This window comes from Nothobranchius furzeri, chromosome 1, assembly GCF_043380555.1.
Source record: "Nothobranchius furzeri strain GRZ-AD chromosome 1, NfurGRZ-RIMD1, whole genome shotgun sequence".
Taxonomy (NCBI): Eukaryota; Metazoa; Chordata; class Actinopteri; order Cyprinodontiformes; family Nothobranchiidae; genus Nothobranchius; species Nothobranchius furzeri.
Genome location: NC_091741.1, coordinates 40,936,447 through 41,080,625, shown reverse-complemented (window position 1 = coordinate 41,080,625; position 144,179 = coordinate 40,936,447). Strand labels below are relative to the sequence as shown.

At 43.7% G+C, this 144,179-nt stretch overlaps 4 protein-coding genes and 1 long non-coding RNA gene across 6 annotated transcripts in view; 1 reads left to right on the top strand and 4 right to left on the bottom strand.

The window, feature by feature from the left end:
* Window positions 1-49,070, bottom strand: part of acss3 (acyl-CoA synthetase short chain family member 3) — a 66,412-nt gene extending 17,342 nt beyond the window's left edge. Inside the window, exons 1-9 of the mRNA XM_015961068.3 lie at window positions 48,675-49,070; window positions 44,987-45,131; window positions 44,694-44,882; window positions 40,952-41,086; window positions 40,084-40,224; window positions 37,844-37,924; window positions 37,522-37,617; window positions 35,512-35,663; window positions 22,828-22,931 (exon numbers count right to left, since the gene is read on the bottom strand). Of these exons, the coding sequence (XP_015816554.1) occupies window positions 22,828-22,931; window positions 35,512-35,663; window positions 37,522-37,617; window positions 37,844-37,924; window positions 40,084-40,224; window positions 40,952-41,086; window positions 44,694-44,882; window positions 44,987-45,131; window positions 48,675-48,961 (1,330 nt within the window). The 5' untranslated portion in view covers window positions 48,962-49,070. The remainder of the gene's footprint in view (window positions 1-22,827; window positions 22,932-35,511; window positions 35,664-37,521; window positions 37,618-37,843; window positions 37,925-40,083; window positions 40,225-40,951; window positions 41,087-44,693; window positions 44,883-44,986; window positions 45,132-48,674) is intronic.
* Window positions 49,071-61,070: 12,000 nt separating this feature from the next.
* On the top strand, window positions 61,071-119,669 carry lin7a (lin-7 homolog A (C. elegans)). Of its 2 annotated transcripts, none has more exons than XM_054739780.2 (6): window positions 61,071-61,319; window positions 80,937-81,055; window positions 100,544-100,615; window positions 109,242-109,451; window positions 109,675-109,886; window positions 117,251-119,669. In XM_054739780.2, the coding sequence occupies exons 1-6, from the start codon at window positions 61,283-61,285 to the stop codon at window positions 117,267-117,269; spliced, it is 669 nt and encodes a 222-aa protein (XP_054595755.1). In that variant the 5' UTR covers window positions 61,071-61,282; the 3' UTR covers window positions 117,270-119,669. The 2 variants fall into 2 exon arrangements, with proteins under 2 accessions (XP_054595755.1, XP_054595756.1); XM_054739781.2 differs by having other exon boundaries at window positions 109,675-109,890.
* Window positions 119,670-122,911: 3,242 nt separating this feature from the next.
* Window positions 122,912-124,836, bottom strand: LOC139070801 (uncharacterized). The gene is made up of 3 exons (XR_011521253.1): window positions 124,326-124,836; window positions 123,997-124,202; window positions 122,912-123,546 (listed from the first exon to the last, which is right to left on the bottom strand). It is a non-coding gene; the product is annotated as an uncharacterized lncRNA (long non-coding RNA).
* Window positions 124,837-127,997: 3,161 nt separating this feature from the next.
* Window positions 127,998-129,954, bottom strand: myf5 (myogenic factor 5). The gene is made up of 3 exons (XM_015961082.3): window positions 129,389-129,954; window positions 128,594-128,666; window positions 127,998-128,398 (listed from the first exon to the last, which is right to left on the bottom strand). Exons 1-3 carry the CDS (start codon window positions 129,839-129,841, stop codon window positions 128,202-128,204), a joined length of 723 nt encoding a protein of 240 aa, XP_015816568.1. The 5' UTR covers window positions 129,842-129,954; the 3' UTR covers window positions 127,998-128,201.
* A 4,916-nt stretch (window positions 129,955-134,870) lies between these two features.
* myf6 (myogenic factor 6) lies at window positions 134,871-137,525 on the bottom strand. The gene is made up of 3 exons (XM_015961096.3): window positions 136,937-137,525; window positions 136,574-136,664; window positions 134,871-135,216 (listed from the first exon to the last, which is right to left on the bottom strand). The coding sequence occupies exons 1-3, from the start codon at window positions 137,450-137,452 to the stop codon at window positions 135,107-135,109; spliced, it is 717 nt and encodes a 238-aa protein (XP_015816582.1). The 5' UTR covers window positions 137,453-137,525; the 3' UTR covers window positions 134,871-135,106.
* Between the last annotated feature and the right edge of the window lie 6,654 nt (window positions 137,526-144,179).

Here is a 144,179-nt window from a genome sequence, read left to right as displayed (position 1 = left end):
ATGAGTGGTTGCTGGGGTAACGTGGTCAGGAGCTAAAAGAGAAAGGCGACGCAAGGTCGTCGTAAAAGACAGGTGTGCATGTGGGAGAGAGAGGATGAGAACAGAGAGAGCAAGCTGCACGTTCCTTTTTCTTTTAACAGCATATCTTCATAAAGCATGCTCCAGGTGAACAATCTACACAAAACGCCAGCAGAGATACAAAGCACTAAAGCTGTACGAGACTATTAAACCCTGGCATACATGCACACGTCTCATTTAAAAAGCAAGGGGTACCATCCCCACCCCGTGCTTTTAGATCCTCAGCAGACAAAAGCGGCAATGGCTCGGAAAGAAAGCCAACAAATGTCTAGAATAGGTAGGCAACGACAGCTTTCCCTTGGTGGACAGCAAAAATGTATCACTGCAGCTCTCAGACATAATTAAAAAGGGTCATTATGAAGTCTAACTTCTGGATTCCTTCAAGTCAGAGTAACACACTGATAATGTGGTTGGGGAATGGCTCGGCTCATCGTCTTCATTCACACTAATACTTGTCAAGCAGCTCTGTGCATAAAGATCCCACAGCAAGAGGACCAAAAACAACGTGGAAAAATTATGAAGCATACAAATATAAAACAGAAGTGTACAGGTGTTCAATTCACATTTAATGTAACACTGGACCAGCTTCCTGCTCCTCGCTCTACTGGTTGAAAGTGGAATTACAACAGTCGTAAACAACCCTGCGGCAGCCGGCTGTAGCTAGCGCTAACAATGAGCTAACACTAACATGGGCCAATACTCATACTAAAATAAACCGTGTAGTAAATATATCCACACTAGCCACGTTTACATGCGCATATTTAATCGGATTGAATGCCCAATCAGATCAAAAATTCTGCATGTAAACATGTCAATCGGAATATTCTGATCCGATTCGGCCCGATCGGATTGAAATTTCAATCCGATTTGAGAGAGGTGGTTTATTCCGTTCTTCATTCCGATTGACGTGCATGTACACAGCCCTTCGGATTGTTGGGGTAAAATAATGCCCACTGCGCATGTGTGCAACAGCGAGCGGGCCTCTCCGCTGTCATTTGGACTGCCTGACTTCAAAAATGACGGCGTAATTAACGAGCGGCGGCTTTTAAATCCGACGACAAACCGTCCCCGTTTCAGTAATATTTAATTCAGAACTTGCATTTTGTGAAAGTAAAATAAAAATCTGATTATTGCACAAATCATTCGACAAACATGTTCAAATCTTTACTGGAAATACGAAGGTTTATTGCGGGGGTTGCTGCGCACGGATCCCCGTTTCTGTCAGCTTTGAACGCAGCAGATTCTGCAGCAGGTGATGGAGACGCGCTTGTAAAGAACACAGGATAATATGGGTTTTACTGACCTGACTGGAGGCTGATGTTGGGTAGGAAAACGTCCTCGGTTAAATACTCTGGACGACAGTAAAGTCCGTGTTAAAAGCACGTAAACGCAGATGATCTGAGATGCGGTTCGTTAATGATGAGCACAGGCTTCTAAACTTTCTGAACATCTTCTGTTATTTTGTTTGAACAGATTTTTCTCAACAGTTTCAGCTGATCGTCACATGTTATTAATAATAAGCCACAACAGAGCTCAGTAATAAAACATGAGTCCAACCCCCCCACCCCCCCACCCCACCACCCCCACCCCCCACCCCGCTCTGTGCCGCAGCGCAGCGCAACAGCTGTCACTTCAGACCCGCGGACCAGCTGATCAAGAGGCAGAAACATAACGCTCCCTTATTTTAATTAACAATAAAATGCAGCAAAGCATACATCTGCAGTTATTCACTGAAGAAAACGTAACTTCTATGAGCTAAATAAAAATATTAAATTGAATAAATGGATCAGGAAAGCAGGAAGAATAGTTATTTCTGTTGTCACATTGTTCATTTCGTTTCATGGCGTTTGTTTACAATTTTTCTTTCGGGAAAGGCAACCCTGCGCATGCTCAACCTATTTAATCGGATTAAATGCTTGGTGCGTATGTACGCACGGCATGATCGGATCGTTTCAGTTCGTGTCCATGTGAACAGAGATTCGGAAATTCCGATCAACCAAGATTTCAATCGGATTGAGGAAATTTGGCACATGTAAACGCAGCTACTGTTGGACAAAAAAAGTTAATTAATTACTAATCAACTGCAACAAAGCCAGGTCACTATCAGTTTGTAATTTTTGTAGCCTTCTTTAGCTCCCTCAAACTAGTGTTGGCCGCGGCAATGTTCACTCTGCTTTTAGCTCTTTGTTTCACCTCCAAAAACGGAACTGAAAATGCTAACTGCTAGCATAACAGCTAACAGCTATAAGAAGGTAAAGAGCTTCAGAGTGGTGTCAAATATGAAACTGGTCAAATTTCTAATTCTATAATTGCTGAGATCAATGTTAAAGCTCTAGCTTAAAGTTAAAAAAACTCTTTAGTGTTACTTTACCAGCATAGTAGCAGTTTGCTGCCAGTTAGGTCAACAGGGTTGGTTTGCAAAGTAAATAGACCACCTGAAAACAGCAAGTACCAATTTTTGTCAAGCACTTTTTGATTTTCCTTCTGTGACAGTTGCTATAAAAATACACTTTGCTGAATTTCTATTTGATCTTTTTTTTGCATCAAAATGTGTTTTGGAAATGTTTGCAACAAATTCAAATAGCATGTCACGATTTGACAGCGACTATTTAAATAACCTTAAAGTGACCGTGTGTATTTTTCCTGGCGATAGGGGGGCAGTGGATACCTAAATCGTTGCAAGCAAGCAGTATTTTTTTGCTGGACAAAAGCCGGGCGTACACTGTGCGATTTTTTCACTTTTTTGAGCCAATTTTTCACTCATGCGAGAATCCACAACATCGGGGCGAGTTTTGCGCCGAGCGTCGTGTAGTGTACAGGGGGTTACGAGAGGCGATTAACACCACGTGAGCAGCTGCCGATCAGCAGTCGTGAGCTCGCACAAACTTCTGGCGTGTTTAATATTTTGCTCGTCCCTCGTGAGGGTATCGCACCGTTGAAGCGGCGCTGCGAGCAGCTGCGACCCAAAAATCAGAACCGCTCACGGCGCATGCGCAATCCTGCATCAACACCGCTCGCCCGCTATTTCCCTAATAACACACGTTGTTCGTTTTTATTTCTACCCGTTTTTTTTACTCAAAAAGATTGTCAATAAAGCGTGTTTGTCGTGTTCATGTCAAATTAAACTGATCACAAAACACAGATTTACTTTCTTTATTTCGTTTTCCTCATCCAACCCCCATAAATCCCTGTGTGTCCTCCTGCAGCACTCCAGAAGGACAACAGGCAAAACAAGACCAAAAAGTCTGACATGTTGGGTAAAAACTGCTAATTTTAGCATATTTTTAGGGCCGACGTGTTGCTACCAGACGTACAGCGTGAGCAGTCAGGTCGCATGCGAGAACTGGGTCGTACAGTGAGAGCGCGTGACTCGTGAGATCTGCCCTGCGAGGAAGTCGTACAGTTTGAGCTGAAGCTGAGTGCTACGAGTGAAAAAGTCGCACAGTGTACGCCCGGCTTAAGACCTTACCGATGGTTGCCCATTAGGGTCAAAAAGCCCTTGAGAGTGCACACTTTTGCAAAAAAACAAGCGCATCAGACTCCCTTTCATCGCTGGCAACAAGTGAAGAGGTAAATGTGTAAAACTACAACATTTAAGAATGGAGAAAGTTTTGTAACTGTTTGTTAAAAATGAATAAATGTATTTTGCCCTCCTGGGCTCCCGTAGAAGGAAACATGGCATCTAATATGGCATCACCCAGAGACTTAGCTCCTGTGTGTTTTAGACCTGATTTTTATGGTTATATGTTGAAGCCAACAAAATGTTTCCAACAACATGGCATCATTTCATTTATTTTCACCAACATTTTGATGGATATTTCCAGAAATTAATGGTAAAAACTGCACGGTCTCCTTAAGTCATGACACACCTCTATAGGTAGAGTCAAGTTAATATTTCTAGAAGGTCAGATTCAGGAGTTACACTGTTATGCTAGTTTAGATTACCTAAAACAGGACCGTTAAAACCTGTTTTCCTTCAGTAAGGCGATCTTTTCAGAGGCAATAAATCTACCCTCATCAGAAATATGTGTAAGCTCTATTTTTGGAAAAGGCCAAGTAGAAAAACACTGTAGCTGCTTGACAAGGCCAACTTTACCTTATAAGACAAAGAGTAAGAAACAAAAAAGAAAGAGGGAGAGTTCAATAAATAAAAGTAAAGCAATACCAGTCTGTCGCCCCCAACAGCCAAAACCTGCCGACTGGAAACAGATATTGTTGCCAGGCAACACCCATGACATCAGCAACCTTCATCCACAGCCCTCTCCGCCCTAAAATAGTGCAGAGACTATAACTGAGATCCAAAATGACAGATTTGTTCTAAATCAGGGAAAAGCGAGCCGAGCTACAGCTGGAATCAGGTGAAATACGCCGGCGAGTTCAATAGTGGGAGTTCGTAAAAGGGTCGGTTTGAATTAAATCTGTAAAAAACACACACAGGATGGCAAAAAGTGAGTCTGAAGTCCTGACTGGAGGGTGCAGGTGAAGGATGAATCAGACATGTTGTCTCAGCTGATGAATCAGGATGAGCCAGCTGATGGGATGACAGGGAGGCAAAGGAATGAGAACTTCACTTCTGTTCCATTAGAAAACCTGTCGAAGATTAACCCACCAGAAGATGATGATAACTTCAAAGTAGTCACACTCAGTCACTCCTACTCCCAAGTTTGTTCATGAGATTTCATACTTCCAGTGAAGATTTAGAGTTGCAGGAGAATTATGAGCAAAAAAGCCAAATTTGGATGTTTGATTCACTGAAACCCAAACATGTGATTCACATCGCCTCCCTGCAGGCATGATGGAACCATCGTGATGTTTGTCAGGTGACCTTTTCACCAATCTCAGTGTGAAGCAGAGACCCATACTGGTTCTTCTGTTCACTATCAGCACCGATTCACCGTCCTGCAAGGCAGATTGGACTAAAAATTGCTTATTTATTTAGGCACGCACAGTTGATAATCTGTTTCCAGAGGAGGGGGTGAGGTCTCAGATAAGGAATTACAAAATTTAATTGGCAATTAAGTCAGAAAAACACAAGACAATAATTGAGGAACTCTGTAGTAAGTTTTCATAGCAGCTACAGTCAGGTCCATAAATATTGGGACATTGACACAATGCTAACATTTTTGGCTCTATACACCACCACAATGGATATCAAATGAAACAAACAAGATGTGCTTTAACTGCAGACTGTCAGCTTTTATTTGAGGGTATTTACATCCAAATCAGGTGAACGGTGTAGGAATTACAACAAGTGCAAACCCTGGGTTATGAAATTAACTGTTTTTCTATTCATTTCTAATTTACATAACCAGACTAAACTTCAAATATTTCTGTGGCCAAAAACACAAGAACATCAATATGTTTACTTTGGCAAGGATTCAATCAAAATTGAGTAATGTCTGATTTTCGTCTTCGTCTTCCTCCACTTATCCGGGTCCGGGTCGCAGGGGCAGCATCCCAACTAGGGAGCTCCAGGCCGTCCTCTCCCCGGCCTTCTCCACCAGCTCCTCCGGCAGGACCCCAAGGCGCTCCCGGACCAGATTGGAGATGTAACCTCTCCAATGTGTCCTGGGTCGACCCGGGGGCCTCCTGCTGGCAGGCCATGCCCGAAACACCTCCCCAGGGAGGCGTCCAGGAGGCATCCTGACCAGATGCCCAAACCACCTCAACTGACTCCTTTTGATCCGGAGGAGCAGCGGTTCTACTCCGAGTCCCTCCCGAATGTCCGAGCTCCTCACCCTATCTCTAAGGCTGAGCCCGGCCACCCTATGGAGGAAACTCATTTCGGCCGTTTGTATCCGCGATCTCGTTCTTTCGGTCATTACCCAAAGCTCATGACCATAGGTGAGGATTGGGACGTAGATCGACCGGTAAATCGAGAGCCTGGCTTTCTGGCTCAGCTCCCTCTTCACCACGACAGATGGACTCAGCGTCCGCATCACTGCAGACGCCGAACCAATCCACCTGTCGATCTCCCGATCCCTCCTACCCTCACTCGTGAACAAGACCCCGAGATACTTAAACTCCTCCACTTGAGGTAGGACCTCTCTCCCGACCCAGAGTTGGCAAGCCACCCTTTTCCAGTCGAGAACCATGGTCTCAGATTTGGAGGTGCTGATCCTCATCCCAGCCGCTTCACACTCGGCCGCGAACCTACCCAGCAAGAGCTGAAGGTCAGAGCTGGATGAAGCTAGGAGGACCACATCATCCGCAAAAAGCAGAGATGAGGAGAAATTATGACACGTCTCTAAACAAAGTAAAATTTTCTAGTGCAGAGAGGAGCCAACCCATAGAAGCACTGATTTGATCTGATTTCAGAGAAAAATAGGACAGGTCAGACGCACCTAATAAATAAAATTACTAACAAACTCAGGCATCTGTTTCTTTGCTTCACTGTTCTGGTGCTGAAAATATCACTAATGCAGATTGAAGTAGATACACAGATGAATGCACCTCTTATTTATTATTTGGAGACTACATTACTGCAGCTGGCAGAGGCAGAGATTTTTTCTATTGATACACGGAGTTTACAGAATCATTTTAAATTTTAATAGGGGAAGACTGCAGGAGGGAGCGGTAAAATACAGGGGGTCCCCAGCAAAAACAAGAAACTTTACGAGTCTGATGAAACCAGCTGGTTTTCCATCAGGCAGTCACAGGGCAGCTCCAACGACCCAGTAGCTGTGCTGGGTCAATGTTATCGAGCTCAGTCCGGCTCGGCCGTGAACGAGCCGAGGCGACGTTGTGCTCTGCTTAAGAAGAGGTGTTATTTTCCAGCTTCAGAAGAAGCGTCCAACGTGTTTTTATGCTTTCTCCGAGACATGTCACGTCGCTAAGTTGTTAGCGCCGCGCGCTAACACGTCACTAGTGCAGCGTAGCCTGCTGGAGGTTTTAAGGATTAAGATGAAAACACATCGATCTTAAGTTGTCGCTGTTGCGCTCACGCCGTAATACAGTATTAGATGCGGTTAAAGTCAGACATGAAAAAATAAATACATTTTACATGAATAAGTTAGGCTTAGCCTGGTGGGGGGAGGAAACCTTGTCAAGATCGTCAACACTCGTTTATCTTAATGCTATTGAAGCATGCAAACCAAAATGCATTATATCCACTGCTACCTTTCTAATTTTTAACTCAGTAACTTATGCTGTAACTGCACCTTGCCCTGCCTGCCGGCTGTGATCACAAGCGACTACATAGTAGTTCCCGCTGCTTCTTCGGGAAACTGCACAAAAACAAATAATAAGACGGGGCGGCGGTGGCACAGGAGTTAAGTGCTCGCCCCGTAATCAGGTTGCAGGTTCGAGCCCCGCTCAGTCTGTCGCTGCTGTTGTGTCCTTGGGCAAGACACTTAACCCACGTTGCCTGCTGGTGGTGGTCGGAGGGACCGGTGGCGCCAGTGCTCGGTAGCCTCGCCTCTGTCAGTGCGCCCCAGGGCAGCTGTGGCTACATCGTAGCTCATCCCCACCAGTGTGTGAATGTGTGTGTGAATGACTGTGTTGTAAAGCGCCTTGGGGGGTTCCAGGACTCTAAAAGGCTCTATATCAAATACAGGCCATTTACCATTTACCAAATAAATAAATAAATAAAACTTGGGATCTTGTAGGCGTGGTGGTGGGATTTCAGCCGTGGCGGCCCGCCACGGCTACGCCTATGTAAGGGAAACCCTGTTGAGGGTAAAACAAAAAAAGCATAACCATTGGTGCCACCCATGCACAAAGTTGTGCCTCACTTGGGCCACCCCATTTTAAAAGATCACCGCTGACATCAAATATGCATAAAAGTTTCAGGAAATTTCAAAACCTTAAAAACACAAAATTTAAATTCAAGAATTTTTTAAGGGATATTCCATCCCAAAGTCAAATTTTGTCTGTTGCCATATCCCCAGTGTGTGTTTTTGTTTATGAAAGCAGGTGTCTTTGGGGCTGCCTTGCAACTTTCAGCAGAGGCTTATAGCTGTGCTGTCCCATTAAAGAGCAAGTCACCCCCTACCAGAGTTTTACTCCACTCCCACTTTCACTCCCACTTCATGCTTCAAAAACGCAAAAAATGCTGTTGCCTGGCAGACAGAGAGGGCAAAGCCTCTAACAAATACACACGCACACACGCTGACAACGACATTTTAACATCATAATATACCAGCTGATGTCATAGTGTACCTCTTAGCGATGGCAGATTTGAATGCAAATGCAGTGCACAGTTTTTACCTGAAGATGGTGAAACACTGACAGTTTTAGGCAGAATATTTAAATTTTAATTAACAGCACGATTAGACACTTATTTATATAGATTTGAGCAAAGAAAACATTGATATGAGGTGACTTGCAAGTGTCAAAGACACAAACAGCTATATTTCTTTTATGATACCTTATTTTATGGAAATTATAAAGCTAAAATAAAGGACACATAAAAACAGGAAAAGCCAAGAAGCCAGGACAACATAAGATCCATCTAACTAAAGTTCTTACCAATCAAAATATGAAAACAGTCAAAATTACCACCTTGAGAGTTCTAGTGTTAACTAGTCCCAAGTCTGAAATGTCAGCTGTGATTCTGTTGTGTTACTAATTCTTTCCACTTGCAGTCAGTATGATTATTTAGGTCACCTAGAAGAATCAGGATCCCTGTTGAGTAAGCTTCATGACTTCCACGCCCAATGCTAGTTGGTACCATTCACTTAGATTGTTTTATGCTAAGGTAAAGCTTAAACAGTACTGCCAGGTCAGGACAATAACTGGGCTGGTTACAAAAGCTTTGTTCTTACTTAACAAACAAAATTTTACTTTGGGAAGGAATATCCCTTTAAGGGATTTCTCACAAATGTAAAATCCTGATTTATTGGTCTTTTTTGTTTAATTTTGGTTAAAAAAATAAAAGCTCAAACAAGAAATACATTTGTTTTAATGGTGCACAGCATTTCTGGCATTATGGTGCCAACAGAAAAAAGCTGTTATGGATCTCGACTACAAACACACAACTACCAGTGGCGGTTTTACCATTAGGCATAGGTCGGCGGCCGCCTGAGGCCCCCTTATATTGGGACCCCCCTAGCCCTGACTGCTAGCACCCCTCTATTAATGCCACAATGGACTATTCCTTTAAGACGCTGATGTACAAACAGGAAGTGATTGGTAGTCATTCCACTCCAATCTAGTTGGTGGCAGTAATGCACCAAATTGTTGTTTATCAAGTGCCATAAGACCACAAATAAGTAGAAGAAGAGAAAGCAGAAAATGATGAGAGGCAGGAGGGTTTGTAACAAACTCGAAGCAGTAGTCAAAACATTAAGCATGGAGTTATCCTAGTGGCTCCAACAAGAGAAAGAAGCATCTTGCTTTAAAAAAGCGTTTATCTTCACTTCCGAAAGTGACGTTGTTTTTCTTTGTGAACATCAAAAGGAAGCAGAAAAGGAAAGACAATGGAAAATGTTTAAAGGAGGAAAACATAGACCAAAATGGAAAATAGAAGAAAAACAAAAAGGCAAAAGCACAGGAGCACTGACAGGAAGAAGAAAGCAGAGCAAATATTGAAGGCACTCAAAGGAAGACAATGATAGGAAAAAACAGGAGGAACAATAAAAAGTGAAAATAACTCATGTCAGAAGAGGGCAGAGTTTCGCAAATCTAGTTAAAGATAAGATTGTCGAAAATTTTGTGTAAGTAAAAGCAGGAAAGGGGAGGATATTTCATAGGAATTACGTGTTATCTGAAAATCTCACTTTACAGGAAGAAAACATCAGAATGATTGATTGATTAAATATTTACAGGTTGGATAACATTTTTATTCCAGTCACAAATGATGGAGGGTGGACAAAACCTAAAGGAGGGGTCACAATGCAATAATGTTTAATAAAAAGTTAAAACATTAACCAGAAAAGCAAATGTGCCATAAATCAGACTTCAAGTAATAAAACACCAAACTCCCATACTGCTGTGTGAGTTATTAAGAGGCAGATTTATTCATTTAAACTGAGTCAGACTATCGTCTCCTTGAGCCAAATCACTGGAAGATTAGGATGATCCTCTTCCGATAAAAGCAAAGTGTCCATGTGTCAACTATTTGCACTCAGTCAAGTGTTTAAACTTTAATCTCACTGAAGCACTGACAGAAGTTTAGTCACTCAAAGTGCTCTGATTGCAAACATTAGAAGTTGTTTTGTAAAACAGAAAAAATAAAATAAAATAGCTCCACACAACAAACATGTTGACTCTGCTCCACAGCTTCATTCCACCCATCCATCCATTTCCATCCACTTATCCAGCGTTGGGTTGCAGAAGCCTAAGCAGAGAGGCCCAGAGTTCCCTCTCCCAGCCACTTGGGCCAGGTCCCCCGGGGAATCCCAAGACGTTCCCTGCCCAGCAGGGAAACGCTGGTGTTTAAAAGGGCAACATGGAAAACATGCAGGACAGTGTGCCCTGAGGACCACGGTTGGGAAACACTGCTCTTATGGCCCATCCTCATCTGTACCGGGTCGGCCCGGGCCGGGTAGTGTAGGTTGTTTACATATCTGGGTGGCCTGGTATTTTTCCGGGACAGCCAAGGCTGATTCTCAGCCCTCTTCTCGAGGGGGTCTGCTTCAGGCCGACCAGGGCCAACACACCCACTGCTGACAGCAAATTCACACCTTCCATTAGAGCACACATCTGATTGGTGGGTAGAATCAGCCCACATGGACTTAAGGCAAGGATGTGTGGAATCAACCGGGCCAGGCTGGGGCCAACTGGGGCTACCCGGCCCGGTCCGACCCGGTACAGATGGGAATGGCCCATAAGAGAGAGCCCAGACAGCCTGTGGAGTAAAACTCCTTTCAGCCTTTTGTGTCCCCAATCTCATTTTTTCGGTCACTACCCAAAGCTCGTGACCATAGGTGATGTAGATTGACCTGTAAATCAAGAGCTTTGTCTCCCAGCTCAGCTCTACTCACCATGACAGACCGGTACAACACCCACATCACTGCAGACACAGCATCAATCTGCCTTTCAAACCCGTGCTCCATCTTTCCCTCACCTGTGAACGAGACTTAGAGATACTTAAACTCCTTGACTTGGGGCAGGACCTCATCCCTGACCCGGAGAAGGCAGTCTACCCTTTTCTGACTCAAGACAATGATCTCAGACTTAAGAGTTGATTCTCATCCCAGCTGCTTTACACTCAACTGCAAATTGCTCCAGCAAGAGCCGGAGATCAGGTTCTGATGAAGCCAAAAGGGTCCCCTCAAAACCTTGGCTGTGCCTAGGAATTCTGGCCATAAAAGTTAGGAACAGAATCAGTGACAAAGGGCAGCCTTGGCGAAGCCCAACTCTCACCAAGAATGAGCCCGGCTTACTGCCGGCAATGTGGGCCAAGCTCTGACACCGGTCATATAGGGACCTAACAGCACGTATCAGAGGGCCTGGAACCCCATACTCCCAGAATTCTCTCCACATGGCCTCCCGAGGAACATGGTGTGACGCGGTGGAACGCCTTCTCCAAATCCACAAAACACATGTTGATGGTTGGGCAAACTCCCACACACCCTCCAGGACGCAACTAAGGGAATTGTGCATGTGGAAACTGATTCTACTCGCCAATCAGAGGCGGCAGGCATAATTTCAGCCAGCCAATAAGTCCATAGTGTCATGTTGGTCCCTGTCTGACAGCTGGGGAGGAGGTCTGAAAAAAATTGTCACCTCGGAACATAAAGGACTGAACTGACTCTAATGTGTAAGCGCCATAAGACTCAAATTGTGTCTAAGCTTGTGTCTGATGACACTGATAAGCCTCAGATTCTGTTTAGCTCGTTGAAGTTTCTCCTGAATCCGTGTGATTCCTCCAATCTGGTTCCCTCTGTTTCACGTTGCGAAATGTTCTTAAACCACCAATTAAGTGAGTGTTCTCAGGTCATCTCCCAATGCCACTGATATTGATCAAAACTTATCAATTCCCACCCCCTAGTTCTAAAGTACTACTTACAACAGGTTAGGTGAGAATCATTCCACAGTAAAACACCTGAAAAGATTAAACTATCACTAAAGGCTGATTCATGTTTCTCCATCTGCGCCTGTGCGGAGACACGCAATGCCATTATCCGTCCTTGCGTAGGGCTCCGGCAGGCACGCAAGTACGTACGGAGTTGACCCCACTTTTGTAAACATCCGTCGAACGTGACGGAGAACGCAAGCTTGTGATTGGTCAGGGCACCGCTGTGATCTACACCACCGCCATTGCTCCCTCAAAAACATAAAGAAAGCCGAGAATAACTAGCGGCAGACACGGAGAAGCTTGAAGAATATCTCGCGAAAAAACTCTAAAATATGAACGTTTAATTCCCCCGTGACTGGATGAGTGAAAAGACACGCAGCAAGCGTTTTATTTGTGGACGGAAATGACAGGAAACGTGGGTTTAGAGGTGGCGAGCGCATGAAGAGGTGGAGGTGGCGAGCGCATGAAGAGGTGGAGGAGGATGAGAGACAAATTTGTCCGTGTTAAAAAGTCTCTGATTTACAAAAAACACAATAAAAACACATTATCTTGGACCGGATACATGACAGGATACCACAGAAAAGCGCTACGCCCTCTGTTGTTCTGCCGGGGAATTGCTTTGTAACACTCCCCAGGAGACGGAGAAGTATGAGAGCAAAACGCTTCCGTCAATCCGTGCATGTCTGTCCCTTGCGGAGCTGACGGAGAAGCATGAATCAGGCTTTAGGGACACACACGTCTGAGCTTCAACCAGTAGTCCTGAAAGTGGACTTTCAAAGCTTCAACCTCATTTATCTGGGATAGGCCAATCGGTCAAGAGGGCTAATCTGCACTCAGATCTGAGGTACATTTCATGTAAAAGCGTCCAAGGTTGATGGCTTTCCAACAATCCAGCAGCAGCACTGATTCTTTATTTAACACGGATACGTTGTTTGGTCCAGCATCGATCCTCAATCTACACAGGCAGGATATTGCAAAACAAAGAGGTGTCAAACTGCGGTCACCTAACACATTTATCCGAGCTCTGAGGCACATGAGAAGGAGAGCAATCAAACACAAAGCTAGGAGGAGAGAGGGGAGGGTATTAGCACACTAGCACACTGCCTGAATTCACGTCTCCATCCCAAGGATGACAATTAGCTTTTACACTGCAAGTATTGAATTTCAAGGATGTAGAAAAGCCTAGTTTATATTTTAATCTTACCTTTTGACCCACAGAAAACATTTGCTTAACTACCAAGTTTTCTTCAAGAAGATTAAGCTCATCCATTCTGACATTTTAAAGACCACATTTATTCAACACGTTTGCAGTGGTCTTTAGAACAAACGAATGCCTTGTGAGTCAATCACTGTGAGACAAATGCTCTGGCACTCTTGTTTCAAGAACCAGAAGTTAGTCAGAGCAAAGGGGAACAGAAGTCGGCAGCATTTAAAATCCTACTCATAATTTCCAGATTTTTGGACCTCACTTTTGATTGGCCAACCACAACTCGACTCTACCACAGCTTTTGTTTTCTCTGCAACATTGATCTTGTATCTCCACAAACAACACAAGACTGAGGGAGTTAAATGTACATGCACTGTATTTGTATAGTGTCGTCTTAGGGTTCAACAACCCCCCAAAGCACTTTGCAAAACAACAGTCATTCTTCCATTCACACACACTGATAATAAGCTACATTGTAGCCACAGCTGCACTGGGGGACACTGACAATGGGTGAGGCTGTTGAACACAGGCACCACCGGTCAGCCAAGGAGGGTTAAGTGTCCTTCCCAAGGACACAACAACACACTGAGCAGAGCAGGAACCTGCAACTCTCCAGTTATGAGGTTGGAACGTAACTCCTCTGTCATCATTGCCCCTATAGCGAGTGAACAAAGTGGGTGGAAAAAATTCCTTTGTGTAAACTGGTACAGCTTGAATGACATTAAAAGAAGACTTTCATTTATCCACAATGTTGGCTGAAAGGACAGATCAGTTTAGTTACAGGTTCTCCAACTGTAAAAAAAATATCCTCCTCCTATGGCCAGATGGTAGCCTAGTGAACTAGACCAAATTCTTGCTTTGCAAAGTTTAGTCTAGGAACGCTCCACTGGAACCTCTGCAGCCCCTAACAGCATTCTGGCTAGCCAATCACAGCTCTCTAGATGGGTTTCAAACACATAAAGAGCTGTGATTGGTCCATAATGGTGGGCCAATCATAGTGCTCTATCTGCTTAGTGAACAAATCATAGAGCTTTATCCACTTTGTGGGCCAATCAGGGCACTCTATATGCCTGGTGGGTGGGATGATGCAACAGAGTGAAACAAGATGGCGACAGGTCGTTTGAAATGGCTTTTACATCAATTTTGGACTACTAGAACTTGGGCTTCATCACAATCAGGAGCAGATAGCTGTATTTAAGTGCTTTTTTTTTTTTAGAAAAAATTATGTGTTTTCTCCTTCAACTGCGGACCGCCTCATTTACCGATAGCTGTTGCGGTGAGTATGTCACATTCATTGTCCAGTAGCATGCGGAGATCATTTGAAAGACAACGGTAGAACCCGCCCCACAACCGAAAGCCGTCAATGGAGCGTTGCCAGACTAAATAATATATTCATTTAGTCTGGCTTGCCAGGCTAGTCTGATGGAGCTCATATGCTCAGTTTAGTTTCAACTTTTGTTTGGACCATCAAGGTTGCAAGGCGATAGGACACATGCAGAGGAAAGGGTGGGAATAAATATGGTAACGACACCACCCTACAACGACCGGGTAGGCCGGGTCTTCAAAGGATGTAGCCCCTGAATTTGGAGTGTTCTACAGGAGTGTTCTAAAAGGATTGTATACAAATGTGAACTAGACCATTCCTGATGAAGCTTTGACAGGGCCTGGCTCTTGCAGATCACCTGGTACAAGATAGTTTTTATACAAAAGTAAAAATGCCACACACTCAAAGTTTCAAAGGGTAGTTCAATCTGCCGTTATGTGAGAAATTTTTTTGCTAATATTTTCGCCATGGTAAATCGGATCGTTTAGAAAAGTAATACCACATATCCCATGGCCAAGCCGCTCATTTTGATGTATAATGTGTGGGGGTGCACACAGCCGTTTGAGCCGCATTAATGTCTGTGGAAGAATAATAACGGTGATTAATGTAAAACTCCCCCTAGGTGTATAACAACAAGGGCCCTGCTTAGCGCAGCAGCAGGTCCCTTAATTACGCAAATTTTGAGTGGCACACACACAAAATGAAAAGATAAATTGATGTTTTTTTGCTAATATTTTTGCCACCGTAAATAGAAATGCTTAGACAAGTAATAGCACATCTCCTTTGGTCAAGCCGCTTGTTTTGATATATAACTTGTGGGGGTGAATGCTGCCGTTCAAGCCGCATTAACGTCCATGGAAAAAGAATAATCAAGGCGACTGTTGTCCGAAAACTCCCGAGGTCCATAACAATAAGGGCCCTGCTGGCAGAGCAACAGGTCCTGAAGAAATTTTAAAAAGGACCTGCCTGCTGGCAAAAAATAGTGACCATGTGCTTTAGAGGCCAAAGAATTATATTTGGGTGGCTTTGGGGTGAACAACCCTAAAGCAGGATATGTGGCTGGTGCTGGGTTAAAAAAACACACACAATGAAGATATTTGGGTGACGTTCGGGTGAAAACCCCAAAATAGGGCTGGGCAATAAATCGAAAATTTATTGTTATCGAAATTTCTGACTCTTATCGAGATAATTTTTCCCATGTCAATAAATCTGATAATAAAAAAAATGAAAAGACACGTGTAGGTTGGCAACGTTCCTGTCCCTTTAAGAAGATGTGCCACCTTGAGTCACGTAAAAAAAAAAAAAAAAGACTCAAGGTAACTTGTGTGACAGCCCCATCTAGTGGACAACGTTGGTTTCTGTGCATACCTGTAGTTATTGTCCATTTATCGTTATAGACGTGGAATCCTCAATACATCGTGATGAGGATTTTAGGCCATATCACCTAGCCCTACCCCAAAATGATGATTTTTTTTTGGGTGACTTTGGGGTGAAAAACCCAAAATTATGATATTTCAGTGACGTTGGGGTGAAAACCTCAAAATCATGACATTTGGGTGACATTGGGTTAAAAAACACAAAATCTTGATATTTGGAAGACGTTGGGGTGAAAACCCCAAAATCATAATATTTGGGTGACGTTGGGTGGAGTGGAGTGGAGGGATCTTGGAGAACGTAGAAACATCTTACATTAAAATACAAAGATGATGAACAAGATTTCAACTAAATCTGAACCTTACTGGGTGGAGATGTGTTTGAATCCAGTGGAAATGGATTATAACATGGTGATTGATTAGTGGGATGATTCTTACAGCGATGAAAGCTCTGAACAGATCTTTGAGCCACGAGAAATCGAATCTCCTAAAGCTTTAGAAATGCAATCAACCTTTTGTGCTGATCCAGTGATTTCTCTGTCTGATATGAGCGACATGATTTCAACTAAATATGAACCTTCCTGGGTGGAGATGTGTCTGAATCCAGTGATTATAACATGGTGACTGATTGGTGCGATGATTCTGACAGCGACGAAAGCTCTGAACAGATCTTTGAGCCACGGGAAACTGAATCTCCTAAATCTTTAGAAATGCAATCAACCTTTTGTTACCTATAATGATATAAATCTGAGAAATGAAGTCAATCTTCCAATCAACACCTGAGACATGCTCACAAAGCTGAAATTAGATCAAAGCAAATAATCTTTAATTGTTTGGACATGCAAGTGACTGGAAATGCAGTTTCAGTCTTATTGCTTGAAGTACAGACAGAGTAAGGAAATGTAAGGTAAATAAATGTAAAATTTAAAATTAAAAAAAGGTATAAAAGCTTTAAAAGTAAAAACATCATCATGTCATTATTAATCCCAGTCTATCAGACTAGTGCTAGAAACTGCAAGTGGACCTGGGTAACACCTGTGAAGACCAAGTTTGGACATCAGCTGTCCATAGTCATAAACACTCCAAAAGATCAGACCATCATTTAATTATTTTATATATAAAGATTAATACTAAAAAAGTCAAATTCACCAGCCCAATCCAAAAAAGTTAAGTGTCTCCCAGAGCATCCACATTTCCCACAATGCAAAAACTTAACTGTTTTTGCATTGGCTATGGAAACACAGCTACCTCACAAACAGGTGTGTCCTTGGTAGAATTTTTTTAAGAAGAAAAATAAATAAATTTTTTAAAAATAGAGAAAAAGGGTAAAAAATGAAACTGACGGTGATGAAGACAAATAAATTAGTGCATGGGAAGGTCATAAACGTTCTTAAAACAAATGGGGAGCCTTTATAACTTGAATCATACAAATAACTTTCAGTGAGTACAATGTTGGTTCGATTTTCAACACTGTTTTAACTGAGTTCTGAACGTGTTAAACGTGGGATATTCTCTTATTGAAAATGGAATAATGTTCCAAATATGGGTGCCCCTTACTGAAAGAACGGACTGTCCAAAGGTTGTTCGTCTATTGGGAACTGTCCACTCTAAACATGGACCTAGTAGCTCTGCCCAAAGTAGATTTAAATTCCATGGATTCCCCTAAAGATGGTGGTGCAGAACCATGGTGTATTTTGCATATCATACAGGCAAATTCAAAGCATTTGAAATTTTCAAATTTCTGAGGATTCTATGTTTCCAAGATGCGACCATAGTGCTATAAAATTGGTTTTGGGAAAGTATTTTAATGCTCTTTTATATGGTGACTCTATTGTTTTAAAAGTTGTTTCATTCGTAAGAGAGCAGTTAGTAAAGCAGAATTCTATATGGGCGACGGTGGCACAGGAGTTAAGTGCTCGCACCGTAATTGGAAGGTAGCAGGTTTGAGCCCCGCTCAGTCTGTCGCTGTCGTTGTGTCCTTGGGCAAGACACTAAACCCACCTTGCCTGCTGGTGGTGGTCGGAGGGACCGGTGGGGCCAGTGCTCGGCAGCCTCGCCTCTGTCAGTATGCCCCACGGCAGCTGTGGCTACATCGTAGCTCATCCCCACCAGTGTGTGAATGTGTGTGTGAATGGGAGAATGACTGATTGTGTTGTAAAAGCGCCTTGGGGGGTTCCAAGACTCTAGAAGGCGCTATATCAAATACAGGCCATTTACCATTTACCATTTATATGGGAGAACAGCACAGCATGCATGAAAATCCTTGCAGCTTTATGTGTCATTATTGATCGAATGAATCTGAAAGTATTTAAGCTTTTTTTAAATCATTTTAGAGATCTTTGTTACGTGGCTTTTAATGTAAGAGTGGAATCAAGAACAACTCCGAGGTCTTTGATCTCATGTACCAATTTAAGCTCCTCTCCTTCAAGAAATACATGTGAATTTACAGTTTTATCATTTTGTTTGGTAAAAATGCTATGGACAAGGGGTAGGCAACTGTGGTCCTAGAGAGCCGCAGTCCTGCATTTTTTTTCAATCATGCATGGACTTGCAGCTTCTAATTGGCTGAACACACCAATTAGCCGGCCTTCTGTGAAATTTGAATAATATTTCTATGTTAAAGTAGCCTATGTTGATACAGTTGTCTCTAAAAATGTATGAAATTTTATTGCTAAGCACATCACCATGTTAACGCAGAAAGCAAATCAAAGTTAATACAAGCGTCCTGAGACCAAGCTGGTCAATTTGATGTATCATATGTGTGGGTGGGTATTTCTGTTTAGCACGAAGAGGACTGAACACTCTCAGCCCATCAGAGAGCAGGAATGAAAGAGGCGTTGTTTCTTCTGACTTGTTAAAATGTCAGGTTTTTTCCTGGAGTGCTTATTACAGCATCGTCTGCATACATAGGTATGTGGGTGTTTTGCATACTGGTGGAAGATCATTTATGTACAGTGAAATGAGGGCTGGTCCTAGAATGAAACCTTGTGGTACTCCTACTGAACAATCACGATAAGCTGATTTTACACCATTTACCACAAAATACTGAGTTCTGTTGGTAAGGTACAATTTCATCCATTTTATTGCTTGCTCTGAGAAATTTCAGTTAATTTGGTTAGGACGCGTCTGTGGTCTGATAGAATGCAAGAAAGGTGGTAGAAACTATTCAGATTTGTTTGATCAACCATAGACTTTTACTTAGAAAATGCAAACTAGAGAATTAAAACTTTTTATAAATATTCTAAACACAAATCCCTGAACTCCTCCTTGAACCCTCACCTTATCGTGGTGGAGGAGTTTGAGTGCCCTAATGATCCTAGGAGCTATGTTGTCTGGGGCACTTAGTGCCCCTGGTAGGGTCTCCCATGACAAATTGGTCTTAGGTGAAGGGTGAGACAAAGAACGGTTCGAAGGATCTTTCATGGCGGTTAAAACGAAGAGTCGGAGTACCCGGCCCGGAGGGTTACCGGGGTCCCACCCTGGAGGCAGGCCTGGGGTTGGGGCCCGTGAGCGAGCGCCTGGTGGCCGGGCTTTCGCCCATGGGGCCCGGCCGGGCCCAGCCCGAACCGGATACATGGGCTCGTCCAACTGTGGACCCACCACCCGCAGGAGGAACATGAAGGGTCCGGTGCAATGCGAATCGGGTGGCAGACCAAGGCGGGAGCCTTGGCGGTCCAATCCCCAGACAAGAAAACTAGTTTTTGGGACATGGAACGTCACCTCGCTGGCGGGGAAGGAGCCGGAGCTTGTGGCAGAGGTTGAGCGGTACCGGCTAGATATAGTCGGACTCACCTCGACACATTGCATTGGCTCTGGAACCCGAGACCTGGAGAGGGGTTGGACACTCTACTTTGCTGGAGTTGCTCCGGGTGAGAGGCGGAGGGCTGGGGTTGGCTTTTTGTTAGCCCCGAGACTCTCTGCCTGTGTGTTGGGGTTTACCCCGGGGGACAAGAGGGTAGCTTCCTTGCGCCTTCGGGTCGGGGAACGGGTCCTGACTGTTGTTTGTGCTTATGGGCCAAATATCAGTTCAGAGTACCCACCCTTTTTGGAGTCCCTGGGACGAGTGCTAGATAGTGCTCCATCAGGGGACTCCATTGTCCTGCTGGGGGACTTCAATGCTCACGTGGGCAATGACAGCTTGACCTGGAGGGGTGTGATTGGGAGGAACGGCCCACCTAATCTGAACTCGAGCGGTGTTTTGTTATTGGACTTCTGTGCAAGCCGCAGTTTGGCCATAACGAACACCATGTTCGAACATAAGGATGCCCACCGGTACACTTGGTACCAGGGCAGCCTAGGTCACAGGTCGATGATAGATTTTGTAGTCGTATCATCTGACCTGCGGCCGTATGTTTTGGACACCCGAGTGAAGAGAGGGGCGGAGCTGTCAACTGATCACCACCTGGTGGTGAGTTGGATCAGATGGCAAGGGAACATGCCGCGTAGACCTTGCAGACCCAAACGCATAGTGAGGGTCTGCTGGGAACGCCTGGCAGAAGAACCTGTCAAGACGGTCTTCAACTCCCACCTCCGGCAGAGCTTTGACCACGTCCCGAGAGCAGTGGGGGACATTGAGTCCGAGTGGGCCTTGTTCCACTCTGCGATTGTCGAGGCGGCTGTTGCTAGCTGTGGTCGTAAGGTGGCCGGTGCCAGTCGTGGTGGCAACCCCCGTACCCGCTGGTGGACACCAGAGGTTCGGGGAGCCGTCAGGCTGAAGAAGGAGGCCTACAGGGCGTGGCTGGTCTGTGGGTCTCCGGAGGCAGCAGACAGGTACCGGATAGCCAAGCGGGGTGCAGCAGTGGCAGTTGCCGAGGCAAAATCTCGGGCGTGGGAGGAGTTTGGTGAGGCCATGGAGAAAGACTATCGATCGGCTCCAAAGAGGTTCTGGCAAACTGTCCGGCGCCTCAGGAGAGGAAGGCAGCAACTCGCTCACACTGTTTACAGTGGGGATGGGGAGCTGCTGACGTCAACTGAGGCTATAGTCGGACGGTGGAAGGAATACTTTGAGGAGCTCCTCAATCCCACCAATGCGCATTCCGAGGAGGAACCAGAGCTGGGAGGCCTGGGGATGGACTGTCCGATCTTGGGGGCAGAAGTTGCTGAGGTAGTCAAACAACTACACAGCGACGGAGCCCCGGGGGCGGATGAGGTTCGTCCTGGGTATCTCAAGGCTATGGATGTTGTAGGGCTGTCATGGTTGACACGTCTCTACAACATTGCGTGGTCATCGGGGGCAGTTCCTAGGGAGTGGCAGACCGGGGTGGTGGTCCCCATCTTTAAGAAGGGTGACCTGAGGGTGTGTTCCAACTATAGGGGGATCACACTCCTCAGCCTCCCTGGAAAGGTCTACGCCAAGGTACTGGAGAGGAGGGTCCGATCGATAGTTGAATCTCAGATAGAGGAGGAGCAATGTGGTTTTCGTCCTGGCCGTGGAACTGTGGACCAGCTCTATACCCTTGCAAGGGTGATGGAGGGGGCATGGGAGTTTGCCCAACCAATCCACATGTGCTTTGTGGATTTGGAGAAGGCTTATGACCGTGTCCCCAGGAGCACCCTGTGGGGGACGCTCCAGGAGTATGGGGTGGGTGGCTTTCTGTTAAGGGCCATTCAGTCCCTTTACCAGAGGAGCGTGAGTTTAGTCCGCATAGCCGGTAGTAAGTCGGACCTGTTCCCAGTGAGGGTTGGACTCCGCCAGGGCTGCCCTTTGTCACCGGTTCTGTTCATCACTTTTATGGACAGAATTTCTAGACGCAGCCGTGGTGTGGAGTGTGTCGAGTTTGGTGGCAGGAGAATCTCGTCTCTGCTTTTTGCGGATGATGTGGTCCTCCTAGCTTCATCCAGCTCTGACCTTCAGCTCTTGCTGGGTAGGTTCGCGGCCGAATGTGAAGCGGCTGGGATGAGGATCAGCACCTCCAAATCTGAGACCATGGTTCTCGACCGGAAAAGGGTGGCTTGCCACCTCCGGGTCGGGGGAGAGGTCCTACCTCAAGTGGAGGAGTTTAAGTATCTCGGGGTCTTGTTCACGAGTGAGGGTAGGAGGGATCGGGAGATCGACAGGCGGATTGGTTCGGCGTCTGCAGTGATGCGGACGCTGAGCCGATCTGTCGTGGGGAAGAGGGAGCTGAGCCAGAAAGCCAGGCTCTCGATTTACCGGTCGATCTACGTCCCAATCCTCACCTATGGTCATGAGCTTTGGGTAATGACCGAAAGAACGAGATCGCGGATACAAGCGGCCGAAATGAGTTTCCTCCGTAGGGTGGCCGGGCTCAGCCTTAGAGATAGGGTGAGGAGCTCGGACATTCGGGAGGGACTCGGAGTAGAACCGCTGCTCCTCCGGATCGAAAGGAGCCAGTTGAGGTGGTTTGGGCATCTGGTCAGGATGCCTCCTGGACGCCTCCCCGGGGAGGTGTTTCGGGCATGTCCTGCCGGCAGAAGGCCCCCGGGTCGACCCAGGACACGTTGGAGAGGTTACATCTCCAATCTGGTCCGGGAACGCCTTGGGGTCCTGCCGGAGGAGCTGGTGGACAAGGCCGGGGAGAGGACGGCCTGGAGCTCCCTAATTGGGATGCTGCCCCCGCGACCCGGACCCGGATAAGCGGAGGAAGACGAAGACAAATCCCTGAACTGAAGGGCCATATCATCTTTTTGGTGACTTGTTAAGAGACACACAATTGTGAGAAATGAAGCAAATCCTGATTTGGAATCACACTGAATTGGAACACAACCGTTTTACATCCCACTAGGAGAGTTTCAAGATTGTTGGGCGGTTTTCACTGCACATAAAAATATTTAGTCTATAAAATGACAAACTACTTAGAGTGACTGTTGATTCCCAAAAAACTCCTTTAGAGTTTCAATCAGTAAAGAGTCTATGTTTTCCTACCGGTCTGCCACCAGTGATCCAGAATTGGAACCCCAAAGCTTTTCTTTGCCCATTCCAGAGTCTCCACATCACATCGCTCTCCTGCCACAAATATAGTCTGCAATCTGTACATGGGAAGAAATTCAAATGTTTGAGCAGCATGTGATCATTTATTTAGCTACTCGAAACACTGACATGTTCATCAAAAACTGGGTCATATGTTAAAAGATTCTGTGATCTACATTTGAAATCAAGTTTTGGATCTCATTTTTTATTGAGCAACCTAGATTTCATTCTCCTTTCCAGCTTCTACCATGTTCTCTAGAGGTGGGAATCAAAATGGCCTGTACTTGTATAGTCACATTTGACATTCTCAAATTGACTTTAGTTGGATTCACAAAAAGAAGGACAACAACTATTTCACACAAACTTTTTCTTTCCCTTACACTGCAGCAAAAAGGGGAAATTGAAACTGGCCTGCAGTCATACAAATTCCAAGATTCCTTTTCCAGCACATCTGGCTAACTCCTACAATTCTCTCCCAGGGTCATAAATTGCACCAATTGACTTGGTGTTCCCTTCTTTACCCATCAGAGAAGCAGGACAATATCAGAAACTGGTCTTTTTTATATCCATCCGTCAAGGCTGACTCTTACACAAGATATGGGTGGTAGTACAACTTCTCTGGGGTTTTCTTCAGGAATTTTCCAGACTTTAGTCCTTATAAAACCTTGTATTTTTGTTTATCAACAGTCAAAGAAGGTGTTTTAGATTGTTTACCATTTAAATGAATCAATGTGTTCAAAGTAAATGTGAAACTCATCAGTTACAGACATAAATGTTGTTTGTATTTCTCTTTCATGTTAAACCTCTGCCATTTATGTTTCTCCAGTTAAAATTCATGCTAACTGTAATGCAGTCAAGTTTAAGACATTAACATGGACATTTAGTTCTTTCCTTGCTTAAAGTAATAATTTTTGATGCCTTATACAGGTAATCTTGGTAAATGTTGATGCCTCGGACATTGCTTGAAAAGGATGAGTTTATTTTAAAGAGCCACAGTGCCATCCAGTGGTTAATAAGTGAAATACATGTGGGCGTGGCCACAAAATGTTATAGGAGGCCAGAGTTCAAACCTCGTGGCGGAAGAGCAGAGAACAAAAGGGACGCCTTAAGCTAATCTCTGCTGGGCTTTTCCATCTTGCCTAGCAACGCCGTCGCTCTCAAAGTTTTCAAGTCATTAGCTTTCAAAAGTTACAGTAGAACTTAGAAGCATACGACCTTCTACGTCAAACCTGAAGGCGGTTTGGTCCGGTAAAGTTTTCACAATAAGAGTTAAAACTAATTTGGAGCAGTTTTCGATCTGGCAAAGTTTTTGATCATTTGGACCCGCGCTCTGAATTCCACGTTTCTGTGCAGCTGAAGTGAAGGAACCTTAAGCTTGTTTTATGCTTGACGCGTCCGCGAGATCCGCGCGGCAAAACTGCATTGGTTTAACAACCATGACCCTCCACCGCGCCTCTGCACAGCCCAAACTTTCCGCACCACGCACCTAGGAAATTTTCTAACCACGCGGACGGTCGGCAAGAACTAGTATGGCAGAGGTTCGTAAATACAGACATTTGTATGATTCAGCTCCCAAAGATCACCGTGATCAACATGTTGTTAATAATTCTTGGAGAGAAATAGCTCGCACTGTCGGAAAAGACGAGGACGCTGTTAAAAAATACTGGAATGCCATGTTGTAAACAACAGGAATTTTTACTTCTACTATGGTTTAGTGTTGGATGCATGCCGTAGAGCTCCATGCTGCCCCCTACAGGTTGGGAGAATATTGGCTCACCGCAGAGACAAGCCGCATGAACCATAAACGCTGCAAGTTGTGAAGCGCGTTCAATCCGCGAGCCGCATCACCAAGCGGAAAGTAAATGCATCAAGCAAAAACCAAGCTTTAATGTCACGCCATTCCCAGGGAACGATGTTCACCTGAGTTACACAGGGACCGTCGACCAAATCGGGGGCCAAGATTCCTCTAGTCCCTGAAGGTCTGTGCTTCATTTCGTTTGGCTGACTTTTATGCTAAGCCCGATTAGTGAATTCAGATTATAACATTTTATGAGTGTTTTATTTTGAGCCAAATCCACGGTAACCATTAGGACTTCTCATTTCTCTAGTGCCACCAATTCTCATTTGCATGCACACACACACACGACACACCCCAACTTCACCTAAACTCACATGACAATCCACTTTGTTCCCCTTTAGAAACTATCCTCAATTCTACTATAATATCACCAAATCTTCACTGTTTATTACAGATCATTTATTCCATATCACTGCCCTAAAGCTTTGGGTTTATCTATTTTCTTAATTCAATGCATGAAGCTATAAATTATGTTTGGTTCATAATTCATCCGTATGAACTGATGCTTGTAATAAACTCACAAAGCGTAACTAACGCCTGATCATTTCTAGCAATCGAGAATAGTCAGCGCATTCCGGCAAGAATTCAACCTTTAGATTAATTTGTGGTGTAAAATTGAGATTAAATTGAACAAATCTGAATATCAAATTCACGTGTTCCAAGTAAACATTAACAAAAACATGGTGGTGCCCCAATTAACTAACTGAAATGACTAAACAAGCTGAATCTACACCACATTCGATGTACAGAGCTTCAGGAGTTGACGTCACTTCTCCCGGCATGCAACAGTTCAAATCGAAACGGCGCCATATTGGCAGGCAGAAGCCCGCAGCTTGACTATTTGTTATTGCCAGAAAACTCAATCAAATGGGAAATATGGTAGATTCCTGTTGTGCTCCAGGATGCAAAACAGACGCGGACGACATAAGGAATGAACCTTCTACAGAATTCCCCGAGATCTGAAGCGCCGCAAACGTTGGATCATTGTAATAAAACGCGCTAGTGACCGGGCTAAAATGAAACTGTGGGATCCCGAGAGTAAAGGATTTCGCTTATGCAGCGATCACTTCATATCAGGTACTTAAACCAATGTTTCCTCAACTGTGTATGGTATTTATTTTAAATGCTTTTATTATGATTCTTAGTTGGTTCCTAAACTTATTTTGGCGTGGCTTTTTCTGTCTTACTACTCATAGCAACAAGTAAACATCACGTAAAACGTTGCCTCGTGATTTCTGCGTGCTGCCGTTTACGTGTTTTACGATCACAGCAATTAACCAGCTAAGCTGTATTTCATTTTTAAGCAATGGTTGATCAATTGTCAAATCACACATAAAAAGCACTTTGGATTGCTATTATCTGTCTCACCGAGACAGATCTCAGACAGATCCTGAGACACTCCTGCCTGACATATTTATTTTATTCACGTAAAAAAAAATCAAACTAGTGATTTCTCTTGGCGTTCAGTTTATACATTCAAACAGTAAGTAAAATCCAAGCCGATCCCGTTCATTTTGTTTACCTTTGTTGCCTGCCAACATGGCGTCTACTCTCTGAGAGTCACTTGACGTCCGGAGCTTTATAGATATTAACTCTAGATTAATCACTACACTGCGTAGTCAGCTTTTACTCAATCTGCAGCACGCTTCCAGGGTTCAAAATATCACTGGAAATAATAAAAGTAGTTACCCATAAAAGTACTAGAGAATGACTCTTTATATTTAAATGTTTACTTTAATGTATGTAAAACTGAGCAAGCTATAGCCTACTTCTTTTTTAAGCTCATTAAAGCCCATTAGCTTTGGCGGACTTTTGTAAATTGAGCTGTTAACCAGAAGGTTGACGACGTATATCTTATGGTTACAGTCTAAATGTTTCATTAAACACACTCTTGTCTTTTGCTGCTAAATAAAGTCCCAACTTTAGATTAGCTGTACGTGAGCATTTTGGTGATAACTCCACCTGCAGCATGACATGTTCACAAGTGATTCAACCACACCAATAAGATTACAACTCACCACACTCGAGAGGGAGTAGAAGTCTCTCTCTGGTATGAAAAATGTAATTAGTAATAAAACCAAAAAGCTTTTCCTCAACAGTTTTACTACTTCCATCTACATACTTTTAATTAAAGCTACAACTACTAACAATGACTCGTCCTTCAAAGTTGTATAGGACGGAGCAGCATGCACAGATTAGATACTTTAGGGAAAAGCATCCAGCTTTGTTTTAATGCATTTGCACAACACAGTCCAGAAAGACCAACTGAAATATGATCCCGCTCAATAGGATAAGGTTAAAAAAAGAGGCTGATATGTTTGGTTGAAAGCCAAAAAGAAAATCCACAAACTTGCATCCAACAAGCCAAAAGGTGCATTAAGAGAAGAGACGATCTATAAAACTAAAGAACTATAGAGCCTCTCTGATGGCAAAGAGTCAGAACACAGAGCACAAAATCCACAGATTTCATTTAGAATGTTGTAGAGAATCCTCCCCGTCTGCAGGTGCTGTTCATTCAGCCCAGTCTCTGAGGTCAGAGGTCACAAACATTCAAAAATTGCTTTACGATTGTGTGCCAAGAGGCGTTTTCAGACTGCTGAGCAGAATCAAAGCAATAAATTGAAAACACAACCGCTCAGGTCCACGTTTTTGTGGTCTGAGTGGGATCACCTTAGCATTAGCTGGGTCAAAATAATGTTTGGTTTGGTTTCTAAACTCCAAAACACAAAGAGCCTTCAGCCAGACAGCAAACGAGCAGCTGCTGCAGCTCTCCGAGAATCAGATAAAACAACACATTCAGTTTTTTTCTACATATTAGTGTTCTCTGTTAATATAATTTCACATTTCCAAAGGTCTTTCAATGTTCTTTAGACTCTGGTTGCTTTTTTACTCATTTTCACGTCTGTGCCTGTTGTTGTTTATTTGTATACTTACATATTTATAAACCCAGGGGAATAAACCAAAATTGTGTCAATCTGCACCAAGCCCCCACAATGAGGCTCAAAAATTGAGGCCAACCCGGAAGTAACAAAAATTGCAGTTCCACCCTCCTCCGCTGGGGGCTGGTGTCAGAAGCGAGCAAATCCTCATTGACTCCCATGTTAAAAATACCAATTTCAGAGCAGAAATAAATATGTTTACAGCCTGGTACCATTACATGATTTTTGTTTAAATGATCTAGTTTATACTCATGACAACTCTGAGGGGGGTGAATTTTTTTCTCACTCTTCTGTTTAAGTGTATTAAAAGCCTAAAATTCTGTATAATTAATGAGCATCAGACCCACGTGACCACAGAGCTAGCTCCAGGGAAAGGCCTCAGTAGAGCCTCGGTCTGGCTTGGAAACTGTTCCGGGATTTTGAGTCTCTGTGTTTGTGTATTCTTTTTTGGATATTTTTTGTGCAATTGTTGGACAAAATGACTTGCTGTGGCATTAATTGCACTAATAGGGCGTCCAAGGAGTCTCCACTTCATTTTTTTCGGTAAGTAAAATTATATTTATGTATTTTAGGTCACTGCCGAGCTGAGCTTAGATTTTAACATGTACTGTTTAACCATGAAATTTAAATGTAATAGGGTAAAACCCAGTGCATTTAACATAATGCTGCACTTTAGAAAATGGGTTGAAATATAACATGTTGGTGGAGCTGGGTTCCCACTATCGGCTTGTGGAGCTCTCGGGAGACCGATGTTTTCCACCCGGTTCTCCCCAGCAGCAGCTCTACGCATCTCAGATCGGAGCGGCGCTTGTCTGCTGTGCGGCTGACAGCTTGTGGAGCTCTCGGGAGACCTCTGTGTTCCACCCGGTTTTACCCAGCGGTCGGCCCGGCGTATCTCTGACTCAGAAGCTCTGGTGTTGTGCACAGGTAACTCCGGTTGTAGCTAGATTGCTACCTCCGTTAGCTTAGCTCCCAGGTTAGCTTGTAGCTAGTTCGACCGGGTGTTGTCAGTTGATCCCAGCCTTACAGCCCCACCCTCAGCTCCACCTCACGGTCAAAATGGCGGTGGTGGCCACCTCCCATTTGGCCTCAAAAACGTGTTATTGGAGTCTATGGAAACCCATTGTCCAATATTTATATGTCGATGATCTGCACCTACACTAATGATCTTTAGGATCTTTGTTTGCAAAAAAATCTGTCACTAAAACATTATTTGTTTGCATTCCTCTGATTTAACTGATGAAAACACCAACAGTTGTAGTTTGGCATTAAAAAAACTGATTTTTGAGAATCAAGAAGGTGATTTCCTAAAGCTTCTGACTGAAAAAGTGCATCTCTTAGGTCTCATTAATTCAATTCAATTCAATTCAAAAATACTTTATTAATCCCAGAGGGAAATTGATTGCTGTAGTAGCTCAGAATAATAATAATAATCAAGTTGTTGGGTAATTTTTATATTACTCCCATATTACCTCAAAGAAAGTTCAGAGCACACACAGAGGGATTAGATTGATAATTTGGTAAATTGTAATCCTGCCAACAACAACAAATACTTTGCAAAGGGTGAGAGAAATCAAATACACACCAGAGACGGAGGTCAGTTTGCTCTCACACTCAGGCAAAGCCTTGGAGCTCCTTTTATTTAGGAAGGCACACCCAGAAGTTACAGATAAACACACACACACAATTCTTCAGAACCAGCTGACCGGGGTAAGCTAATCAACAGATTGTTGGACCTTCATCTTGTCTCAGGAAGTTACAGATAACAGGAGGGTGATCAAAGAGGTCATTCTTCACCACTCTAAAATGTAAAATAAAACTGATGACCCTCCGTTTAAACAAACACCTACACTGTTGCATCAATAACCCAGTGACGTCAAAATCAGTTATATCCATCACAAGTCATCAAAGAGTTGTTGTATATTACAATGGCTGTTGGCAGGAAGGATCTCCAGTAGCGGTCAGTGTTGCAGCCAAACTGAAGAAGCCTCTGACTGAAGACACTCTTCCGTTGTCGGACAGTCTTGTGAAGAGAACGCTCAGGGTTGTCCATCATTTCCTTGATTCTCTGGAGAATCTTTCTTTGCATCATCTCCTCCAGCGGTTCTGAAACTGCCGAAACTCTGGCTGAGTCCTTGAAAGGGCTTGGAGTTCCTCCATCTTGTTGGTCAGTGATCTCACATTGCCCATCATGATCGATGGAAGAGATGGTTTGAATTTCCTCTTTCTCCGTCTCCGTTTTGCTCCCGCTCTGCACCCACGCTTCTTGCGTTTTAGCTCATTTGGAATTTGTGGCTTCGGTTGAGGTATTATTTCAGCCTTTCCAACGTTAAAGAGCAAGTCACCCCCAAATAAATTATTTTTTTCTGATAAACTATATAAATGCGTGTCTAATCGTGCTGCAGACACGTGTAGTCAATAGTTTTGCACTTTAGTGCATTTTAGTTAAAATTTAAAATTTCTACCTGAAACTGTCAGTGTTGTACCATTGTCAGGTAAAAACTCTTCACTGCATTTGAATTTAAATCTGACATCGCCATTGGCTAAGAGGTATGCTATGATGTAAACTGGTAGATTATGATGTCACAATGTCGTGAGTGTGTGTATTTGTAGTGGCTCCACCCTCTCCGTCTGCTAGGCAACAGCATTTGTTGCATTTTTCAAACAGGAAGTGGGAGTGAAGTACGCTTCTTGTAAGGGGTGACTTGCTCTTTAAACAGCTGCTCCCGATTGTAAACCAGGCTGTTGCCATGGTTACGCATCATAACAAATGCTCAAAAAGTGAAAAAAGCTAAAAAATAGCAGTAAAAATCCTCCAAGCTTCACATCACCAGAAACAGAAAGTAAAGTGTCCAAAAAAATACAGTTTTTCTTGAGAAACTAGAAGAAAAAATGTCTAATTAGTTCTAATTCCTGAGCCTTCTGTTCATCTGGTTGGGATCCCTTTTAAACCTCGAAACTCCCTTCTTTATACAACGCCCTGTAGTGAGTTAATGCTGGAAGTATTTTAAAAATCTAGCTGATTATTAAGGCAGTAACGTCTCTTTTTTTTCTGTTTGTCAACTAGATGTCAAACAGTTATTTTCGTAAAACAAAAATGAAAAGCAGTTTGACATTTTCTGCAAAGAAAATCTCAACCGTCAAATCACATTTTTGAACACATATCAGCTACAACCAATCATCCATTGATTTCCTGTTGCTTATCTTTGGTTGGGCCACGGTCCTGCAACACTCTAGCTCCTGAGATATCCGAAAGCATCCTGGGCCAGGATTTACTGTTGTTCACACACCCTGGTGGATTTATTTTAACCATTTATCTAAGAATACAAATGAAAACACAAAAACCTTTTATCACTCATGGTCAGTGTTTCTGTGTAGCATTTTATTGTGGAAAAAGTTTGTAAACTCATTTCAAATCAAAGACCATACCGTCATACCAAAAATGACCCCTGGATGGTTTACACACCCACTGAGTTTGGCCTGAAACGTGTACACAACTTGACACAAATGGGTTTTAATGGCGAACTAAAGGTAACCGTTCTCGCCTCTGATCAGTGCGAGTTTTTAGGTTCCTGACAAACTCTCTTCTTCCATCCACACACTTAAAAGGAGAGCATACACGTAAGTCCATGGAACAAAATGTACTCTTTTTCAGAGTACATTCTACTCTATTTGAGTAAAATGTACTCAGAATGAGTAAAATTAGCAGCAGGGCTGCACTGCTATGCTCCACTGATGCAAGAGAAACATCAGATCTGGAAACACTACTTCATTCATTCATATTCTTTGAGAAAGGGCCAAAAGCTAGGAAAAATAACTTACTGGAACAATTGTACAAAATTTATAGGGTTTGATGAGAGTTCTTCACCAAATGGGAATGATCTGGAAAGCCCCAGAGGAAGGTGACTTTGAAGTCTCCTCATTATATACCAGAACCACCTCAGCGGACTGCTGTTGATGGGGAGGAGCAGCAGCTTTACTCCAAGCTCATAGATTTGATCACAATACACACCTCGTGACTGTAGGTGAGAGCTGGAACATTAGCTGTGCTTCCAGGAGTCGCGAGAAATTTCTAGGAGGGGGAAAATTGATCAGGAGATGCATTGCCTCGGCCCACTCAGCTATTGCGTCTCCATACTAATTCAGCCCGTTCAGGACTTTGCTGGGAAGTCAGCATTTTGCGACCGTTTTGGCAGTCAGTGACATCACTGAGCAGCACCAAAAAGCATCATTAACATTAAAAGGTTTATTCTGTCAAAACGCGCAAATTATTTAATCCATTAAGAGGACCAGGAGAGTGGCTGTTTGACGTAAAACGTGGCGCTCAGTGACCAGAAGCGTCATTTTTCACAGGACCCTGTGAGGTGGAGCTCAGTGAATGATGTCGTGAGGGGATTTCTGCTGCATTTTTCAGAGTTGGGAGTTTAGGCAGCAGTAGCTCAGGTGGAAGAGCGGGTTGCCTCATGATCGGAGGGTCATGGGTCCGATTCCAGCTCCCGCCAGAGGTATTCTGCTGTTGTGTCCTTGGGCAAGACACTTTACCTAACTTGCCTGTGTTGGTGGTGGTCAGAGGGGCCAACGGCACCAAATGGCAACCTCGCCTCTGTCAGACCGCCCCAGGGAGGCTGTGGCTACAAAGTTGTTTACCATCACTAGCAGTGTGTGAATGTGAGAGTGCATGCAAGCGTCTTTGAGTGTCCTAAACCAGCGCTATATAAGTTTGATGTATTATCATTATTATTATTAGTAGTAGTAGTAGTAGTAGTAATGCCGATTTTAGAGTAGTTGTTTTGGACGATGACATTTCCTAACGAGTTACAACCAGTTAGCATGAGTTAACCAAAGGTTCCGCTCAGCGGCCATTCCAAGTACGATAGCTCAGGTACCTGAAAACGGTTCGGGAAATGATTGTTTGGTTCGGCCCGCTGAAGTGGAGACGCACATGCTGTAAAGTTTAGCAAAATGACCCTGAAGTTCCGACTGTGGAAACACACCCACAGATGGAGCCGTACATCCAGCGCTTTATCCTTTGGCTTAGACCCTATCCACCGGTCCATCTCTTATAAAATCCCATTATCAGTAGGAAAAACAAAACAAAAATACTTTAACTCTTTTGCTCGAAGCAGATTCCCTCCCAACTAGGGTTGGGCATCGAGCATCGATTGGAGCTGGTTCCAACTGTTGATTTTTCCCGGAATCATTAAAGTTTTTTATTTCGATTCCTAGAATGCCGACCAGAAGAGGAACCCGCGGCTGGTCTCCATGAAAAATAAACGTGATCTGTAAATTGTGATCACACCAGCTGTCTGTGTGCAGCACGAGTCCCCCCTCCCCCACCCGGCGCGCAGCGGCCAGATATAAACAAATGCGTCTGCCAAAATTTTACTCCATAATGTAAACTTTAACTCCTGCAGGGAAAAATGCGCCGGAGAGGAAACTTGTTAAATATGTCAATATGGTGGATTTAAAGCTGCTTTGCAGAGTTTTTCTCTTTCAGAAATTATGTATGATTTGTCAGAAATCTGTAAAAGTGATTATCTTATCATGTACTGTGATATAATGTAAGCAATACGTCTTTGTTTTGTGCTAAGCACGCCCCCTGCCCCGCAGAGCTCCGTACAATAGGAAACTAAGCGCCGACCAGAACTAACCAATAGCGTTAGAATACCGCTTAGACGCTTCAAATTTAAGGAAGTACCTCAGCTGATACAGAGTTGATGAACTTTTCACAGACAAGTAAGTCTCTAAAATAAAAATATATGAAAACACAACATGACATAAGAATAATACTCATAAAACAACGTGTTTTAACCCTGTCGGCTACAGAAGCACATTTATAAACAGGAACGTGACGTCGCCATCTTAAAAACACAGAGGACCAGTGGTTTTGTGTGATATGCGTGTCAGCCACTAGATGGTGGCATCGGATAAGAGAAGTACTCCGGAAAGAAGCTTTAATAGAAGCTTTAAATAACAAACTCTGGACGGTGTGAAGTGAGTTTGTCTTACTGCAGAAATAAAAACAGTCGTCAGTCAGACGCAGCAGCTCACCAACAGAAGGCTGAACAATAACCTGTAGAATAATTAACGTCATCATTCTAGAGCATCTTCTCTGTGGTGGACCACACCAGCTTCTGCCACAATAAATAATAATAATAATAATAATAATAAATCACACACAAAGTTTTGAACATTTAAATTTCCTTTCTGAACTTTTTCTGTTGAGTTTTAATGTTTAAAATCAGTTAGATTGTTACTGACAGCAGCTACATTTAAGTTTCACTTCCTGTTCTGACTGAATGCTGCTGCAGCATGGAGGTGTAGTTCTCCGTCATCCTGGACATGATCATCCTGAGAGTTTTAGCTGAAAACAGCTGGACGTTTCTGGATATGTTGGAGACATTTAGCCTCTCATCCCAGAGGCTTCTTCCAGACTTTGGTTGTGGTCAGAAACAAACACACTGGTTGTGCGGCAAGTCTTTTTCTTTTTTTCTCCAAAACATGTTTCTGTCTTAATGAAGGTGATGTTATTGTTCATAGAATTAAAATTCATGTTGAGGTTAAGATTATTTCATCAAGTAGGACCTGTGGTTAGCTGGCTCATTTAAAACATGTCATGTCTTGAAAGAATCGGAATCGGGAATCGATAGGAACCGGAATCGAAACAAGAAATTGGAATCGTTCAAAATCAAACGACGCCCAACCCTACTCCCAACCCAAAGTGAGCATCACGTCTTTTTTATCATTATTATTAACACTTTATGCGCCAAAGGGGGGTGGGGGGGGGGCTGGATGTGGTGGCGGTGATGGGCCGGTGAAAACTCCGCTGGTGATCGATTCAGCTCCGGGGGTGTAAACCGTGGGAACTGCAGCAGGAGGGGGCGGAACAGCGGGAAAAAAAAATCACTGCTAGCAGGGGGTGGCCCAACACAGCCTCAGGGACAATAATAATGATGGGTTAGTTTGGGAAAAGAGGAACAGTATTCCAAGTGGATCAGGCATTTTGATGAGCCGGTTGGATACTGTGGAGACGGATCGGTCAAATTCAGAACACATTGATTTTCTGTCAGTTTTTTTGGATGAGGAATTCTGGACCCTCATCACAACTGAAACCAACCGATATGCTCACCAGTATTTAGAGAGGGAGGAACTGGAATCTAGCTCCAGATATAATGACTGGTACGATGTAACTGTCCCAGAAATGAAAGCGTTCATTCAGTTCTGCATGGGGCTTGTGGAAAAGCCTGAGATTGAGGACTTTATATATATATATATATATATATATATATAATAAACAAAATAAACCAAAGAAGTGATGAGTGAAATGTGTTCATGACGCTGAAGCACCACAAACAGTGTTCTGGATTGATACGCAGTAAACATAACAAAATACCATTAAAGTAATAAATATTATATATATATATATATATATATATATATATATATATATATATATATATATATATATATATACATATATATATATATATATATATATACACATACATAGTTATATATGTCTACATAGGAATCTGTATATATGTATCATAAACAATAACAACACTAAGAAAATAAGACAAAAACATAAAAAATAAAAAAATCTGCAAATGTGATGCAATCCAATATGGCTGCCACCTGATGACATCTTAATATGCAAATTATGTGAGTGAATTAGTTCCTATCACAAAATTGGGCTCATACTGAAGATTTTTCTAATTTACAATATTCCTCTATCTCTATCTCAGATTTAAGCTACAAGCTCTTTAAATAGTGATATAAAAGATTCATATTTTACTGAAAAAACTATGGTGTCCACTTTTCATGGGTAGTAATACCATCTACCTGGACAGAGGGTACTTTTGGCCGACTGCAGCGTGAGGGTCCTGCTGCCGAATGGCCCGGATGGCAGTCGGCGCTGTAAACATGGACGAGGCCCCGTGTTCGGACAAGACACGGAAGAACGCACCAGGGTCTGGAGTACCAACAGGCTTTCCCTAAAATCAGACAGCAGAACAACAGCTGATCAGTTTCAACACTGCCAGAGGCATCTTCTTCACACAAAGGCAATCTGTGTTTGCCTTCCAGGCAAAAACCAAAAGTATTATTTCTGAAGCCCAAAATCATTACGACAACATTTCTACAAGTACGGCGAGCAAAGTACAAACCAGGAGTGAACATAGAGCAGATGTCAGTGGTAAGGGCAAACACAAAAAGCCGTGTCTGACACAGATGGGCCTGGAAACCAACATTAGAAATTTACTCACCATTAAATTAAATATAACAAGCAACAGCAGTAGATTCTAGGTAACCGCACTAGTATTTATCTGCTTTGGAAATCTATAAAATTCTGTAAAGTTGGTTTGAAAGATGTGTGGAAAGAAGCATAGCAAACCCTAATTTAGTCATTAAAATATAACAATACTTTTTTCATTGTCATTTCCCAATTTGACATCCAAGTCAACGTGTTGAAAAAACGAGGAATGTTAACGTGTTCCAGAAAATAAGTCGAAATGCTAAAAATAAAGTAAAAATGTTGAGGTTAAAGGGGACGCATTTTTAAAAAGTTATTTTAGTTCTATGGTGATTCTATGTAGACTTCAGCTGTTTTATTCTTGACAGTTCCAGAATGAGCCGTTTCAGGGCTGTTGCTGGCCAGGCCCACCCTTCCCCTGATTGGCTGCTTGTCTTGGGCCCGAATGCGTTCACTGAATGATCACTCGTGAACGCATTCGTTTATTTTTTTTGTTAATTGCTATTGTGATGGACTCTAAAGTACGAAAAAGGAAAGATCGAGTTTGATTACAAAGGGCCTGGGGTGGGCTGCAGCCGGTAACAGCAGCTCTCGCTTCGTTACTCTTTTATTTTTTTGCTTTTTCTGTGTGCGTTTTTAACACCCTTAAAGAGGGCATCGCTAACGCTAGCTCTCTGGCTAGGCTCGCCACTAGCTGACTAGTGACTCTCTGAGACATGCTAATGGCTAGCCTTTCCGATGCTATTGCCAGCCTATCCATGCTTAAGGTCCGTCAACGGGGTAGGAAATCCAGCTAGTGGCCAACCTAGGCAAGCTAATGGCTAGCCTCTCCAATGCTAACACCAGCCCGTCCAGGCTAACGATAGCCTATCCATGCTAATAGACAGCAGACGGAGTGTGTGAACCAGTCAATGACCAGCCGAGGGCTGCTAGTCCCTAGCGTATCTAGTAGTAACACCGGTAAAGGTGCTATTTCTCAGTAAGCAGCGCCAGCCTCTCAGTTACCGGCGCCAGCTTATCATTAATCAGGTCGGTAGTTTGGTTCGGAAATTATATAGCCTCCTGCTGCTGGGCAGTAGTCTTAATTTTGGCCCCCATACAGCGCCATACAACAGGAGTTTTTCCCCCTAGAAGTGGCATACGCTAACATGCTCATAGTCTATTTCGAGAGATCGGCAAGACTCGTCAGTTATAATTGCTGATCTCTGATCACTGAAAAATATGAAAAAAATCAGATCTCGGAATCGGGACATCCCTAATCATTATACATTAATCATGAAAACACTTTCTAGCTTTGAGAAATCACATTTTCAAAGGAGGAAATGTGATCTTTAAGGCGAGAATTACCCCTGCAGGTGGCATGTTTATTAGAAGAGAAAAAAGCAGCCGAGACGGAAACAGAGAGACTTCTGCAATCTGATACGAAACTGCAGCGATCTAAACCAAACCGTTCTGCTTAAATTGTTCCAGACTTCATCAGATGCTGTCAGTCACTATGAATGTATTCAATTTGTAGAAAATACAAGAAAAACACACAGACATGTCTGCATATTGCAAAACTCTGATTGATTTATGTGTTTTAGTGCATTTCGAGGACATACCTCGTAGAGAACGGAGCTGGTGCCATGAAGCAACGGACCGTAGCAGATATAGGAATGTCCGACCACCCAGCCCAGATCTGAAGCTGCCCACCAAACCTGCCTCAGATGAATAAATGGATGTAATATCCTGCTAGGTAATAAAGCAGGAGCTGTTCTTAAATTAGATCAGAATGCAAAAGTGATTAAATAAGGCCCATAACGGTCCAAGGCACTATAAACGGGAATCAAATACTCAGGCTTGGTGTTTTCACAGTAATAAAATCCATTCGTCTCTTTGCTGATTGCCTTTATGCTTAAGCAACAGAGGAGCAGGTCTCCTTACATCTCCAGGACTGAGTCCATAAATATTTGACATGGTCCATTTCAGCATAACAGCATAGCCCGCAGTGTCTCGCACAACCCCCTGGGGGACGAGATAAGAAGAACATTAAACTCCTGACAGGTATTTCACACAGCAAGGAAGCAGAGGTTTAATATCACCTTAAACACAGAGGGCCAGCCATGCAACGCTGCAGCAGGATTGTATTCCCGTTCTGACTGAATGCTTCAAAAAACTGTGGCGGGGGGTTTTTAGTTCATGGAGCCAGCTAAAGATTCGAGCAAAGCATTGGTCCCCGCAGTCCTAACGTCAACAAGTCCTCAGCAGAGCCGTGTCCAGGACTTTTAAAATGGGGTGGCCCATATGGGGCACTTGTTTATGCATGGGTGGCACCAATGGTTATGCTTATTTATATATTTACACAAATCGTTTATTTATTTTTTTACTTTCTTTGAAATTTTTGAGTTTCACATTGCACAATCACCATTTTTTTCTCTTCATCTTCTAGTTTTGTGGTGGTTAGCAAGTCACTTCTTGTTGCATTACTGCCACCAACTGGAGTTGAGTGGGACTCTAAATACTATTTATGTGAATATGAAAAAACAAAACAAAATAATAATACTACAGAAATGTTCTGTAGGCCTGGGCTAGAAAATAATGTGAAAGGTGCACGCAACCACACACCATTTTGGAGTTTACAACCCAAGCCTTTTGTAGACAATGTAGTCAATTTGAACTGGAACTTAGTAGGGTGGCACCTGGGGTGGCCAATCAGATTCTAAGGGTGGCATGTGCTACCCCAGGCCACTCGCTGGACACGCCCCTGTCCTCGGAGTCATGGTGTGCAGACAACAATAAGGAAGAATAACTCTGAAAAAGCTCCATAAGCCCGAGAGATAGAGTGGTGTCATACATCAGCTCTTTGCAGAAGCTGACATTTTGGTTCTTGTAAGAACCTGGAAACGCCCAGCAGGAAGAATCCTGCTGCAGAGGAAATGCTTGGTCCTGTTTATGTCACAGTGACTGTTTATGTTAGATATAAGCTGCTCTGCAGAGTCGAGGATCTCATGAGTCACATGCAAGCTCCAAGGACAACAACAACATTTAAGGCAGTCTCTGGGGTGCTGCTGCTGCTGCTGCTGCTGGGCGACAAACTTGAAAGCATCCTCGCCGTTTCTAAATGAAAGGTTTCAAACGTTTGAGAGGGTTCTGAGGTTCCTCATAAGTCAGAGGCCCTTGCTTTTGGGTCACTGGAACATTGAAAGTGTTAAATCCATTCACACGAGACATGTTCTCTTAAACAAGGGCTCTACACGAAGTCAGTGTTGTATTTAAATTCAGCTGTTTGGCTCAAAATGATTACAAATACAATATAAACCGTCAAACGTTTATAATGTGTCACACTGAGCCTTGCAGGCATGCAGCTGTTCTGAAGGACTGAAACACTCAAAAGTCATGCAAGCTGGCAGAAAGAGGGCAAAACAAGTGAGTCTGTTCATGTTTCTTTATGTGGCGTCCAAACAGAACATTCACTTTGTTTAGTTGGTCCCTAAATGACCAAATGTTACAACTATATGTATTTGATACTTTTATGTGACAAATTTACTGTTTTGTGATGGTAAATGGCCTGTTTTTGATATGGCGCTTTCTAGAGTACTGGAACCCCCAAGGCGCTTAGCACAATCAGTCATTCACCCATTCACACACACATTCACACCCTGTAACATGCTGGCATATTGATTTTTGTATTGAAAACTGTAATAGTGATTCATAACGTATAATTTCCTATTTCTTTATTACTGCTTGGGAGCTAAACTCTGCCACCTACTGACTTCAACCAAGACCTGCAGGCTACTTAAAATGTGAACTCTCAATAGTGGTTCCTGAGTAACTGATTACTTGTGATTTCATATAAATTAAAACAACAAGTGATTGATATTTTCCCAAAACTGAGCAGCCTGGACTCCTACCCTCCCCCTGCCACAGTTCCTGCTGGTGGGTGGTGCCTCAGTCTCCCAGCTCCCGTGTCTGGGGCTGGAAGTTTTCGGCATCTGTCGGCTCGCTCCCAGTGGCTGGCTGGTGGGGTCCGGACCCCCGAGCTCTGTCGACCTCTGCCAGGGTTGGGCATCCTTGGGTATCTTATCCTAACTAACTTCAGCGTACTGAAGATTTTTCTTTGTGACTAAAAAGTGCCGAGACACATATGAATACACAACTGCAATTTAGTGGCTGAACATCAGTACCTTTGGTGTTCCAGTGGTTCCAGACGTGTAGAGAACATACAGTGGGTGGTTAGATGGCAAAGGAACGCAGTCATGCGGTCGAGCAGAGGCCATTTCTTCATCCCAGTCCAGATTCAGGTCTGGACTCATTGAAACTTTCTCCTGAAGCACAAATAAAAAGCAAGAGCCATTACTGCTGAATCTTTTTGATCCATTATCCGTTTTCACTGCACAGTACCTGCAAAGTGCCCAACTCTTCCCATTAAAAACAAAACAACCCTAAAAGCAAGCACCAGTGACCATAATGAGAAAACATGATGTGCTGTGGAAAGGTCAACGAAACCTTCAACAGCTGCTAATTCCTTCAACACATTTGTGTCTGTGCTGGGTGGAAGCAGGACATTTAGCTGACTAAGCAGTAATCATGTAAATGGTAAATGAAAGCCGCTGTGGCTGGCTCAAAAATACAGAACGTAAGACGGGGAAAGGTGTTATCTGCTCTGCAGCTGCAGTAGTTGACCACTGTTTGGGTTTGTAAGAGTGGTGAAGAAAAACTAAAACATCAAGGCTGCATCAATGTAAACAAATGATCATCTGTTTTATTTATATCAAAAAGAGAATGGCAGCTTGCCTGTATTGTACTGAAATGTGTGCAGGAAATTATTCACGTGTCAACCTATATTAAAAATAAAATACTTTTTTAAAGCCGAAGCACATTTTATTTTCTTTGAACATTGAGAAAATTATTCTAAAATAAATTAAACGGTCAGACGTCAAGTGCAACTAAACTAAATAATGGAAATTATTCCATTAGAAAAGAATAATTCTCAACTAATCTGATCAAATTCAGACAAGCAACACCGGCCTCTGGTGTTTGGGGTTTTCTTACCATGCTGGGCCTGTTGTAGATGAGGACCTTTGAGGGTCTGTGAGAGCTCATCTCCAAGGCCTTCTTCACCAGCGGGATGTACTCCACTCTTCTGCCTGGCTCGATGCCGAACGAGGCCGTCACCAACAGCTTGGGCTTCACAACACAAATTATTGGAGATAAAACTCGGGAGTTTACTTTTTGTATTAAAATACTTTCAGGTGTGCCACATCAAGATGCTGATCTGACATCATGAGTAGTGCACAGGTGTACCTTATACTGCCCACAATAAAAGGCCACCCTGGAATGTGCAGTTTTTTGCTTTATTGGGGGTCTGACGACTCAGAACCAGTCAGTATCTGGTGTGACCACCAATTTCCTCATGCAGTGCAACACTTCTTCTTTGCATAGAGTTTATCAGATTGTCAGTTGTGGCCTGTGGAATGTTGGTCCACTCCTCTTCAATGGCTGTGCGAAGTTGTTGGATATTAGTGGGAACTGGTACACGCTGTCGTATACGCCGGTCAAGCACATCCCAAACATGCTCAATGAGTGACATGTCCGGTGAGTATGCTGACCATGCAAGAACTGGGACATTTTCAGCTTCCAAGAATTGTGTACAGATCCTTGCAACTGGAGAGGCTGAGACATGAGGTGATGCTCATGGATGTACGACACAACAATGGGTCTCAGGATCTTATCACAGTATCTCTGTGCATTCAAAATGCCATCAATAAAATGCGCCTGTGTTCTTCGTCCATAACAGATGCCTGCCCATACCATAACCCCACCACCACCATGGGCCACTCGATCCGCAACATTGACATCAGCAAAGCGCTCACCCACACGACACCACACTCGCTATCTGCCATCTGCCCTGAACAATGTACGCCAAAATTCATCCGTGAAGAGAACACCTCTCCAATGTGCCAGACGCCATCGAATGTGAGCATTTGCCCACTCAAGTCTGTTACAGCGACGAGCTGGAGTCAGGTCAAGACTCCAATGAGGACGACGAGCATGCAGTTGAGCTTCCCTGAGACAGTTTCTGATAGTTTGTGCAGAAATTGTTTGGTTATGCAAACCAATTGCTTCAGCAGCTCTCTGAGTGGCTGGTCTCAGACGATCTTGGAGGTGAACCTGCTGGATGCGGAGGTCCTTGGCTGGTGTGGTTACACGTCATCTGCAGTTGTGAGGCCGGTTGAATGTACTGCCATATTCTCTGAAACGCCTTTGGAGACGGCTTATGGTGGAGAAATGAACATTCAGTGCACGAGCAACAGATCTGGTTGACATTCCTGCTGTCAGCATGCCAATTGCACGCTCCCTCAATGCTTGTGGCATCTGTGGCATTTTGCTGTGAGACAAAACTGCACATTCTTGGGTGGCCTTTTATTGTGGGCAGTATAAGGTACACCTGTACACTATTCATGATGTCGGATCAGCATCTTGATGTGGCACATCTGTGAGGTGGGATGGATTATCTCAGCAAAGCAGAAGTGCTCACTATCACACATTTAGACTGATTTGTGAACACTGTTTGAGAGAAATGGTAATATTGTGTATCTGGAATGAATTATAGATCTTTAAGTCCATCTCATAAAAAATTGGAGCAGAAACAAAGGTGTTGCATTTATATTTTTGTTGAGTGTAGCTTTGCTCCTGTTCCTTTGCCTGAGTTAACCAAACTAGTTAACTCTATGAAGACCTCTGCATGCCCCCTCGACATCTTACCCTCATCTTTGTTTGAAAGTGCTTTTCTGTCCATCGGTCCCAGCGTGCTCTCTATAATTAATGCTTCTCTGGTTTCTGGTCAGGTCCCTGCTTACTTTAAGAACGCTGTAATCCACCCGCTTCTTAAAAAAACGAGTCTCGACCCCTCTCTCCATAGCAGCTTCAGACCCAACTCTAAACTTCCGTTCATCTCCAAGATCTTGGAAAAGGTTGTGGCTAAACAACTCACAGCTGCTCTTGATGAACATAACATCTATGATTGCTTACAGTCAGGTTTTCGTAGAGCTCATTCTACTGAAACAGCTCTTCTTAGGGTCTCTAATGACCTTCTGACTCACAGTGATGCAGGGGACTGTTCTGTTCTGGTCCTGCTGGACCTGACTGCAGCCTTTGACACTGTTGACCATCACCTGCTACTGGAGAGGCTGGGAGACTGGGTAGGCCTATCAGGAACTGCTCTGGAGTGGTTCTCCTCTTATCTTTCTGAGCACTCCTTTTCTGTGGCCATCTCCAAGTTTAGGTCCTCCACCTCCACTCTTACTCATGGTGTCCCACAAGGTTCTGTGCTGGGGCCTCTGCTCTTCCTCCTCTATATCTGCTTCCTCTTCAGCACATCCTGAGCTCCTTCAAATGAATATCCTACCATCTTTATGCAGATGACATCCAACTGTACATCTCCTTTAAGCCCCATGAGATGTCTAAGCTGCAGCTGTTACACACCTGCTTAGACTCTATCAAAACCTGGATACCTGGGAGCTTTCTACAGCTGAATGAAGATGAGACTGAGATCCTCATCTGTGCCCCAGACAAGCTGGTTCCCAAAGTCAGAGACTCTCTTGGTCAGCTTGCTTCGCACACCAAACCTTCCGTCAGGAATCTTGGTGTGACCTTTGACCCAGCTCTCACCCTGGATTCTCATGTCAGTTCTCTTGTTCGCTCTTCCTTCTTCCATCTCAGGAACGTTGCTAAGCTGAGTCCCATTCTGTCCCGCTCTGAACTTTAGACTGTTCTCCACACCTTCATCTCCTCACGCTTAGACTACTTTAACTCTCTTTTCACGTGTCTGAGCAGAACCTCCCTGAACCGTCTACAGGTGGTTCAGAATGCCTGTGCTCGGCTTCTGACCAAGTCCTCCAAACACACCCACATCACCCCGCTTCTCCTCCAGCTTCACTGGCTGCCAGTCAACTTCAGGGTTCATTTCAAGATCCTGGTTCTGGTCTATAGGGCCTTACATGGACAAGCACCATCTTACATTGGTGATCTTCTTAGTCCCTACATCCCCAGCAGGTCCCTGAGGTCCAGTGATCAAAGCCTACTGGTTGGGCAGCACCAGGCTAAAGACCAAAGGTGACATATCATTTGCTGCTGTGGCCCCCAGACTCTGGAACTCTCTCCTCCTGAGTCTGAGATGCCTGCCCTGCCCTGCTCCTATCCAATAAGAGGCTCCTACCTATTCACTTAGTTAAATTCAGGTGGTGACCCTTTTTTTTTTTTTTTTTTTTTTTTGGCTGGGCAGTGTGTATTGGAGTCATTTAGTTACTACTAATGCAAAATAAACTTCTCCTTTCTTTGTTCTGTCATGGATGGGAAAGCTTTTTATAGGATAAAAGATGAAAAAGCATGATTTGCAGCCTAGTTAGCATTATGAAACACTCACTTAAGAAAAATCTAGCATTGTCTTATCTCCTTTCTGTTTGACTTAAGAAAGTTGATTGGATGACTGGCAAAGCATCTCAAAGAAAGCAAAATGAACAGTTGTTCAATATAAACTATAATTAGAACCACTGGTCAAGGTAATTCAGGTAGCAGTGATAAGAAAAGCTTTGAGCGTATGCAAGGTGAGCACATGGCTCTTCCTGGTTAATGATTTATTTTGAACACAGTGAAACAAGGGGAACTCAAATCTTTCAAACATTTACATTTTAACTATAAACCATTGAATAAGAAACCAGCGTTGGATCCATAATAAAGAGTTGGCAATATCTTCCCACAACCAATCAGAAGGTTAAAGATAGCCATTCCTTACCTTGGCGTGGTCGATACGGACAGAAAGCTCTTTGGAGGCGAAGCCACCAAAGATGAGGCTGTGTGGTGCACCAATCCGTGCACAGGCCAACATGGTGAACATAGCCTGCGGCACCATGGGCATGTAGATGACAACAAGATCACCTTTCTGCACACCATTTTTCACAAGGACTCCTGCCAACCTAGACACCTGGAGCGTGGTGCAGAAGAGACGAAGCAGAAAGACGACGTGCTTCAGCCCTGCTGTACTCCGACGTTAGAGCTCAGAAATGGAGATGTTAAATGAGTGATCACCTGGTCCTGGAGTTCTCTGAACGTGATCGTTATTTTGGTTCCAGTCACCGGGCTGTCATAAATGATGGCAGCCTGCTCTCCACGACCGCTTTCTACATGACGATCCACAGCGTTGAAGCACATGTTCAACTTTCCCCCAACAAACCTGTCAGACAACACAGGAGGGGATCTGTTGGTTATGTTGAGATGGGGAGGTCATTATTTTAATGGAAAATAAAGTGTATCTGCATATCGATCCAAAGTTATGATCTTAGCCATTTTAAACATCTTCATCTTTAAATGAAGCTGCTTTTAGGTGCCGTTTTAACTGCACAAGTACTGAAACCAGAGGGAAGCCAAATCACTGCTGGTGCAGAGAAAACAACTCATCAGAATCTGAAGGATTAATCTTCATCTGAGAATGAAACCAAAATGCTATAGCGAAGGATGCTTGGATGGGTTTGACTCATTTGTTTGTGAAAGTGATTGTTGTAATTATTGATATCCAACTAAGTCCGAATAACTAGTTTAGCAAAATAGCCTTAGGCTAGAAAACCTCTGAACAGTACATCAGTTGTATTGTTTGTAGATGTAACACTTTTTTTTAGTCCAAACAAACCTAAAGTTAACCAAGAAAGCAGAAAATTCCTTTTGCAGCTTAACGAGGAACAATATTTTTCTGCACGTTGTTTTTAGGCCCTGTCCACACGTAGCCGGGGATCTGCCAAAACGTAGATATTTTTCTACGTTTTGGCCTGTCATCCACACGAAAACGGAGTTTTTTCACACGAAAACGGATCTTTTTAAAAACTCCGGCCAAAGTGAAGATCTGCGTTTTCTCCGTTTTGGGTGTCTGCGTGTGGACGGACAAAACCGGAGTTTTAAGGTCCGCAACGTCACTTTCCGTGACAAAAAAATGCTGACATCACGTGTGCGACCTGTGTTTACACTAGCCGACAGCATGGATGCCCTCAGAGCTGCGCTCGCTTTATCAATTGTCCAAGCGCTTTCTGCTTGTTTGTTTTTGCAAGAGGAATTACTGCTCCTTGCGGAAGACCACAGACGAAGGACGAGGTTAAGAACGGGGGAAGTACTGCCGCCTACAGGTCTGGCATGTCCTTAACAACGTATTTATCCGGGTACGTGTGGACAGATTTTGTTTTTAAAACGCGGTGGTGTGGATGCAAGTTTTTGGAGGGGCGGATATTCGTTTTTAAAAAAACCCGGCTACGTGTGGACTAGGCCTTAGTCGTGCGTGGGTGAAAAAGATGATCATAAGCAAGAGTAAGAAGTTGATGACAGAGTCTAGCAAAAGTCCTGAGTCTGGTGGTGAAGAGCCACAAGAAAGTGAAACCAAAACCAACATTCTTGTCTCTATAAGAACTCAGAGGCCTCATACTCCCACTAAATGTATTTGCATCACTTCTCCCTGCTGGCACCAGCCTGTTCAGCAATAGTCATGATTACAACAATGTTGGCCCTGCCCATACTGATCAGGTAGATTGACTTGTTTGTCCACTGCAGCCTTAATCATCTGAATCATCTGCATACTTGGAGCGTCAGTGATCCTTAACCTTCAACATATTGTTGGAAGTGCAAACACCACTTGTGTCATTTTGCTTCTATATGTTGGCCATGAGGGGGGGATTCACCCCCGTGCATTCTCCATGAGAGCACGGGTGCGTTGGACTGTTTCATCTCTGTCCGTTTTCCACGTGGGGGGGATATTCATCAGCGTGAGAGCGTGTGATGAGGGTGAGATGCGTGTCTCATCAGTCAGAGACTCTCTTGGTCAGCTTGCTTCCCACACCAAACCTTCCATCAGGAATCTTGGCGTGACCTTTGACCCAGCTCTCACCCTGGATTCTCATGTCAGTTCTCTTGTTCGCTCTTCCTTCTTCCATCTCAGGAACGTTGCTAAGCTGAGTCCCGCAATCTCCGCTTCATAAATCGGAGACTAAAGAGAATGTTTCTCAGCTGCATTTTAGTCACATCCCGCCCTCACCACGCCCACTTACTGCCATAAATAGTCAATGCAAAGTGCCTTGTGGATCTCATGCATATACATAAGCTGGCTGCTGCAGCGCTCAGCCAATGACATGGCGACCTTAGATCAAGGCAGATCAAGGAAGCGCAATTTGACAGAAGCAGAAATTGAGGTACTTGTTGGTGAGGTGGAGAAAATGAGGGACTGCAACACACCAACAGCAGTTTTCTAGGTTCTCTGGCAGGTTGTCCTAAAGTTGAACAAGCTGAGCCTCTCACACCAGTGGTGTTCTGCTGCAAAATGTGCCAGAGCATGAGTGGAGGACCCAGGGCAGCAGTAGCTCAGGAGGTAGAGCTCCATCGAGAGAATGCTATGAGGATTGTAGTTTTCTGGCATTGCACTTTCCGGATCTGGGGGTCCTACGCCTGTCGATGACATCATAAGCAATAAAACTCAGCCAAAATATATTGAATCCCTTTTTTGATTCTGTTCTTTCACATATGTTTTGAAAAGAGTTGTTATTAAATTTGTATTTCGTACTGCCTAAATGATTTTGAACGTGGAAAAGTAACTTCTGTAAGTCCAGCCAATCATCTAGTGTGACATCATCGACAGGTGCAGGACCCCAAGACAGCCAGAGGGAAACACGGTGTCTAGTATGGCGTCACCCAAAGATGCTAGACCTGCACGCTATGGGCCTTTTTTATGGTTATGTGGTACAAAGTTTTTCAACAACTGGACGTCATTTTATTTATTTTCAACAACATCTCGATGAATATTTTCAGAGACTAATGATATACAATACACATTGTCTCTTAGGCATGAATAAAATATTTTAAGCTAGCTTGTCCAGCTTTGGCGTTGTAACTTTCTTCTAATATATCAAAAATCATTTTAATGAACAGAAATGTTAGCATTGTCATTTCTCGGGTTAAAAATGTGCTTGCTGATGCAAAAAGCATGGCGGAAGTTCTTGCAGTGAATTGTGGGTAGCATTAGACCAAGAAAATAGGGAACTAAGTAGCCAACTTTTTTTTTAATTGCAGAAAAGCATATTTACATTACAAATAAGGCGAACATGCCAATGTACTCAGATGAGAATCGAACAGTCAGTGAAAAGGGGGAGGAGGACAAAAAAAAACCACTAAAACAAACAGTGCAAGGGACCACTACACAGTTCCAGGAAGTCTACACAACAGTCTATACATATCTTCATAGCTGTTATTATTGATACATTTAAGGGATCTTTGATACAATCTAAAATCATGTACAAATGCATTAAACACAGGGGGTGATTTCAGTATTTTTGTTTATGTATGAAGAATTTTGCCAGACAGAGAAGTAGATTGTCGCAGAGTTCTTGGTTGTTTGTTTGAAAGAGAGTTCCAAAGGTGATGACATCTCTTGAAATGGAACATGGGATTCCAATTTGAGATAAGTAGCCAACTTTAGGTAGTTTTTTTGACTAATCATGCTTTTTACCAATCATTTATGTTTGTGTTCCTAAATTAAAATTTATTGACTTGTTTTTAATGGTGCGGTGTATTATTATTTTTTGGCACATTCGGTATTCCATATAGGTTTAATTAGGCTTAATGGCGCTAATAACTCATTTATTTAGAGATGAGAGGCAGATAAGCTCCGAGTGTTTTGTTTTTCTAGTGGTGTTTATAACGCAGTTCCCTAGTAGTTGAACCCAAACAAGTGACTGAACGAACCTACCAGTTCGGGAACACCGGGTCCTCGATGTGCAGAGTTTTCCTCCACGGCTCGAACCAGCTGACATCCTGTCCCATTTCACCCCAGAACGTTTCTGGGTCGTCCCTCGCCACGGCGAAAGCTCGACTGTAACCACAGTCTGACGCCGAGGATCTGCAGCTCTGAGCTGCAGCAACATTATTCAGTCCCAATGCTCCTAATCCCGGCCACGGTTTCCTCTGTAGTGTCCAGCGGTTTTCAGCAACCACGCAGCGCCCTAGACGCACCATCTGCTTTATTTGGGAATGCATTTAGGTTTCTGAAAGTTTGACGCAAGTTTCCCCACGCAGATTAGAAGCCCGCCTCTGACTCAGCACTTCTGCAGCTCACCTGGAACAGCTACGAACTTTGAACTGGATGTGGTTCACACACACAGCAGGAGGGGCTTTCCTTTCATTTCACACTCTATTGCGCAACAGGGACTGCCAGCAGGCTACACCAGATGGTTTTACGTTTTAGTTGTTTTGTTTACAGTTTAATTGTGTTACAACTGCAATGTTTGTGCTTAAAATAATATTTTGTTTTTTTAAGTGGTTTTGTTTAACTTTTTTTTTTTACATTAGGGTTGCCCCACCCTGATCGTCAAGAGCCCCATTCCAGCATGTTTTAGTTGTTTCCCCTGTTCTAAATGTTCAACCAGCACCCTGGCCTTCCACCAAGTGCAGGAGCAGCGTGTAAGGCGGGGTATTCAGCTCCAGGCCTGGAGGGTCGGCATCTTGCAAGTTTTAGTTTCAACACACCTGATTTCGACCAGCAGGTGATTATCAGGCTTCTGCAGCCTGAGGAGCAGCTGCACAGGTGATTCAACCACTCAAGTGTGTTGGAGCAGAGAAACCATTAAAACGTGCTGGATACCGGGCCTCCAGTTGGGTTTATTTCCACTAGGCAAGCAGCAGTCGCTTGTATCCGCGATCTCATTCTTTCGGTCACCACCCAAAGCTCGTGACCATAAGTGAAGGTGAACGTAGATCGATCGGTAAATCAAGAGCTTCGCCTTCCGGCTCAGCTCTGTCTTCACCACGACAGACCGGTACAACGCCCGCATCACTGCAGACGCAGCACCAATCCATCTACCAATCCTTACACTGTCTTCCCCTCGCTCATGAACAAAACCTTGAGATACTTAAGGTGGTTTTCCAGGAACACTACTCAAAGAAACTCGGACCGGTGCAGCTCGGCCCGACCGCTGTTCCCAAGGACACGGTTCGGTATTTTCCCTCTGCTTTCTCCACTATTTTTAGTCCCTGCTCCGTTGAGGTACCTGGCAAGGTTGAGTCAGGCCATCATCGTGATTCTGGCCGCTGATTGACTAGGGGATAGAGTCACTGGTTGCTCCGGAGTTTTCTGGCTTCTGTTTCACTGCCTGCAGCCATGTCCTGGTTCAGAGTTTGACAAAAAGCCATAAAACTGAGCAAAATGTCCAGCAACACCAACATTTTTCAGCTGAGTTGTGTTTCTGTGGAGCACAGGTTACCCTCCACTGTTTACTAATCCCCTCATGCTATTTTGTTACGAGTAAAAATCACACACCTGTAAACAAACAGCAGCAACATGTAGCATCTCTGGTTAAGAGCCAAGCAGGAACTTGTTCATATGCCCATACAGAGTAAATCAGGTGAGGGTGCAGAAGTCTAGAAGAAGGTGTTTGCATACATCTCTGTGAAACAGGAATTGGAGATTTTTTTAAGGTGGCAGCAACAGACTTTGAAAGTAGGTCGAATGTGTGCTGCATTCACTTTCAGCCCTCCGTTGCTCCATACAGATGCTATAAAATAACAAGCTATGCACAATGGAATAAATTTTTTTTTACCACCTTCAGAAAGTCAAATCGAGTCTTTTTGTTACTTCTTCTTGTAAGGTTTATATCAGGACCCAGAATTATATTTATATATCTTTGTTCACATGCCCATCGGCTAATGGCAGCATTGGCCTAATTGCTAAGGAGGCCATTAGGTGTCTTCGTCTTCGTCTTCCTCCGCTTATCCGGGTCCGGGTCGCGGGGGCAGCATCCCAATTAGGGAGCTCCAGGCCGTCCTCTCCCTGGCCTTGTCCACCAGCTCCTCCGGCAGGACCCCAAGGCGTTCCCGGACCAGATTGGAGATGTAACCTCTCCAACGTGTCCTGGGTCAACCCGGGGGCCTTCTGCCGGCAGGACATGCCCGAAACACCTCCCCGGGGAGGCGTCCAGGAGGCATCCTGACCAGATGCCCAAACCACCTCAACTGGCTCCTTTCGATCCGGAGGAGCAGCGGTTCTACTCCGAGTCCCTCCCGAATGTCCGAGCTCCTCACCCTATCTCTAAGGCTGAGCCCGGCCACCCTACGGAGGAAACTCATTTCGGCCGCTTGTATCCGCGATCTCGTTCTTTCGGTCATTACCCAAAGCTCATGACCATAGGTGAGGATTGGGACGTAGATCGACCGGTAAATCGAGAGCCTGGCTTTCTGGCTCAGCTCCCTCTTCCCCACGACAGATCGGCTCAGCGTCCGCATCACTGCAGACGCCGAGCCAATTCGCCTGTCGATCTCCCGATCCCTCCTACCCTCACTCGTGAACAAGACCCCGAGATACTTAAACTCCTCCACTTGAGGTAGGACCTCTCCCCCGACCCGGAGGTGGCAAGCCACCCTTTTCCGGTCGAGAACCATGGTCTCAGATTTGGAGGCGCTGATCCTCATCCCAGCCGCTTCACATTCGGCCGCGAACCTACCCAGCAAGAGCTGAAGGTCAGAGCTGGATGAAGCTAGGAGGACCACATCATCCGCAAAAAGCAGAGACGAGATTCTCCTGCCACCAAACTCTACACACTCCACACCACGGCTGCGTCTAGAAATTCTGTCCATAAAAGTGATGAACAGAACCGGTGACAAAGGGCAGCCCTGGCGGAGTCCAACCCTCACTGGGAACAGGTCCGACTTACTACCGGCTATGCGGACCAAACTCACGCTCCTCTGGTAAAGGGACTGAATGGCCCTTAACAGAAAGCCACCCACCCCATACTCCTGGAGCGTCCCCCACAGGGTGCCCCTGGGGACACGGTCATAAGCCTTCTCCAAATCCACAAAGCACATGTGGATTGGTTGGGCAAACTCCCATGCCCCCTCCATCACCCTTGCAAGGGTATAGAGCTGGTCCACAGTTCCACGGCCAGGACGAAAACCACATTGCTCCTCCTCTATCTGAGATTCAACTATCGATCGGACCCTCCTCTCCAGTACCTTGGCGTAGACCTTTCCAGGAAGGCTGAGGAGTGTGATCCCCCTATAGTTGGAACACACCCTCAGGTCACCCTTCTTAAAGATGGGGACCACCACCCCGGTCTGCCACTCCCTAGGAACTGCCCCCGATGACCACGCAATGTTGTAGAGACGTGTCAACCATGACAGCCCTACAACATCCATAGCCTTGAGATACCCAGGACGAACCTCATCCGCCCCCGGGGCTCCGCCGCTGTGTAGTTGTTTGACTACCTCAGCAACTTCTGCCCCCGAGATCGGACAGTCCATCCCCAGGCCTCCCAGCTCTGGTTCCTCCTCGGAATGCGCATTGGTGGGATTGAGGAGCTCCTCAAAGTATTCCTTCCACCGTCCGACTATAGCCTCAGTTGACGTCAGCAGCTCCCCATCCCCACTGTAAACAGTGTGAGCGAGTTGCTGCCTTCCTCTCCTGAGGCGCCGGACAGTTTGCCAGAACCTCTTTGGAGCCGATCGATAGTCTTTCTCCATGGCCTCACCAAACTCCTCCCACGCCCGAGATTTTGCCTCGGCAACTGCCACTGCTGCACCCCGCTTGGCTATCCGGTACCTGTCTGCTGCCTCCGGAGACCCACAGACCAGCCACGCCCTGTAGGCCTCCTTCTTCAGCCTGACGGCTCCCCGAACCTCTGGTGTCCACCAGCGGGTACGGGGGTTGCCACCACGACTGGCACCGGCCACCTTACGACCACAGCTAGCAACAGCCGCCTCGACAATCGCAGAGTGGAACAAGGCCCACTCGGACTCAATGTCCCCCACTGCTCTCGGGACGTGGTCAAAGCTCTGCCGGAGGTGGGAGTTGAAGACCGTCTTGACAAGTTCTTCTGCCAGGCGTTCCCAGCAGACCCTCACTATGCGTTTGGGTCTGCCAGGTCTACGCGGCATGTTCCCTTGCCATCTGATCCAACTCACCACCAGGTGGTGATCAGTTGACAGCTCCGCCCCTCTCTTCACTCGGGTGTCCAAAACATACGGCCGCAGGTCAGATGATACGACTACAAAATCTATCATCGACCTGTGACCTAGGCTGCCCTGGTACCAAGTGTACCGGTGGGCATCCTTATGTTCGAACATGGTGTTCGTTATGGCCAAACTGCGGCTTGCACAGAAGTCCAATAACAAAACACCGCTCGAGTTCAGATTAGGTGGGCCGTTCCTCCCAATCACACCCCTCCAGGTCAAGCTGTCATTGCCCACGTGAGCATTGAAGTCCCCCAGCAGGACAATGGAGTCCCCTGATGCAGCACTATCTAGCACTCGTTCCAGGGACTCCAAAAAGGGTGGGTACTCTGAACTGATATTTGGCCCATAAGCACAAACAACAGTCAGGACCCGTTCCCCGACCCGTAGGCGCAAGGAAGCTACCCTCTTGTCCCCCGGGGTAAACCCCAACACACAGGCAGAGAGTCTCGGGGCTAACAAAATGCCAACCCCAGCCCTCCGCCTCTCACCCGGAGCAACTCCAGCAAAGTAGAGTGTCCAACCCCTCTCCAGGTCTCGGGTTCCAGAGCCAATGCAATGTGTCGAGGTGAGTCCGACTATATCTAGCCGGTACGCTCAACCTCTGCCACAAGCTCCGGCTCCTTCCCCGCCAGCGAGGTGACTTTCCATGTCCCAAAAACTAGTTTTCTTGTCCGGGGATTGGACCGCCAAGGCTCCCGCCTTGGTCTGCCACCCGATTCGCATTGCACCGGACCCTTCATGTTCCTCCTGCGGGTGGTGGGTCCACAGTTGGACGAGCCCATGTATCCGGTTCGGGCTGGGCCCGGCCGGGCCCCATGGGCGAAAGCCCGGCCACCAGGCGCTCGCTCACGGGCCCCAACCCCAGGCCTGGCTCCAGGGTGGGACCCCAGTAACCCTCCGGGCCGAGTACTCCGACTCTTCGTTTTAAACGCCATGAAAGATCCTTCGAACCGTTCTTTGTCTCACCCTTCACCTAAGACCAATTTGTCATGGGAGACCCTACCAGGGGCACTAAGTGCCCCAGACAACATAGCTCCTAGGATCATTAGGGCACTCAAACTCCTCCACCACGATAAGGTGACGGTTCAAGGAGGAGATGTGTATTTGATTTCTCTCACCCTTTGCCATTAGGTGTACTGATCCAAATTGTGCAAATATGAAACAAAGTGGACATCTGCACATTTTATGATCGAATAATCAGAGCTCTTATTTAGAGCGGTGAGCCACTTCATAAAGTGGTCAGCAGCTCTAATATTAAGTTGCCCGGGTGTGGAACGTGTGTGTCGCTGGGATCCATGAGCAGGCCGAAGTAGCAACAAGGGAATGGGCCCAAGCGGGTAGACCCAGACAAGGCCTCACAACATCATTCAGACTTGCTTCTCTGGATACGAGAGTTCTGATCATAACATCATTCACACATACACCATTCATCTCAAGTCTCACTGCACCAGATCCATTCATCACTTAGAGTTATGGGCTCGAAACACGGGAGGCGACAAAAGACTGCGATCAGCGAAATTTGTCGCTGTCGCATTTATTACCTGACACACGGGAGGCGATCTGCGGCAGCGGCCAGCGGCAAAGCCGTCTACGCGTTCTGTTCCATGGCGAAATCGAAACTTCCATAGTTTTGCTGGGCTGTGTCGGGTTGGAGGGAATTAAGGTTATTTAGCGGTTCAGAGATAAAAAAGCGGTAGATATGATGTTTCACAAGGTGCTGCTAGAGTTATGTGAAATCTTACTTCTGATTTTACTTTATAAAACATAATAATAATCAACTTCTCCTCCATGTTTGCTCAGAGGTGTACAGAGCATCCTGTCCACTCATTGGTCAGTGAATGAAACCTCCGTTGATTGGTCCTCGTCCGAGCGACAGCGATGAAAAGTTGAAAATGTTTCAACTTTCTGGGATCGCGTCGCTGGGTCGTCCGTGCACGACACGTGCACGAGTGCAAAATTTCACATGCACGTTTTTCGCATTTCGCTTAGTAGGAGAGAGACGAGCGATTATCGCTTTGTCGCGCATGTCTCATTGAAAATGAATGGAGGAGAGGCGATGTCGCCTCCCCTGTGTCGAGCCCATTAGTCTTTGTTGGATATAACTGATTTTGACGTCACAGGGTTATTGATGCAACAGTGTAGGTGTTTGTTTAAACGGAGGGTCATCAATTTTATTTTACATTTTAGAGTGGTGAAGAATGACCTCTTTGATCACCCTCCTGTTATCTGTCACTTCCTGAGACAAGATGAAGGTCCAACAATCTGTTGATTAGGTTACCCCGGTCAGCTGGTTCTGAAGAATTGTGTGTGTGGGTTTATCTGTAACTTCTGGGTGTGCCTTCCTAAATAAAAGGAGCTCCAAGGCTTTGCCTGAGTGTGAGAGCAAACTGACCTCCGTCTCTGGTGTGTATTTGATTTCTCTCACCCTTTGCAAAGTATTTGTTGTTGTTTGTTGTTGGCAGGATTACAATTTACCAAATTATCAATCTAATCCCTCTGCGTGTGCTCTGAACTTTCTTTGAGGTAATATGTTGTATGGGAGTAACATAAAAATTACCCAACAGTCTTGTTTAAAAATGTTTAAATTGTTAAGAAATAAATCGTCTTAAACGTTTTAAAGGACTCTCTCTTCTCTGTCCCATTACTTTTGGTCCCTTAACAAGTGGGAGGCACATTTGCAAACTGTTGTAATTCCTACACCGTTCACCTGACTTGGATGTAAATACCCTCAAATAAAAGCTGACCGTCTGCAGTTAAAGCACATCTTGTTCGTTTCATTTGATATCCATTGAGGTGGTGTATAGAGCCAAAAATGTTAGCATTGTGTCGATGGCCCAATATTTATGGACATATATATATATATATATATACATACATATATATATATATACATATATACATATATATATATATATACATATATACATATATATATATATATATATATATATATATATATATATATATATGATTTCATGAATGTAGCATTCATTTTAAAGGTGCATTATGTAAAAATTAAGTAAAAATGGCATCCTGTGATAAAATCTGGTTACTGCAACACCTTTAAACAACTCTGGCGCTTTTTGCGGGCCATAATCAAATTACAGTAGTCGGCGCTGCAGTATTGGCTCACGAGACATGGCAACCCCACACTCACTGATGGTAAACAGTGGTTACGTCCCTCCTTCCTTTGTTTTGAAAGGAGAAAAACTGACATTCCTCACAGTCAGCTGGATATGAAATATGTTTCAGTATAATCTTCCATCCAAAATGACTGAAACGTTAGGACTGTTGGGATTTTCTCACTACATTCTTACATACTGCACCTTTAAATACAAAAATATCCGCCGTCTCTGTGCACACCTCTCATCCCAATAATAGCATCTCCCATCATCCTGTCACACCTCACAAGCAGCAGCAGGAAGCTCTCAGGCCTTGTGTTGTGTGGTTTCTTTCATCGCAGACATCATCCAAGCTGCTGGTAAATACTCATAATCCAGCTGACCCCCACTGGACATGACCCTTGCACAGAATTCCCCTGGTCGAGCAACTTGCCCATCTGACGTTTCACATCATCTGTTTCTATTTATACACACAGAGCAATGTTTCCATTACACTCTCCCGAAGCATCGTGCACTCTCCAGGGAAGCGGTTGCGTTGCAGCTACTGGGTTCATTACACTTGTTGCCAAATTAGCATTTTTGCAGTTGTCTGCCTGGAAGATAAACTGTGAAATGTGTCTTCCAAGTGACAGACAGGAGCTACCGGTTCTGCAGAAACACAACTGGTTTTCTCCTTCATTTGAATCCTCATTCCATTCTATTTTTATCCAGTGGGTTTGGGGGCACAATGAAAACGTGCTTATTTTTCCATCTAATAGACGAGTAATTTATTTCAGATTTCTGCAGGGCACGTAAGCCAGATATCAGCCCTGTGCTCATCAAAATCCCGACAGCATAATGGAGTCTCCCCTCTTGTTTTATATTGTAATTTGTTCAGCTAAAAGGTCTCACTAAATCAAACGGTGCCGGCGCTGCTGGCACGATAAGTTGTGTGGCAGCAGACGTGCACGGCGCACTAACAGCAACAAACGGTCTCGACAGGCTAATCAGACCTGAACGGAGGTCTAAAACGACTCATTAATGCTGCTCAACTTTACCCTCTGCTCTGATTTCACATTACGAGTGTAAATGTTACGAGGCAGAAATGAGTTGACCGCCCTTTCACAAGAAGTTGGAGGCAATTTCTCGAGTTTATCTGCAAATGATGAATCTGAGTGGTGCATCTTCCCTGCAGAGTGACTTGATTTATCATCAAGTTAGTTTGGAGATGATGGAGGCCCGTTTGATTGTTCCACGATGCTAACTGACTTCCATCCGTCTAATTTGACAGACATGAATATTAGTTCTTTCTTCTCATTTCATTTGAAATAAAAGCAATTTTCCCCAAATGTCATATTGTATTTTGATTTAAATAAAATCTAATTTGAAACGTGGCTCTGCGTCCGTCACTTGGCCTGTCTCCACCACCTCTTGCGTGTTCTTTAGTAAGCGCGGGAGCCTTTGAGAAATCAATTCGCTTGTGGCTGGAGAGATTTCAGCAGTGCAATATAATCCCACCTCTTAAAAAAAATCCAGCTGAACCGTATTACAGCCCACATGGATGGGAGCCCGTAATCTCCCTCTGCCCTCTTTCTGCATGCTCTCTAAAGCCCTCGCCCTCCGTGCTCCTCCAGCCATCCACTCACTGCTATTTCACATCTGCAAACATCTGGGTGGGATGGCGGGACTTCGCCAGCACAGTACTGGCTGTGTGATCACTCCAGTCGCAGAATGTTTATTAAAAACAGCTCCACTGATTCTGGTCTTCGTTTCGTTTCTGTGAAGAGGAGCTGGAGGTAATTGTCTCCCAAATGAGCCGAAGCAACTTTTGTTTCCTGTTGCAGGATAACAGAGAGCTGCATTGTTTCCGCGGGTTTAGCTGCGAACAGCTGTGCAGATTTTGGTTCTGGCCCCAGGTGTGGACTCATGTTCAGCTTGAATTTGTCACAGTGAGGTCATGGTTTGTGAGCCATGTGACTCATGGTGCTTCCTCAGCCCCTCTCTCTCTCTTGTGGTGGATTCCCTGCTTAGTGATTTGTGTGTATGAGCGCCATTAGGCAGCAGATCTACAACGACACAGGAGAGTCATTGGTTTGGCTTTCTTCTGCGGGTTGCACGTAAACATGAAGATTAATTCCTAAGCCTTTTAGCTTCGGTTCACTGAGATCATTAATTTCTTATCAGGCGGAGCATGTAGCCAAGAGAAGAGATAAGAGGCTGCATGGTTCAGCGGTGCAGAATGTACTCTGAAGGGAACCATGGTTGCAATCAGCTGAAATGCAACAGATAAATTGATTATGTATACATTCTATAAGCATCTACAGGGATGGAAGCATGCATGTGCACAAAAATAAATTTGCTAAGACAACCGGGGTCTTATTTTCTTATATCTAAATAAGCTAATTAGAAAATGTGTTCTTATGATTATGCAAGAGCCATGATGTACAGTAACGCAGGTTGATGCTCTTGCTCTTGGATTTCTTCTGACTGGAGTGGGAGGATATCTGGTTTTCTGGAAATTTGGGAAGTCGGGAGCGATTGGAGTGCGACCCGTGCCCACGGAATGTGCCGCTCGGGCGGTGACCTCACAAACTGGGACGTTACTCGAGGTGAATCGCAAGCTGGATAATGTCCTCGCGGCATTGCCTGTGATAGTACGCAAGATGGATATGAACTCGGAGAGGGTCGCCAGACGATGTGGGGATGTTTAGAACGTATAATTGGCTCACTGGTGGACATGAATGACCACTTAGAGACTCCAAGGCGGAGAGGAAAATCATCTCTGCTTGCCCCAAACAAAGTCATGTTTATCCTTATCTGACGCCAAAGCAGCCTCTCAAGGCTGCTTCAACACACACCCACGAAAGGAGGAATGCCGACAGATGCTGTGTCCCGACCTTCACCCTCTTCCTTCAGAATGAGACGTCTGCGGGAAACTCAATGTGCTCTCTGGTCCTTATCTCTCCCTCCCACCTGTTGGTCTGCAGCTGGTCGATGCGCCGCAGTGGCAGCTCCCATTGGAGGCTTCAGGATCCCGCCCATCCCCGCCTCCCCATCGGACTCTGATGTTGTATCTGTGCTGTTTGTGCTTCCATGTTAAAGGAGTTTTTTTGTATAATAGAGTTACTCCCCGCTGGGTCTAAGTCTGCTATGCCTTTTTTTAACCTACCCCCACTTATCCTCATGTAACACCCTTTTCATCTATTAAGGTAGCGCGACTCATGTTGCGAATGACCGCAGTCACCAATTCTTGTCATGTGTCTTACCCACGTATGTCTGATCTCTGAATTGTGTGTGCTGAAACTCAATTTCGTTTCTCTGTATGTCTTGCACATGTGGTAGAAATGACAATAAATGACTTTGACTTTGACTTGACTTGACTTGTTAATGAAGAATGCAGTGCTATAGCTGCCTTCAGTGCCCCTGTTCAAAGTCGAGTCCTTAAAGATAGTTTTAAACTTTAAGCTACAGCTTTAACATTGATTTCCGTGGTTATTGGGTTAGAAACTTGAAATGTTTTTAGATTTGACACCACTCTGCAGCCCTCTACTGGCCAAAAACTGAACTTGATAGTTTGGTGGAGCAGGCAGGTGTCCTATAGGGGGAACTCTAACTGCTTTACAATTGTTAGCTGAAATGCTAGCGTTTCCAGTTCGCTAATCGTCAATAAAAAAAAATGAAGAAGGAAAAGAAGTTTGCATTTTCTGTTGGCATCATGGCAGAGCCTGGAAGTTGAACTAAAGCCTGATTTATGCTTCTCCGTCTGCGTCAGTGCGGAGACACGCAACGCCATTATCCGTCCTTGCGTAGGGCTCCGGCAGGCACGCAAGTACGTACGGAGTCGAGCCCACTTTTTTAAACATCCGTCGAATTAGACGGATTACGCAAGCTTGTGATTGGTCAGGACGCCGCTGTTGTTTACAGCGCCGCCACTGCAAAGAGAGCCGAGGATAACTAGCGGCAGACACGGAGAAGCTTGAAGAATACCTCGCAAAAAAACTCTAAAAACATGAACGTTTAATTCCCCCGTGACTGGAGGAGTGAAAAGATGCACAGCAAGCGTTTTATTTGTGGACGGAAATGACAGGAAACGTGGGTTTAGAGGTGGGGAGCGCATGAAGCGGTGGGAGAATGAGAGACAAATATGTCCGTGTTAAAAGTCTCTTATATACACAAAAAATACAATATAAACACACTATCTTGGACCGGACACATGACAGGATACCACAGAACAGCGCTACGCCCTCTGTTGTCCTGCCGGGCAATTGCTTTGCAACACTCCCCAGGAGACGGAGAAGTATGAGAGCAAAATGTCTCCGTCAATCCGTGCGTGTCTGTCCCTTGCGGAGCTGACGGAGAAGCATGAACCAGGCTTTAGAGTAATGTCTTCGGAGGCGAAGCAAAGAGCTAAAACCAGAGTGAACGTCAGCACGGCCTACACTAGTTTGAGGGAGCTAAAGGAAAATCATGAACTGATGGTGACCTGGCTTTGTTGCTACCGAACTTGTAAATAATAATAATAATAATAATAATGTTTGTTAAAGTGTTGAACTTTTACTACGTGGTTTATTTCAGTATAGTCGGCTCATGTTGGTGTTACTGAAGGTACTGGCCAAAACTTTGGACACAACTTCTCGTTCAATGTGTTTTCTGTATCTTCATGACCATCTACTTTGGGAGATTCTCACTGAAGGCATCATATCTATGAATATTTGTGGAGTTATGTAATTAACCAAAAAGGTGAAATAACTGAAATCATGTTTTATATTCTCTTCAGAAAAGCCACCCTTTGCTCTGATTACTGCTTTGCACACCCTTGGCATTCTCCTGATGAGCTTCTAGACCTTCAAGATGCATTTCAGGTGACTACCTCGAGTTGTGTTATCTCCTGGCGTTTTTTCTGTCCTGTTATTGTATTAAGAACACAAAAACAATAGATACGTATTCATATCTGTGGTGTACACTATTTCTCTAAACTAAGGTTGTTCAGGTTTGGGTTAAATAGTCATTTAGGATCTAGTTTTATCTTTAAACTGACCCAAAAGTGACGAAAATAGCATTTTTTTAAAAGGAAAAAACACATGTTTGGAGGATTTTAAATATATTTGACTGGTTTCTGTTAGCTGATGCAGACAGTGGCAGCAGGTGATGAGAAGAGGTAGAAGAATCCTGTAACCACTCCCAGCCTCTCTCCCTCTCTCTCCCCCCTCCGCGATGCCGCAGCTCCGGTATCAGTCTCCAGTCAGCAGCAGCCATGGCGACGGTGGTCCAGCCGCTCACACTGGAGCGAGGTAAGCCGCTCCGGGAGGTGTCGGATTTATTCTATTCCTCTTTTAAATTGAAAACTTCCGGGATGAAAGCAGCAGCGATGGAAATGTGGGTGTTTGTGGCTGGATGTCGTTGCACGGATCGTCTGAAAGCTGGTTGTTGTTCGCGTGAACGGAGCGCGCTGCGTTTGGCGGATAAACGCTGAATCTGAGCTGCAGGAGCTCCGCCGTCCTGGTTGCTGTTATGTAATGTGGTCCCATCACACATCCACGTTTGATCCACGCGCTGCTGAAGCGCGTCGAGAACCTACTTTTGTTTGTAAGCAGGAGACAAGTTTCTGGGTGTCGTCCCTTCTGGGACTTGTTGGAAGCGCACTGAGCAGGAAAACTGCAATCAAGGGCTGATGGTGCCTCTCAGGTTGGGTTTATTATAGAGGATAATAACCGGGTACCATTTAACTCCAGTATGTGTTCATCTCTCATCCGTTCCTCCTGGGGGGGGGGGGGGGGGGGGGGGGGGGGGGGCGGACGACACTGATGCTAGCATCACTTCACTTGTTTTGAACAAAGTAGCTGTAGAATCATCCACAGCTGGTAAATCAGCCTCACATGGAGATGCATCCCTGCTGAACAAATCCAAACACCACACAGCCTTTGGTTGGAGTTTGTGCAGGAAGTAGGCAGATTTACGAGACTTGTTTGTGGCAACTCAGGTAATGAGTCTCTAAAAGATCCAGCAACTGCAATTTGGTCCTGACCGACTTAACTGCTCGTTGGCTGTCGGGTGTCACAGATGCACAAGCTGCACACCGACTTAATGAAGCAAGCCCAAGACTTTCAGGCACGCGAACAAACAACACGACCTGAGCCGTCTCCACCTTGTTTGCATTCTGCAGATGTATTAGAAGCAGCTCTGATGTACTGGAGACGTGGATTTTTCACCAGGAGGAACGTCTTCAGACTTCCTCTGTCAGCGTTTTTAGCCATATCTGATCGCAGTCGTTTGTTGGAGGCGGTGATTCACTCATGACCTCAGCTTGTTTGCCGTAGGGCCGAGGTGGGGGATGGAGTTCACATGCTGTGGTATGTATTAGACCGGTCAGAGGCTGGCAGCTGTAAGGCCACGAGCAGGAGTAATGATAGCTTCACGCCGGAGTCTTCAGAAAGAGGCTGCATTACGGGCTTCCTTCTTCCCACTGCTGTCAGTTTGAAGAAAACACTGTAATTGCTAATGGAAAGGTGCTCTCGTTTGGTGTTGAGTGTAGGCTTTTACCAAAACACACACACACACACACACACACACACACACACACGCACGCACACAAACACACACACACAGAAAGGAAACAGATATTTTCTCGTTTTTCCCCTAGATCTTGAGATCTTGGCTTGCCAGGGCGCAGCGGGATAAAGAGATCTTACATTCATTCCCTTCCTGTTATTGTCGGAGGAAATGACCGATTAGCACGCAGCAGGGGGAACAATGCATCCGAACCCTTCTGTGTGCATTAGGAAACAGCGTGACATTCAGAAATGGATGATTTCACAAAGCAAACAGTGGAAGGAATCACCCTGAGACCTTCACCTCCTCTCTGGAAGCGTGAGCTCAGCTTTGGTCTTCTCTTCCTTTAAACACAGTCGCCAGCTTTTAATTGTCCAAAGATAACTTTCACCAATTTGGCTTTTCGGTGCACTTTTAAAAGGCGTCCTTCCTTGGTCAAAGAAAACGGTTAAATGGAACAGACTTACATCAGGTGACCGCGGCTTCCACGGCGGTCACGTAGCGTCACGTGACACGGGAGATAAAGTTATATTTTATACATATTAGTTTCAATATAAATATATAACAAGCCTTTTACTTTTTAAATTGTGTATATGTTTATTAAATTAAAGATATAATTGAGTTACTACCCGCTAGCCACCGAAGCTGCAACTACAAAGCAACTAACCAAAACTGAGGTGTTTTTTTTGCATAGTACAGCTACGCCCTGTCGGGAGTAACTCTGGTATGCCTTTTTTCCCTCCACCAACCTATCCTCATGTAATTCCTTTTCATCTATTAAGGTAGCGCCACTCATGTTGCGAATGACCACAGTCACCAATTCTTGTCATGTGTCTTGCCCATGTATGTCTGATCTCTGAATTGTGTGTACTGAAACTCTAATTTCGTTTCTCTGTATGTCTTGCACATGTGGTAGAAATGACAATAAATGACTTTGACTTTGAACCAACCATGGATAACTTCTTAGGCCTAGTCCACACGTAGCCGGGGTTTTTTAAAAACGAATATCCGCCCCTCCAAAAACTTGCATCCACACCACCGCGTTTAAAAAAATAACTCTGTCCACACGTACCCAGATAAATACGTTGTTAAGGACATGCCAGACCTGTAGGCGGCAGTTCTTCCCCCTTTCTTAACCTCGTCCTTCGTCTGTGGTCTTCCGCAAGGAGCAGTAATTCCGCTTGCAAAAACAAACAAGCAAAAAGCGCTTGGACAATTGATGGATCGGGTAGTGACAGAGTGCAGCTCTGAGGGCTTCCATGATGCTGGCTAATGTAAACACAGGTCGCACACGTGATGTCAGCATTTTTTGTCACGGAAAGTGACGTTGCGGACCTTAAAACTCCGGTTATGTCCGTCCACACGCAGACACCCAAAACGGAGGAAACGCAGATCTTCACTTTGGCCGGAGTTTTTAAAAAGATCCGTTTTCGTGTGAAAAAAACTCCGTTTTCGTGTGGATGACAGGCCAAAACGTAGAAAAATATCTACGTTTTGGCAGATCCCCGGCTACGTGTGGACAGGGCCTTAGTTGTCTTACTTTTAAACTTGAAATTTGTCTCTGAAGTTGCTCCCGGCTTCTGATCCGCCGTCCTTTTGAAAATACCGCGCTGTATTCCGGGTAATTTTTGACCAAGGCAAGGCTACAAGACACCTCCCATGTTAGCTAATTGGCTAACAAACAGAACACACGCCTTGGTAGAACATGAACATTGGAACACGTCTTGGCGGCTCTCGATGACGTATCTCCTAGGCGATTTTCTGTCATTTTAACAGCCGTGCAATTAGACACGGGAGGAAAGAGCTCTTCTGAGTCATAAAATAAAAGACCAGGCTTATGATGCAACAAATCCCAATTGTTCGGTAGCACATTAGGGCCTCTGTAGACTGAAACGTTATAATAAAACAAGAGGAGTAGGAATTCAGATAGTTCGTCATCTTTTGGGGAAAACTACTGAATGTGTAAAATATTAAAAATCAAATCTAATAAAAGTTTTTTCCACAATAAAAGGCTTGAAATAGATATTATCTGACATCATATTAAAATTAGCAAAAAGCACATGAATGTCCAGAAGTAGATTCAAATTTAACTAAAAGAGGATTCATGTTCTTCAATCATTGGTGAAAAACTGAAGAAAGTTCTCTTAAAAGTAGAAAATGTACAGATAAATCTCAGATTTCAAGGCTTTCCAACATCAGAGAACTTTCAAATAAATAACTAACGTAAATCTTAGAATAGCCCTAATATGCCTTTTGTATTAAAGTAGCCAGATCATGCCATTTTAAACCTTTGAGAGCAAAGGTAGGCACAGTATATGATAAAAAATTACCGTTGGTACTAATGAGATGTCATTTTATCTTAAATATGAGGTATTCCTTTTTTGTCAGCCTGAATTAATACCTGAAAATGAAATGGCTCATTTCAGTTAAGCTCCGCCCACACCTGCTCTGACCAAATGCACCTACAACAGCCTCTCAGGTGAGTCAGCCGTCCTGGGGGGTTTTCAATGCCAAGGCACCTGGCCTTATGAGGCGATGTCTTGTGAGGCCAGGCGCCTTGCTTACGAGGACACGGTCCTTCTTTGGTCAAAGAAAACGGTTAAATGGAACAGACTTACATCACGTGACCGCGGCTTCCACGGCGGTCACGTAACGTCACTTGACACGGGAGACAACGTAATATTTTATACGTATTAAATATAAATTGTACAACAAGGCTTTTACTTTTAAATTGTGTATATGTTTATTAAATTAAAAATATAAGTGAGTTACTACCCGCTAGCCACTGAAGCTGCAACTACTAAGCAACTAACCAACCATAGATAACTTCTTTGGATCTAAAAAAAAAACATTTGAAATTAGTTGTCTTACTTTTAAACTTGAAATTTGTCCCTGAAGTAGCTACCGGCTTCTGATCTGCCGTCCTTTTGAAAATACCGCGCTGTATTCCGGGTAATTTTTGACCAAGGCAAAACTACAAGACACCTCCCATGTTAGCTAAATGGCTAACAAACAGAGAAGACACGCCTTGGTAAAACATGAACATTGGAACACGTCTTGGCGGCTCTCAATGACATATCTCCTAGGCAACCGGGGCGGGGCCAAGACATCAAGGCAAGGTTCCTTGGCATTGAGAAACACCCCTGGACTTGGTAGTCTAGTAGTTGAAATGTTTGCCTTTCATCTCATTTTGCCATGTTCCGATGCCGGTTCGACTCCTGGTGTCGGCGGTCATTTATTTAGCCAGCTGAAGTAGATTTCATTTTTTCATATTTATTTTTATTGATTCTTTCCTGCAAAATATTTTGTGTCTCTAAAGATCTTTGAATTTGGTCGTTTCCAACCAGCATTTTTAGTTGATTTACTCTACTCCCCTCACATGGACTCACACTGGCTAATTAAACAAATAAAGTACATTTATTTATATATTTATTCACTCTTTAAAAGTATAATTTAAACAGTTTTTTAAATAAATGAATGAAAACACAATACTGGCAACTTTTAAAAAAGAAAGTTACTGCTGAGAACGGGAGTCGAACTGGTGCAGAACAGCATTCAAGTCAGTTACTCTAACTACTGGACTACCAAGTCTCTCACAGAACATCAGTTGCCTGAGTCATGTTGTGTGCTGGCGATAACGTGTGTCCTTCTGGACAGAATGCATGGTTGTTACGGTGGTGTTTTGCCCCCGATGCAGAAGTATTTATCAGAATGTCCACTCTGGTACCAGTGCAGGTTTAAAGCAGTCATCTGTGACTCGAAGGTCACATTCTCAACTGCAGCGTTAAATCAACCACTCTACGCCCACAACTAGGAGAAAGTGGATGTCATGGGCCATTCCCATCTGTACCTGGTCGGCCCTGTCCGGATAGCTCCAGTAGGCCCCAGTCTGGCCCGGTTGATTCCACACATCCTTGCTTAGGTATGCAAGGAATGCAGTCAGAGACATTTTCAGCTTCTAGGTAATCAGCATGATAATGAATGATAATGAATTGAGCCCATGTGGGCTGATTCAACCCACCAATCAGAGGCTTGCTCTAATGGAAGGTGTGAATTTGCTGACTGATAAGCCGGCTTATCAGTCAGCAGTGGGTGTGTTGGCCCTGGTCAGCCTGAAGCAGACCACCTTAAGGTTGGTTTATGCTTGACGCGTCCGCGAGGTCCGCACGGCTCCGCGCGGAAAAGTTGCGTCATTTTAACAACCACGCCCCTCCACCGCGCCTCCGCACGGTCCAGAATTTCCGCAACGCGCACCTCGGAAAATTTCTAACCACGCGGACGGACGGACGCGGAAAAACATGGCGGACCGGCAAGAACCAGTACGGCAGAGGTTCGTAAATACAGACATTTGTATGATTCAGCTCTCAAAGATCACCGTGATCAACATGTTGTTAATAATTCTTGGAGAGAAATAGCTCGCACTGTCGGAAAAGACGAGAACGCTGTTAAAAATGCTGAAATGCCATGTTGTAAACAGTCATTTCTACTTCTTCTATGGTGTAGTGTTGGATGCATGCCGTGGAGCTCCATGCTGCCCCCTACAGTTTGGGAGAATATTGGCTCACCGCAGAGACGAGCCGCACGAACCATAAACGCTGCGAGTTGTGAAGCGCGTTCCATCCGCGAGCCGCATCACCGCGCGGAAAGTGAATGCGTCAAGCATAAACCAAGCTTTAGAAAGAGGCCTGAAAAACAGTCTTGTTGCACCCTGAAAAAAAGGCAGGCCACCAATGGGCCATTCCCATCTGTACCTGGTCGGCCCGGCCCGGATAGCATAGCTTGCTTACATATCCTGGTGGCCTGCCTTTTTTCAGGGTGCAACAAGACTGTTTTTCAGCCCTCTTTCTAAGGTGGTCTGCTTCAGGCTGACCAGGGCCAACACACCCACTGCTGACAGCAAATTCACACCTTCCATTACAGCAAGCCTCTGATTGGTGGGTCGAATCAGCCCACATGGGCTTAAAGCCTGATTTATGCTTTTCCGTCAGCTCCGCAAGGTACAGACATGCACGGATTGACGGAAGCGTTTTGCTCTCATACTTCTCCGTCTCCTGGGGAGTGTTGCAAAGCAATTGCCCAGCAGGACAACAGAGGGCGTAGCGCTGTTCTGTGGTATCCTGTCATGTATCGGTCCAAGATGGTGTGTTTATATTGTGTGTTTTATGTATATAAGAGACTTTTAACACGGACAAATTTGTCTCTCATTCTCCCACCTCTTCATGTGCTCCCCACCTCTAAACCCACGTTTCCTGTCATTTCCGTCCACAAATAAAACGCTTGCTGCGCATCTTTTCACTCCTCCAGTCACGGGAGAATTAAACGTTTATATTTTTAGAGTTTTTTCGCGAGGTTTTCTTCAAGCTTCTCCGTGTCTGCCGCTAGTTAAACTCGGCTCTCTTTGCAATGGCGGCGCTGTAAACAACAGCGGCGTCCTGACCAATCACAAGCTTGCGTAATCCGTCTCGTTCGACAGATGTTTACAAAAAGTGGGCTCGACTCCGTACGTACTTGCGTGCCTGCCGGAGCCCTACGCAAGGACAGATAATGGTGTTGTGTGTCTCCGCACTGACGCAGACGGAGAAGCATAAATCAGGCTTAAGGCATGCTCAATTCATTATCGTTCATTATCATGCTGATTACCTAGAAGCTGAAAATGTCTCTGACTGCATTCCATGCATTCCTAAGCAAGGATGTGTGGAATCAACCGGGCCAGGCTGGGGCCGCCTGGAGCTATCCAGGCAGGGCCGACCAGGTACAGATGGGAATGGCCCATTAAGTTTCGTTTATGCTTGACGCATTTACTTTCCGCTTGGTGATGCGGCTCGCGGATGGAACGCGCTTCACAACTTGCAGCGTTTATGGTTCATGCGGCTTGTCTGCGGTGAGTCAATATTCTCCCAAACTGTAGGGGGCAGCATGAAGCTCTACGGCATGCATCCAACGCTACACCAAAGTAGAAGTAAAAATTACTGTTTACAACATGGCATTCCAGCATTTTTTAACAGCGTCCTCGTCTTTTCCGACAGTGCGAGCTATTTCTCTCCAAGAATTATTAACAACATGTTGATCACGGTGATCTCTGAGAGCTGAATCATACAAATGTCTGTATTTACGAACCTCTGCCATACTAGTTCTTGCCAGTCCGCCATGTTTTTCCGCGTCTGACCGTCCGCGTGGTTAGAAAATTTCCTAGTGCGGAAAGATTGGGCCGTGCGGAGGCGCGGTGGATGGACGTGGTTGTTAAAATGACGCAATATTGCCGCGCGAACCTCGCGGACGCGTCAAGCATAAACCAACCTTAAGCGACCTACTTCCAGGGGAGGCGGGTTCCAGGTCCAAGACTAGCTTCATGGGAAGAAGTAATGCCTGATGATGCACTTGAGGTATTATTTGTAGACCTGAAATTAAATTCAAACTAACTGAAGCTGAGGCAGGAGCACGAATGGAGCCAATAAAGGGTTTGGGGGTATTTCCCTTGCGGAAAGGACGGTATCACTTGGTAAAAAGCTAAAAATAAGGCAACATTTCATGATTTGTAACCTTTAATGCTCCGTGGTACATCGAAATGACTTACTTTGTAATTTATTATGATTGTTCATTCTTTACACACACACACACACACACACACACACACACACACACACACACACACACACACACACACACACACACACACACACACACACACACACACACACACACACACACACACACACACACGAGTTGAGATACGTTGTTTAGCATTAAGCATGAAGTCGTGTTTCCACAGAATATATAAAAATCAGGCCTCACTCATCTTGAAAACCATGAGGAAAGTGAGCGATTTCTGCTGGTTTCTACTTGAATTAAACATCGTGTCTGCATAGAAACGAGCAGCCGGGATGCCACCTGCTGCAGGAATCACCTTTGATTTAAACGAGGGGACAGAGGCGTCTGGCTAACTGAACTTGTTTACTCTGTCTGGTGCTGAAGCAGAAATCGGAGTCCAGCCTGGTGCTACCTAGAGAGGAGCATTAACACACCCTTTGTTAACACGAGACACAAGCTCCTTCCTCCCTGTGAAGAAGTCATCTGAAAGATCATTCATGCACGAGGACTAAAGAGGTGTTGACACTCTGACGTCACCCGTTTCTGTTTGATCGCTCCTCGTGTTAACATAGAAATACACAAATCTGTGAGTAATTGCCTTGGAGGGACACTGCCCAGTCATTACTGAGGATGAACAGGACATTTAGAGCGTGAGGCTTTCTGTCTCTGTCTTCATCGCGGACTCCTGCAGGAGCCATTAGCCCTCTAGGAGTGATGTGTGGTGGTGTGAGTGTGAATTCGCAGTAGTGCAAATTAGAGCTAATTCCCCTGGCATGTGGACAGGACTTGGTTGGTAAAACCTCGATGGCTCATTTTTTTTTATTTGCTCACCGTGATTGTTTCAGCTCTGCTGGATTTTGCAGCAGTTGCATAAAGGACGAGTCAAGCTGAGGATGTCAAGGCCCCCCAGTTCATTCTCCGACACCCTGTACACATCCCTCAGGACGTAAAAGGCCTGAAAAGCCAAGAAACTAAAAATTGCACCATCTATCATCTGCTGAGGCAGAAATAATCACCAGGAAATATGCAAATATCACTCCAACCTTCAGGTTTAATGAGCTCAGCCTCTGATGTAGATGTTTTCATTTACCTCGGTGCAGTTGTGGGTCAAAATGACACGTTGGAGCATCACAAATGGATCACATCAAGTTCTGCTAAACGTTCTAAATGGGTTGATTACCAGCAAACTGGAACACTGCCCAACAATATTGTAGCGACGGCTTGTCGAGTGACGACGCCTTCATTACACGACTCCGTGGCTTTGTTCAGCCCTGTGCCTTTTTAAAATCTTAAAAACAAAATCAAAGGTCTGAAATTGAGCTAAGGGAAACATTTTAGGTCCTACGTAAATATCAGCGACAGTTACTTTATTTATAAATCCCCTTTCACGATTTCAGACACCCAAGGTGCTGAGCACAAAGTCAGAAACACGACATTTATCAACACATAAAAAACACCGATAAAACAATAAAAGTGGGTCAATGATGCCAAACTACATCACCTAGTGGTTGAAAGCTAAGACATAAAAATGGGTCTTCAGACAGGATTAAAAAAAACCAACAGTGGAGGAGACTGGCACACAGCCAGAGGCAGCCCATTCCACTTTCTCAGACCCATCACAGAGAACGTACGATCCCCACGTGACTTAGATTTTGAATGTGGAACCGCCAACAGCTCTCTATCAGCAGAGCAAACAGAGGCCAGAAAGGTATAGTGGTGCAGCTCCCTGAAGAGCTTTGTACACCAACAGTAACGGCTTGAATTTGGCCCTGAAATGCACCGGGAGCCAGTGTAAGGATGCCAGAATGGTGGCGATGTGCTCCCTGCATCTAGTGCCTGTCAAGAACCTAGTTGCAGAGTTCTGTACCAACTGCAGTCGTGCAACCTCGCCCTGACTCAGTGCATTGTAGTAATCCAATCTAGAAAGGACGTATGCATGAGTAGCAGGCTCTAGATGTACACTAGACAAAAGGGGCTTAAATCTTGACGGATGGCGGAGATTAAAAAAGCATGATTAATTTGAACTTGATTAATTTGTACATCAAACTTCAGAGCGGAATCCATTTTAATCCCTAAATTGGTGACGCAGTTCTTCATATTAGCAGGCAAAGAGCCTAGGTTAATGGTAGAGGTGGTACAATCTAACGTACCCAGAGTGAAGACCGTGACCGCAGTTTTGTTGTCATTTAAAAGTAAAAAATTAGAAGCCATCCAAGCCCTGACATCCGCTAAACAGTTCAAAATAGTCAGTGTTGGGAAAGTTACTTTAAAAAAGTAATTAGTTATAGTTACTAATTACTTTGTCAAAAAGTAACTCAATTACTAACTGAGTTACGAGATTATAAAAGTAACTAATTAATTACCAAGAAAAATAACTACTTAGTTACTTTTTTCATTAAAGAATGCAAGAAAATGGGTTAATTGAACTTACTTAATTTACTGTAAATGACTACAATAGTGAAATATAAATGACTAATGACTGGAACATAATAAAATGTATGTCCACATGTTTTTATAAACCTGAATAATTTGAATAAATAAGCACTTAACAGGAGGAACTACTAACAGGAATCTAGACTATTAAAAGGTCACTGTGTGATATTTAACAAGACCCAAATCAGCTAAAATTTAAAATTGCAAATAGAAACACCTGTAAAGGTTCCCGAGCCTTTAAATGGTCTCTCAGTCTAGTTAAATTACAGAAATAAATGTGATTTTGCACAGTATTTTAATTTTTCCAGCTTCACATAATTGTGTGTTTTGAGTAGCATTTCTGTCGCTGCTAATCTAGTAATGATCCACACCTGCAGCCGTAGACTATTCATTACGTCTTCCTCGTTCTTCACGGGCCGTGATGCGCTTGGATGAAACCATCTACCTCTTTAGCTCCTGATCAGCTGATGACAGCTTCAACACACCGCGCTGCTTAACGCACGCATTTCCTTATCAGTAACAGAAACAATCGTTTTGTTAAAAGAAGACGGTAATTAGTTAGTTAGCTCGTTACTGAAAAAAAAATTTTTTTTTAGTAACGCGGTTATTTTAAACGGCGTTATTCAGGGGCGGATTTAGGACTGAAGAAGATCCGAGGCTTAACACACACGTGACACGCACTAGTCAACATCATATATATTTGTCTTGTTTCACATAATTTTTAATCTGAAGCTACATATTAAGCATATTTAGGACAGAGTATTGTTCCTGTTAGTGTTTAGTGTGAGATGATAGTAAATATTCCCTTTCTTTCTCCAACAACTTTACCTGATAGTAAGCTAACTTTAGGCAAACCAGCAGCACAACAAATATTTTCAAATAAGACTCACAAACCTGAGTCAGCACCAGTCTCATCAAAGCTGGGGTTCTGTCGTTGTACTTTTGGTCTACAAAACGTCCTTATGTCCATCTTCACTCATGCGTTTCAGGCAGAGAGTGTAGAAGAAGCAAGCTGCTGAAGGGCTTCTTCTTCAGTGGTGGAGGCTCAGGCAGGCTGAATACAAACTACTTCCAGCTGCTCCCTCTCTGTTGGACTTTGGTACTGCATGTTACTTCCGCGATTTAGATCCGGGGCTTTTCATAAAACATCCGGGGCTTCAGCCCAAGTAGCCGGGCCTAACGACGCCCCTGGCGTTATTCCCATCACTGCTTTGTTTTGTCAATAGCATGCAGTGACTGAGACAGTGAGGGTCTCCGCCCACCCGGCCAATCATCGTGTTTGTAAGTGCGTTACCGACACCTCTCTCTCCCTGGCTGCAGCTGAAGTGTGGCGGTCAGAAAGCCTCACCCTGTTGCTCAACGTTCGACAAGCACATAGTAGCGCACAACCTTCCGTCCCCAGTAACGGTAACGACGTTGCAACAGTGGGAAAAGTAATTAATTATATAAATCCGTTACCCAAAAACGAACGCCATTAGTAACGCCGTTATATTTAAACAACGTTATTCCCATCACTGAAAATAGTAGAGGTTGATCCACCCATCCCCCATTGAACTGGAAGGTAGATTTGACAATCGTCAGCAAAGAAATAGAATTGCACTTCACTTGCACTGGCGAAGGAGGAACCCTAGTGGAAGCATATAGACAGTAAAAAGTAGGTGACCCAAAACAGTGCCCTGTGGGACTCACCATTTGAGTCTCTATTTGGTTTTAGTGTGTATAAAAAAATAGGAACTGTTTAGTTAGTCAGCTCTTCTGTTTTTTTAATATCTAAAAAATATTTTAAAGCGATACTTTGGAAATGTTTTAATCATTTTCTTGAGCCAGTATGTGCTAAAATGACCCCTTACAGAATTACTGAAAGGCCACCCTGCCTTTATTGCCCCCTGGGGCTAGAATATTCCACTTGCAACTTCAGACTGGCGGGTTGTTCTCCAAAAATGGAGCTGACTAACCTGGCGCTACAGTCTGATTCCAATGTGTTTCCAACATGTTTTAGATCACGAACACAGCTGATTTGTATGATTTAGTGATGAATCACTCCTGTAGACACTAATGAAGGCAGGAGACATTTCAGCTGTTAGAACAAAAGTGTTAAAAAGACTAATGCACAGCGAGGAGATTTGATTCTACAAACGGACACTAGGGGGTGCTAAAAGCAACAAAGCTGCACATTTGATCAACTTTCTCTCTCAGTTTCCTTCTGCCGACACTAAGGTGGTTTTCCTGGAAGGGGTGCACTTTTTCCAGCACAACACCTGCCTGAAACCCACCCAAATAAGAGTTTACATTTCTGCTGCATACTTTTACTTTGAAAGGACTAAAAAAAGTGGAAAAACCACATACATGGCTGAGCAGCTCCTTCATGACCAGAATATGTGCACACATCTACGTACATTAGCTTACTGGGCATGCGAGCTTCGTCAGTAAAAATCACAACTTTTCCCTTTTCTTTTTACACGTTTGTTAAAAATCAGCAAATCCCACCCAGCATGTTGTGAAGAAAACGATCGGTATCCTTCAGCTCGAGCTGCAGTCAAATTGATGTCATGAGGCCATCTTTCCGACACGTAAAAACAAGTAGAATGTGTTTGGCATTCAAGAAGCTCAAGTCTTATTAACACTGTTGCTAAGCAACTGACTAACAGAAATAGATGCATCCTTGTTTACCTTAGGAAATAACGTATTTATAGTTGTTTCATATCAGATTTATCAGAAAGGGGCGGATCTCCACACAAACCCAGAGCAGTTAGAAAAAGTCACTTGGGAAAATTAGTTTTTGATCAAAACGTGCGACGTAAGCAGCGTTAGTCCACGTCAAACACTGATGACTCAAACTGATGCTGTCTAAGCAGAAAAAATGTCTGTTTTCTCTCTACAGGTAATGATGGAGGATCCGATTCCTTCATCACACCTGAAAAGCTCTAAAAGGCATCAAGTCCTGACAGTCTCATAATTAGGTAGACTAAGGCTCTGCATCATTTAATCAGCAAATATTAACAAGAACGTCCTTGTTGTGAGTGTAGCAAAGGGAAATTACCAACAGGATCTCTGCTCATACCTCCCCATGCTGCTGCATCTCAGCGAGCACAAACTCAGTGGACCGCTTGATGTCCCAATAAACCCGACAATGCCTTTCCTCCTCCTCCTTTAGAGGCATTTTCTGTCAGAAAAGAAAATATATACTTAAATATCAGCTTCACTGCTTTTTAATTTAAGGGAAAGAGTAGCAGAACAGTTGCATTTTTTTGCTTTTTAGATTTATCTGTCAGAGAGCTCGTCGAAGATCTGCGGGTTTCTGTGGGATTTATAATAAAGTTGTCAGGTTTGATATCTAGGAAAACAAAACCAGGTGCAGATGTTGCACATCTGGACCAGCTGAATCCCTGCCAGCGCGAGTCTTTGCTTTTTCCAAAAGGAAGTGTAAAAATAGCCCAAATACTCAGGCGAGGGTGAGTTGTTGCTGCAAAAACACAAATTCCTTTAGGATCTGACTGTGGCCAAAGTGATTCACTCATGGTTCAGACTAAAGACCATCAGTTTAAAAATGTATACAATTCTAAGTTAATCTGTAGGGTGGCATCAAAGCTAAATCTGACATGTTTCAAGAGAAAGCTGCAGCTTTTGTTTTAAGGTAGAAACCACTTTTTACATCAGAAAACGTGTTTAAAGGGACAGTATGGAAGTTTGACAGCATATATATATATATGTATATATGAATCTTTGTGATTTTATTCAATTTAAAAACGATCTTACAAGTAAATTACCAGTTTCTAAAAATGGGCTCCTGTAGAAGAAAACATTGGGTCTAAAGCCTGATTCATGCTTCTCCGTCTGCGTCAGTGCGGAGACACGCAACACCATTATCCATCCTTGCGAGCCTGCTGGAGAGCTCCACAAGCACGGACGGAGTCGAGCTCTCTTTTCTAAACATCCGTCCGTCGAGACGGACAACGCAAGCCTGTGATTGGTCAGGTCGCCGCTGTCGTCTACCCCGCTGCCATTGCGCCCTCAAAAACATAAAGAGAGCCGAGGATAACTAGCGGCAGACACGGAGAAGCTTGAAGAATACCTCGCGAAGAAACTCTAAAAACATGAACGTTTAATTCCCCCATGACTGGAGGAGTGAAAAGATGCGCAGCAAGCGTTTTATTTGTGGACGGAAATGACAGGAAACGTGGGTTTAGAGGTGGCGAGTGCATGAAGAGGCGGAGGAGGATGAGAGACAAATTTGTCCGTGTTAAAAAGTTTCTTATATACAAAAAAACTCAATATAAACACACGATCTTGGACCGATATATGACAGGATACTACAGAACAGCGCTACGCCCTCTGTTGTCCTGGTAGGGAATTGCTTTGCAACACTCCCGAGGAGACGGAGAAGTATGAAGGCAAAACATCTCCGTGCGTGCGTGCGTGTCTCTCCCTTTTGGAGCTGATGGAGAAGCATGAATCAGGCTTAAGGTTGGTTTATGCTTGACGCGTCCGCGAGGTCCGCGCGGAAAAGTTGCGTCATTTTAACAACCACGCCCCTCCGCCGCGCCTCCGCACGGCCCAGAATTTCTGCAACGTGCACCTCGGAAAATTTCTAACCACGCGGGCGGACGGACGCGGAAAAACATGGCGGACCGGCAAGAACTAGTATGGCAGAGGATCGTAAATACAGACATTTGTATGATTCAGCTCTCAGAGATCACCGTGATCAACATGTTGTTAATAATTCTTGGAGAGAAATAGCTCGCACTGTCGGAAAAGACGAGGACGCTGTTAAAAATGCTGAAATGCCATGTTGTAAACAGTAATTTTTACTTCTACTACCGTGTAGTGTTGGATGCATGCCGTAGAGCTCCATGCTGCCCCCTACAGTTTGGGAGAATATTGGCTCACCGCAGAGACGAGCCGCATGAACCATAAACGCTGCCAGTTGTGAAGCGCGTTCCATCCGCGAGCCGCATCACCGCTCGGAAAGTGAATGCGTCAAGCATAAACCAAGCTTAAAGCCTAAGCCCCCCCCCCCCCACACACACACACACATACATATAAAACACCATTAAACGTCTGCAGCAGCATCATCTTGTGATGCCGCCTTCACATAGTTGGTAGAAGGTTTTGATGTGGGTGAAATAAACTGTTCTAATGAACACGAGGAAGCAAAGAAAAAAAATCATGTTGACTTTTTGATCCTTGTCCAGTGAGACAGAAACGCTGCTAACCCTCACAGACAGACGCCCTTGCTGCTTGGAAGTGTGCCAATGTTTTATTGGGAGAGCAAATTTCATTAAGTTGTTCTGTCTGTAAAAAAAAATAAAGAACAGGAAGATAAATGTTAAAGTGTGCTTAAGCACGTTTAGTTTTGGTGGTTTTACTCTGACATTTCTGCTCCCAGCTGTGTTTTTACTCTAGTCACCTTCTGACCTGCAGATCCCACAGAGAGCAGTTTTTATTCAGTCTACTGCTGGGTTCATTATATAAGAAACTTTTTACTGATTGGCTTAATGAACCGACCTGTATTGGAATGTTTATTATGTTAAGTGCTTTGAGACGACTCGTTGTGATTTGGCGCTTTATAAATAAACTTGAATTTAATTGAATTTTATATATATATACAGTGTGTGTGTGTGTGTGTGTGTGTGTGTGTGTGTGTAAAAGCGCTGCTCATATAGAGCAGACACTTTATTACTGACTTGGATTTAACTGAAAAAAAATATAAAGTATAATTTATGGGAAATCAGCTTTTTTTTCAAACTAGCTTCCTTCATGATGCTTTTTATCTAATTCTGAAATTTTATTTGCTTTTTTATCCACTCACCTGCCTATTACTCAATAAAAACAATTCCTAATTACTTGGCTGTCTCTGCAAAAACATCTCATGAACCACAGGATGGATTTAAAGGTTCCATATCACGAAAAATCAAAATTTCTGAGCTTTTATCAAGTGGTATTGCCCCCCCCCCCCCCCCCCCCCCCCACACACACACACACACACACACACACACACTTTTGGTTTCATTCATGCATTTTCCGATCTCAGCTTCAATTGTTTCTTAATTTTTCAAAACCTGCCGGCGGTACATAGTAGTCCAAGTGCGTCATCAGGCATCGCTCCTCCCCTTGAAGCTAACCTCAGCTCTGGAACCCACCTCCCCTGGAAGTAGGTCACTAACGTCCTCTTACTCCTAGCTGCAGGTGTAGAGCGGTTGATTTCATGCTGTAGTTGAGAATGTGACCCTCATGTCACAGATGAGTGCTTTAAACCTGCACTGGTACCAGAGTGGATATGCTGATAAATACTTCTGCACTGGGGACAAGACACCGCCGTGAAAATCACGCATTCTGTCCACAGACATGCGTAACGGCTAGCTCAGGACACGTGTTAGACGCCGAAGATGTTTCCTAACAGGTGTGGTAGTTCAGTAGCCTAGTGAACCAGACCAAATTCTTGCTTTGCAAAGTTTGCAAGGCTGGTAGTTCAGTGGTTAGAGTAACTGACAGACTGGCATGCTGTTTTTTAGTTTGACTCCCGGTTGCAACAGTAACTTTTTTCTTCTCCTTTAGCCGCACTTGCCAGTATTGTGTTTTTAACCCTTTATTGGTAAACAATTCAAATTATACGTTTTTTTTTCTCCCCCTTTCTTTGTTTATTTAGCCAGTGTGACTCCATGTTAGGTCAGTAGAGTAAATCAATAAAATGCTGCTTGGAAACGACCAAATTCAAAGATCTTAACAAACACAAAATAATTTACAGAAAAGAATCAATAAAAGTAAAATATGAAAACATGAACTCAGCTTCAGCTGGCTACATAAATTACTGCCGACACTGGGAGTTGAACTGGCATCGGGACACGGAAAAACAACACGAAAGGCAGATGCTTTAGATTATCAAACACAATACAGCAACTGGCTTGCCTGCGATGCTGTTGTAGGCATGTTTTGTCTGAGCGGATGTGGGCGGAGCTTCACTGAATCAAATCATTTCATTTCCTGGTATAAATTCAGGCTGAAAAAAGTAACTCATGTTTAAAATAAAATGACATCTCAATGGTGCCAATGGTAATATTTTATATAATGCAATCTGGCTCCTTTAATATAATTATTGGATGTGCATTTACAACTTCTGGAGTCAGTGTGATCCAGTCAAGAAGTGTAAAAGTTGTACAAACTCGATCGGTTTTACAGATTTTGAGCTAAAATCTGGTGTTCTAATAGTAAATAAGTAAATTTTATTTCTACAGCACTCATCACAGACATAGAATCACAAAGTGCTTCACATGGATCAAAACAAAAGAAAACAAAGTCACAAAATCATAAACAGATTAACATCATAACATCAAAATGCTCTCAAAACAGAATCAGATTAACGTCAGAAAAAATAAAGTCACAAAATTATAAATTTTTCATAAACGGATGAAAGATGAAAATTTTGAGTTAAAAATAAGAAAATAAAAGGTTTAGTCAAAAGCAGCTTTAAATAAAATGGTCTTTAGCTGTTTTTTTAAAAGTGTCCAGACTGTCAGTGCTGTGTAAGGATAAAGGAAGATCATTCCAGAGTCGGGGTGCAACAGTCTGGAAGGAGCGATCACCTCGACTTCTATATCTTGTCATGTCTGCGTCTGTGACTTCCCCATGTGTCTCCTTATGTCCTCCATCCCTCTTTAGATTCCCCTTTTGTTGTCCTCTGGCACCCTCATGTGTCTTTTGTCTGCGTCCGTTATGTGTCTTATGTTGGTAGTCCTTTAAGTCTATTCCTCCCAGGTCTTGGTCTCATTTACATTCTGTGTCCTTGTAGTCCCCAGCTTCTTTGTCCCCAGCTCTGTGTGTGTAGTTCTGATGGTGTGTGTGTGTGTTAGTCCTTCCCGCAGCCTCTTGGTTTAGTTTTGTGTTTTAGGTTATTTGGCCCTCCTCTGTTTCTGTTTGCCCATGTTGGTTATTAGATTCACCTGTCTTCCCTCCAGCCCTCACTTCACACACCTGCCGCCATTTTCCCTAATCACCTCCCTGTGTATATAAGCTCTGTCTTGTCTGTGTCTGGTGTCGGTTCATTGTTGTATATATATATATATATATATATATATATATATATATATATATATATATATATATATATATATATATATATATATATAGATTCTGTCTGTGTTTGCTCGTGCTCTTGGTTAGCTTTATTTCTCCAGCCTTGGAGTTTTTGGACTTTAACTCGCTGCCTGGATTTATTGTGTTCACCCTTCCAAAAATAAAGGATTTTACTTTAATCATCTCCTGCCTCGTGTCATCCTGGGTTTCTGCAATTTGGGTTCTACCATCCCTCCAAAACGTGACATATCTGGTCTCTGGAACTTCTAGAAGGTTCTGGTGTGTGGACCTGAGGGCTCGGGTTGGAACATAAGGCTTTAACAGTTCAGTAACATAGGGAGGAGCCTGACCTTGTAGAGCATTGAAAGTTCTAGTCAGAACTCTAAAATGAACTCTAAAGTTAACGGGTAACCAGTGCAGAGACATCAGAATAGGAGTGATGTGTGCTCTTCTGTTTGCTCCAGTTAGGAGCCTCGCTGCAGAGTTCTGGACCAACTGAAGGCGGTCAAGGTTTTTTTTGTTAAAACATGTGAAAAGTGTGTTACAGTAATCTAGACGGGAGGAGTGTGGATGACCATTTAAAGTTCATGTTTTGACTCTAATAGCTAAGAGTCATCATCAACACATGCAATACTACAATCATGGGACTGTTTACAATGTTCTTATAAAAATATGAAACGTTGGTGTTTAAGACTCATGGGGAGATTCATTCAAGGTGTGCTAGACTTTTAAATAATAACGTAATGATCAAATATTGCAGTTTTTTACTCAGCTAAAAAAAAATCCCATGACTTATGTGTCTGTAAATGGAAAATATTGTGTCTTGTAGGGTATTGCAGGGAATCAGAATATGTCCCCAACTCAAAGTCACATAAAAACTAAGTTCACCTTGAACTCATAAAAGTTTGTATTTACGGCTCAGATCTGTAGGAATAATACAGAGCAGAAAACTATTTAAGTTGCAGCAGCTTCGCCTTCTTTGTAGTAGTTTCAGGAAAATATTTGCTTAAATCCTGGACCCCCCCCCCCCCCCCCCCCCCCCCCGTTTCTATGTGCCGACTGAAGTCGATGCAAATGATTCCAGGATTGCATTCCCACTCCATCATCCCTGCAGCTGCTGGCCTTGAATAAGTCTATTTCCATTAAAGCACCCATTGATTTGCGCTAGCGCCTTTGTCATTGCCGTGCTGTTAATGTAATTGAATTTTTTTCTCCCGCATGCACATTCACTCATACCAATGGTCTCTCTCCCTCCCTCCTCCTGCCAGATGTTGCGCGGGCTATCGAGCTGCTGGAGAAGCTGCAGGAGTCGGGGGAAGTTCCTGGGCACAAGCTGCAGTCCCTGAAGAAGGTGCTGCAGAGCGAGTTCTGCACAGCAATCAGAGAGGTGAGTCAGATGAGTCCTCCTCGTCCGTGACCTTTCTACACCAACCCTTCATCCTGCAAGTCTTATCATCTCTCTGCTCCCACGCAGTCACTGTGCCCCAGGTTGTGATGATTTTTTTCTCAGTCACCCTGTCGAAGTACTTTATCATCTCTGTGTTTTTGTTGCAGTCAAGAAATGGAAACAGTTGTAAAAAGTTTTCATGGTTCTATCAAAAAGACAAATATTACATCTTGCAGCTTAAATGCAAAGCTGCGGTGGAATGCACATCGTCATCTTCCTCCTCTTATCCGGGTCCGGGTCGCGGGGGCAGCATCCCAACTAGGGAGCTCCAGACCGTCCTCTCCCCGGCCACCTCCACCAGCTCCTCCGGCAGGACCCCAAGGCGTTCCCGGACCAGATTGGAGACGTAACCTCTCCAACGTGTCCTGGGTCGACCCGGGGGCCTCCTGCCGGCAGGACATGCCCGAAACACCTCCCCAGGGAGGCGTCCAGGAGGCATCCTGTCCAGATGCCCAAACCACCTCAACTGACTCCTTTCCATCCGGAGGAGCAGCGGTTGTACTCCAAGTCCCTCCCGAATGTCCGATCTCCTCACCCTATCTCTAAGGCTGAGCCCGGCCACCCGACGGAGGAAACTCATTTCGGCCGCTTGTATCCGCGATCTCGTTCTTTCGGTCGTTACCCAAAGCTCATGACCATAGGTGAGGATTGGGACGTAGATCGACCGGTAAATCGAGAGCCTGGCTTTCTGGCTCAGCTCCCTCTTCACCACGACAGATCGGCTCAGCGTCCGCATCACTGCAGATGCCGAACCAATCCGCCTGTCGATCTCCCGATCCCTCCTACCCTCACTCGTGAACAAGACCCCGAGATACTTAAACTCCTCCACTTGAGGTAGGACCTCTCTCCCGACCCGGAGTTGGCAAGCTGCCACCCTTTTCTGGTCGAGAACCATGGTCTCAGATTTGGAGGTGCTGATCCTCATCCCAGGATGCACGTGTCAAATAAAAATGGCAGCCTGAAAAAATTTCACTTTCCAAGTTCGAGTTTCCTTGAGGTTAAAGGACTTTTTAAAAAGGAAAACAACCTTCAGTTGACATTCGTTAAATTTGGTTCATGTTTACTGTTTAGAAAGAAAATCAAGTTGCTGGTTTTAGATGATTAAATGTAATTTAATACCCAACAAGTTTAAATTATCGTGCTGTTTCATTATATTAATCGAAGCTGACTGAGTTGGAAGAACTAAGGTGCACTAATTGGTTAAGCAGTCTGAAGCCACAATAACCGATTTAAACAGGCTTTTCTGTGGCTGTAAGTCATTATTTTGCAACATCAATCAAAATGCGACTGCAGCACAACGAATGCAGTGCTCAGCCTTATTACAGCTGATGCTCAGCTGCAAAACCCAGACGTTTATTTGAGCGTTTTTATTTCTCGCCCTGCACCAAACTTCCTTACCGAGCTTGTAAACGATCGCAGCCGGTAGAAAAGAGCCGGAGGGTATCATGAGCTTTTCATTACACTGAAGGTTTAATTACATTTATTTTGATTTAAGCTTTTAGAGATTTATTTTCTCAGGGACAGAGTTTGGTGGGAAGTGTAAAACATTCCTTCACCAGCAGACATCCTCCCCCTCGATTCACCCGTCGCACCATTCATCACGTGCACGAGGAGCAGCCTGATGAGCACATATGTCTTGTATGTTTACTGCTCCGTCTGCTGTGATGCGCTGCAGGAAAACAGGCCTTCTCCAACCTCCGTGCAGCTTTAAGTGAAATGCTTTAAACTCCAAGAACATGCAGGCGTTCTTATTGATACTGTCAGTCAGCCTTTAAATGAATGCTCCTTATGCTGCGCCGTCTGCACTGTACCTGCTCACCCCCTAACGTTGTTGCGAGTCCCCACATGCCAAAGACAGTGGCAAGCTGAAACACACTGGACTGGCTTGTGCGAGCAAAATCAGCCAGCCGACAGGAGCTGGGCTGCAGGTCAAAAAACTGTGGTCAGAAACAAGGGTCACACAAGGGTCACAGGGACGAGAGGACAGAACTGGGCGAAGGGTCAGGAGACTGACCCCACCTCTTTGCCCCACCCCTGGCTTGGAAAGATGGGATTGGAGGAGAACAGAATGAAGACAAGCCCATCAGATCCAGAAGCCCTCTCGGGAACATTGGAGAGAAACTGAAGAATGCTGCAAAAGATGATGCAATGACCTGTGTTAAGAAGGAAAATGACACCAAATGTTTTGTGTTGAGCTACAAAGTGTGTATCTGGTAAATGACCCCATGACCTTAAGCTGGTCCAGGAAGGGTATATAAGAACAGCTCTGAACAGCAGAGAGAGATTGAGAGATTCGACAGCAGCTGGGGCAGAGGACAAGAAGAGACAGAGCAGATTTGGAGGGGTCATCCCCCGTCCTGCTGGATGGGGGATGACAGGCAGTTTTTTGGAGAGAAGCAGAGCTAGACAAGTGAGTTCTTGGGGAGATTCTGAGAAGACAAGAGCTGGTGTAAACTAACTCTTATTTAATCATTTTGAACTAATTCCTCCGTGGGGGATAGCAGTTGTTTTTTCATCTACCCATTTTTTGTATTTTGATTTTATAATAAAACTTTTTTGAAAAAGAAACATAATCCTGATTATTTCAGGTTTTCTCTAAAGCTTCACGAGTGGGGGCTCTGATCATTAATTGCACAGAGGTAAGCACATTAATTATGGGTTCTGGAATTATCAGGACTTACTTTACGGTTTGTGACGGATTAATATAAAGAAACCTTAAGATAACGGGATTGCTTAAAAAGAAGTGAGCTACTACAGAAGGAAAGGTCTTACATATTATTTCACCTTTAAAATAAAAGATATGATTCTAACTTAGGACGCCCAAACCAGGATCTAATACCATAATACTCACCGACATCCCCATCGAACCCTGATGGATGCACCGTCTCATAAGTTCTAACGGAACTGGGTTTTAAAGGAACCGGTAAATGGGACGGGCACGCGACATGGCGCCTGCAACGTGAGGCTAATCGGCGAAGGTTTAAATATTAGATACCGGGCTATCCGACGTAGAACTGTCTTTTAGGCTGATAAAAGCTTGCGCGCTAAGGACCTATTAAGCTTATAACCTTGGAGTGAAAACCGCACCAGTTTCTCGAAAAAGAAAGAAATCTGGGAGAACGGACGATCAACTTAAAAAGGTATAAAGAAAATACGGCATTCCGACGCAAGAAAAGCCAAGGATAAAAGCTAGGCAAAAAATAAAAATAAATAAAGAATAAGAAAAACTTTTAACCAGCCATGGCAGATAGATCTTTCAATATCCTGTAACCGGAGCTTTCAGAATGAGGCTGGAAAAGCTAGTATGGAGCTGCGGCGGGGCGCTGTCCGGGTGCTGAGGCACAAGTGAGATGCGATTAAACGTCATGGCTGGATCAAAATCTAGTGAAGGACTGATATGTAAGAATCTGTGTGACTTGGGCCTCGTTTCTGGTAACACGGGGAGGTATTTGTCACGAACTGTAAAGTAATCATGTTTCCTAGCTTCATAGAATCTCATGTCGGGCATCGTCACGCGCAATGGAGGCTAGAAGCCGGGAACATGTTTAATGTGTGAACCTCTGTGCTTAAGGGCTCCGTGAGGGGAGAAACCGTGCCGCCTGTAAAGGACGGACTTATAACTGGGAGCATTGGAACTCTGCTCCAATTAAACTTTGTTTTTAGAGGATCTGCTTGAAACAAGCACCTAGCTTCAGCTCTCGGCAGCCTGCAGATATGAGAAGCCACAGCTGAACAGAGAAAAAGCACTCAGTCAGCTGAGCAACAACAGACAAGCAGGATGTGGTGACATCACCCCTCCCCCTACTAGTTCTGTTGAGAAGGGAGAGTCCTGAACTAACAGCTCCGTATGATTCTGACCTGACAGACAGCTACACTAATAAGGCGTAAGCATTTTTAACCTTGCCACATTTGGTGTTGTTGGCAGGATCCATGTAGTGCTGTCAAGTAGGTCCGTGGATGTGAAGTTTGTGGCACCTTGCGCGGGAGTACGAGGACGCGCTGGTGGAAAGAGGGGGGAAGGTGTGACAGTGTGAGCGTTCTGTCACAATGTCTTGATTGATAATGCATACTGGCCATTTGGCTAAGGGGATGTCCCTTTGGCTGAGTGGTTAGAGCGTATGACTCCCACCCCGAAGGTCTTGGGATCGAATCCCGCCTGGTCCTCATTTATCCACCTTGCCACAGTTTATAGTTTTTAGCGTAAGCTTCCCACCAGCAGCTGCTAGCAGAGTTAGCTTGTTGCTGTTCAGGTGTGTGAGGAGAATATTTGAAGCTCTGCAGTAAAAAATGTCTTCAGTCTGGAGGGAGAGAGTCTGTGCTTGAAGGAGGAGACTGGAGATGAAGATGATCCAGAGGAGGAGGCAGCCCCACCCCAAAGAAGGCTGCTGCAGTCCCCTGGCTAGATTTTTCTCGCATGGGGGATGTTGCGAGTCCCCACATGCCAAAGACAGTGGCAAGCTGAAACACACTGGACTGGCTTGTGCGAGCAAAATCAGCCAGCCGACAGGAGCTGGGCTGCAGGTCAAAAAACTGTGGTCAGAAACAAGGGTCACACAAGGGTCACAGGGACGAGAGGACAGAACTGGGCGAAGGGTCAGGAGACTGACCCCACCTCTTTGCCCCACCCCTGGCTTGGAAAGATGGGATTGGAGGAGAACAGAATGAAGACAAGCCCATCAGATCCAGAAGCCCTCTCGGGAACATTGGAGAGAAACTGAAGAATGCTGCAAAAGATGATGCAATGACCTGTGTTAAGAAGGAAAATGACACCAAATGTTTTGTGTTGAGCTACAAAGTGTGTATCTGGTAAATGACCCCATGACCTTAAGCTGGTCCAGGAAGGGTATATAAGAACAGCTCTGAACAGCAGAGAGAGATTGAGAGATTCGACAGCAGCTGGGGCAGAGGACAAGAAGAGACAGAGCAGATTTGGAGGGGTCATCCCCCGTCCTGCTGGATGGGGGATGACAGGCAGTTTTTTGGAGAGAAGCAGAGCTAGACAAGTGAGTTCTTGGGGAGATTCTGAGAAGACAAGAGCTGGTGTAAACTAACTCTTATTTAATCATTTTGAACTAATTCCTCCGTGGGGGATAGCAGTTGTTTTTTCATCTACCCATTTTTTGTATTTTGATTTTATAATAAAACTTTTTTGAAAAAGAAACATAATCCTGATTATTTCAGGTTTTCTCTAAAGCTTCACGAGTGGGGGCTCTGATCATTAATTGCACAGAGGTAAGCACATTAATTATGGGTTCTGGAATTATCAGGACTTACTTTACGGTTTGTGACGGATTAATATAAAGAAACCTTAAGATAACGGGATTGCTTAAAAAGAAGTGAGCTACTACAGAAGGAAAGGTCTTACATATTATTTCACCTTTAAAATAAAAGATATGATTCTAACTTAGGACGCCCAAACCAGGATCTAATACCATAATACTCACCGACATCCCCATCGAACCCTGATGGATGCACCGTCTCATAAGTTCTAACGGAACTGGGTTTTAAAGGAACCGGTAAATGGGACGGGCACGTGACAACGTTGCCTTTTTTTCTGAAATTAAATTGTGTATTTTTTTCATTATATTGTCACATTGGTGTTGCTGTTCTTATTCTTGCTGGAAAGCGGATGGAATTGCCTCTGTTTATGAAATGTGCTCTACAAATAAAGCTGCCTTGCCTAAAGTTGAATTTAAATGCTTTGTTTCATGCATGAAAGTCGTAATTCTAGCAAAATCGTAGATGATTTTAGAATTTTTTTAAAATAAACTCTTAACACTTCTTATTTAGCAAAGGTTTCTCTATCATTTGATGTTTCAAAGATCCACTTAATAACATTTTTTTAATTATTATTATTTCTGATTACAATTAGGGATGGGTACCGAATTCGGTACTTTTTAAGGTACCGACCGAATTCCACAGTACCGACTGAGCACCGATTCACGTCATTTCAAACGGTGCCTCGTTTCGTTACCCATCCATCATAACGAGAACTTGCCTAGACAGCTGCGCATGCGCAAGAGCATTATGTCGTCGGTCGCTGCGAGCCAGTTGTAAACAGAGCAGCATGGTAGAAGAACGCACGCTAAAGCTTGGGTCCACTTCACTAAATGTGATGGGTAACTGGGTGATGATGAAACCAGCGACAACGATCTAAGTGAGACATCCTCATCTTAATCTGCTCCGGTAGGTAAATAAAATGTTTAAGATAACGTTAGCTTGATATGTTAGCTTCCATTTCGCTAATGGTGCGTTCGCTTTCTTCTCGGAACTCCGAATTCCCGACTAGAAGAACATGAACGCACTCTAAAGTTTGGCTTCACTTTACTAAATGGGATGGGTGATTGGGTGAAGATGAAACCAGCGACAACGATCTAAGTGTGAGACATCATAGTTTTAATCTGCTCCAGCAGCTAAATAAACTGTTTAAGATAACGTTAGCTTGGTATGTTAGCTTCCATTACCACCATTGTTATCAGCTAATGGTGCGTTCGCTTTCTCCTCGGAAATTCCAACTTCCCAGAAGGAAAAATCTAATGAAAAAAGATGGCAAAAGGAATGAAGATACACAGTAAATTTAGTTCACAGTAAAGATGTTTGCTTCAGTTTAATTATCAGCTTATAAAACTACAAGGACGAAGTTAAAATACAAACAGTTGTATGTTATTTATTGTGATATTTATTAAATATGGTTATTTATTGAGAAAAATAAATAATTATAAAAGAGAATTAAAATAATAAACACTCAAAAGTATCGAAAATTGGTACCGTTAAGTACCGGATCGATTCCTAGGTACCGGGAATTAGTACCGGATCGATTCAAATGTCAAAGGTACCCATCCCCAATTACAATACAATAATTAAAATAGTCTCCTACACATATCTCCTGCATTAGCTTCTGATAGAAAATGCCCTTGGGAACAGCGATCGGGTCGAGCTGCACCGGTCCGAATTGCTCTGAGTAGTGTTCCTGGAAAACCACCTTAAGTATCTCGGGGTCTTCTCCACGAGTGAGGGGAAACTGGAGCGTGAGATCGATTGGCGGATTGGTGCTGCATCTGCAGTGATGCGGGCGTTGTACCGGTCTGTCGTGGTGAAGAGAGAGCTGAGTCAGAAGGCGAAGCTCTCGATTTACCGGTCGATCTACATTCCTACCCTCACCTATGGTCATGAGCTTTTGGTAGTGACTGAAAGAACGAGATCGCGGATACAAGCGGCTGAAATGAGTTTTCTCCGCAAAGTGTCTGGGCTCTCTCTTAGAGATAGGGTGAGAAACCCGGTCATCCGTTAGGGGCTCGGAGTCGACGCGCTGCTCCTCCGCAACAAGAGGAGTCAGTTGAGGTGGCTCGGGTATCTAGTTAGGATGCCTCCTGGACGCCTTCCTGGTGATGTTTTCTGGCACGTCCAACCAAGAGAAGGCCTAAAGGAAGACCCAGGACATGCTGGAGAGACAATAGCCCCCTTCAGACAGGCCATGAAAAACGGAAATGTTCCAGACTCTGTCTGTAAGACCTTTGTGTCTGAATACAAACATCCGGATAACGTGTTCCGGAATTTATCCGGACGAAGCCCCTGGTAACAGGTCCGGACTTGTTACGGACAGGGTGGCTGCTTCAGACTGGTGAGGTAGAGTTCCGGACAAGGGGGAGGGGGAGGAGGAGGGGACCGGGGGACGCTGTGCGCACCTAGATAGCTCGCTCCTGTAGCATGCGGCGAACCACGGCAGCTCGCCTCCTACGGTACCGCCTAGACGCGCGACGGAGCGCTTCACACCGCTTCAGTGATTCCTTTAACCATTGAGCTTCATCATCCAGGTCTCTTATGCGTCTTCGTGTGCGCAGAATTATGCTTAAGCGCCTCGTGATTTTTATCTTGAGAGGCGCTATAGAAATGATATTTTCTTCTTCTTCTTCTTAACATGGGACCACATTAGAACGGGTCCCAAAACTACACCAAGACTCTTCAAACCTGGCCATTGGTCTACATTAACAGCAGCTGCTATGAAAGACAGTTGGTGATTAGTGAAACCTTTTGTTGATTTATGCTGGAATAAGTGACGCCTGAATCTCTCAGCTTCAGAGAGGATACAAAGTGCTGCTGCTCACCTGTTTAACTCGTTCACTGCCAGTGATGACTAAAGTCTTAAAAAAAACTGTAAAAATGCCGAAATACGCTGACAGCGAAGGGCTTCTGGTCATGAAACGGCTGGCAGTGAACGAGTTAACAGGAAAAAAGGAGTCTGAGCACATCACCCCGTTCTGGTCTCTTTCAGTGCCTTTTAATCTCTTAATGGTCTTGCCCCACCTTACCTTTGTGAGCTGCTACACACACACACGCACGCACGCATGCACACACACACACACACACGCACACGCACACGCACACACACACACACACACACACACACACACACACACACACACATCCCCTCTTGTTCCTTCAGTTGCTCCTGATTGTCTGATGGTGCTTTGGCTGCAGCAGCGCCTGGATCGTGGAAGGAGCTTCCTTTAAATATCAGACGGGCCTCTTCGCCGTCTGATTGCTTAAAACCGCCTCTTCTCTCTTATCGGTGACACCATCTGATATGTTGACTTCTATCTAGTTTTGGATCCTTTTTATTATAATTTAAATAGCATTTTATTTAGTTTTAACCATATTTTAGTTTACTGGTTACAACTCTGGCTGTTTTATTTATTCTAGGTTCAGTGGTTTTATTGTTGATTCTGTTGCTTTTGTTTGTTCTGTGTACAGCACTTTGGTTTTGAGTGCTGTACAAATAAAGTTGGTCGGATTAGTGAGAGTTCAAAGAAGGCTACTTTCTTCATTTTATTATTGTGAGTTTGGATGATCTGCATATTTTAAATTGTATAATTAGAGCAGATTGAAGCTACTCAGGGAGTGGAAACATTAGGTGGAATTGTCCTTTCTGAATTAGAAATATAAAAAGGGAACAAACTTCAATTTTATACAAAACAGGAAATAAAATATAAAATATATAAGATTTACTGAATGAATTAGAGAAAAATTAAATAAATACAAATGTATTTGTGTTTTCTGATATTGATTTGGAAACTAACGCACAATATTTCCCATTTTTTATCATCTTAATAAGACAAATGTTGAAACCTGAGTCCTCTGTGCAAGGGTGCCCCCAAGGGGTGGCCAGGGGTGGCCACGGCCACCCCTAGAAAATTGCTGCCTCCCCCCCAGGAAAAGCCAGTTTTTAAAACTCATTAATGTTCAGTCAAACCATAAATATATCTTGTTCATTCAAGACATAATTATAAAACAAAATAAAAATATTACAATTAATAAGTAAAGAAATAATCAGAATTTAAAAAATACATACGTTTCTGCTGCTCACCATTTATGAAAGTTTTTATCTCCGTAGTATTTTTAACACAGCAACAGGTGAATTAACCCAAAAAAATACATTTTTAAATTTAATCATGGATAACATTTTAAATAACTGAGATGTATATTTCTGAAATGTTTGTGTTTGTAAAATTTATATGTACTGTTATTTTAATAAAAATGAATAAAGGCGCAAGGCAGCACATCGCTTCCCCATAAAGGTCTTTGGCCCCATCTGGCCACCCCTATCAAAATTTTCTGGAGGCAACCCCCCTGCCTCTGTGACATCATGATGTGAGATAACAATGCTGACACTGTGCAGTAAAGAGGAGAAGAAGAAGAAAGAGATGTAGTCTTTCTTTGATCTGGTCCGCTCGAGCCCGGCACACCTGACGACCGGCTGACTGATGTTGGTGCCAGTCACCAGAGTGCAATGACACAACTCTCTCAGCGTAGAGAAAAAAGGCTCAGCAGCAGCCGTCGCTGTTCACCGGGAGGCATATGAGCACACTGCTTCACCTGCAGAGAGCGGGATAAACATGGTCACCAGGGAAACCATCAGCGGCTGCAGCAGAGGCTGCTGTTTAAAAGGAAAAAGTCATGCTCAGTGCCAGTTTACGTGACCTATTGATTATTATATCCATAACGCAAAGAAGGAAAGTTATCCAGTGTTTTTGAATGGATGTGCGCTTTATTGTAAAAGAAAGAGGCCTACCTGCAATAGAAGGCGTCTTTTTCAGTCTCAAAACAGGCTGAAGAGTCACTTAATCGTATTTTTTCTCCTTGTGGATTTAGATCGTAGCAGACTCAAACTGACCATTTCTTTTTTGTTTAGATCAGATTTTTTTGGTTTAAAGTTTTTAATTCAACTGATAAAACAGTGAATGTAGTCCCAGAATAAGTAAAACAGCTTTTTTCTTCTTGAACTTTTTTTCTATTAAACAACAAAATAAACAAAAAATACTCATTTTGATTCATTTAGGCTTCATTTAGCCTGAGGTAGCTGTCTGGATTTGTTGGAATGAAATTTTTAAATCATTTAACCCAGAACGGTTTGATTTTTTTCCACCAGCTAATCTAACTCCGAGACCGTGGTCTTGAGTCGGAAAAGGGTAGAAAACCTTCTCCGGGTCAGGGATGAGGTCCTGCCCCAAGTGGAGGAGTTTAAGTATCTCGGGGTCTTGTTCACGAGTGAGAGAAAGATGGAGCGTGAGATCTATAGGCGGATTGGTGCTGCATCTGCAGTGATGCGGGCGTTGTACCGATCTGTCGTGGTGAAGAGAGAGCTGAGTCAGTCGATCTACGTTCCTACCCTCACCTATGGTCACGCAACACATTCTCACTCCCAGAGCGTCGAAAACAAACGCCTGGTCAGCCACCCTCCACGTCAGACCCCTGACGCCAAAAGTGCCCTTTTTCGTTACTTATTTGCGAAAAAGGGGTTTTCCCCTTTTGTAACTGCAGATCCTAATGCAGCGTAAAACTGACGCAATGGGATATCCGCTGTTGCGGCACAGAACCAGCTCATTTAACCGCACCTAAACCTTAACGTTTGACTATTTATAACCTTCCCCTCACCCTCATCCTAACCTTAACCCTCTTGCTACCTAAAACGTTACTCTCACTGCGATCAAGTGTTTGTTTCCAATGCATTCTGACTGTGAATTTTCGTGTTTGCCGCCCAAGGGGAACGTTAGAACATACCATCTGGCGAGGGGGAGGTTACAAATACCCTCTACTTTTAACCTCCACCGTGGTAGTTGAAACCTCCCCCTCGCGTTGGCTCGGTCCAAACCCAACCAATGACGAGGCGGCTCCCGCCGTTCACTTCATAGAGCCGACTTTTAGAGCGATCGACACATCACTAACGTGTTCGCTAGCAAGATGGTTAAGGTTAGGATAGGGGTGAGGGGAAGGTTAAATAAGAGGATAAGGTTAGGGTGAGGTACAATGAGCTTGTTTGGTGCCCTGGCTGCGGACATCCCATCGCGTCAGTGTAGCGCTGCATTGGGATCTGCAGTCAGAAAAGGGAAAAACCCCTTTTCGCACATACGTAATGAAAAAGGTCACTTTTGGCGTCAGGGGTCTGAGGCGGAGGGTGGCTGACCAAGCGTTTGTTTTTGACGCGCTGGGAGCGAGAATTTGTTGGGTCACGACCTTTAGGTAGTGAGCAAAACAATGAGATCGCGGATAGAAGCAGCCGAAAAGAGTTTTCTTTGCAGAGTGTTTGGGCTCTCCCTTATAGATAGGGTGAGAAGCTCCAGTCGTCCGGAAGAGGCTCGGATTAGACCTGCTGCTCCTCCACATCAAGAGGAGCCAGTTGAGGTGGCTCGGAAATCTGGTGAAGATGCCTCCTGCACGCCTCCCTGGTGAGGTTTTCTGGGCACGTCCAACCGGTAGGAGACCTAAAGGAAAACCTAGGACGGGACTATATTCCTCGTCTGGCCAGGGAACGCCTTAAGCCGGGCGTACACTGTGCGACTTTTTCACTTTTTTGAGCTGATTTTCCAGTCGTGCGAGAATCCACAAGATCGGGGCGAGTTTTGCGCCGAGCGTCGTGTAGTGTACAGGGGGTTACGAGAGGCGATTAACACCACGTGACCAGCTACCGATCAGCAATCGTGAGCTCGCACGGACTTCTGGGGTGTTTAATATTTTGCTCGTCCCTCGTGAGGGTATCGCACCGTTGAAGCGGTGCTGCGAGCAGCTGCAACCCAAAAAGTATCAGAACCGCTCACGGCGCATGCGCAATCATGCATCAACACCGCTCGCCCGCTATTTCCCTAATAACACACGTTGTTCGTTTTTATTTCTACCCGTTTTTTACTCACAAAGATTGTCAAGAAAGCGTGTTTGTCGTGTTCATGTCAAATTAACCTGATCACAAAACACAGATTTACTTTCTTATTTTCATTTTCCTCATCCAACCCCCATAAATCCCTGTGTGTCCTCCTGCAGCACTCCTGAAGGACAACAGGCAAAAAAAGACAAGAAAGTCTGACGTGTTGAGTAAAACCTGCTATTTTTAGCATATTTTTAGGTCCGACGTGTTGCTACCAGACGTACAGTGTGAGCAGTCAGGTCGCATCCGAGAACTGGGTCGTGCAGTGTGAGCGCCTGACTCGTGACATCTGCCCTGCTAGGAAGTCGTACAGTTTGAGCTGAAGCTGAGTGCTACGAGTGAAAAAGTTGCACGGTGTCCGCCCAGCTTTAGGATTCCCCAGAGGAGCTGGCCCAAGTGGCTGAGGAGAGGGACGTCTGGGCCTCTCTGCTTAGGCTGCTGCCCCCTCGACCCAACCTCAGATAAGCGGACGATAATGGATGGATGGAGGGTCTTATTTTATGAAATGTCTTTCCGTAAAGAGCCATATCATGCAGATTAAAATAATAAACCTAAAACTCATTTTGTCCAATTTTATCTAATTTTCTTCTAGTCATTTCAGTATTAAAAATGGCTTTTTTTCTTGTCAAAATCCGTACAGCCGCCTCAAAACCCCGACCCCACCTCTTTATTTGAGACGCAGAACTCCGTCTTGTTAATGATGACAAGCCAGCAGTCAGTATGAAGGATGATCGGCTGGGAAAATGGCAACCTCAGCAGCGCTGGGGGATGTGTCAACGAGAGTTTGATGGGGTGATTGTCTTTCTTCGCCATGCTCCTCAAAGACGTGAGGACGGGGGATGTCAGGGTCAATCGGGTTTTGCAAATGGAAAAGGAAGGACAGAAAACAGGCTGACTGGATCAGCTAACAGGCTAGGAATGACTTGAGTGTGGGGAATTATCTCTGTATTGAGTTAGACGGTCCCTCTTAAACAGAGAGTCTAATCGGCAGGCAAGAGTGATCAAATCTGTCATTGGCTGCAAAATCCTCAAATCTGTTGATTTTTCAGCATCAGCAGAGATTTCCATCCTATCAGCATAATTGACTTTACCTCTGCTAACAGCTCGATGGTGTCTAGGTCTGATTGGGCTCATGTGTGAATAGAAAAAAAGATGGTTATCTGTGCACACTTTATAAACACTAATAAGTGTTTATTATGCTCTAATAAAGGGTGTGTAAGAGTAAAAACTGACCCATTTCTTGCCACATTGAGCCAAATATATTTTGATTTATAGTTTTGGTATTCATACATTTATATTAAAGGCAGGGTTGATGTTCCTGGAAATAGCTGGTCTAGCAAGAAACATTTAAAAAATAACCAAACCCTTTCTTCTGGCCTTGCCCCAAACCACGCCGCTAGAATACAGGAGAATGGACGCTGTATACAACCATAAAAACATAACATTATCTTACCTTTTCAGCCGTTGTTAGCACCTTTTCTGCTTTAAATCACAACGAAACACACCTATGTGACAGCCTTCTGACAGATTCCTTATGCGCTGATCAGCAGTTCTCCAGACTTTGTCCCCACTGGGACCAGATCAGAGGCCCAGTGGGGAGAACTGTGCTTATTACAGTGGAAACCCCCTTTGCTCAGGCTACGTAACCATATAAAACAATTTAGTATGATAGCATGAAGCTAGCTCTGCTCGGGCTTTGCTTCCAGTTAGCTGCTCTAAACCGAGAACGTGCCATTCAGACACAAAGAGAGGTCATTCCAGAGGGTGGGAACGATCAAAGGGCAGTTTATGGATCAAATCATGAACAACAGGACGTTCACACCGATCGGATTAGGTTTTTCCTGGATTGTACATTTCAGAGGTGATTTTGAATATTGTTATTTTTGACAAAGCATTTAATTGATTGGCTTCTTTTGATATGTGAAGAGCATTTCAAGCAGTATAGCAAAAATGCTCCAGAAAACATCTCCTACCCCAGCTTTAAGCACAATGAACAGTTTAACCCTCTGGAGGCAGGTGTTGCAGATTTGCAATGTTAAAACCTACCTACCTGGTTCCTCCTCATACGTTTTTCATGAGCATTTTTTAACTCAGAAGTACCCCCTGAAGGACTTAGTTGTTCGTCCTTTTATCAAAACTTATTTTGAGCCTGAGAGGGTTAATATTTAAAGGTGTTGAACACTCATTTACTCAATACATAGTGGTCTTTGGTATGAATGAATGGCCTGCAAGCTGTACTCAGAGTAGAAAAGAGCCCAGAGGTGCTTGGATCGGCACGGACAAGTCTGCTGCAACAGAGAGGCCCAATCTCAATACTCACTCTGCGCCCTTCGGACTTCAGCAAAGTGCACTTAGAGAAAGTGCGCAGTAGGGTTCGAGTGCGTAGCACACAAGTGTGCAGATGATTGCAGAATTGAGACAGGGAGCGTTGCGTCATGAATCGCAACTCATGCCGGGATGCTGGTTGCTGTGATACTTTTTTCAAAAACATTTATTAACAATTTCTAAACAAACAGCCAAACTGTTATTTGAAATAAATTGACATTTAGGGTTAGGGTTAAGTTTTCATAAATTAAATTTCTTAATAAATTTTACTCATACATTTGAAGTTTATTAAATTAAAATTGCTCATCCAATCAACTCAAAATATTGTATGTGACTGGTGGTTATCTATCAGCTTGTGTTTGGGGCTTTTTTGTTTGGCTTTCTGGGTTTATTGTTGCTTCTATCAGCTGCAGGCAGCAGTTTTCAGCAAAATAAGAAATAAAACTAATCAAAGATGTATGTCTCAGCCGGTGGAAAAAGGAATCAAGTTTGTATAGACTAGTATTTTCCTCCAAGCCCTGATCTGATGTGTCCATCTGCAACCCAAATGTTCCAACAACTCTGCAAGTGCATCTTTGTCATGTGACTTTTTGGACAAAGCCAAATAACACAACTCTCTTCCTAGGTGTGTCAGATTGTACAAGAACACACATTTCTTTCCTGATTTTTGCGTCTCTCACACACAAAAATGACACAAAAATCAAGTTATTAATGGAGCCATAAAATTAGAAATCGTGATGCACCCAGCAAGAGACCTAAAAATTTCTTTTTCCTGCTGTCACTGCTTTGTAGCTTGCTGCTGGGCCACTTTCTGTCATGTAGCACGTGCCAAATATTGCGTAATCATAGCAGCTCTGTCTGTGACACTCCTGTCATGCACCAATAGGACAATTAATAAACATTTGCATAGTAAAAAGCGAGGATTGAAGCCCCAGAAGTCATTGCTTTAGATAGAGGAAGCCATTGTTTCTTTTCTCTGAAATGAGCTGAAGAGACGATGGAAACGGTGGAGAAAAAGCTTATTGAGAGGAACGAGGACCAGGTTTTTCTGCATGAGGAGGTGGAGGAAGTCTTCAGGACGGCGGTGTTGCCATCTCACAGAGCCGCACGCTAAGCTGCTTATTTGTTGTGTTTCTTTAGATTCATGTGCAAACCGTCCAGCAGCAGCTCAGGGATCATTTTTTCTCCCACTTTGAAGTTTTTCTATTTAAAACATCTCCAGGTTTGTATCTGTCTACATGTCTTTGATGATTGAAGAATGAAAAAACAAGGAGCTTTGTGATGTTCGTCAAAGCTGCTCGGCCTTTCCGACGGGAGGCAAAAACCTGTGAGCCGAAACAAGTGATTAAAATTTGTTTCCACGCTGCAAATCAAATAATTTTTTTCTTTTGTTCAGAAAAGCTTTGTGTCATTACTCATGAAGGAATTTAACTCCTTATTTGCCTAATTGACTAATTTGAATAATAATGAAAGAGTAAAAAAAAAACTAGATGTTCTTTTTGCAGAATCATCTGAACTTTTGGGGCTTTTGTGGTAAAAGCTCAGAAAAAAGCCCAAAATCTGAGTTTTCCCATCAGATCATCAATCATTTATATGACCTAATCTGTTTATTATCTGATAGCAGCATGAACAGAAGTGCCGATTATTAGCTCATGTCACCCATTCACCTGTTTACTAGAAATGTAGAAATTAGTTTAATTTTGGCATGACATTTCCCCAGATATTTCCATCTGTTTGGGACACGCTGCTACCAGGTTCTTGACGAATACACACCGACGTAGCCATATTACCCCTGTCCTGGCACATCTTCACTGGCTCCCTGTCATTTTCAGAGTGCAGTTTAAGTTACTGACCTTTGCATTTAAAGCTCTCAATGACCTGGCACCTCCCTATCTCTCTGACCTAATCACTCCATATGTGCCCACGCGCACGTTGAGGTCGGCTGACCATTTGCTACTGTGCACGTCGCGGATGCTATTCAAATCACAGGCTGAACGAGCATTTGTGCACGCTGCCCCAAAGCTATGGAACTCATTGCCCATTGGAGTTCGGCAGGCTCCATCTCTGGCGGTTTTTAAATCTCGTTTTAATGACCCACTTTTACACTTTGGCTTTTAGACAGTGACTCGTTTGAGTGTTTTATTGTATCATTGTTTTAATGTGTTCTTAGTATTCATCATGTTTTATCTGCTTTTGATTGGGATTTTTATCCTGTTTTAGTTCTTTCGAATGGTTGTGTTTTGTTTTAGCCTGTGCAGCACTTTGGGCAGCTCCCATGCTGCGTTTTAAATATGCTATTTAAATAATCTATGCTATGCTATGCTAACTATGCTGGGTTTATTTTAAGTTAAAGTAATGTTTATCTCTTAAAAATATAAATAAAATCTACATACTAGATTTTATGAAATATAAATTATATTTAATTATATTGTGCAGCAGTACCGGGACCAGAGTGAATAGGGTGTGTATGGGGAGCATGAGTGGGTGTCTGGCGTGCATTTTTGTGAGTCTTTGGTTGTATGTGTATGTATGTGCATGAGGGAGGGAGTGTGTGACTGTGTTTGTGTATGACTGTATTTGTCAGGTGGGGTCTTTGACTCCTCCCTTCTCCTGGGACTTCTTGTGCTACTACATACCTTCGCCTACTCTCCCCTGCCACACTTAGCGTGGAGTGTGGTGCCTTGGTCTGCCTGAGTGTTCGTGGCTCCCGGGTCAGGGGGTTTAAGATTTTTGGCGTCTGCCTGATTAATCCCGGTGGCTGCCTGGTGGGATCTGGGTCCCTGGGCTCTGTTGGGTCCCTGGCGGGCTGGTCGCCCCTGGGTCCCGGGTCGCTGGATTCCGGGCTAGGCCGGCTTGGGGGTGGGAGGCTGCGGGCGGGCCTGTGGGCTTGCCGCTGATGTCTCCTGGGACTCTGCCGGCTGCTGGTTGTGGCCCCCTGCGGCAATCCTCTGCACCTCTCGAGGAAGGCGGAGGCTTTTCTGGTCGAAATCTCCCTGGGGTCCCTGCGCTCTGGGGCAGCTCCTGAATCTCTGAGACTTGGAGCTCCCTCCATTTCCTACACATCTTTGGGGGGCAGATCTGTGGCCCCTCACACTCTATTGGACGCTCCTATAGAGAAACCTTACATATACAAGCGCGTGTACACACACAGTTGCTCACATGGTGCTCTCATAAGTATGGACTTGAGCACGTTCAACACATGTCTTAAGGCTGTCGTTGCCACTAAATGCAATGTGATTTATTATCATGTGATTGTTCAGTTAAACAATGTTGATTATATGGGTTAGGGTTAGGGCTTAAGGTTTGTTCTTCTCTTTCTGCAGGTCTAGAAGCAGACTCTTGTTAATCATTGATTGTTTATTTTTGTGGAACGACCCCCCCCCCCCCAAAAAAACAAACAATAACAATAAAGTTTTAATTATCAGGCGTGACATTAAAAGCAGAAGCTTTGCTGCTCCACCTGAGAGTATATCTGTAAGGCTTGTCAGACATTAATTCTGTTTGCTTCACAGCCAGACAGGACATGGGAAAAAAAGTATATATATATGTATGTATATATATATATATATATATATATATATATATATATATATATATATATATATATATATATATATATATATAATCTACGTACCAGCTTTTATAAATTATAAATTATAGTTAGTCTCCACATTTTAGCTTGGCTTTTAACTGATTACTATAACTTTTTTAATTAATTAATTAATTAATCAATCAATTATTTTATGTATACTTTTTTTATACGTGCTATTTTTAAACAGAGTTTGTATATATATATATATATATATATATATATATATATATATATATTATTTTTTGTAACCATAGATTCATGATCAACATTATTTTTATGTCTATATAACTTTTTTAAATTACAATTTTCATTTTAGCTCTTATTATTTTATATTTTAACCCTAATTTAACCTTTTTCCAGTGTTTCCTCTGTGGGAGCCCTGTGCCCTGGGGGCGGTGGTCAGCTGTGGCGGCCTGGGTGTTTTCCAGGTGTGCCTGGGTGGAGGTGGGGGTCTCTGCCCTCCCTGCCCTGGGCACCCTGTGTTGGTGCCACGGCTGCTGCTGTAGATCTGCTGCTGTCGGGGCGGATGGCTCCCCTGATGGCGTCTCCTTATCTTAGTTGGTCTGGCTCATCTAAACCCATTGGTTTTTTTTACATGGTGTGTGTGTGTGTGTGTGTGTGTGTGTGTGTGTGTGTGTGTGTGTGTGTGTGTGTGTGTGTCGGAGGATGAGTAATGTGAAGGGGTTTTTAGTCTCAGACTGTTTTTAAAATTCTGGGGATGGGAGGACATGTGGGTATGCGGGGCCTTTTAATCCGTTAAGCACTTTGAGTTGCATGCAGTGTATCATTAAGTGCTATATAAATAAAGATTGATTTGATTTGACTGTACCATTTACTAACAAAATCTTAATTTCTTTGGCTTAAAAATCACCTCTCAACTGTAAAGGTTAGCCGTCTGCAACGAATTAGACCGAAATCCTGTTATTTCTTCATCCAACTAGAAATCCAGACTGCTCTGAATCTAAAGCAGCAGCTTCTCAAATCACAAAACACCAAGTGAAGATTGTTGTTTCAACATTAACTTCCTGTTTATTTGGCTCCGCTGCAGTTTCTGTGGCCGCGGTGGTGTGGCAGCGAGTTGAGATGTTGAATGTGAAGACACAGATGAGAGAAGGGGGGTGAACCTGAGAGACTCACAAGCGGTGATGAACACATCACTGCTCTAAATGTCTTATAAGGTTGTTTTGTAGCCTGTGTGGTAATTGGGCACATCCTTAAAGACCAAGTTCACTTGTTTTTCCATCCTCTAGTTTAAATGAATGCCTTGTGAGTCGATCTGTCAATTATAACTACCGTCTGTCTTTGTTTCTTTCAGGTCTACCAGTACATGCATGAAACAATTACAGTGAACGGCTGTCCGGATTACCAGGCGAGGGCCACGGCTAAGGTAGGGGCTGCCTTACCTTAGCTTCACGCTTCATAGGGCCAACGTCCATATTTAGACACTTCCACCCACATCATAAATTATGTCGTGTGCCTTTTCACAAACTCTTAGAATTACGGGATTTCACCCAAACAATCATCAGAGATCAAGCTAGTCACGGTTTGTGTCATGGCGCCATTCCACCAATCAGTGCAGGGCTATAAGATGCCAAATACTTGTCATGGTCTGCGTCTGTGTCTTCCCCATGTGTCTCCTTATGTCCTCCATCCCTCTTTAGATTCCCCTTTTGTGTCTCATAGCGCCCTCATGTGTCCTTTGTCTGCGTCCATTATGTGTCTTATGTTGGTAGTCGTTTAAGTCAATTCCTCCCAGGTCCTGCGTCATCTCATTCATCCCCAGCCCCTCCAGGTCTCATTTACATTCTGTGTCCTTGTAGTCCCCAGCTTCTTTGTCCCCAGCTCGACGTGTGTGTGTGTGTTTGTGTGTGTCAGTCCCCTGCTCAGTGTTTGTGTGTGGGTGTGTGAGTAGTGTCCTGCTCCGGTTCTGTGTGTGTGTGTGTGTGCTTGTCCATTCCCTATTCCTGTTTATATTAGTGCATTTGTGTGTGTGATGGTGTGTGTGTGTTAGTCCTTCCTGCAGCCTTTAGGTTTAGTTTAGTGTTTTAGAGTTTTTTGGGTTTATTTGGCCCTCCTCTGTTTCTGTTTGCCCATGTTGGTTATTAGATTCACCTGTCTTCCCTCCAGCTCTCACTTCACACACCTGCCGCCATTTTCCCTAATCACTTCTCCCTGTGTATATAAGCCCTGTCTTGTCTGTGTCTGGTGTCGGTTCATTGTTGTTTGTTTGTCAGCGTTGTTTAGTGCTCTGTGTGAGCTTCCGTTCCTGTCCCCAGTTTGATATCCAAGTGAGTTTTGTTTTTCAGCTTTCTGGGTTTTTGGATTTTGGCTCCCTGCCCTCTTGGATTTATTTTTTGTGTTTTACCCCTACAAATAAAAGTATTTTACTTTATATCAACTCCTGCCTTCATGTCATCCTGGGTTACTGCATTTTTGGGTCCAAACCATCCTTTCAACATGAAAATACTAGTGTGTCTGCAGAGCCAGAAAACCGCTCGGTCTCCTCTCGTGTTTACATTCAGATATCTAAAATTAACAACGCTAGGTTTACGAAACTCCCACATCACAAGGTTGACTAGTTGTGCCTAAAAAGGATAAATGATTTGTTAATGTTAAACTCAATGAACTTGGTGAAATCATCGCATGAAAATCAAACCTGCTATATTTGAACACGTAAAAGAAAAGATTCATATTTTTAGGTAAAATCTGTTGTTTTTAAGACATAATCTTAATATCCCTGGTAACAGTAATAATTATGATAATTAAATATACTTTGCAGTTTTTAACTAAGATTTCTCTGGGAAATGGAGGACAGTTATTGCACCAGCCAATTTCACCATCAGTGATGATAATAAACAGGAGGAAGATGATAACGAGGCATATCCTCAAATATAAAATATTCCAAAATATTCTAATAATCTGTATTAGATCAGAAATAGTATCCATTGTTCAATAACTTTTCTAAAATATTCTACAATAATCTGTTTTTATAAAAATATTCTATAATGTTTAATAATTGTGATATATTCTGTATTTGTGAACATTAATGTAATGTTCTAAAATTAGTTCAATTATTCTAAAGTGTCTTATAATTATCTATATTATTCAAAAGTAATGTTTATTTTACTTATTTATGTTATTTTGGGATTTCTTTTACCAGAACAGGGCCAACGTCCATATTTGGTCGCTTTGTTGTTGTAGTTTTTTTGGTTTTCTGCATGAAAATAAATGTTTTTGAAAATTGTAACAACAGAAATACACTTTGGTTATGGACTACAATAACACCCTGGGGTTGAAATAAAAAAAATTTAAATACTTAAATGAGTGCCCTAGAAATGGTTTAGGGCTGTTTATTAGGTCTGATGTTCTGCTGAGCTGTGGTGGCCTCATGGAGGGGGCCATCGTCTAGCACACTGCTGCTAACCACTTAAACATTCTCCCTCTCCTGATAATAACTTTTTGCTTTCCTTGACGTTGGATGTGCTACTACTAGTTTATCAGTTTAATTATAGATCCACTAGGATAAATACAATAAAGTTTATCTCTCGCCAAATAGAATGTTTACTAAGAAATCACAATATAACTGTAGACACATGACTTTTTCTTTGTGTGTGTGTGCGTGCGTGCGTGTGTTGTTTGTGTGTGTGTGTGTCTGCTCTGTCTTCTCCATCCCCAGTGAGTCGTGGAGGATGGCTGCTTATACTGAGCCAGGACCCTCTGGAGGTTTCTTCCTGTTAAAAGGGAGTTTTCCTCTCCACTGTCGCTGCATGCTTGCTTAGTATGAGGATTGCTGTAAAGTCACTGACACTAGTCAGTGACTTGATGCAATTTGCTGGGTTCCTTATATAGGAAACATTATTTCTGATTGGCTTAATGAACTGTCCTGAATTGGAATGTTTATTATGTGAAGTGCCTTGAGACGACTCTTGTCGTGATTTGGCGCTATATACATAAACTGAATTGAATTGAATTTATCTTATCTAAGCGATACACTCAGTGTCCCGCTCTAATCAGCTAATGATTCCAGAACAGCTGGGAAGGGTTCCTGAGCCTTTAGATGGTCTCTCAGGTTAAGTTAAATGACTGAAACAAACAAACTGTTGCACCATATTCTAGTTTTAATCCGCCTGTCGGTCATTATTCTGTTGGTTATAATAAGCCGTTTCACCACCAGATGGCACTAGATAATGTCCTCTGCTCTTTAACGAAATCATCAAACTTTGTTAAATGATGTACTCATATTTAAAAAAAAACATTAAAAGATGCTGTATTATTTGGATTTTGTTTTTATTTAAAATCTTGAGTTTATAAGGTCTATTTCTGACTGTGATCAAAGGATTTTGCATCCCACATCTAATCAATGAGCCATTTTAAAGTTAGATGTCCAGCTGTCATTAAAAGGAGCACATTTGTGAGGACAATCGAGTACATCCCATGTAGGATTGAAGAAAAGAAGTTACTGAGTTTTAAGTTCCTTACAATTAATGACAAGAGCATCAATATGTGCAACCATTTAAATAATAGATTACTGCAAATAAGGAAGGCTAAAATGCAGTATTGATGGCTACTGTTGGGATCAATAGAAAGAGTCCTAATGCAGGACACATACTTCCAGTGAATAAGAACAGATTTATTGCAAGTACTTAAAAGGTGGCTGGAAGCTTGAGGGGATGAAGATAAAGGAAAGTGAAGTCTGAAGGGAGCTTGTGGCTGGGCTAGGGAGCTGACAAGGATCGGACGCAGGGGAATGAGGGTTGTTGACTGAATGTGAAGCAGATGGGAAGGTCACGGTGGTAGGTGGAGTGAAAGCAAGGGAAATAACCAAGTGGATGGAGGGGAGGGAGAAGGTTCGGTGGACTTACAGCACGGACTGGACGGGATTATTATTATTCTTTCACGGACTGGACGGGATTAGAATAATTATTCTAATTATTCTATTATCTGACGGGAACAGCCGTCAGAAAAGGCCAAACCTTCCCGCAGTGTGACTGACCGCCCTGTTGAAACTGTAACAGAAAAAATGAGTGCTGAAACCTCTGAAAGAGGTTTGGGTGGAGAAGAGTCCCCGCTGCAGAGAAGCACACCGCCACAAATAACGAGCTCTTCAACCTATGACGAAACCAGATTAGCTCAGAATTCAGAGATTCGGCCAGAAAACGGTGGAGCGGAACCAACCTGCAGAAATCTGCTGCAATCTAGTTTTTCATTTGGAGGTGTGGAACTACGATTCGATGGTAAATTAACCGCATTCAACAAACACACAGAGCAAATGCTTGTCTGGCAGAAACTTTATTGCCAAAACCTGAGGTCTTGCTTTCACAGATGTATTTCAGGAGCTCCTTGCTACAGACGGAGATGTTTACTCGACAGCAACCAGAATGCAAATGAAACGAGTATGTGCAGTCCACATAGGTGCAGGAGTGAATTTGTATAGGAACTACTGTTATATATAGTGTCTTGTCTTTTTTGTTATTCTTTTTTTTTTTTTTTGCATTCTTGCTTAATTTTTTACTCCATTGCTATCTGTCTGAGCTGTGGTAACGCACAAATTCACCCACTGTGGGATCAATAAAGTCGTATCTTATCATCTCTTATTTCAGCAGGTCTATAAGTCCACAGCATCACCTCAGTCCTAGCTGGACTTCTGTGGAAGAGGTCTGAAAAAAAGAGTCGCCTCAGAACAGAAAACGCACGTATGATCCAGATGTGAAACCAAATTCCCTTGCCAAATCTGCCTGTACTGACCTGGATGTGAGGGCGATTAGTTCCTCATCCCGTAAAGGTCTGATTCGCTGAGAAATCATGTAAATATTTGTTCGTTCTGAAATACGATCGGGCACTCTGAGCTAGTTACACATTTATGCTGAGCTGCGTTAGTCAGGAAATAAACGGGAAAACGAGCCATCCTCTATTCGTCTCAGGGAAAACGATTATTCGTGGCCCCGCCCACCTTGAGTCGGCACCGCCCATGGGAAGGAGAGAGTAGAGCACGTCTCAGCTAGTAGAAGCTAACCATTAGCAACTCCACAACACCGCAGAACACGTTCAGGCTTGTGTTACGAAAGGAGATAACACATCATTGTTGCTTCTTCTTTTTTTTACCCAAGAAAGAAGAGCGATCACAAGCAGTTGTTGCTAGCTGCTAGCCCATCAGAGGTGATACATTTGCATATCATGCATATTAATGAGTAAAACTTGCCCCACTCCTCTGACGAACTTCTCCTTTCTGAAACAGGAACGCCAGAGCTTTTTTTTCCCCCACATGGAAAACACTGTTTTCCTTTCCCTTTATCACTGCTTTGTGTGTTTTAAGATTATTCAGCTCATTCAAATGTTAGTGGTCGGAGTAAAGGTGCAACCCGCACTTCGGCCACACAACAATAGTGGAACTGTGAAAAAATTCAGCTCAAATGCAGGAAAAACTTACAAAATAATAACAAATTATCTGGTAAAAAACACACTTTTTGTCTTTGTTATTAGGATTTCTGCTCCTCTGTTCAATTTAACAGCGTGGGCATTTGTAGGAGTGTAAGAAAAGCTGCTGCCTGTCATCTCAAACCCACTAAAGTAAATGGCAGAAACAGAAAGGATGAGCAGAAGACACGACAACCGTGGCTACTGGAAAACATACCTTTAATATAATAAACCAGAGATTTTCACAAGCACCTCCACCTCTGAGAAACACAAAGAATCTCCTCTCTTTGATTCTTTGAGAAGTGGAGGATAAGGATGATGAAAACGTGGAATAAGAGCCAGTTTCTCTTTGTGTGTCCCTCATTAGTTCAGAGTCCAGCTGAGTCTACTCCTCTTCAACTCATCATGAAGGGTGGGTGGAGGATAGGATGACAAAAACAAAGGAAGTGGGGTTTTTGTGTCACTCTCTGATTGGATGGGGCTTCAGATGACGAGAGCTGCTCAAGGGCTCTTTTGTCACCAATTAAAAAGGCAATCGGGCTGAGCACCATACAGTAAACAGGTGGTTAAATGAACGCTTTCTAATACATCTTTTCAGATGTCTGAAAAGAAATTGCTACTCCAAAAATTTGGAGGAAACCCAGACATGGTTAGCTTAAAGGAGCAATATGTGAAAATTCTACTGAGAAAATATTTAAAACTGTTTATTGTCTCAGTCATTTGGGAAGGAAGGTTCCTTCTCAGCCAGCTGGGAAGTTGTCAGTTTTCCTCCTTTCAAAAAAACAAGAGGGGCTTAGCCAGTGTTGCCAACTTAACGACTTTGTCGCCATTTCTAACGACTTTTCAGACCCCCTTAACGACTTTTTTTCTAAAAAGCGCCTAGCGATAAATCGGGCGACATTTCTGACCCCCCTCAGCTGCTTTGACTACAACTTTGTAGCAGACTTTACCTGCAGATTAGCGATGCATCTGAAGCGACAGGACCGTCCTTCCTTCCAGAGGATCAGAAAGAAAATGTTCTGCGCGTGTGCGTGCAGCATGATCACGCTACCCTCGTTGACCAATAAAACCTTTCGTGGGTTTTCACAAGTCCATTATTTGAGATGGCCACCGGAGCTACAGAAAGGGCGACCGCTCTTCGGCCGCTGAGCTCGCCTGGCACTGGCAGACAGCGTCGCACTCACACATGGCTTCTCGCACCACTTGTGGTGCATTCAAGGAACATTGGAACTCTATGATGAGTTCAGTAACGTAGCACATTTAAAACTTTTATAAAAAAACAGAATAATACTGCAAGACAAACACCTCAGGTCATTGGCAGTTTGCATGTAACGTTTCTGAATACTAAATACAGCCTGCTTCTACACAAAAGTACTAAAAACAACAAAAACAAACAAAAACAAAATATATATATATTATCTTTTAGGTCAAAATATAGCACTGAATCACAACAGAAGAATACATCTCAAGGCACTTGAAAACTACAAGAGAAAATTCATTTTAAGTCAATCACACATACATTCCTATCAATTTAATATTTTTGTGTTTACGAGTTCCATTCTCTTCAGACAAAATAAAAATAGTCCTTCCATTTTTTGTGCCATCTTTCCTTGATGTTTTAAAGGCCGCTGTTTTGTATTCTATGGGGTTTTTATTTTAATAAAATATAAAAAAAATTAAATTTTTTAAAAATAAAATCACGTGGGCTTTGTTTGATTTACTCTACAAGACCGGTGACGTCATGCGCAAATGTGGTGACATCATCACGCAAACCAGATGACGTCATTGTGTCGTATGCAAGTTAGTGCGTGACGTCATCTGGCGACATCTAGCGACTTTGGGGGGTAACTTCAGCTAGTTTCAGTCAAAACAGTTGGCAACACTGGGCCTAGCTACTGCTTACAATCAGTGAGGTTGCCGAATCTACAGAGAGCTAGCAGCTAACACCAGCAGGCAAAAAACTCTACAGTCATTTAAAGAACTGAAGCCAGTAAACAGGAGCAAGCCAGAAGTTATTTCTTGGACCCTTATAAGCCACGACGTATTTATGTTTTACTGTAATATCTGGTGAAGTAGTCCAGATGCTAATGTTAAGCTAACGATGGTAACAGGGAATTAGAGGCAACTAGTTGGCTGTAAAAACATCTCAAGGTACTTTTTCAATCACCAAAATCTCAATAATACAGTGACGTGTGTGTAAAGTGAATTATGAGTCAACGGTGGCGTCTTTCTTCATTTAATGAGTCGTTCAGAACTATAACAGCGAGCTAACAGCGAGAAGGCAAACAACTAAACTTCCTCTACTGCCGAGGACACTTTACCGTAGTAAGTGTAGTAAGTGCTCCCTTGTCATTGTCACACCAGATGTGACAATGCATTTTTCCACTTATCAACTTACTGTGATATCTCGTCTTCACTCGTCTTCTGATGCTGATCTGTAACTGCCGACAGCCGTGAAACTCACTCAGAGTCACGGGTAAAGTAACAGTTTGCTCAGAAAAGTGGCCTGCAGTAACCACGTTTGGCCACAGGATGTCATTCTTACTTCATTCTTAAAATGTGCATCTTTAAAATGAGGACTAGAAAACCCCGGAATTGTTACAGCCTCAATAAACCCTTTTCACTCCAAGCAATGAGTGAAAATTAAGCTTTCGTTGATCACGTTTGAGTTGATCTCCCTCTCAAGTGTTTTAAGTAATGAGATGCTAAATCTCCTGACAGTCGAGATTTGCTTTTAGCGCTTTGATCGCCTCCCCAATTTAATCAATTTCCCACCAAGAGAATGGAAACATAATAAAGTGACTGGATATGCTGAGCCGTCACATGAAGAGTGTGTGTGGTTTCCCCCAGCTAGCCTTTCATTTTCAAATCCCTCCTGTGTCTGAGAGGCGCCGGCCATCTGCCAGATGATGTTTTTGTTTGCAGAGACCCAGATAAAGTTGTGAAGGTCGATGTGCTGCGAGGCCTGTGAGGCGACGGCATGCATGCTGAGGAGCCGCCTTTACAGTCAGACACCGAGCAGAAGAAGAGAGGGCAAAGAACAGAGGAGAGAAGAAGGAGAAAGGGCACTTGTCATGTGAATGTTGAGAAAGAGGAGCCGCTTGGAGGCAGAGTCGGATTTTCTTGAGGAAAAATGGATGCACGTCTGCAAGGTTTCATACTCTCCTCTGTTACAGCTCCTTCCATGTTAGATCCGCATCATCTCTGATGAATGATGCTAACTTGATGCAAGCACATCTATAAAAAAGTGGGAACCGAGTGTCTCTTTCGTTGTTCGTCTGCCATTAGCTTCCCTAAGCTGGGCTTTAAAAGCTCCTTGGTGCTTTGTTCTGAGCTTGTGGTTCAAAGAAACCCCACAGCTGGTGGAGATAATGAAGGGAAAGCTGTCTGGCTGCTCCAGCGGTGTGAACTTGGATGTGTTAATCCATCCGCACTGAGAACCAGAAACTTCTCACATGGAGGCGAAATCCTCGGCCCTGACTAATTTCTGTCGCTTTGCAGAAACAAGACGGTGCTGACGCTTTGTAATATTTGTTTGAATGCAAAAAAAAAAAAAAAGGGAAGATCTTTGAAGGGAATTTCAAATTTTCTTTCTGCAGGCCACGGTTGCAGCCTTCGCAGCCAGCGAAGGTCACTCTCACCCTCGGGTGGTTGAGCTTCCCAAGACGGAGGAAGGGCTTGGCTTCAACGTGATGGGTGGCAAGGAGCAGAACTCCCCCATTTACATCTCTCGCATCATTCCTGGAGGCGTGGCTGAAAGGCATGGAGGCCTAAAGCGAGGGGATCAGCTGTTGTCTGTCAACGGTGTGGTAGGTGACGTCCAACCAGACCGTGCAGAATGAAGGATGTTTGATCTCAGGTCTGATATGTGAGTCAGCAGTCAGAGCTTCTGTATGAAGGTCGAAATGTTGCTCTCATCCTGAGTAAGAAGCTTTCCCTTTGATCTGATCATCATGAATGAATTAATATCTCCTCACCATGACTTCCTCTCTCTCTCACTCTCTCTCTCTCTCTCTCTCTCCTGCCCTGCAGAGCGTAGAAGGAGAACACCACGAGAAAGCGGTGGAGCTGCTGAAAGCGGCCAAGGATAGCGTGAAGCTGGTGGTTCGCTACACCCCCAAGGTGCTGGAGGAGATGGAGGCCCGCTTCGAGAAGCTCCGGACGGCCCGGCGGCGTCAGCAGCAGCAGCTCCTCATGCAGCAGCAGCAGCAGCAGAACCTGCCGTCTCAGCAGAACCACATGTCGTAGGTTAGGCGCTTCATGACTTTAAGGGTGGGGGGTTGCAGGAAGGCAAACATTAGCCTCCATCACTTTTTCTAGGCTATGCCATTCCTGCAACCATTTTTAGTTTAAGGAATTATCAAATGGACACGCTCCACATCTCTCTTCTCCTGTCAGAACATCTCTTGGTTCTGCCCAGACAATCGTGTCCATGTTGGTGAAACCAAGGACGTAATTTTCACTTTAGAAGTGGGGGGGGGGGGGGGGGTCTTTATAATATGTTCTAAGGGGAAACAGGCTTCAACACAAACGGTTGCTTTCCGCTTGGTCCTAGAGCTCAACCAGTGTCAATTTAATAAAGCGTAATATTGTTTTCGGATGGTAAAAAGTGCAGGGGTCAAAACTTGACTTTGGAAAAAGTGGGGGGGACATGTCCCCTCTGTCCCCCCCAAAAAATTACGTCCATGGGTGAAACTACCAGAGTGAGATAAAGATCTTGAGTCCAAAAGCAACTTCAGTTGAGGCAAGTTGTAAAGAGAAAGCATCCACATAGGGAGCCTAATGGTGTTTCTCAATGTCAAGGCGCCTTGCTTACGAGGACACTGTCCTTCCTTGGTCAATGAAAACGGTTAAATGTAGCAGACTTGCATCACGTGACCGCGGCTTCCACGGTGGTCACGTAACGTCACGGGAGACAACATTATATTTTATACATATAAGTTTCAGTATAAATATATAACGAGCCTTTTACTTTTTAAATTGTGTATATGTTTATTAAATTGAATATATAAGTGAGTTACTACCCGCTAGCCACCAAAGCTGCAACTAATGAGAAATTAACCAACCATCGATAACTTCTTTGGATCTAAAAAAACATTTTAAATTAGCTGACTTACTTTTAAACTTGAAAATTGTCCCTGAAGTAGCTGCCGGCTTCTGATCCACCGTCCTTTGGAAAATACCGCGGTGTATTCTGGGTAATTTTTGACCAAGGCTAGGCTACAAGACACCTCCCGTGTATCCTCGCTCAGCTAGCTAAACGGCTAACAAACGGAGAGCACATGCATCGGTAGAACATGAACACTGGAACACATCTTGGCAGCTCCTGATGGCGTATCTCCTAGGCAACCGGAGCGGGGCCAAGACATCAAGGCAAGGTTCCTCGGCTTAGAGAAACACATTCGTCACTTCCGCATCATGGGTCCCCGGAAGAACGAAAAAAAATGAATGCAAGTCAACGGGGCTAAAAATGCAATTTTTTAGCCCGCTGTGCCTTACTCCCTGGATCGCTCATGTGTTGTACTGCAATTTAAATGAAAAGTAATGATGGGTGTTTCGATCACGCCAGTCACGTACTTTGAGATTTGTTAGCTTGTAAAAGTTCATAATTAGCATGACTACAAAGTAGAAATCGGCAGGTCGCACATGTGACATCACCACATAATCTCCTCTCCACAAAGTGGCTGCTACTTACCACATGACCAGATTCATGGTGGTTATTTCCTACTGTGGGATGTTTGCTGAACTTACAACCCTTTTCCCTCAGTTTTCTCCGTGTCTGGTTCAATGACATCACTTTCGTGAAGCACATTTGTAGTTCTGGACTTATTTTCACACAAAACCTAAAATATTGTTCCCCCCGTTCGAAAATAAGCCCGTTCTTGGCATCAAAATGGGCCTTTAAAATTCACGGACATCATGTGTGAAATCCATGTCACAAAACAAGCGGATTAGAAAATAGCGTTTTTAGCCCCACTGACTTGCGTTCATTTTTTCGTTCTTCCGGGGACCCATGATGCGGAAGTGACTTAGGCACCCTATTAAATAAGGAGCAGGGCCAGCTCATCTGTTTTACTTTTATTCCCTTTAAAGTCTTCAAATCTACAAACTAAATATAACATTAATGTCATCATTTATTTAATGGGCCAGAAACTATCCCTAAAGTGTAATACCACCAGTGGCCAGTAGGAGCAGTAGTGTTCAAGCCATCAACCGTGAATGTTAATTAGCTAAATAGCAAATTAGTATTTAGAAGTTGAAGCAAAAAGGAAACAGATGACCCCTAGTGGTTGGTTTCAGAACATGTTTTATCTCCAGCCTCCTTCATGTAAAGCAGAATTTTCCTTTGTTCCAGGTGATGACTTCAGTTCATCTACTTTTCTTGCTGCTGCATATCTAAACACATTTAGTTGTGATCAGTCGTGTAAAAAAGTATCATGGCTTCAATTTTCCAACATGGCCGACATAACTTCTTTACAACAGAAGTAGACAAAGGTGTGTTTTCTATCATTATATACGCCGATCATCCAAAAACTCACATTTTACAGCCAAAAAAGACTCATCTACACAAATACAATACATGTTTGTCCAGTCGGGTTGATTATGAATCAAAATGTTAACCGAAAAATCCAGAATGAAGCTTTTTAAAGATCCAGGTGTCATTATATTAATCCCTAAAAGGTTTTTCCTGTAAAAATAAAAATCTTTAAGCAAAGTTTGCCTGCAGCTGTTCCTGTTGTTGAGGGGGTTTACTTCATAAAAAACGGCTCTTTTTCTTATTTTGATATCTATTCTCTCCTTCCTTCTCCAATAAATGGGATTTATTTTGACACTCTTTGACGTCCCTCCCCTTGAAGCTGCTGAAAGTGTAAAGTTGTGCAAACATAAACATCCAGAAGCAGGAAATAAAGACAGTGTGTTCTGCTCTACCTTTAAGCTTTTATTCACTGTGCTTTGTTTTTTGCCTCGTAAGCACTTTTGTCAGCTCGAGTTCAAACTCACTATCCTTCCCAACATAAACCGTTTTTTTGTTGCAAACTGAGCAGCAGCAGCCGTTGGTCTTTACACCAACACTACTGCTCCTTGTGTGTTCTGCTGGTGATTTTCTTATCGGGGTCATGAATTATTCAGGTTGAAGCTGATTACATCTGTGACTCCAGCTCCGCAGGTAAGTCGCTTCAACCTTCAGTGTTTCAAGCCGAAGCACGGATGGAGCGAAACTTTAAGCTAAGCAGAGAAAATTCACTCTTTTGCTGCAGAAAACCTTTCAAAGCCATACTGTGCCACTTTTTCCCAATTTTAAATCGTTTTCTTGAGCCAGTATGTGCTAAAATAACTCTTTATAGCAGGGCTATTCAATTCCAGGCCTCGAGGGCTGTATCCAACGCGTTTTAGTGATTTCTCTGGTCCAACACCTGTGCAGCAGCTCATCAGGCTCTGTAAAAGCCTGGTGTGTTGAAGCAGGGTTCAAAACTAAAACGTGCCGGATACCGGCCCTTGAGGCCTGGAATTGAATAGCCCGGGTTAATGAAATGTCACTCAGACCCCCACCGCCCCCTGTGGCCAGAACACCGCATTTGCAACTTCAGAGTGACGGTCCAGTCAGTTGGACTTAGAGAAAAGTGGATCTGACATACCTGGCACTGCAGCCTGCTTCCAGCATGTTTCTTGCATATTTTACATCATGAACACAGCTGATTTGTTTAATTTAGTGCTGAATCACTTGTGTAGACACTAATGAAGGCTGGGAGACATTTTAGCTGTTAGATTAAGGTGTTTAAAAAGACAAACGCACAGCGAGGAGATAATTTTTGCTTTTGGTTCCACCAAACGGACATTTTGGCTGCTAAAAGCAAGCAAATGTGTGTGCCTTTAAAGTGAAAATCCCATCAGTCATCATCATCTCTCTGGTGAAACTCATCCCCGCATCTGACCCATCCCCACTGGGCTGCAGCTGTGACTGCGTTTGGGAACTATTTGGTGGTTTAATCCCCAAATGTCTTAATTTTTTAAGGTCTTTGGTATGACCCGACCAGGATTTGAACCTTCATCTCCTAATCCCAGGGTGGACACGCTACTACTAGGCCACTGAGAAGGTTTGAGGTAAAACATAACAGGGCCTCTGATATCTCCCTAATCTGCAGGATTCAGGGTTATCGTTGTCGTACCCGATGCAACAATAGGCATGTTTCCACTACCGGAACTTCCCGGCAAGCCGCCACTTCACCCGGACGGGCGATTGGCCGTTTTCAGGAATGTTCGAAGTACCCGAACAGGAGTACTCGTAACGACCCGGCGGAGTAGCTGAGTGGAACCTTTGGTTAACTCACGTTGACTGGTTGAAACTCAGTAGGAGACATCAACATATATACTGGACAATGCGTTTCCATAGGCTCCAATTATAAATTTTTGTGCCAAAATGGGAGGTTCCCACCACCGCCATTTTGACCGTGTCACAGGTTCCGTCAAGCCCAGACAATTCCAAAAAAGGGAAAAGAGGTGGAGCTGAGGGTGGGGCTGTAAGGCTGGGATCAAATGACGACACCCGTCGAACTGAAGCGATGTAGCTTCAAGCTAACTCAAAGCTAACGCGGAGGTAGGAGCTAAGCTAATGGAGGTAGCAACCTAGCTACAACCGGAGTTAACTGTGCACAACACCAGAGCTTCTGAGTCAGAGATGCGCTGGGCTGACCGCTGAGTAAAACCGGGTGGAACAGTGAGGTCTCCCGAGAGCTCCACAAGCCGGCAGCAGACAGGCTCCTCTGCGGTCAGACATGTGCCGAGCTGCCGCTGAGGGGAGGGGACCGTACCGATAGTGGGAACCCAGCTCCACCAACATGTTATATTTCAACCCATTTTCTAAAGTGCAGCATCATGTTAAATGCACTGGGTTTTACCCTATTACATTTAAATTTCATGGTTAAACAGTACATGTTAAAATCTAAGCTCAGCTCGGCAGCAGAGCCGGATTAAATAAATGGACTACACTAGGCAGGCTGCATTTTTTGCCGCCCCCCCCCCCCCCCACCACCACCACCACCACCACCCCCCTCCATCAATGTCATTTTATGAAATGAAATCTGAAACTTACCAAAGTTACTAATAAAAGTTAATTCACATTTTACTTAGAAGTCTTTGGTTACAAATTGGTTGCTTGTATGCCAAAATAAGTCATGTGTTGTACGTTAGATAGGAGTCCTATCCACAAATTCTATCATTGGACATTTGTACATTTTATTTTAATTTATTTATTTTTAATTTCGTCCCTCTCATCTGGGCCCCATCCAGCCAATCAGGCCCTAGGCATGTGCCTGCTTTGCCTTTGCATTAATCCGGCTCTGCTCGGCAGTGACCTAAAATACATGAATATAATTTTACTTACCAAATAAATGAAGTGAAGACTCCTTGGACGCTCTATTAGTGCAATTAATGCCACAGCAAGTCATTTTGTCCAACAATTGCACAAATAATATCCAAACAAGAATACACAAACACAGAGACTCAAAATCCTGGAACAGTTTCCAGGCCAGACCGAGGCTCTACTGAGGCCTTTCCACGGAGCTAGCTCTGTGGTCACGTGGGTCTGATGCTCATTAATTATACAGAATTGTAGGCGTTTAATACACTTAAACAGAAGAGTGAGAAAAAAATTCACCCCCCTCAGAGTTGTCATGAGTATAAACTAGATCATTTAAACCAAAAACATGTTTTGGTACCAGGCTGTAAACATGTTTATTTCTGCTGTGAAATTGGTATTTTTAACATGGGAGTCAATGAGGATGTGCTCGCTTCTGACACCCGCCCCTAGTGGATGAGGGTGGAACTGCAATTTTTGTCACTTCCTGTTTTGCTTCATATCCGGACCCGAATTATGTGGACTTGGTAGGAGATGAACATCAGCAGACGTCGTCTAACACAACTGGCATTAGTAACATTAGAAGAGTTGCTTGAGTAGCAAATAAGCTTCCAACACCGAAAAACATGGTGGAATTCCCCCACAACAACACAATTCACAGCGCTTTCTTGTCTCACAAAGTGCTGTAAAAAAAACGAGCCTCTGCCGGTCATTGAACACAACATTTTACATCACACAGCAGCTCTCCCGGTCCTCTGAATGGATTCAGGTGCCATACTTCAATTCAATTCAAAGATACTTTATTGATCCCAGAAGGAAAACAGAATAAACCTTTTAATGTTCCTGTGGGTGCTTTTTGGCGCTGATCAGTGACATCACTCACTGATGACTGAGCAAAGTCCTTAAAGGTCTGAGAGGACCAGGCCATCGAATCTCCCGGCCACTCTCCCCTGACGGGTCTGACAATGGAAACCAAGCCCCCATAATGCCGCTCAAAATTTGAGCCCAACCCGGAAGTACCAAAAATTGCAGTTCCACCCTCATCCGCTGGGGGCTGGTGTCAGAAGCGAGCAAATCCTCATTGACTCCCATGTTAAAAATACCAATTTCACAGCAGAAATAAACATGTTTATAGCCTGGTACCAAAACTTGTTTTTGGTTTAAATGTTCTAGTTTACACTCATGACAACTCTGAGGGGGGTGAATTTTTTCTCTCTCTTCTGTTTAAGTGTATTAAAAGCCTAAAATTCTGTATAATTAATGAGCATCAGACCCACGTGACCACAGAGCTAGCTCCGTGGAAAGGCCTCAGTTGAGCCTCGGTCTGGCCTGGAAACTGTTCCGGGATTTTGAGTCTCTGTGTTTGTGTATTCTTTTTTGGATATTTTTTGTGAAATTGTTGGACAAAATGACTTGCTGTGGTATTAATTGCACTAATAGAGCGCCCAAGGAGTCTCCACTTCATTTTTTTCTGTAAGTAAAATTATATTTATGTATTTTAGGTCACTGCCGAGCTGAGCTTAGATTTTAACATGTACTGTTTAACCATGAAATTTAAATGTAATAGGGTAAAACCCAGTGCATTTAACATAATGCTTCACTTTAGAAAATGGGTTGAAATGTAACATGTTGGTGGAGCTGGGTTCCCACTATCGGCTTGTGGAGCTCTCAGGAGACCGATGTTTTCCACCCGGTTCTCCCCTCCCCACAGCTCGGCGCATCTCTTGTCTGCTGCGCGGACTGCCGGCTTTCAGCAGCTTTCGGGAGACCTCTGTGTTCCACCCGGTTTTACTCAGCGGTCAGCCCGGCGTATCTCTGACTTAGAAGCTCTGGTGTTGTGCACAGTTAACTCCGGTTGTAGCTAGGTTGCTACCTCCGTTAGCTTAGCTCCCACCTCCGCATTAGCCCTGGGTTAGCTTTAGGTTAGCTTGTAGCTAGTTCGACCGGGTGTCGTCAGTTGATCCCAGCCTTACAGCCCCACCCTCAGCTCCACCTCTCTTCCCTTTCGTGGAATTGTCTGGGCTTGACGGAACCTGTGACACGGTCAAAATGGCGGTGGTGGCCACCTCCCATTTTGGCACAAAAACGTGTTATTGGAGCCTATGGAAATGAATTGTCCAGTATATATGTCGATGATGGAAACACGCCTGCTGCAGCGAAGCAACAGTAACGAGCTGGCGTTTTACACCATCTGTGAGCGAGCGTGATGACAATGCCCTCAGATTGTTTTCTTGTTTTTTCTCTGATCTGCAGGTTGTTCCAGAAGAAGTAAAGGAGCACTTTCGGGTGGATCTCCATGTATTGGAAACCAACAGGTGGACTTTTTTACATCCTCGTCCTCCCTTCCAGCCTTCACCGATCATCGAGCAAAGAGAGAATTTGAAATTGGTGCTTAGTTTAACCTTCCTTTTATGGTTTCTCTTCTTTTCTGTGAGTTTCGGTTAAAGCTCCCTCCCCATTTTTACTGCTTCCTCCTTCCTTTGCCTTTTTCCCCATAGATATTGTTTGTGAAGTGGTGTTTCTATTGATTCTTCAACTGGTGCTGGTGTCTCGTATGAATGATCCTTTGGTTTCCGGTCCTTTTTTTGGATAAACTCTTTTTTACCTTCGAAACTGTAGCAAGAAAATAATTTTCTATCCTGTAGGTGTAGCAATAACACATTCTTGGGTTTTTACAGTTGGCCACTGAGCTCCCGATCACACCGACTTTATTTCACGTAATTCACTGTAGAGAATATCGAGTTTAACTCAAAGTTCTGGCAGCTTTCGAGTCCAAATCTATGCCGTTTAAAGAGATTATCAACAACATGTATGATTAAAGTTTAATCAAGGTCACTATTAGAGATATTTATTCATTTAATTCAAGGACATTTTATGTAGAGAATATATTAGAGATTATTTCACTCTGCAGAGATGCTAAATGTGTCCTGTTACTATTATAAAAAGAATGTCTTTGACTTTTATTTGCATTAAATTAAATAGAATTATGCTCAAAGCATGTTTTTTAGAATATTGTATATTAAGAGTTTTATCATCATCTGATATTTATTTATTCTCAGATAAACAGATTGTCATTTAAACTCTGTTCAGATTCTTGACATCATTTCCTAGCTTTGTTTCATGGACATTTATTTTGAATTATTTTTCTGAAGTGAGAGGAAAGTTTGATATTTTGTTCGTTGTTTTGTTTAAATTAAATCTTTTCTCCTGAACAAACATGCCCAAATTTAAAGCTTTCCACCTGATCTGAGTTTATTTTGGTTTTTGTCTTTGCTGCTGAGCACTTCCTGTTTGCGAGATTTTGTTTTTATTTTGCTAACCGGTGAAATCTTTGATATTATCTTTTATTCAGTTCCAAAACCTTGAAGCCCAATCAGAAAACAAAACGTAATGTTTTTCTCCCCTTAGTGAACAGACTGTGTAAAAGAACAGTCACAAACTCACATTCTCGTGGAAATAATCCAGATTAAAGCTTTCCATTGATCTGCTTTATACGATGAGGTCATTGCCGAAATAACCTGCTGGCGTTGAAGCTCACTTAATGCCACAGCTTTGTGTTAAGTGAGCTTAAAGCTCAGGTTTTATCTCAAATATTTTTCTTCCTCCAGTTAAAAGAATAAAACATTAAAGAGCTTTTTTGTATCTTTAATGACTTTTTTCCTAATTGACTCCGTTTTGATGCTAATAGTCCAGGGGTGTTTCTCAATGTCAAGGAACCTTGCCTTGATGTCTTGGCCCCGCCCCGGTTGCCTAGGAGACACATCATCAGAGCGCCGTTATGGCTGCTCTCGTGGTCTGCCTGTATCTGTTTTGTCTACGTGTGTGTGTGTGTGTGTGTGTGTGTGTGTGTGTGTGTGTGTGTGTGTGTGTGTGTGACTTTGGTCAGGATGTGCTGCGGAGTCAAGTTCCTATGCTTTGGGACGCTGGATCACTGGCAATAAAGCTGATTCTGATTCTGATCAGGAACCGCCAAGACGTGTTCCAATGGGTTCCAATGTTCATGTTCTACCGAGGCGTGTGTTCTCCGTTTGTTAGCCGTTTAGCTAGCTGAGCAAGGACACACGGGAGGTGTTTTGTAGCCTAGTCTTGGCCAAAAATTACCCAGAATACACCGCGGTATTTTCAAAAGAACGGCGGATCAGAAGCCGGCAGCTACTTCGGGACAATTTTCAAGTTTAAAAGTAAGTCAGCTAATTTGAAAATGTTTTTTTTTAGATCCAAAGAAATTATCTATGGTTGGTTAGTTGCTTGGTAGTTGCAGCTTCGGTGGCTAGCGGGTTGTAACTCACTTATATTTTTTATTTAACAAACACATACACAATTTAAAATGTAAAAGGCTCGTTATACATTTATATTGAAACGAATACGTATAAAATATAACGTTATTTCCCGTGTCACATGACGTTACGTGACTGCCGTGGAAGCTGCGCTCGTATGATGCAAGTCTGTTCCATTTAACCGTTTTCTTTGACCAAGGAAGGGCAGTGTCCTCGTGTCCTCGTAGTGTCCTCGTAAGCAAGGCGCCTGTTCTTGCAAGACATCGCCTCACAAGGCCAGGCGCCTTGACATTGAGAAACACCCAAGGACTCCCCGTGACAAGAAGACAGCAAACCGTTGATATGCAATTGTTATACATACTATATTTGTATTAATAAATCTATGTGCTTGTGTACAGTGACTGTTTTCTTGACTCATTTTTCAAGTACATTTTCTTTCTTGAGTTTTTTTAACCCTGAATTTTTCACAGAATTGTGAACAACTAAACAGATTTAAAAAACACACACACACAATATTAGGAAACTAGTTCAATAAAGTAAAAAGACCTGGATCCTGTTGTTTCAAAGCAGCAATCAGACACTTAAAAATCTCAGGGATGATTGATTCATCGAAGACTTTGGATTCCCTCTTGAACAGTTTGTCCTGTTACCAATAAAACACAAAACTGTCAAGATGCTGTTCAGGAGGAGAAACGAGGAGAGAACGTTCTATTCTTAAGGTGGTACGAGCTGTGGTAGAGCTTCAGGCTAACCTGGAGCAACCCGAAACCGTGCACCACGCAGAGGAACCCGCAGGGACAGAATGAGAGCGTTAGAGTTGGCAACAAACTTCTGTCTCATAAATGATGGAAAAACAAAGTCTTTTTATTCTAACGTCCAAAATCACGAGACAGAAAGAACCAGTTTTACTAAATACTACTTAGAGCCACAAAGTCTACTTGACCCTCAGAATTAAGAGTTTGTTTTTGTAGAAAACTGAGTTACAGGCTTCAAGGTTCTCCTCATCCAGGTCATGGTAATCCAAACGGGTTAATTCTGACTGGAAGATGGGAGAGTCAAGCTTCTAAGCTGTAACTGTCCAATGGTGCATAAAGGGACAGTGCATAGCTTCCCTGGTGATAGGGGGCAGTATACTGAAATGATTGCAAGCAAGCATAACTTTTGTGTTCAAGTAAGACCGTACCAACGGATGGCCATTAGGGTCAAAAATCCCTGGGAGCACAACCTCCAGCTAAATAACAAGAACATCAGATTCCCTTTCATCACTGGCAATGAGTGAAGAGGTAAATGTGTAAAACAACATTTATGAATGGTGAAAGCTTTGGAACCATTTTTTACAAATCAGTAAATGTGTTTTGTCCTCATGGGCTTCCATAAAAGGAAGCATGTCATCCAGTATGGCGTCGCCTTGTGACTTAGGCCCAATGCGCCCTGCGGACTTCAGCAAAGTGCACTTGGAGAAAGTGTGCAGTAGGGTTCGAGTGCGTAGCACACAAGTGTGCAAATAATTGCCAAATTGAGACAGGGAGCGTTGCGTCATCGATCTCAACACATGCCGTAATGCTGGTCGCTGTGAAACTTTTTTCAAAAGCCTTTATTAACAACTTTCAAACAAACAATAAAGCAATTATTTGAAATACATTTTACTTCATTGCTGCTTTGTCTAAAACGTTTAGAGCATCAAATAATCATCCTAAAATGAACTAATTTCATTAGAAAATACACATTTTCAGAAAAGGAACTTGAGCCTTTCCTCCTGCAGCAATGACTTGTGGGTAATACCCTTGCTCGAGGTCCACATCGCTGCGGACTTGGGTGAAGTGCTGATTAAGGGTGCAATGGTGGCATGGTCAACTTCCGCACTTGAGAACTGGGACAACCTACGCACTCGCATCCCTGGCCAGGAATGCCCAAATGAAGGGCATAAGTGTGAGCATTGAGATTGGGCCCCAGGCTCGCTCCCATGTATTTTTATGGTTATATGTTGTGAAACTGCCAATATTTTTCATCAACTGGGCATCTTGTAATTAATTTTCAACAACATTTTGATGGATATTTCCAGAGATTAATGGTAAAAACTACACATTGTCACTTTAACAAGCTGAAACTGCCTATGAATATCCCTCCTCTCTACCCCTGATGAGTTGTTGATGTCGTTAGGCCCTATTGTGCTTGAATAATTCTTTTGATTAGATGCAGAAGGATGTTTACCTGAGCCGTTTCTCAATATGCCTACTTGTCTGCACTTTTGTACTCGCGTTCTTGTGAAACATCATCGTATGCCCAAGTACTGCTCCAATCATAAGAACGCTTTCATGCAAGTATGCTTTTGAGCTCCTGGAGGTGTTTTTACTCTGCTCAGTATATCAAGGATGCATTTGATGCATCCTTCTTTGGACTTGGCCGGTGTTCTGAGAATTTCTCCTACCCGGTAAACCGTCCTTCCCGTTGTTACTGAGCATGCGCAAACATGCGCACAACACAAAAGGGAAATGCTACTCCGTTGTCATATTTGCTGGAAAATAGATAAGTAGTAAGTATTAGTACTTCTTTTCTTTGGTTAGGGTGAGGGATAGGGTTTGTGTCATGTAAAACACCGTGAAATTCGCCTACGGGTAGGACGTTTTGCCAAAGTAGGACGTTTTCTCAGAACACCGGCACAGTATCCCACAATGCATTGTGATGCAAACCGCTTTGAATGGCAGAGGAGAAAGTTCGTATCTAGCGTTTAATATGAGAAAAAAAAAATGTAAAGTTGCCTGTTATTGTTAATTGCATGTAACCTGTATACTTTGCTGTGTGTTAAGCCGGGCGTACACTGTGTGACTTTTTCACTCGTAGCACTCAGTTTCAGCTCAAACTGTACGACTTCCTCGCAGGGCAGATCTCACGAGTCATGCGCTCACACTGCACGACCCAGTTCTCGCATGCGACCTGACTGGTCACACTGTACGTCTGGTAGCAACATGTCGGCCCTAAAAATGTGCTAAAAATAGCAGTTTTTACTCAACACGTCAGACTTTTTTGTCTTGTTTTGCCTGTTGTCCTTCGGGAGTGCTGCAGGAGCACACACAGGGATTTATGGGGGTTGGATGAGACGAAATAAAGAAAGTAAATCTGTGTTTTGTGATCAGTTTAATTTGACATGAACACGACAAACATGCTTTCTAGACAAGCTTTGTGAGTAAAAAAAAACGTGTAGAAGCAAAAACGAACAACGTGTGTTATTAAGGAAATAGCGAGCGGCGTTGATGCAGGATTGCGCATGCGCCGTGCGCGGTTCTGATACTTTTTGGGTCGCAGCTGCTCGCAGCGCCGCTTCAACAGTGCGATACCCTCACGAGGGACGAGCAAAATATCAAACACTCCAGAAGTCCGTGCGACCTCATGACTGCTGATCGGCAGCTGGTCACGTGGTGTTAATCGCCTCTCGTAACCCCCTGTACACTGCACGACCGCTCGGCGCAAAACTCACCCCGATGTCGTGGATTCTCGCACGACTGGAAAATCGGCTCAAAAAAGTGAAAAAGTCGCACAGTGTACGCCCGGCTTAACTGTGTGTGACTTCACAGTCCCTCTAAATATTAAATACCTGTCTCACAGTGGCGGCTGGTGAAAAATATTTTTGGTGGGGCTGTGCTTTTTTTTTTAAAACAAACTTGTGCTTTCTGAGCTTTGTGCACAACTTCACTATTTCCTGAATTAAGCGCAGCTCTTTTATTCCCTGTCTTACATCATTGGACAAACTGATTAATCCAGGTGTGTCTGACTATTGGCACGCTGCCTTGCGGACCAAGGTTGAAAAATACTGCATTAAATTGCACATAAAATAACACGACCATAAATGGTAAATAGGCAATGCAAGAGGCAAGTAACAAAAACATTTTGTTTAATTTCAACATTTGAGTGAACACGAAAAATTATGAGCAGGTCACTGTTACAGTAATGGTAGTAAACACCACATAGACAAAATGCCAGAAATTTACACTGTTAAATATTTCTGGAGTGTTGTGCCAAGGTCAACTTTATACAAAGATCAAGTGGATGCATTTGTGTGTGTGTGTGTGTGTGTGTGTGTGTGTGTGTGTGTGTGTGTGTTACCTCATTTGTACAGAAATTTTGCCCTTCTGTCCTTCTGAGTGGCAAAGCTCTCGATGACCTTTTTATTGAAGTCAGGAATGTTTGGGACAAGCTTTTTTTTCCATGGAGAGCATGGCAAGAGCATTCAGCCCATCCTGTGTCATGGTGTTCCTCAAGGAAAGTCTTAATCCTCTTTAAAGTAGATAAATAAATAAAAAACAACAGATAAGTACATAGGAAACACTTTCATAGGAAATAATGTCATCAGTATCCTCTTACAAATGTCATATTTCCCAGTTTTTGGGACAATAAACATTTCTGATTCTCAATCAGATGTTTTTACATTTGAGGTAAAAACATCTAAATGAGAATCAGAAATGTTTAATTGTCCCAAAAGCTGGGAAATTTGTTTGCTGCAGCAGAAGTGTAACAAGTAAAATGGAATCAGATTGATGTATGTACAAATTTACATGAAATACACATTTACGTGATTAAATATGTATAATAAGTATGCGTGTTGAAATGAGTTTTTACAGTTATTCCACATTAAACATGTTATTAAACAAATGTCCCGGTTTGTGGGACAACCAAGGATTTTTGATTCTGATTGTCTTGTTCACAGAAATGTAATGTACAGCTTACCTCTGCACCCAGCTGCTGTTGTTCTCCCTGTCCAAACGTCCTCCGTTTCTTCGTTTCCCTCGTCGAGCTGCATGGCAATGTTAGCTCTGCCTAGCATGGCTAGCTTCACCGTGTTGTTGTCCATGTGTGCCCGGGATGACTCGTGTTTCTTCACCTTCTCAGAAAAATGTTTCATGTCTGTAACTCCTGACTCATCCATGCCTTATCTGTCCCAGCCGTTTTGAATAACAAACACGGAAAGCAAAATAACACATTAGCGTGATTGCATCCAGCTAGCCAAGCCTTCCTGGTGTACCAATTTCAGGAGAAGCCTCGTGTGTACAGTTTACCTCTCTCCTTGTCCTGCTGGCTTATCTTTACGTCGGGCTAATCTGGTCCAAGCTCTTTGACATTGTTTTTCCACGATAGTTCTCCTCTCCAACGGATACTGGAGAAGAGACCGAACTGAATTCAGTGGCTGCTGAGATCCAGTATCCATGCTGGTTGTAGTCACAGGCGGCGTCCATGTTACATCTGCGTCACGACCTATGGTCACGACCATAGACTGTACATACGACCAAAAACGACTCTGCCGAGTTCTACCGAACACCAACGAAAGCCTTTGGCAGTAGCTCTATTGCCCATCATGCTTCTGAAACAACATCGACGCTGATTGGATACATTCCCATTCCTACCGTTTGATTTTCTTGTCAGCAATTGGTCGGCTGGTTCAGTGCAGTTTGGGCGATTCAAAAACAGCGTACAGCCTTTCTGTCGCCTCCACCGCTCGGCAGAGAGCTTCTCATCAATATAGATATATAAATATATGATTTGTTTTTGTTACAAAACACACAATTAACTTAGAATGTGATTATTGTTAATTTTATTTATTTATTTTTTTAAATAAAAATTAAAAACACTGGGGAAAACTGGGAGGGTGGCGCCCTATCGCCCTCTACTGGCCAGCCGCCACTGCTGTCTTAATATCAAAATAAAAGCAGCGTTACCTTAAACAAAAATGAACAATCATGAACAAGAGTCTGGTTCTAGAACTGCAGAAAGAGAGAAGAAATGAAAAACAAAAACAAAAGAAAATAAAGGGGGCACAACAACAATACAACAAGATCAAGCTATCACTGCGTCAACTTGAAGAAATATATCATCAACATTGTTTAACTGAACAATCACACGATAATAAATCACAGTGCATTTAGTGGCAACGACAGCCTTAAGACGTGTTGAACGTGCCCAAGTCCATACTTATGAGAGCACCATGTGAGCACCTGTGTGTGTACACGCGCTTGTTTATGTAAGGTTTCTCTATAGGAGCGTCCAATAGAGAGTGTGAGGGGCCACAGATCTGCCCCCTAAAGATCTGCAGGAGATGGAGGGAGCTCCAAGTCCCAGAGATCCAGGAGCTGCGCCAGAGCACAGGAATCCCAGGGAGACTGCGACCAGAAAAGCCCCCGCCCCCCTCGAGAGGCGCAGAGGATCGCCCCGGGGGGGCCACAACCAGCAGCCAAAAGAGTCCCGGGAGATATCGACGGCAAGCCCACAGGCTCGCCCGCAGCCTCCCACCCTCTAGCCGGCTGAGCCGGGACCCAGGGGCGACCACCCCCACCGTGGACCCAGCAGAGCCCAGGGACCCAGACCCCACCAGGCAGCCACCGGATGGGTCAGGCAGATGCCAAAAATCTTAAACTCCCTGACCTGGGAGCCACAACCCAGGCGGACCAAGGCGCCGCACTCCACACCAGGCGTGGCAGGGGGAGGGGAGACAAAGATCTAATCCAGATGAAAGGTGAAACATCTACAAAAGTGTTAAAGCTCATAAACCCAAATGTCATTGTTAGTATTTTAAGATAAAAGACGTAAAATATTCACAACAAACTATTTTGATATTGAATCTTTTGGGTGTCAGAATAAAGTTTTTGCCATTGAGCATGACAGAAGATGACACACAACACAAACCTCACAAGTTAATTTGTGATAATAATAAACGAAAACAGGAGCTTTTATCAACAAAAGTGTTATATTTAAATGAGTTAACGTTAACAGTTCCCACCCGAAGTCTCTCAGCTCTACTTGGCAGCATGTTGCCTTGGAGCTGTTTCAGTGGATCTGAGTTAAACGCATCCTGGGAACCGCAGAGCAACACGAGAGGAGTGTTATCAGACACGTCAGGATTTCTTTGGGACTTTTGGAGCTAATCTGCCTCCAAACTCCAAAACTGTGAGCTAAACAGACCCTGTGCTGCATGAACCCTCTGGAGGCAGGCGTTGCAGATGTGCTACGTTAAAACCTACCTACCTGGTTACTCCATGTACGTATTTCATGAGCATTTTTTTAACTCAGAAGTACCCCTGAAGGATTTAGTTGTTTGTCCTTTTATCTAAACTTATTTAGAGCCCGGGAGGGTTAATGTGGGATGCACACGAAACACCTCTCTCTTGTGGCTTCACAGAGTACTACAGTACCCACAGCAGCAAACTTTGTCTTCATTTTAAAATAAAACAATTAAAGCAGAAAAATACATTTAAAAAAAAGAAAAAGAGACACTTTGGGAATCATTTTAGTTTTATTGAAACGTTTGAGTTTGTTATTAATACAAGTTATTGTGTTTGAATCTAAACTATAAAAAACAAATTGGTTAATTTAATTACCTCTCATAATCAACAAATAAAATAATAAAAGTCTCTAAATAACATTTTAATGCAAACATTTATCCTAATTTGAAAATATTCTCAAACTTTGACCATTTAAATGATTTTATTTGTTTCTATAATGATGATTTTAGTCGTTTTTTTTCCTGTTCTGTAGATTTGATCTTTCTCCTCTTCTCCACTTCCTTCTATAAGTGTCATAAATTCTTATGTTTGTTAATAAATCAGATTTATTTTCCACTAACACAAAATTTTACACTTCAATTTGTGAAAACATCTCTTTAGTGGTTTTTTTTATACTAAAATGTGTTTTTTGTTGTTGTTTTTGTTTATTGTATGAAATTTTGCATTCTAGCCAAGAGTTACACTATTTTAGCTGGATTTCCTAAACATTTAATGATAAACTAATGTTGACTAAATCAAAGATGGAATCAATTTAATAGAGTTTATTAGAAGTTTAATTTCTTGATTAATCAAAATAAACACGTTTAAATCCGTGTCATTGGAAAGAATTAGCAGCTGCACAAATCTGGCTGTTTTAGATCTACGGTGCGTTAACGGCTTTGTCACTCATCCTTTTGGTGTTTTTCTACTTGTTTGGGTGTGTTTGAACCGACGTGTCCAAATGTATTTTACAAGAAAAACCTCAGAATGAATGAATGATGAGAAAACTTCTAAAATAACAAAAATCACATTTTATTTCCATATTCTCAATGATTTATAAACTATAAAAAAACACAGTTTTCTTGCAGCACAGACGTAAAAACACACGTAACAACCCCACCACCCTCCTCCTCTTCCTCAGCCACGCGATAATAAGTACTATTAGAGGCCATCTGTTCTCCACATGGGTGTTGATGGTGCAATCAAAGGTGTTAATGATGACTCACATTTGGTAGGAAAGGACAAACAGGTGGAGAAAAGTGGGAAAACACACAGCAACACGTCAAAACACAGAGAAGCTCAAAGATCACTTAAATGTTTGCATTTGTTGGTTGATTCATCCTAAAAACCTACAATTCACAAAGTTCCACGTGAATTTGCAGCAAAATGATAAATATTATCAGCTGACCTCTGATGTGATCCCTTTACAGCCAAGATGAGGACATAATAAATAACCTGCGCTTTTATTTTGAAATCTGCAACAGACTCCAATTTATCATCATGCTAATGATTGTGTCTGCTGTCAGCGATTAGACTGATGAACCATCTTTCGGCTTTATTTGGCTCAAAAAGGAAACTTCATGGAAAAGAAACGCATGAATTCAAGAAATAAATTTAACTTTTCAACTATTTTGAACAAAAACATAAAAATAACCAACAATCAAAACAAAGGAGTGTCAAAATTTGTTTAAATATAATCATTTATGAATAATTCAGCACTGCATCAAATATGTTCAGTGGAGCGTTAAAGCATGTGGGGAATAAACAGGCCTTATTTTACATATTTACAGTCTCATGTACAGTATTTAACGATGGTTGTTGCGTCGCATGAAAGCTGCTTCCCGTGGTTTGGTTGCAAGCGCAGCTGGCGTCTGATGACATCAGAGCGAGGGCCCTGCTTCACAGGACGTGGTACACGGGCCTGGTTCCGGGGCTCTCGGGTGTGCGCGGCTGAGAGTCGGAGCTGCCGGGGGAGAAGGTGGCCATGTCTCTCAGGGCAGAAGGTCCACAGCTGGACTCCACCGTGGACAGGCGGTCCACGATGCTGGACAGGCACTCCAAGCTGGAGGTGCCCATTGGTTTGTCATCCAAACTCTCTGAAACATGAAAATGAGACATTCACATCACTTTTTAGGGATAGTTTTAGCTCTCAAGCATCTTAATTGACTAAAAATGAAGAAAAAGCTGCAAATTTGTAAAATTTCTCTCTTCTAAATCTGGTTTCTGTGTGACCTCCAGAGGAAAACAGACACAGAATATTTCACCGACACGTTCACATCAGAGGCTCTCACCGTTCTTCCCATAGGAATAGCTGTGTGTGTAGTTTGCATTCAGCTGCTGCCACACAGGACTGTTGCCTCCAGCCTGTAAGAACACGAGAGATCAAATTTACCCTCGCACCGCTGCAACTTACAAAAACACACCAACAGAACACGTTAACGCAAACATCAAACGGACCGAGGCAGGAAAAAGTACTACAAAACGAGTCTTCATGTCAGTCAGGACAGGCCAATAAATCCCAAATTCCAAAGTTATTGGCTTCTTTATTTCACATCCATCTTAAAGTCAAAGTGGCGGTGCACGCTCCCCGCTCCTCCAAACCCCCCCTTCCCGGCCGAATCCTAGCGTGGCGAATCGATTGTATCAGTGGAAGCAACACCAGTTTGTGCAAGATGACACTTTCTCTGAGTAAATCTGCAGAAAATCCTGGCAGCGGTGCCGAGCATGCAGTCAGGATGGAATGCAGAAAAGCGCCCGGGTTTTTCAGTGAGGTGGATTTAGTTTGGTTTATTGGTGCGATGCAGCGTTCAGTGGTGGGAAGGCTGAATTATGTTACTCTGTTGTCTGAGATACGGTCAAAGACGAACCATCAAACAGGAAGTACGGAACAAAATCAGACTAAAAACTCTCCAGGCTGCAGATCAGATGATTGTTTACAGGATTATGCACAGCTCTGCTGGCAGGAAGCACTCCCGCCCTCTTTAACTGATGAAGTCTTGGGTTCACAGGCGTATCTAGCAGCTGTGGGCTTCAGCTCAACCAGATGTTTGCTTAGAGAGTTTGAACATGAGGATTAGAGGTCTTACCATGCCATCAGAGCAGCTGGACAGCGGGCTCCCCGGCTCAGAGCTGCTCTCTCCGGGTAGGCCGTAAAAGTTCTCCACCTGTTCTCGCAGAAGATCCTGCAGGCTCTCGATGTACTGGATGGCGTTGCGCAGGATCTCCACCTTGGGCAGGCGCTGGCTGGGGTTGGCCGAGGTGCAGCGCCTCAAGGCCTCAAAGGCATGGTTGACTTTCTTCAGCCGCCGACGCTCGCGCATGGTGGCGGCCCGCCTGCGGTCCACAAAACTGGACTTGCGCTTGCAGGCCTTGCAAGCCCACTGGAGGCAATGTCCGGGCTGATGGGGGGCTCCAGGAACTCGGACGTGCTCGTCTTCCTCAGAGCCGGCGAGCTCCATGGTGGGACCAAACTCCAGGCTGTCTGGAGACGAAGCGCACGCTCTGTCAAAGTAGACCTGCGATGGCGAGAAGACGTCCATGGCTTGGTGAAGAAGTGAGTCTGAACGGACGAGCACAAAGGAAGGAAGGAGGGTAAAGGTGCTGGGTGAAAGAGAGGAGACCTCTGAGTGATATGAGGGGTCTGTTGCCCCAGGCCCCCCTTATATGCCCCCTGGCTAAAGCCCAGGGCCTACATTGGCCGGATCTAATTACCATGGCCCATTGGCCCAGCCAGAAGGCAGGCTGGAGTTAGATCAGCTCCCTCCCTGCCCCATCCCTACCCCCCCAGTACCCTGCAGAGTTTCTCACATCTGCACTTACTGGCGTTTTCCAACTCATCCCCATTTTCTCCGGCCCTTCTCTGCCGAGGTCACAGTGAATGTTTCAGGAGTTTGTGGTCAAGGGGTTAAAAAAGAACCAGAGTCTTGTGTTTTTGCCGGTTGCATCTGTAAGCGGCCGGGTTTTGGGCCCCCACCACTGAGATGACACTTTGTTATGGAGACATAATTACAACAGAGAGTGCAATTTGTTCAAACTGAGCAGAAAAGCAGACCGGCCCCTCGCAGGAGCATGCAGGCCAATTTTTACGGTGGAGACAACAGCGTTGCAGATGCGGCCCAGCTGCAAAGGAAGGTGTAACATTTCAAGCCCCGCAAATTCACAGGACGGCGGCAAGCCCCCTCTGAACGGCCACGCTTGTCATCTGAGAGGTGATCCGTGTTTGCTGAAGCTCATGAAAGCAGCAATCACACAAATGTCAGGGCGGCTCGTCCGACCTCGAACCAAACTTTAACCGTCGCCGACACAAGCCAGGCACCGACAGACCACGGTGACCCTCGTGGACGAGGAGGGATCCGAGGGGCTTCCAGAGGGCAAACTAACAAAAACACAAACAAAACTAGATTCATCATGTTTTTTTATTTGATTTTACATCGAGACATTTTAGTTTTCATTCTGCTGACTGAAATATTTAAAAAACATTTGACATAAAGCTGAAGATAATGTATATTTTTAAAGAGCACCACGTACAGAATATTTGTTCAAAAACACAACTCGTCTATATTTTTATTTATTTATTTTTATTGCTCGTGAATACACATTTTACCTTCCGTTAGACGATTTAGCCCCTAAAAGTTTATTTTTAAGCGAGTGTTTTTTTTTTGCACATTTGCATTTTTAATGCAAAATAAACTTATCATTGTACTAAAATGTTTTTATAAACACCTTCCATTAAACAAAAACCAGGATTGTGGACTATTTACAAAATGAGGTGGAATTAAACGTATTTTTACATTCCTGCAGGTAATCGTGTTGCTGACAGCTCACAAGGATACAATGCGGATATTTTCTCACAATGTGTCAGAACGTTTGGCGCAACCCCTTCTCCCTGCATGGGAACGTTGCGCACCTAAGAAAACACCAGAAGCGGCCGCGACTGCGTCCGCACAACTCGGCGGACTTTGGCTGCAGGCACAGCTGAAGAAGACATCGGCGGCTCGTTTCCGCTGAGAGGATCAAAGGCTGCGAAGCACGTCTTCAATGAGAAAACCTGCCATCAACCGGGAGCTGATTGGTCCTGATTGGCGCAGCACATGGCGCATAATCCTGCTTGTAGTGGCGCAATGAGTGCGCACAGAGCCGATGATGTGATCCGTGTCCCGGGCTGGTCTCTTGGGAACTCTCTGAGGTTGCTTTTCTGTTGTTCTCAAGGGTCAAAGGCAGAGTTAAGTGAGGGGCAGGAGGTGAGCTTTTATGCCCCTCAGGTCTGAAAACCTTATTTCTTCTAAATGGCCTCAAAATGCTGCCACTTCCCAGTCCCTTAGTCTGCTCTCCCGACAGAATCAAATCGTGCAATCATTTATGTGACCAAAAAAATGTGTTTTCTGCACAAATGCATCTACATAAAGGCCCCAAAAGAAGCTGTTTCTCAGTCTGATCTTGCATAAAAACTGCTCCCTCAACTAAATAAAATCATGAAATAAATAAGTTTAGCTCTTTAAACTCAAATGGGGACAAATAATTTGAGTTTTCTGCACAAATGCATCAACAAAGAAGCTCTGAAGATGAAGGAACAATGCAGCCCCCTTCTCTCCGCCTAAAGTCCACTTTACTTTCCCCACAGGAATAAATGAGACAAAAAAGAAAGAAGAAAAAAACTTTTTTTTTGAGTGGCAACACCATTTGTTTGGCACTGAGCAGGAAGGAGTGTGCTGCCAGCCCTCCAACTCTGCACGCTTCTCATGGCGGGATAACTGCAGGGAAATCTGGCTAACCCAGAGCGTTCATCGTCCAGGTTGATCCCCCTCGGATGGCGTTCCACCTTTCATCAGCTCTGACTTTTACACCGCCGGCTGGCCTCCCAGCCAATGGAGAGCCGTACGGTGTCATCGGCAACACTCAAACCCCTGCAAGGTCAGAAAAATGAAGGTCAGGACGCGGAGAAGTGAAGCTGCTTTCCTCTACAGAGAGAGTCTGAACGTGAAATAATCATAATACTAATCATATAATCAGATTTGGAACAAAGTCCATGCTGGGGTCAAGCAGCGTTGTGGATTTGTGTCACTGTGCATCTTCACTCTTAAAAAGCAGTGAAAACTACAACAGTTTGAACAAGGCAGTTTTTTCTGCATCAAAGATTTTATAGTTGAATAATTTTAAACCGTCTCTGAGATCAGAGGAGCTCATTAAAGTCACATCAGTGTTTGGAGTGATCAGGCTCCTGTTTGGATTCTGGCAGAAATATAATGCATTTGGGTTTATCGGGTGGTAATGAAAGGACTGTATGTGTATTTCTTTTTATGAAAATGTAATGACGACTCCAGGGAGAATGGTTCGTGTTCAAGGATTTCTGCTTTTATTACAGTTATTTTTTAATTAGCAACAACATTTAATGCTGAAGAGCAGTTGAGCAGAAGGCTATGGTGGCCCTAGGGTTCAAATTACGTTAAAAAACATACTTAAAAGCAAAAGAAAATATATGCCTTAAAGCCTGAAATATGAAACAAGAATCTAGATGTTTTTTAAACTAAATTCCTTAGTTCTTATTTTATTGTGACATTTATTTTAAAACAACATGACAGGAAATGACAAAAAACAGAATTGGACGTTGCTAACAGCAGATCCTCCACCAGAGGGCAGCAGACCTGCATAGGGCTGATATGGTAGAAGGTACTAATCTTGATACTACATGCTTTAGGTTCAGGAGTGGTCTGCTGTAGCCTGGCCTCCAGACTCCTCCTCTGTTTAATTCTGCACAGAGAAAGGGTCTGGGAGCTCTTCCATTCAAATGACCCCACCCCCTGAGAATTCTAACCGAGCCAATCAGCGCTGAGTAGCGTACGTCACACACCGCAACGCCGAGTTTGCCATAAACATGGCGACTGAAGCGGCGTTCGCTGCGGCTCTTTCCGCTGTTCTAAATGATTTGAATGTCTTCAAAACTACAACAAGTAGAAGTGCCAAAAGCATTTCTTCTTTAAAAAAATGATGTTTGCACCGTCGCCAGATGCAATTTTTGTCTACAGCTAAAAAAAACGACAGCGTCGCACGAGTCGACATTTCCGTCTTTTTACTGATTGGTTATTTTTGAGCTGCCTAGTCCCGCCCCTCATGTGCCTCTCTGCCTGTGACTCTTTCTCTGTGCAGAATTAAACTGAGGACGAGTCTGGCAGGCCAGGCTAGGTCTGCTGAGGATTTGAGACAAAAGGGGTTAAAAATGCATCTTCTGACAATAACGCCAGTGGCGTGTCTAGATCTATTAAAATGGGGTGGCCCAGGTGAGGCACAACTTTGTGCATGGGTGGCACCAAAGGTTATGTTTTTTTGTTTTACCCCCAAGCCTTTTGTGGGCAATGAAAAGCCTATTTAAAGGTAAATTAATGTGTTGGCACCTGGGATGGCCAATCAGATTCCAAGGGTGGCATGTGCCACCCCAGGCCACTCCCTGGACACGCCCTTGAATAACGCAAATTCACTTCAGTTATATTATTTATTTAAATTACACAATCCAGACAAAAAACCTTAGAAAAGATTTTATTTTTATAAAACAACACCACGACAAAATACTTGACTTTGCAGAACACATAATTACATTTTAGAAAGTGTTTTCTTTTCTGCGTTAGGTTTTCTTCTTTCTTGTGTTTACACTCATTTTAATAATCGGGTTTATTGCACAACGACACAAAAAAAAATCCACTCAATTTGGAGAGAAAAATAAAAAAAGACAAGCCTAACCTGTGAAAAGGCTCTTCCGACATCCTCGACCAGTTATACTCAACACATCAAATTGCCAGAGGAGGGATGGAGCTTCAGGCTTAGATACACTTCGCTCTAATTTCCTGCTTTTTTCTGATGAAATGTAAATGCCACAAAAAGTACTTTTGCTATTATTGGTCAAATAAGTCGGTGTGAGGTGTTTTGTGTACTTATGTGTTTAGAAGATGCTTCCTGCAGGTCAAGCAGAGCTTTGTGACATCTGCGGGGCTCAAAGCGAGCCACGTCCACCTCCACATCGTGCACCCCCACCTTCACTTCCATGCATGACAAACGAGGCTCCGTGGATTTCCAGGCTGCTGGCGTTGAGCCATACTTTTAATGTGAAAGCCTTTGCCATGTGACGAAGATGCGAGTGACGACGAATCAAGACCTAATGGCTTAAATAACTTTGTAAACCCGCTGGGGTTTGCACCCGTGCTCGCATCCCAAGTTTCCGTGTTCTCAACATGTGATATGGGGAGGAGTGTGGAGGCACTCTGTGTTTGGAGGAGACTCGGATTACTGCTGTGGGCTCAGGCCTGCTGGTGAACAAAGACAAGCACGTTGGCAGCAGACTGCTCCGCACCAGTTCAGACCACTTTTATGGACGTCTAATAGGCGTGAACGCTGGTGGAAGTGGTCGATCTCTCATTGAAGTCTATTTTTCTTTTCAGGAAACATTCGGGGAAAAGCTGCAAACAGCAAAATCAACTCAAAAGTCTGGTTTTTCAAAATAAAACTTCTGCTTCAGCTGCGGTGGAATGAATGAGAATGACAGCATGAGTGTGAACTTGAAAAACACAGAAACAACAATCCTACAAGGGAGTGTTTTATTCACTTGGTCATATGTACAAATATTTAAATAAAACGTCAGTTTGCTCCAAAAGCTCGTCAGCCATTGAACACATAATAAATACCCTTCTTTTCAATATAAAATATTTACAAATGCATTGCTTCCCCTGTACAAACGAGGACTCCAGAATGCTTGAAAAACAGAAAACATTTTGAGGAAAAGCAATGGAAATTCTAAATCTAATCCTTTAGATTAAACTTCAGTTTTCGGAGACGTCTGCAGAGAACTTGACTTTCTCATCGTTTGTGATGCTGTCCACAATGGAGGACAGATGCAGGAGGCTGGACGACGCTGACGACTCGCTGGGTCCTGGAAGCAACGAGAACTGGGCTCATTTTTCATTCTTTATCAACATCGAAAAGATCCTAAACTGGGCTAGTAACTTTAACGGAAAGCTATTATGACTTCTACGGTCGATCCTAAGCGTGTATCTGAAGTTCTTTACAGAAAATCCCCCTTAAAAAAATACATTTTTAGTACCTTCCAGAATGAGCCATTTCAGGACTCTGTAATTTTAGGTAAAATAGGCTGTTGCTGGCCACACCCACCCATCCCCTGATTGGCTACTACAAGCCGAGGAGCTCTATATTGGTAGAGCCATTGCTCCAACATCAGCAGCTGCTCTCCTCCTGGTGCAGGTGGTTTTATGCTAACTCCCCAGGTTGTGACATCACAAATGAGGACTTTTTGAAACAGCTTATTTAGTCACACGATTCCTAAAACCAAACACTGACAGAAAACATATGGATGTTTTTTTTTTTAGGTTTGGAGTGTTTACAGAGGCAGCAGGGTTAACAATGGCAGCACACAAGGATACTGAGGCTGTTTGGTACTGAACTTGGTATCTGCTGGTGCAGAGACACTGACCCTGACACTATTGTAAGGAGTGAGATGCTTCTCCTCAACCATGATCCCTATCAACCTGATGGTGGTATCAGGGTGAAGGCTCACATAAAGGCCCTTACATGACTCTTGGACACATGCATCCGTTTATTTTCAGCTGCTTCTACAAGGTCACATTGTGGTGGCAGCAGGTCCAAGAGGGAAACTCAAACATCCTTCTCACTCATCTCTTCCTGGGACGTTCCCACAATGTTGCCAAGCCAGAGAGGAAATATAATTCTTCCAATGTGTTCCGGATCCCTTCCTACACGGGTTAGGGTTAGTAACTGGGAAACCTCTAAAGACAGGCACAGGGAGATTCCTAATCAGATACACAAACCACCTCAGCTAACACCTTTTGATGAGGAGCAGCAGCTATTACGGCTGAAGCCCTTCAGCTGCTCCTGTCTAGGACTTCCATCCGTAAGGGAACGTTCAGAAACTAGAGCAAACATCAGCAACTTACGGATAAAAGACATTTTAAATATTGTTCTAATGGACAACAGTGCTGAAAACCTACTGAGTGATCTCTAGTGGCAGCAAAGTGACATCAGACTTCATGAGTGAAGTTCAAACACACGCAGCGTGTGGTGAAACAACGGGGACTTTCCTGCACCTCTGAGAGCAGATGTGAGAAAAGTCAGCGGAGGAATCCCGCTTGTGCTCCCAGATGGAGACAGTGGTCAGCTCTGTGGTGGCTGACGCGGATTAGAACGTTCACAGTTCCAGATGCTGCTATTTAATTTGGTAATCGTAGATTAGGAAGGATTAGGAACAGGTGTACCTTCTCTCTGGTTCATTGCTGCACTGGAATGATCAGCGGAGGCTCGCCAGCTCTCAGAGGACTTCTTCCACTGATACTCATCATTGGCCACCTGTTGAAACAAAAACACGTGTTATTCATGCATTTTTGATGCTTTTATTAAATGCAACGGCACACAAGTCTAACTCTCGGGCATCTGAGATATCGAGTAACACACTCAAAAAGCAAAGAAAATGGTTTATTGGTCTAGCAGGACATCATGTGTTATTATCAGAAGTGTAGTCCAAGAAAAGGTTCGGATGTCATTGGAAAGTCCTTCAGGTCCAACTTGAGTCCAAGTTCATTCAGGAAGGAGGGTTTTCTAAAGGATTTCTTTTGGCTTACGTTGAGTTCTTTGGTGTTAAAGGAAGACCGGTTTTGAATTTTCTCCTGCTCATCCAATGTCTGCAGCAGGTCCTGTAGCCTCTCAATGTAGTTAATGGCGCTGCGTAAGATCTCCACCTTGGGTAGTCTCTGGTTAGGATTAGCCACAGTCTTCCTCTTCAGCGCATCAAAGGCCTCGTTGATCTTCTTGAGCCTTCTCCTCTCCCGGAGCGTCGCGGCCTTGCGTCTGTCTGTCGGCGCCGACTTTCTCTTACAGATCTTACAGGCCCACATGAGGCACTGGCCCTCGCAGTGCGACTGAAGACCCGGGGGGGCGAGCACATGCTCCTCTCCGCTGCTTTCCCCTCCTGTCTCGGACGGGACATTCTCCTGGCCATGAGACAACGGGCTGTCGTTGTCGTTGTACAGAGGAGACTCCCCCGCCATGTCCATGTGCTGTAGCGGTCCATGATCCCCGTCCTCCAAATAGCGTAAATCACCGAAAAGATAGGTGCTGGTCTCAAAAAGGTCCATCATATTGTGGCGTCCTTCTCTCTGTTTTGATGGTGGAACTCTGGCATTTAAATAGAGCAGCAGGGACACGGTCAACAGGCTTATATATAGAACATGAAACTCTACCCAACGCTGGCTGTCACACTGCAACAAGCGTCTTCCTTTTGAATGGGTCTTAACTGCATTCTGACTTTGTGTTGGGAATAAATACACATGGAGGCATTCAGGAGTTATTAAAGAGTCACCTCGAGTTACACAACAGCTGCCGGACGAAATGGCTCCATTGTGATATTTGTCCATTTTTAAAGATCAACTATACTAATACACTTGTAGCGGTCTCTAGTAGGAATGAATGCCTTGTGAGTCGTACTCGGGGAGAAAAGCTCCAGTTTCAGGAAGTAGAAATGAGCCACATTAGAGCTGAGCTGAACACAGCAGGATTTGGAGTTTTGTTTCCTGATAGTCGGACATCAAGCCATCTTTCTTTGCAGCGCTGATATTTTACTTCTACAAATAAAACAAGCCTGGAGGATTACTGCTTTGGGGTGGAGTTGCTAATGCTAACAGTTAGCTTGTGCTAGCCGAAATGTTCTCTGCTGTTTCCAGGAGACTAAATCAACAACAGTCTTTCCCGTCTTGAGCCAAGATGGGGGAGACAGTGTGACGTAGATCTGTCAGGCTTTTCTAATCCTAGAGTTTCATCAGAAGCTAAAGTAGGAGACAGGTGTAGGAGACTGTTGTCATGTTCAGCGTGATGATAATCAGAAGTAATAAATGTGAAGTTGGCTTTGAAGGGTAAAACCAAAAGTTTTGCCTTGAAGCAACGGTGAGGTTGCCAGGTTAGCATAAATATGGAGTTTCTTGCATTGTCCGTGTGTGTGTGTGTGTGTGTGTGTGTGTATATATATATATATATATATATATATATATATATATATATATATATATATATATATATATATATAATGTATATAAACATATATATACATATATATATATTACATACATACATACATATATATATATATATATATATATATATATATATACATACACATATATACATGATATATATATATATATATGTTTATATATTACATGTATAAACATATATATATATATATATATATATATATATATATATATGTATGTATGTATGTGTGTGTGTGTGTGTGTGTGTGTGTGTGTGTGTGTGTGTGTGTGTACAATATATCTATTGGTATATACAACAATATTTAAAATGTCTTCTATCAGTAAGTTATTGATGTATGCTCTATTTTCTAAACGTTCACATATTATACATATACATGATATATACATATACACACAATGTGCACATAGTATTTAAATGTTTATTTAAATATGTTATTATTAAACCTTTCACAAATAAATGGGAAACAAGCAAATCGGCCCTTTCACGCTGCAGAAACATTTTCAGACATCCTCTGAAAGTTGAGAGAATTAGAGTCGTCAACAGTCTGGCTAATTAACGTAGTCTGGTTCACTAGAGTATTTCATATATGTTTCACAACCAGTGACAATTGCATATCCAAATGTGACTTCCCAACATAAATAGCCTGGAATGTGCAGAGTCATAACAGCTTAGAGAAATGTATGCATGCAACATTATAAATAGACACTCGTCTCATTCATTTCAGATTCAGTAAAGAGATAAAAGCCTGTGAGGAGGTGATGGATAGCCCGTGGCATTTCTGCCGCAACCTGAAAGAGCCACAGTTGGAAACTTCCCAGGCAGGAATGTCGGGGATTCCTATTTTTGTTTGGCTCCATGACCTTGTGAAATGAAATTAAACGAGATCAGGCCGCAGCTCTGGTGAGAGACAAGCTGCTTGCTGCACAAATCCTGATCACTGGAAGTTGTTTTTCTGGGAGACGAACACACACACAGTTAGATCCTCAGTGGGAGAAACACTCAGAGCTTCGGTTGTGTGTTGCTCAAGCGCTTCTAATTATTGTTGTTGTGACAACCTGAGACTAGATAGGGCCTTTCGTCACTGGATGTCTGAGATGCTTCAAAACAGCACAGTGGATTTAACAAAGCAACAAACAAACAAACAAACAAACAAGCGTTTGGACAAGTTCGAGTTTTTTGTTGGTCCTAAATGAGCAAGAAGGAATATGCATTCGTTTTTTAAAATCTGTTCTTGTTTCACGCAATTTAAACCTAAAAATATCATATTTCAAGTTTATTTGACCAGATAAAAATAATACAAATGCAAAATCTTCCACTTTTAATGAATTATTCAGCTGAAAAGGTCAAATATATATTAAAATTGTTTATTTACAAAAACAGAATGGATCACAGATTTCACCTCAAGCACATAACATAAATGTCTAAAAAGGTAACACTTTACTATAAGGGTCCTTTTATTAACATTACTTAGTGCATTATTGAGCATTAATAAATGTTTATATAAAGTATTAGCAACTGCTTAACCATTTTATGTAACGTATTTCAACTTTAAAGGTGTGGAACACTGAAAAACAATCATTTTGTTATTATTTCTGATTCTAATGGGTCACTCTGAGTTTTCATGCGGGCTGAACATGAAAATAGTCTCCTACACCTATCTCCTGCATTAGCTTCTGGTGAAACATAGCGTTGGAAAATCCTGACAGACCTGCGTCACACTGTCACTTAACATTCATGGACTCACCCACTCTCTAGGAAACATCAGCGATTGTCTTGACTAGTAGAAGCTAGCCGTTAGCATTAGCAACTTCACCACATGGCAAAACTCCTCCAGGTTTGTGTTATTTATGGAGATAAAACATCAGTGTTGCAGAGCAAACCGAGTCAGTGGTAGAGTTGCGTTGCTGTTATCCAATCAGAGGTGAGATGTCCAAATATCAGGAAATAAGACTCTAAATCCAGCCATCTGAAGCTCAGCAGGGATGTGGGTCACTGCTACTTCCTGCAAATGCTACACCAGAGGCCCCCCACCAAAAAAAAACAACTTACAAGGCACTAATTCCTACTAGCAACCACTTCAAATGAACTAATAAAGGACACCTTTAAGGGCATCTTTAGGGAAACTTTAAGGTACACTAATGTTTCTGAATCCTCTCCATGTTGCGCAACACTCTCCCAGCGCCTGTTTACAAGTAGCCGTAATGTGTAATACGGCTCTAAAAATAGCATGCAGAACGTTAGCTTAACTCTCGAGCAGAAAGCCGGCAACAGCGGCTTCTGTGGAGAGCAGACTGGACCGCGTTAGCCTCTTCCTGATTTCCATCAGGGTGCGGGGGTGCACAGAGTACGCATGCGCAGGAAGTGAAAACTAACCAGTGTTGGGCAAGTGACTTCAAAACTGTAATGCATTATTTATTACTTGTTACCCTCATTTTAAAGTAATTCATTACATTACAATAGTACTGATTTTAAAATGTAAGGCACTTTTGCATTACTTTAAGTTACTTTCACCAAAACAACTTCAATATGAATCTGGTCATGTGACGCTCAGTGAGCTCATGACATATATGTGGAAGGTGATGTGGTGTCTGAGCTAGGATTGCTGTTAAAAACAGTCAGATATAATAACAGTGCTTTAAAATGACTGTTTATTAAATAAAAGCAGCAACAATCTGTACTCTCAACACGCTGCCATCTTATATTAACTGAGCAGGGGGTGAGGTGGTGGGGGCTCCAAGCCTTTATTTGCCTTGGTCCCCAAAGGCCTTGATACGGCCCTGGATGTGGGACTGACTTCTGGGGTGATCTGATTCTATCACATGTATAAATATTAAATGCTTATATATATTATTGCTTTTCACTGGTAAACATGTGTATTGGGGATAAATCTACCTACTTTTTTTCTTTTTTTTCTTTATTTTATTTGAATAATTTCCTGCCCTTTCTCTCTCTAACCTTCCTGCATGCTGCATGTTTTCTCCATCTTCCAGAAAAAACTGTTTCCTAAATTTCCCACTTCATGACTAATCAGCCAAAGGGATCTACCGAACGCAAAAAAAAAAAAATTAAATTAAATTAAAAAAAAGCTGAATATGCGCTGCGCTCCAGCAGCAATGAGTTGAAATCACCGGGGCACAGATTATGAACTCAGCATGAAGTACAGCATGGTACATGAAGTACCAGAGAATATGGGCTGATATGAACGATCGCAAACGAATGACTTTGTTTTGGTGGAGGGATTTTGTGAATATAACAGCGGCTGCGCGCAGGATGCAGCTGGAGTATTTGAGCCATTACCACTGCGTCCTCTCTGCTCATAGAATGCCCGCAGAGTCCATAAATGACGTCATATATGTGGATACTGGATCTTTTTTCAGGCTTCCCGCAATTTGAATTTTTAGGAAACCCACATCTTGATTCTGGGTTTAAAAATGCATTTTAATTACCGCGTTACTGACACCTGTACAGAGTAAATATTACCATTTTCTTTCCCTGTAATGCCTTACATCATGGATGTAATTTTTTTTTGGGGGGGGGGGGACAGGGGGGACATGTCCCCCCCCCCCCCACTTTTTCCAAAGTCAAGTTTTGACCCCTGCACCTTTTACCATCCAAAAACATTACGCTATATTAAATTGACACTGGTTGAGCTCTAGGACCAAGCGGAAAACAACCGTTTGTGTTGAAGCCTGTTTCCCATTAGAGCATACTGTAAAGACACCCCTCCCCCGTGTCCCCCCCACTTCTAAAGTGAAAATTACGTCCATGCCTTACATTACCACATTACAGCAAAAAGCAATGCATTACAGTAGTTAATTACTTTTGTACTGCGTTACTCCCAACACTGAAACTAACCCAGGATTGGCTTCACCAGAAATTGACATTTTTTGCGGACCAATGGTAGACGTGATCCACCTGGAAGAAAGACATTGATTGCTATATCTTTAATAATTAACAACAACGTGTCAATAAAGAGGCCCCCTGTTTCTTAATTAACCATTAAATGCTAAATGACTTGCTCTTATACAGCGCCTTTCTGAGTCAGAGGACTCCAAATCACTTTATACTACAGCGTATCATTCATCTAGTCACACACACATTCACACGTTGGTGGTGATGAGCTACAATGTAGCCACAGCTGCCCTGGGACGCACTGACGGAGGCGGGGCTTTCCAATAACAGGCACCGCCGGTCCCTACGACCACCACCAGTTAGCAAAAGGTCCCTTATTGTAAAGTGTTACCTTTAAAAATGTGTAAAACTGTTTTTTTTTTTTTGCAAACAAACTCTGCATAAATAGATATGATAAAGAAGATCCTGCTATTGCAAAGGTAGCCTGTGCGGGATACACGAGGGAGCGTAAATAAATTATTCTGGGTTCATTTATGCTTTGTCAAATAAAAACTTTCAATAAAAGCAACAAAACCATTCACTGTCCCTGCTGCTGAGTGATGATATCTGAGAGGTGGTGAGAGACAATTTGGCTCACAAATATGATAAAAGTTAGATGCAGCTTCGTGTCAGACTATAACGGGCTTTAATCACGCTGCGACGAAACCGTTCACATCTTGGAGATGAATGGAGTCGTGTCCCTGCTCTGCCCTCATCGTGTATTCTCTCCCCAGGGCTCCTGCGCATCCTGAACCTGATCATAAATTCTCTGCAGTGCCAAAGGGTTGACGCTTCAGCTGTCAGGAAGAATCATGGTGTAATCTGGACAGAAACTAAAACTGAAGGATCCGACTACTCGGGGAAAAAAGGAGGAGTCAGAATGGACTGCGGGAAGTGTAAATCAGGCCAAAGTGAAACGAGGCATGGAGGGATCGGCAGTCTCGACAACAAACGTCAACATACAGTTAAAAATGTCCACATATCTTTGGAGAGTTGATTTTGCAGCAACAGCAGCGAGATCTTACCTGAAGGAGTTGTAAAGATAATGAGAAGAGAGTGGAACCGACCCAGAACTACTGTGGAGGAACGTGTCAGTGGTCTCGATGTAGCGGTTACCAAAGTCACCAAATAAGTCATTTATTAACTCACTTTAACGTCAAACAATTCAGCAACTTAAGAAAAATTATTCCTGACTGTATTTTACTGCTTTTATTTACCAGTGAATCCAATTTAGTTCCTTTCCAACCCCTACATGGGATGTTCCACTGACAGATAACTGAAGTGGCTGATAGGGAAATCCTACTAATGGCTAGAAAGAGCTGGTCTGAAGGACAGCACAGACACTCATCATGGCTGCACAGGAACAGGCCCTGAACACCAGAGCAACAGAGGCCAAGATCTACCACACCAGACTAGACCCAAGCTGTAGGCTATGCAAAGAGGCCCCTGAGACAATCCACCACATAACTGCTGGGTGGAAGATGCTGGCAGGGAAAGTAGAGATGGAACGCCACCACCAAGCAGCTGACATCGTGTACAGAAACATCTGTGCAGAGTATGGACTGGAAGCCCCAAGGTCAAAGTGGGTAACCCCCCTAAAGTGGTAGAGAACGAGAGAGCCAAGCTCCTGTGGGACTTCCAGATCCAGACTGACAAAATGGTGATGGAGAACCAACCGGACATTGTGGTGGTGGACAAACAGCAGAGGACAGCCGTTGTGGTTGATGTGGCAATACCAAGTGATGCAACATCAGGACAAAGGGACATGAGAAACTAGAGAAGTACCAGGGCCTCAGAGAAGAAGTTGAGAAATCCTGGAGAGTGAAGACATCCGTGGTGCCTGTAGTCATCGGGGCAGTAACCCCCAAACTGGAGGAGTGGCTAAAGCAGATCCCAGGAAAAACTTCAGACATCTCAGTCCAGAAA

Coding starts and splice junctions, on each gene's coding strand:
- lin7a (XM_054739780.2), top strand. CDS start 61,283: ATGGCGACGGTGGTCCAGCCGCTCACACTGGAGCGAG. Junction 61,320..80,936: donor GCCGCTCACACTGGAGCGAG/GTAAGCCGCTCC, acceptor TCCTCCTGCCAG/ATGTTGCGCGGGCTATCGAG. Junction 100,616..109,241: donor AGGCGAGGGCCACGGCTAAG/GTAGGGGCTGCC, acceptor TTCTTTCTGCAG/GCCACGGTTGCAGCCTTCGC.
- myf5 (XM_015961082.3), bottom strand. CDS start 129,841: ATGGACGTCTTCTCGCCATCGCAGGTCTACTTTGACAGAGCGTGCGCT. Junction 128,667..129,388: donor CCAGCTGCTCTGATGGCATG/GTAAGACCTCTA, acceptor GTGTTCTTACAG/GCTGGAGGCAACAGTCCTGT. Junction 128,399..128,593: donor CTATTCCTATGGGAAGAACG/GTGAGAGCCTCT, acceptor TTCATGTTTCAG/AGAGTTTGGATGACAAACCA.
- myf6 (XM_015961096.3), bottom strand. CDS start 137,452: ATGATGGACCTTTTTGAGACCAGCACCTATCTTTTCGGTGATTTACGC. Junction 136,665..136,936: donor TTAACACCAAAGAACTCAAC/GTAAGCCAAAAG, acceptor TTGTTTCAACAG/GTGGCCAATGATGAGTATCA. Junction 135,217..136,573: donor AGCAATGAACCAGAGAGAAG/GTACACCTGTTC, acceptor CGTTGCTTCCAG/GACCCAGCGAGTCGTCAGCG.